The 144179-nt window shown below is 40.8% G+C and overlaps 1 protein-coding gene across 2 annotated transcripts; it reads right to left on the reverse strand.

Annotated features, from left to right (window-relative positions):
- Nucleotides 1-6361: 6361 nt before the first annotated feature.
- On the reverse strand, nucleotides 6362-119929 carry CDH20 (cadherin 20). Of its 2 annotated transcripts, none has more exons than XM_057399416.1 (12): nucleotides 119620-119929; nucleotides 40958-41324; nucleotides 35062-35356; nucleotides 33286-33405; nucleotides 29670-29837; nucleotides 27638-27867; nucleotides 23915-24168; nucleotides 20279-20415; nucleotides 17650-17771; nucleotides 15679-15796; nucleotides 9494-9745; nucleotides 6362-7988 (listed from the first exon to the last, which is right to left on the reverse strand). In XM_057399416.1, exons 2-12 carry the CDS (start codon nucleotides 41198-41200, stop codon nucleotides 7489-7491), a joined length of 2439 nt encoding a protein of 812 aa, XP_057255399.1. In that variant the 5' UTR covers nucleotides 41201-41324; nucleotides 119620-119929; the 3' UTR covers nucleotides 6362-7488. The 2 variants fall into 2 exon arrangements, with proteins under 2 accessions (XP_057255399.1, XP_057255400.1); XM_057399417.1 differs by having other exon boundaries at nucleotides 27638-27825; nucleotides 119620-119926.
- Between the last annotated feature and the right edge of the window lie 24250 nt (nucleotides 119930-144179).

Raw genomic sequence — 144179 nt, forward strand, 5'->3', positions numbered from 1 at the left:
TATACTCATCAAGGATGCTGTGCTGCTGCAGTAATTCGTATTTACTGTGTTCTTTGATGTTTTTGGAGAGGTCTGACAAAGAAGCAAAATATTGTGACTACAACTGATAAAGTGAGACAAAGGAGATGGATTAGGATCTGGTTTTCTACAGAATTTTGCTCAGTTCTATTCTAGGTATGCTTTAAGGAAGCCTGAATCACTACAATCTCCTAGTGCCTTCCAGTAATGCGTTAAAAGATATGCTGCCAACATCTGCTGCTCATGAGTCATCCTTCTTTTTCTCTTTTCTCAGAGCCAGAAGGCTATGTGCTTTTTGAAAAGAAATATGCAGCTTTATATCATATCTAGTATGTGCCTCGGGCCCTAAAATGCTTAGGAGTCTGTTTAAATAAATACTAAAACTCTTCACATTGTTATGCTACTTTAAAGTGGGTAATAGTTATCCCTGTGGTATGCTGGGTGGAAATCCACAGCGCAGACAGATAGGCTGTGAAAATTCATCACACTCACATGTACCATCAGCATTAGGGTCAAACCCAGACCCCAAGTCTCATAGTGCCTTGGTGTTTTTTGTTAGCTACGAGCTGGGAGAGCACATTTGGCAGTATGTGGCTTACACAGGGCTGTGGCTGTTCACCAAAGTGTTGGTGGGAGATATCTTGCTTTCTGTGAGCCCAGATATAAAAATATGACACCAGGAACACTGGGGAAGACTTTTCAGCCTTGTCTTTCACCAGACTTGCTGGGTGGCTGGTGCAGTGGGTTATGCAGTCTAACTTTAACTGTGGGATGGAGCCATTTTTTTACTGACTATTTTCTCTTGCACCAACCTGTGAATGAAGTCAGGGCTGACAAAGCTCTAGGCCAAGCCCCATCAGAAAATGCTGACAAAAAATGCTTGCTTAATTTGTTGTTGTTCTAAGCAAAGCTAACAGTTTACAACATCTTTGGATGTGCTGTTCATTTATCAAGCAGATCAATGAGATAGCTAAAATTTTCCAGGGAGCGTGAAGGAGGCTTAGTATCTTACAAATCGGTCAGTTTGGAGCTCTCACTGTGAGTGATGTTTCTAAAATGCTAACATTATCTCTAATTTCTTAAAATTACACATAATTTGTGTTGTGTTGTTCACTACTCTAACAGTTTATGAAAACACTTGACAATTAACTCTGGATGATAAGATTTAATAAGAGCTTTCACACATTTTTATCCTGCTCATCTGTTTTGAGTTGTAAATGCAACATTGACTTTTGATTTCTTTAGTGGTAGGACAGCTGGCTGAATAGTAATTGAGAGATTCAAATACTCAGGAACCATGAAATGAAGTTTCCTTGGAAATACATCTACGTCTGAAGGAAAAAGGGGGTTCTTGTGTTTCCTGATTTCTCCATCATAACTGATTTGAATGGTGACCAGGTTAAGGCAATATTGGGCACTTAGAGACCCACTGGGGACCAGCCATAGCTCTAATGCTCTGCAGTGATCACGGCAGTGAACCCTCTTCCCATTGTAAAAGCAGAACAAGAGATGCAGGGAGGTTTTCTGTACCTGTAAGAGTGGGAGCAAGAGGGAAGGCATGTTCCCTTGACCACAGGTTATCTTCACTACTAGTTTCAAGATCTCTCATTCCCTTCCTTTGCCTTTCCCACCTGGGAGTGGTGGCCTTGGACTGAAGGGCTGGTGTCATTGGAGGTCAGGAGCATTAAGCTGTGCTGGGAGGAGCAGGGCACTGCACACTGCTTCAGGCTGTATGCATATTCCAAACAGCATCTAAACGATATTTTCCAAATTTCTCTTTTTCTAGACATGGTGGAAAAAGCATGGGCAGGATCTTCAGAAGGCTGATATAGGAAAGCAGAACTGAAAATCTGTCCCTAAAGCCTCAGTTTGGCAGTGGGACTCCCCACCCCCTATCGCTTTCTGTGGATCATCACTCTGACTCCACCTCAGGTTCACTGCTGTCCCTGCTAATTTTCCTCTGTCTGTTTAAAGAGGATGCACTGATACAGATTATTACTGCATTACAGTCCAAATGAGAGACAAATCACTGACCTCTATGCATGCGAACGAATCCCTTAGGTGATACAGCTGTTTTGTAGCAGTGGCTGTCTTGGAGCACTCTGATGGCATATGCGTTTCCCTGAGACACAGGGCACTATTGAGTGAAAGGCAGCCCTTTCTCTTCCAAGTACTGTGAATATCAGCAGGCACAAGTTGGAATGTCTTCAAATACTCACTCTCAGTTTACAACAGCTGCATGTAAAAAGAACGTGTTGCGGGTTATTTCTTGAGCAGGATGCAATGGACTGCCTTGCATCTTGACAAACAGGAGGAGGGAAAGCAGCAACATATTTAGCTTTGCAACAGTATGGATTTCCTCATATGCCATCTTCACTTGTTATTGAAGCCACCTTCTCTCCTGGGGAGCAGCAGCCTCTCCTGGGTTGGTCTGATAGCTATGCTAGCATAAACCAAAGTGATCACATCTGGCAGCACCTTAGTAATAAGACCTTGTCAGCACAAAGGCAAAAGTAACTAAATATCCTCAACTTTGAACTTGTCCAAGTCAAAACTTTTCTGGAGTCTGTCAGGTATAATTTGTGTCTGTTTTACATGTCTTGTTTCTCTTACTTGCGGCCAGGACATGTGAGATGTGGTGCATATGCAGGGCAGACCTCTGGGAGACATCCATCCACCTGGTTTGATGGTTCCTGAGAGCTGTTGTCAGGCAGCAGGCAATGCAGCAGGTTCTAGTGGTTCGAGTTTGTGGTATAAGACAGTTACACCAAGCAAAAGCCAGGCACAGGCTAGTAAATCATATTTCAAGGTGACCAAATTATAACTTTTATAACTTCTGAGTCCTCCAAGGATCTGTGTCACTACTGGTTTTAATGAATGGTCTAAAAGGGGATTGTAGGCAGCAAACGCGATGGTGGAATAAAATGATTAAGAGCAATAAAAGCTGGAATAGAAATGACAAAATCAAGAGGGACCTAATAAAGCTGGAAAAATGGGCAATGCAGGATCAAATGAAACACAGCGTTGCAAGGAATTTTATAACAGAAGGAAAGATGTTAACTCTTTTTAGCATTCTTGAGTTCTGCATTTTGCTCTGAAGAGATCTGGGCTTTTGACAGACAGCTTAAAGAACACTGCTACTCAGAGCCTAGGTGTGGCAACAAGAGATGGCAGGTTGTGCAGTCTACCTAGACAAGACAGATAGGTGGTAGGAAGGGAAAAGGAAAACATCAGAGACTGTAGTGTTTGCCCATGGTCACTCATCAAATGGTCACTCATCAAACCAAATGTAGAACAGGGGGGCTTGAGAATGTCAGTGTCTAGGGCCAGACTGAACTGCCTGCACAGATCCCCAGAGACCAGGCCATTAACTGAGAGAAGCACCTCCAGAGAGTCATAGACATATATAGACATAGTCATACAGATGGTCAACACAGAGGGAAGGAATCACTCTTTGTCTAGCTCAGTTAGTTAGAGGGAGAGGTTAGATGAGTTGCTTAGGCCATATGCTCAATTTTTAAGTGGCTGGAATTAGTAAAATGACTTATACCCTGTTATTTTTACCTCTGAACCATTTCTTTTCAGCCCAAGCTGAAACTAGGGGGCTGTTCCTGGATGGTAAGTCCTTTTGTATTTCCCTGAGAACTGGCAGCTGTGGAAAAAAATATGTCATCAGAGGAACAAAATGAAATGGATAGTGATAAAAGCTTTATGGATTCAGGCTAACCTTGGGGACTGAGGACACTGGTGAGGCCATATAGAGTCTTGCCCTGGCCCTCTGACATTTCTGCCCTTACACAAGGGCAGTGGGTAGAGTGTGGGTACTACTCAGGACTGGGGCTGCCAGTTGGAGATGTCTGCTAGTGTGGCGAAGCATAGCCCCTCCACCATGGCTAGCTGAGTTCCCTTGCTCATGAGCAGATTTTATGCAGCGCTGCAAATGTTCATGCACACTGCCAGGGCCTTGAGAAGCTCCAGGGCAGGAAACTGAGGACCTCTGTGATCAGCATGTTTGTTTCACTGCCAGCCTGTGGCATCATATGTTTCCTTTGAGTTTAGAGTCTCCTCCCTTGTTCTAGTTTGGGCCATGCCTGCTGAGCCCTGATGTGTCTGTAAATAGATCCTATTTACATTTCATTGGTAAAAACAGAGAGTTCTTCAGTTTTGTTTGTGGGAGGGTGATAGATGCAAGTGTTGGTTGTTTGCATGGAGATCTCACAGACTGCAAAAGCAGTCACCTGTTCCATAAAATGGAAAAAAACCCAGCCAGGCTGCCAAGTGCCTACTAAACACCAGCTGTGAAGTGTCACAGCATCAAGCTGTACAGCTACTAACTGTGCTCACAAGCTGAGGCAAACCCAAGGATAATCAGGTAGCCTAATGGTGACAGACAGCTTAGGAAGGTGGGTTCACAGGCTTCCCTATGGTGTGAGTGCAAGCACCTAGCCATAGTGCTGTTGATCCTTCCCGCTGGGTGATACACAACCTAGGAAGTTGGTCTCAGCTGCTGCATAGCATGTCTTGCAGAAGCCACTGCTGGGGGCTTCTGTGGTGTAAAACCAGACCTTGGAGCAGCTTGCCTTGGGGAACCCTCAGTACGTGCAGCAGATACCTTCAAGTTGAAGACAATATGACTGGACAGCATTTCTGTCCCCCTTCCTCTCACTGTGCTACAATGGGACAAGTAAAGCATTGCGATATCAGAACATTAGGAACTGTACAGAGCCTTTTTGTAGACTGTGACTAAAAGGAGAACCACCAATGGTCTGAAAATACCAAACCGTAACCATACAGAGGAACAATTATCTATGTTCATTGCAGTCTGTATGCAGCCTGTATGACAGGGATAGTTGTTTTATACTTCCGAGGGAAGGCTTTCAGCACTGAATATATTGATGCAGTGGAAGATTCCTGGAAAAGTTACAGATCCTTAACAGTTGAGGGTTTTAAGAATAAACAGGCATCTGCTTAAAGTGTATAAAACTGATGCTTAATTCAGACAGGGAAGTGGTGGAATAAATGTCCTCTCCTGTTCCTTTCTATCCTATGTTCTGTGATTCCTGTTACATCAGGAGGTTAAGAAGCTCTCAGAAGCTTCTCAATAGCAGGTTTGCATGCTCTACACCATTTACTTGATCATGGTGGTTGCAGTCCTTTGTCTAGTGTTGTAAAACCAATGTGATATGTGAACATAAGTGCTCCAGGATAAGTAAAACAATCATTATGACATAATTTTCAGTGCTTTTACTGTGATGTTGTAAGGCAGGTTCAGGTGATAAGTAGAACCCATGGCATACTGTGTTTGTGAAGGCACAGCTTTCACATCTTTGTTTGTTGAGAAGTCACTAAATTTTTTTTTATCTTGCTGGCTGCTTGGCTCTCCAGGGGCACGTGACTTTGTACAACTCTGTGGAAACAAGGCTTCTGTCTTAAATTAGTACAGGTGTAGATGAGGCAAAGTTAGAGACAGCAGTGTTTCACACACATCTGCAACAGAAACTGAGCACAGTACTGACATGGTAAACGTGTGGTAACTGGACAGTTATGTCTGCACATCTGTTTCTGGGTATTTTGAGATAGACAGATTCCTTAGCTAGAAAGAAACCTTCAAATGCCTTTGCTGACTTTTCTGCTTTCAGAAGCCTTTAGCCACCTTCCATGAAACTTGTGTTAGTGTAATTTCCCTGCCCCTTCCCATTTGCACACGCAAACAAGATAAGATCTGGGCTCAAAACTTTAATTGCAGAGTAAGAATAGCCATAAATGGATATTGCATGTTACAGTCTGTCACGTCTCTGAAGGCACGAGATTTTGTCAGGGCTGTGTAACTGGTTTCCAAGCTTCAAAATGCCCCAGCCATAATGTTTCAAAAATCATCCACCAAGAATTTCTTTTTACTTCACCATGGCTGGAATGCACTTAGGCTGGTACTAGGAAGAAGCTCTTTACTGTGAGGGTGGTGAGGCACTGGCACAGGTTGCCCAGAGAAGCTGTGGCTGCCCCATCCCTGGCAGTGTTCAAGGCCAGGTTGGATGGGGTTTTGAGCAACCTGGTAGAGTGGAAGACCTCCCTGCCCATGGCAGGGGGTTTGGAACTAGATTGTCTTTGAGGTTTCTTCCAACCCAAACCATTGTATGATTCTACAATTCACTGCTAAGGACAGTGCCCAAGTGAACAACAACAAAAGGAGGAGGCAGTCTGCTTGAACCTGCAAACTGAAGGCCTGTCTCCTTGACACAATGCAGATGAACCATTTCTTTTTGATGCTCAAGGTTTGTAAAGCCACAGAAAAACACTAACTGCTGTGAGTAAAGTAGTCAATAAATTACCATCAGACTCTCCCTTCTGTTTAACTTTTATTAAAAGAGGTGCTAAGGTACTGTACTGTATGCAGTACATCATATTTATTACCAAAATTAACAAATATACAAAACTTATACATGTAATTTTCTTACATCCATTTATTGGTCTATAATACTGCATTTGTTCAAGTAGGTTATCTACAGTATGTAAACATCCCTTGGATTGACCTCACACAGATTAGGAAAGCCCATCTAACCCATGTAGTTACCAAATATAGTTTTTATTTTTTTAAATTTATTTGGCTTTCATTGGTAGAATCCAATCTTCACATTTGGCACATGGAAGAGACATCTACAGTGCAAAAGAGGCAGATTTTCTGGTTTTGTTCTGAGCAGTTTAGTGGAGTCATGGTTTTAAGGAGCCAAGAATAAATTTACACAATCTTGATAGGAGATGGATTAGTGTTAACGCCAATGACTTATAGATCAGCCATTAAACTAGAGCAGAAATTCAAAGCCTCTTCCCCAGCCCTCTCAGCCAGGTGGAAAAAAACCCTCAGCCTTGTTTCTGAAGGATTATAAAAGGACTCCGTTACCAGCAAAGAGAGGAGGTTTACTTTACAAAGAGCCCTCTGAGATTCCAGTTTCAATTTTCTGCTTTGAGGGATTTTTTCTTTTTTTTCTTCCTCTTGTTAGCAAGCAATTTATTTTTTTTTTTTTTTTCCTTTTTAATGGGGGAAAAATAACTGGGGGGGAACAGATTTTCTCTGCTGGCTATTTCATAGTGAATTGGAGATTACAGTTGGAGTTCGTAGATCTTTGAACCCAGAAGTACAGAGCTCAGTAAGCTGCCGTGTACGAGGGAGAGAGAAAGGGAGAAAGAGAATAAATGTCATTATAGTCCAGCTGTGGAGCTTTCCAATTTTGCTGTATGAAACAGGAAAAAACTTTCTTCCTTCTGCTTCCCACTGTTTCGCAAATGTGACTTAATTTAACTGAGTAAAGCTGATCCAGAGAGACCTTCATTTGCACCCTTCTTCCCATTCTCATCCAAGCACCGTATTGCTATTTTTTAGGAGGCCTCACTCATGTCCATGGAAGCATTTGATGAGAATGGACCTAACTGGACGCCATTTTGCATGGAAACCCCTCTGCCATTCCTTGTCTGTTACCACAGAGCCCCACTGCTGTCCGTGGCACCGTACATCTCGGCCAGCTTTTTGAAGCGCGGCCCCCAGTCTGTCAGGTAGTCGTAGCTCTGGTCTGAGTCTGTCGTCACCGACTGTAGGGAGCTGAGTGACTCCGCCACCGAGCCATTCCCTTCAAACATATACGTCTGGAGGGAGTCGAAGGGAGGCGCCCACAGGTCCATGTCAGCTTCGTACAGCTTAGCAAGCACATAGTTGTGGACGTTGTTGTCCATGACGCACGCCTGAGGTACGTATCGGGAGAGGCTCTCTATTTCAGGGAGCATGTCCTGCCGGTTTTTCACCACCAGCTGAGCCTCCCGCGGGTTCCACATGGCAGCAATATCAAAGGCCTCTGTGTCTTCCTCCCCGCCACCCTCGTCGTCATACCTGACGATGTTCTCGTGGATGTTCTCCTCCTCATCGATGATGTATGGCTGCTTCCGCTGACGCCGCATGGAGAGGATGAGGAGAACCAGCACTGCAGGAGGCAACAGAGAGACATGGAGCCATCAGTGAAGGGGCAGATTTTATGAGGGCTTTAGGCTCTCTGCTGCCCTGATTTCCCTTTCATGAGCCCAGTCAGTCCCTTGGATTTAAAGAGCTGTGGTGTTCGCAGGTGGGTGGTGTAGCAATCCCTCAACCCCAAGTCTAACAGTTGTGTGAGGTCCTGCTAATCTGTCCCTTTTCCCACCTTAATTCTTAACTCTCAGTGACAAGGCATGTATATCCAGTGGTGGTTGCGATACACTATAGCAATACTTGAGCTACTTTTAAGTTAGCCAGATCAGACAATCAATAACAGTTTATCTGTAGTGGCACACAGCTCCATAGAGGTACTTTCTTTTCCTGCTGTGTAACAGCTTTTTGCAGCCTGCTTGCAGCCCTCAGCCCAAGGTCTGACTCTGGCTCGGGGCTGCATGTCACATAGACGGATGGTGCCAAGGCACCATGGTGGTACTTTTGCCTACATAGAAAAATGCAGAGCTAGCCCTTTGGTCTCCTCCAAAGGGTTTTTTTTTGGTTTCGTTTTATCTGCAACCCTCTTGCAGTGCTGCTGTGCTGGTGCTCATCATCCTCTCCGTGCTTCTTAGCATGGGAACCAGTGGTCAGAAAAGCACCAGGGCCCTGTATTATTGAAAATGTGCCATCAATTGTTGACTGTATTTCCAGGGCTAGAACTCAGCAAAGGTTTTGAACGCTGAAATTTCCACCCGAGGTACCTAGGCTCCTTTGAACAGCCAGAATTGAGATACTTCTAAAGAATTTTTCCAGTATCTTACTCCACTGTTCCTCAAACTGTGTCCCCTGAAATTTCAGGGAATGTGTGTTTTGAACTAATATCTCATGACTCGAGAGAGTGAATGAGGGCAGCTCTGAAATTCTTTTGGTACCAACAGCTATCAGGGGACATAGAAAGTCTGGGCAAGAAAGGAATTAAATTTATTTGTAGAGACAGAACACATGCAAGATGCTCAGCTCTTTTATAGCAGCACAGGCACCATTTTAATGTAGTGCCTCAAGGAAAATATATGGAGGTGGGAATATCTACTGTCAAAAGACAAGAGATGGAATAGGGCTTACCATTCCTGTTTCCTGCGGGAGAACATGATCAGGAACTGCTGAGGATGAGAAAGTAATCTGTCCCCAGCCGCAGCTCTTAGGACTTCCTCCTGGCATACCTCTTCCAGGAAAGCAGGGTGATATTAGACACCCTGGCACTTTGGCATCTGGCAGAAATATTTGCAGGCCATAGTTTTTCCTCATTCCTACACCCCAGGGTCTGAAGCCATATGCAGCTGACTATACCGTCTGGCCATCTGGTCCTTGATTTGGCCCTTTCAGTATGTGTGTGTCTACATATAATATATATATATGCATAGACGTGTGTGTGCATGTGCGTGTGCATCCTTCACTTTTGGTTGATCAGCAACCCCCTGGCCAGAGCTGAAGAGTCTGACTTTTCCTAAGAAGCCAAGGATTTACCGAGCAGGACGAAGATGCAGGCAAGGATCGCAATGAGTGCCCCTCTGCTCAGGCTGACGGGGAGGACGTAGGCCTCTGCATTGCAGGACATCACCATGCCGTCGTCATCGCAGCTGCACACGTGCACAGTCAGCGTGCCTGTGCTGCTCAGCACGGGGCGGCCGTTGTCACTGATCAGGATGGGGAGGTAAAAGGTGTTCTGCTCATGTTGTCTGAAACCAGAGCGCCTCGTCAAAATCCATGCCGTGTTATCTGAGGGTAGAAAATAAATGGAGAGAAGAGCTTACATGCAGAGCACATGAATTCAGCAGAGAAGGAAGGTTAAAAAAATCACCCCTAGACCCACACATATATTTGTCTTCTCTCTTTTTTTCTTTGGTTTGTATCAATTTGTCACAAATCAGCATTTTGTTTCTGCCTCATTACAGTCTCTTCTCATGCCACAGCTCCAAACCTGCAAGGCATATACACCTTAGGAGCTGCTTTTAACCCTTCTGATATAAAGTGCCCAGAGCAAACTCACAGCCTCCAGATTTAGCTAAAAGAGCTTTCAGAAGGCAAGACAGAAACAAACAGTTGAAGGAAACTTGTTGTCCTTGTTTGTTCATACTTAACATCTTTTCTAGACTTCACTCTTAAGCACTGGCACTGTTTTGGAAATGCTGGTGTATAACCGTTGTGGACGTGTTAAGGTACTTTTCATGTTTTTTGATATATGGCATGGTCATCTGCTTGAGTCAACAAAAAGACAAAGGAAAAAACAGATTGCTATTCTAAAGCAGCAATAAGTTGAAAACTTGCAACTAAACTTTTTTCAGTGCAATACATGCAATTTCACTGGCACTTTTGCCATTGAAAGAAGCCAGAATGCTTTATGTCATCATTGTCAGAATTATTCTGCTTTGATATGACCATTCTGCTTCATTTAATGTAACTGCCTGTTTTTTTTATATAAATCAAAAGGAATCAAAGTGATGCTGCTATAAAAAATAGTAAAAGAGTGACCTAACAGTCAGTTGCTGTTGGTCATTTCAAGCAAAATTCCTACCTTTGGGGCTTCTTCTCCATATTCAGCCTCTTTTTAAAAATGTCAGAATTTCCCAGTGGCATTTGAATTCCTGCCTACCCTCTCCCTCAAATTCCTCAGACTGCACCATGTTTCCTAATGAGAAAGAAACTGAACTCAGGAATTTGTTCTTCTCATTTCTCACCACAGGAATGCCTAGGCAAAATCTTTGGAGATCAGTGATGATTTTTTAGTGCTGACTTTCAAGCTTCTTGGCCTCAGAGACTTTTGGAAAGCATAAGACTGGATGTCTCCAATGGGAACTGGGCCACCAGGGAGTCAAAAGGAACCTGCAGGAAAATTGGCCCTTCTTACAAACATGTCTGCAAATCTTGGTCCAGCAATGATAAATGGGGAACACAAGTAATTTTTCTCTTTGGCAGACCTACCTGACCTGACCCCATGCGGCGATGCTGTGGGTTTTTGGGAGCTGAGTTTCATGTGGTTTCTTTTACTACTTAGTTTTGTTTCCTGTTTCCTTGGTTCAAGAGAGGCCACAGTCGGGCCACCTGCATCTCCAGGTTGTTACCAATGTACATCTGCTAAGCCTGGAAATGCAGGATGCCAATTGGCTATTCCCAGGTGGGTTGGCACAAAGTGGCTGCAACCCAGAAATGGCAAGAAACCTGATCACAAGCACACTGTAGAAAACCCCCAAAATATCAAGAAGGGATTGTTCCACTTCCTTGTTATTTCCCTATCAGTTTACTGCTAAAATTATAATCTTGGGTTATTTTCTTCAGTGCAGAGACTCAGGTTGCATGCAGATAAATCAGCTGTATTACCTGCTGTAGTCTGAACATCAGAAATGATTTGATGGCTTTTGGGAATGAAATCAAGAGTGTTATGTACAGCTGGCTATGGAATATAAGCAAACTCAAGCTAGACTCACTAGACTTGCCTGCTAGACTTAAATTATGCTCAGAATTCCATATTTTGTGCTGCAAATCTTATGGCGTCATATGGTACTGGTGCCCATACCTTTGGGCTTTTCATGTGCCCTCTAGTATGTGCTCTCCAGCTATTAATACCATGTCTTTTCAACACTGGGCCTGTTTTAGCATAAGAAAAAGCATCCCAAAGTGCAGAAAATGGCCAAGTGTCTGCATTTATGCTGTGTGAATGGAAATGTCTATGTCACCTGTCACCTTAACAGTGTACTAATTTGGTCGCTTTTCTCTTTCCTGGGTGAAAGACTCACTCTCTTTAAACTGACTTACAGCAGGAGTAACAAATTCTATTCTATGACTAGGTGACAAAAGACCTTCATCTTATGTGAAATTGCTCTTTGTGAAGAAAAAAGACTTCATTATTCTGAGCTGATCGTACTTTGCCTGCAAAAGAAGTCAAAGGCAGTAAACCTGGATGAAGCTGTGCAAAATTAGCTAGTGAGAGATCTCAAGTGTTTTTAACCATAACTTTTTCTTTTCAGGCCCAAACCAGGTCTCTATAATTAAATAATAATAATAACTTTATACACACATGTATGTATTTTTGCTGTGATATGCTGAACATATCACCCACATCTTAAGTGTTCTTGGTGATAAAGTTCTCCAGGTGACTCTCAGCATTACGTTTCATCCCTTAGTTTTGTTTTGCAACAGTCAGGCATCCAAATCATCCCTAAAGAATCGCTCTACCTGTTACTTTGCAACTGCAATATGTTGGTGCCAAAGCTTGTTGTGTGACTCATCAAAAGCTAATGTGATCTGATGTACTACTGCAGTGTGAAGGACATGCCGGGATGTGGTGCAGCATGGCAGAAAAAGGAATACACAATTTTCTTCCAAATTTGATATCTGCTAAGCCTCAGCCATCAAGAGAAGAGGGCTTGTGAGGACATGAAAGCCCCATTATATAAGAAGAAAAAAAAAACAAGCATGATAAGAATGCACAACATTTTTTGCATCGCAGCTTCCAACACAGCTTCTTTGGCTCACAGAAGGCTGGATAGTAGCACTTAGCTATAGTGCTGAGCAGAGATACTGGTGATCACAGCATAGCTAGTCCTGTGCCTGTGTCATTAGGAGGAGGTGAAAACTGTACTTCCCGCAGGTGTACAGGCTGGTGTCTTTATGTGGTTGTGAGAGCAAGCCACGGAGCATCTCTTTCCTGCAGCTTTCTGCCCCACTGAAAGTGGTGTACCTCCCTGGAGAGGTTAGGGGATTTAACCACTGTGTAGGTCCAAACACTGAGATCAGAGCTAAACACCACTCTCCTTACAAGAAAGCCTTGTTTTCTGTGTGCATCTGTACAGGAACGGGGGATGGTTACTACAGAACTTCTGTTAGTTTCTAAAACCTAATTGTAATAATTATGAATATAGAGAAACATGCAAAGAAATATTTCACCCGGAGTGGGAGAAAGAGCACAAGGAAGCAGGCATTACAGACACCACTGGCTTGAGGAAGGGGTCACATTTTTACTCGGGGATTTTCAGCTCACTGCTTTTGCTCTCTGCCGAGGTGTGAGGTAGATCGCGGTTTTAGGGGAGGAACAAACAGCCCGTAATTTTCTAGGACAAGTTTAGGGTTAGGGTTAGGGTTGGGGAGGACTGCCAGAGTCTTCTAATGATGGTCCTGACTGTGGTATGACACTGAAATCTGCACCCATGAAAATGTCTGCTCTCTTCATCAGTTCACCCAAAGATGGAGGCCATCAGTTAAAGGTCAGCAGAAGATCAGCTCAGAGTTTAATCTGGAAATGCAGGAAGATTCTTTTGTTCATCCTATTCTTACACCAAGCCTCTTTTGACAACTTTTCCCTAGCATAATCTCAGTAGATTTAGAATCAGGCAAAGATGGCTTGACAATGTCCTACATGAGTAACCAAAGAGATGGGAGACTCCAGCTCAATTCCCTGCTTTATCACATATATCCTACAAGGCCTTGGGAGGTCATTTAGTCGCAGATCTTTGCAGATACTCACATATTTATCTCCCACTGATTTTACTGAGCTCAAAGGGAACTAGGCATGTAAGTAGCTTAATTTCTTTTGCCCTGGATCCCCGACTGTAAAAATGGAGAACAATAGGATTTCTCTGCCTACCAGAGATATGTGGAGAATAAAGAGACTGAAGAAGTTCTCAGAGACTAAAATGCCAAGGGCCAAAGAAATATAGAAATATGTAAAACAGTTCATCAGAAGGCAAAGTGTGATCTATCTGTTGCTCAGTATAAATCAAGGTTTTAATTGTGCCAGGAAGGCTTCATGTTTTGCAGTTTCTCCTACTGCTATATTGGACAACCAAGTAATCAGCACAACTGCAAATCTTAATAGCGCCTTCCCGCAGCCTGAGAAATATTGCTGTCTTGTGTTTACATGGGGACGCTGGGACTAGCAAGGAGGGTTCTGTTTCTTGTCTTGCCACCCTTTGACATACAATATAGCTGCCCCCTCTGTGACTATGTCATATGATTTATGTAGTCCTTAGTGGTCTCTAGCTGAAAATATAAATTATTGTTACTGAAATGACTACTGCACTCAAAATTGCTGAGGCACTAAATTAATCCTTAATGTCTGTATTTCGAATAGTCAGTTGTTTGATATTTTACATTTTTTATTTCAGGTCTGTAACCGATAGTACCCTAAGTTTCTTGTGCTGTATATCTCTGGAAAACTGGTATTTTACAGAGCGGGAGGCACAGCCATTCAGTCATTGCTGTCACTATAAATTATCAGAAGTACAGCCTTAGACAGAAAAAGTGCATCTGATGCTGATAATTTTGTTTCTTTTTTTAGAACAATGCCTTGAGGGTGAAATGAGCCTAGTTTGCCAAATGTTTTAGCAATAGTTGTGTTTTATTTGTTCACTTATTTTGGCAATATATATTCAAAAATAAAAAGAGGGAGACAATGGGAGAGAGATGGGAATAAAAATGCAAGAAATCCTGTGTGGGAAAAATGACTGCTACTGCTGAACCCAGGACAAGGCTTCAGGGACACTATAGAAAGAAAATGGGGTTTGGGATGAAAAAACATTAGCGCGCAGTATAGGAGGGTTCCCAACTTTGCAAGTAGCATGTTTTAATAGATGTTTGCATCCTCACTGCTTTTTCATATGCCTGCAGAGGCACAGACAGGGGTTATGGAAACACATGCGACAAGCAGGCAAGAGTAGGAGCAGGGGCAGGCAGAATGCTTGGAGGCCAGCACAGATGCTGCAGGTGGCCATGCTTTCTGCCCATTTATTCTGGAATCACTTGCTGATCTGCTGTACTTTACATACTAAACTTCTACTGAAATACAGCCCCTTCATATTGGCTTTCAAAGCTCTGCACCAGGTCACTCAAAGTCCTCCCTCTTTCCCCATGAAGGCTGTTGTGGATCTGACCTAAGCACCAGTATCTGCCCGTCAAGATCTTCTATCAGCAGCAGTCATGCAAAGGCTTGCCAAAGTGGGGCTTTCCTGCATGGTCTAAGCCTACCAAAGTTTCCCCAAAAGAAGTAAATTCCACTGGTTAGGACACTCACCTGCCAGCACTTTGCCATGAGTCTTCTCACTGCTGTTTCAGTTTATACTTAGTAGATCTTACACAGACTTTAAGCTGCATGCCATTATCCCCCTAAGGCTCTGCATATTCTTCCCCATCTCCTGCCCTTTCCTACAGAAATGAGGATGTACAAAAGAGGGAGAAAAAAAGTGCTTGGGGTAAAAGACTAGAACAGTACTAGAACCTTCCCTTTCTGTGCCTGGGAGAAACATGAAAAGTACAAAAAAAAAAAAAAAAGGAACAACATAATTCCCTTCAGATATGTCTCCTAGTTCCAGTTGCTGTCCTACATTTAAGCATCTCCCTTTCAATGAATGCAATTTCCACTCCGTTATCCAAGATGCCTGCAGCCTGGCCACAAGATCTGAATTTGCACAAAACACTGACACATTTCATCAAAGAAGAAAAAGGGGCCTATTTCTAGAGAATATTTATAAGAAGAAAATACCTTATAACCTTCAAATGTATTAAGTAATATGTTATTTTATTGCTGCATTTAAGGAGCAGGTGTCACTTGGTATTATTTGAAATGGCAGTCTTATCACACAGTGTAAGTCACAGCCTCTCAAGTCCAACTCAGGCATTAGAAATTAGAGTACATAACTGTCTGTGTCCACTCTGATTACCTTGATTGTCCCTTAGAGTAAAGTTGGGGTTGTTGGCTGCCTCCGGAGCCAAGCTATAGTAGAAGTGCTGACCATCCTGTGGGTCATCCCTGTCAATGGCGCTCACTGTCTGGATAAGCTATAGGGTATGATAACAAAGCAGAAACAGTTGAGAAGCAATATATATATAATATGAATAAACAGATATCATATACATTTATATATATAAGCAAATGGAGCATTTGAATGAAACTGTCTTGCAGATGTACAGTAGATAAATAAAAGAGACTCAAAACCTTGCAGGCTTCATATATTTTGCTATCATTATGCAAATCACCTTTAAAAAAAGGAAATAGCTGGTTTGCTTCAAATAACAGACACTTTTCTCTCATGCATCCCTATTTTCTGCTGCACAATTATTTTTCCAGTGTGTTCAGAATACTCATTGTGCATTAGAGAGCTTGTAAGAAGTCCATGATTATTTTCAACTTCATTTCGCAGGTAGAAAAGGACTTCAGGTTAATTATTTTATCACTCTTAATTTTAAATCAATTCAATTCTTTCCAAGTTGTCAGTGGAAAAGAGAATGAGTAAAGGTAACTATGCAAACACTCTGTGTGTGCAATATATAACGTCACAGAAAGAAATTAAGACAATGTTAAATCCACAAAGAGATTTGTCAGCTCACCTATAGAGGCTTAGTAAAGTAGGTCTAACAGCTTGAAGCACAGTGAGCTATAGCTCTGTCTGAATAAACATTCTGACATCTTTTTAGACAAGGAATAAATCTTCACTTGGATTTTTACATTCAAAAGTTATTTTTGAATTCGAAGGTAAATGACAGACCCACGAAGTCTTGTTCACCACCTTAAAAATTATTTCAGAACTTTTCAAAGAGTGGAAACAGAAGCTGTCTTTCTTTACATAAGGAAATAGTCTAAATTAGAGTGCATTTCTCAGAAAACTTATTATTTAGGGCACCCACTTTTCAAAACCAGGAAAAAAAGTATGCAATGATTTCTACTCCCTGTACTTTTAAGATCCTCTGTAAATTAGGGAGATGAAATTATCCTATATGTGATAGTTGCGAGACAGTTGTCCCAGCAGTGAGTAGCTATTTCATTCTGCTTCACAGCAAGCTGGAAGAAGCTTCAGTGAACACACAGCAATATTACTAGCATAATTTTTTCTTCACAAATCACGAGTGATGTGTCTATATGTTTAAATTATGCTAGTCAGGTTTGCACTAGGAGACACAAGTCTCACTGTGGACCCTGGGTGGCAAAGCACCCAAGTTGCCTCCCTACAAGCAATCGGCAGTAGAGCTCACACCAGCTCCAGCGAGAGAGAGATCATGTCCATCTGTGACAAAGGCAGACCTTGTTCAAGGGGTTTAATGGGCTTTTAGATGGGAGAGGAGCAAAAAGGCTTCCCTGCTTGGTTAGAGGTCCTGGCTTACAGTGTGTGGAGAGGGAAGTCCTATGTTGTCAATGACTCTTTGTCCCAGCAAAACGGGTTCAGCTTGGCTCCCCTTTGAAGCTGGTGTAGTTTGTTCTGCTCAAATCCCATAAGTCCAGGGTGCTTAAGGCTCTTATAAATAGAGTCTTTTAACAGTAAGCCTTGTCTGCCACAGGCGGGCCGGATTATCTCCACGGCATTTCTCATAACACTTCTCTCTTTGTTGCTGTTATCAGACATACTGGATGTTTGCCTGATGGCACCTGCCCAAAGGAAGGCTTAATTTCAGCCATGAAGCATATTGTGCAGTGATCCTGGAAACTACTGGGGGACAAAAAAGAGGTGCTATGTATGATGCTAATCCCAGTGTGATGTACTTGCCTTTGGAAAGCAGCATAGACAACTGTTCACCAGAGTTCAGGTGAAATGCGTGGTTAGCTGAACCCTCTTTTCAACGTTCACCCTTTCTGACATGCTGCCTTTGTGTAGGATGGCATTCCTTCCCCAGCCCCTGGCATTACCAGTGTTTCTCACCTGCCCTGCTTTGGCATTTTCACAAACAAAAGCTTCATAAAACCTTGCAAACTCCGGCGCGTTGTCATTCACATCCAGGACTTTCACTGTCACAGAGACGCTGCCCACCTGAGAGGGGTTGTCTGGAAGGAGGAGGCACAATGTAAAGAAAGACAGTGTACAGGAAGGGGAAGGGGCTGCTCCTCACCTTGCTTCAGAGGTAAAGCAGTTTTTTGGGTACTGACTCATGTTAAATGGCATTTTCACATAGGGAGCTGCGATTGCTTGCGGCTTGTGTGACTCGGAGTGAAGCTGCAAATGCATCTCTCTCTAGCCTGGCTTCCCATCTGATCACACCTCTTTCAAACAAATTCCATGAAAACTTCAACCTCGTTTGGTCCAGTGGGACTATTTCTATAACAAAAGTTTTAGACAATGCCAGTATATATATATTTTTTTACTGTCCCTTGATTGGGCAATAGTATTTGTGAAGCCTCTCTGCTGGTGGCACAAATTAGAAAGGGACTCTTTTAAGCATAGGTTTGTGATTCAGATCTCGTTGAAAGTGGTAATTCTGCATTTTAGAATTTACTCAGAATTTATGTTCCTTGAACTCATGAATGCTGTCAAAGATTTGTTACTTTGTACAGATGGGGTTAAAATGTAGTAACACATGAAATTGTACAGAAAAACTTTCACTGAAGCTTAAAATTGCAATGAAAGTTTTGCATTCTGCATGCCAACATTTGTGATGCTTCTGTCCCACTGGTTCATTAGCTTTCTTTGCCAGTAAATCCATACATCATTTCACATATCTTCACAATTTCCAAACTAAGTATCCACAGAATTCTTTTTTACTGTTTTTTTTTTCCCCCAAACATATTTTTTCCTTTATTTACTGATAAAACACTGAGCAGAACAGGAAAAAAAAAAAAGGAAATTCATTATTATGAGGTCAGAAAAGGTGCAAAAATCCAGAAAATTCTTAAAAAAGAGTATTCTCATCTCCTTTTTCACCATACCACTTTATGCATTTATCTCCAAATAGATCTCCCTTTATAACAAGAACTGATATGTTCATATAAACAATAGAGAATTTTCTTATTCCGTGGAATTTTCTTAAATGTTCAATGTACCGTATCTGTAACATGTGTCACATTGTATCATTGAGATAATAGTCTTAAACTATATTGTTTCTCCCTAATTTATAATTTAATCTTTCATCTTCCCACATATCTATACATATCTTGCTAACACACCTGTCATTGTGTCAGATGAATGTCTGTGTTTACACTCTTAGCAATATTGATCTAACTTTTTAAAGTAGGAGCTTTATTCAGGAGTGCACAACTATGACATTTTTGCACGTATTCACTAGACTAAAATACTGTGTTGTACACGTACAGATCAAAACTGACAGAGGATTGATGGAGGATGAGTCAAAGGAAGACATGCCTTCATATTGCTCTCACCCTTGAGTGCTGCTACAGGGGCAGCTTTTACAGACTTGTGTGTGTATTTGGATTTACATGGAATTGCAATGGCTGCTGGTGACTGAAAATAAAACTTGCGTCAAAATGGATGGGGGTGAGATCCTATCATGTCACCAGCTCCTCACTAGTAAAAAGGGGACAGAAAAACATCATGTTCTGGAACAGCCTGCAAACATGTGGCAGAGTCACCCTGACTCTTGTGGAACCTTCTTTTTGCTAACCTCAAGTTGGCTGATCCATTTTTGGGCAAGTGTCTTGAATCTTTTTTCTTCTCAAACTGCTCTATATCTCTGGTACAGCCTGAATGTGCAGGGAACTCTCTCAGACATGAGGAATGATACCGCTATTGGCAGCAAGCTTCTGAAAAGCTGCTGCCCCTCAGGTGATGCACTGAGATCCTGAGCAAAAGCTATATGGACCAGAGAGACTTCTGGTGAAGACTGCGTGAACCTTTTGTTTGCTTATATTCCCCAAACTCCTTTATGAATTTCACATCTGTTAGTATTTCAAACTCAGCTAAATTTTTCAGAGACACTACGAAGTAATCAGCATCTCCTTGCTCTCAAAGCCTAGGTAAATGCTTGGAACAGATGAATTCTGAGCTGAGTTTTAGTTTGCTGTAAAACCAAAATGCATAACAAATTTAGCATTCTGGCCCAAATTATTTATGCAGCAAGCAGACGGTGATGACCTTTACTTGCTGCTGAACCAGAGCAGATTTCAGCTGGTGACCTAGTAGTGCAGGATCACTTCTGCCTACCAGTCCCTGCACCACTCAATCCTCCCAGGTAGGACTGGCAGCTCTGGCATCTGTGCAGCGTATACAACATCTGCTTTAGCTACCTAGCCCTTCTGAAGAGACAGAGTTTTTGCAGAAACACATCAGAAAGAGTTTTAAATAAATCCCTGGAATACTAATGAATTGGAAAAGCAGCGCTCTGCATTGAATTGCCAGCCTCTACTCCTCCTACCATCCTGTGAAAGGGAGCACAAAAAAGAAATAAAATGCAGTATTTGCTTGTCGATGTCAGAAAAGTAATTCAATTAACACGGCTTCCTACTCAGTGCATAAGAACATGTGAACTGCTGAATCTGTCTCTCAGCCTACTTTGTCTATTATATCTTTTTAATCTATGTACAGTTTGCATTCTCCTTACTCAGCTCCATGGCCAGCACAGTGATGTTGTGCCAAGAAACGTCTTCCCGGTCAAGAGGTCTTGCAGTCATCAGTGCTCCTGATGTAATGTCGACATAAAAGAACCGCCCTGGATCGCTGCTCCTGTCAATTGAGTATCTGCAAGAGTACATATCAAAAGCATTATGCATCCCTTGTGAAAACTGTGTGTTATAGCCAACAAAATACCCCAGCAATGGGAATAATGTCATACCCAGCAGATCCACATTCTTCCACAACCTAGTTATATGCTTCATTGACTTGTATAGGTAAAGTCAGCTGCTCAAAAAACTAGTTCATGTGGCTAACAGCATTTAATGGTGAGTACTACTTGGATGGAGCTGGAAGACAGGAAGATTTAGAGGAAGAAGCCTCAAAGCAAGGCACAGCTCAGCACAGGAACATCTGCTTTACAGAGAAAATCTGTCAGTGGGGAATGTGATTTCTTTTTCTAAGCAAAATAATTATGCCCTTTCCTTGGGCATGACTGAGACAAAAATGAAAATTACTTTACTCAGCTCATTCTCTGAGCACCTTACGCTGACAAGGAGAAACTGTTCCCTTCCTTGTGCTTTTGTATTCTCTCCTCCTTCAGGCGATTAAACTCCACCTGCATCCTGAACCATCCATACTGACTGAGCCATGTCAACTCAAGGGGATGATGAATGGCTTTCTCACATCATTCAGCTGGAAAAGCAGCCCGCTCTGTGAGGTTCATTCATCATAATTGCTGAACCTGCCTGGCTAATATTATATCAGTTTAATGCTGGGAATAAACTTTTTGTATCCATGAGCAAGGAAATGTAGTGGTACCTGAAGGCCAGGAAACTTGGGCAGGGAGTCAGCTGATTGACAGCTGTCACTGCAGTCAGGGGACCATTTTTCAGGGTGTGTAAAATACTCAATACCCTTCGTATGCATCACCTTGCTCGTAACAGCATTTTGCACAAGTTGCCTTCCTAGCTAACTATACTCATGGTAAGAGGTCCTTTGGCAAAAGCCACCCACAAACCTATGTAAATGTCACAGCCTCAAACAGAGCCCAGACTTATCCTCATTTTGGCTGGTTCCTTCTTTGAAGTTGATGGGAAGTGAAAACATTAGCATAACAGACTCTGAACAGGGCTTGTTCTTCTGAATTTTCTCTTTTCAGCACAGGTGCGTTGACTGGAATAAGCTTGCCAGCCTGATCTTTACATAGGAACTTATTAAACTGGGATATAAAATATTATTGAGCTGTGTTGTTGGAAAATTCTTTTACAATTTTTTTCCAGAAAAATCAAAGAAGGTGGGATAGCAGGTTTGCTTCACTCTCCTTTCCAGTCCTTCCCATCCCTTCTTAAATAGATTTCTGAGGCCTCTGATTTATTTAGGAAATAAGTACAAGTGTTCCTATATTTAGCTATAATAATTATTCTTGTATGAGAGCTATAAAAAGAATTATTCTCTGACAGTTTAAGGCCAGCAAGTATCTGAAGTTGAATATGGCTTTCTGATTAAGTGTTGAGGTATTCATCACAGGTGTCAAGAGGCACAGGTGGAGCCTCTGTCTGGTTCTCCATGTAAGTTCTCCTGCTAATAACACCTGCTCCTTCACACTTGTTTCCATTGTATTCTTTAGGTAATCTTCCTGAATCACTTAACAACAATCATGATGTATTTTCAGCCATTATAATTTCACAGTGTGAGAGTCCAGAAACTGGATGCTGGAAAAATGAGGATTTGAGAGTTTCCCCGTGTTTAGTGAGCCCTCCCCACAATATGTCCTGGATTTTCCATACTGGAAAAAAATGGCAAAAGGAGGGTCAGATCACTGTTTTAATTTCAGATGGATTTCAGCTTGTGTAACAAAACATGGGATTTTGGTTTTCTTATATTGCCTTGCCCTGTGCAAAGAGAATGCAAAGCAAACCTAAACACTCACAGAATGATACTGCACAAAGCTGTCATGGACGGAGTGGACCCCATTACAGGCAAGGAGAACCAGTTCTTAACATTTGTATTTTAGATAGCATTACAAGTAGTATTTATTATTCTTCTTTTTTTTTTTTCCTATTTCCTCTACCCCAACCATTTACATTTGTATGTATTAGGTGTGGGGGAGGAAGGAGAGAAGGGAGGAAGGAGGAAAGAACGGAAAGTGGAAAGGGCAGAAGCTGGGAAGAAAGAGAGGAAGAAAGTCAGGAAGTGACAGAGTTACAAAGGAGTCCGTGAATATTTGCGACTGTTTTTTTATTGTAATGTATCTCTAGTGATGCATTCTGTGCTTTATAGAGTGCTGTTTCATCAAGGGTAGTCACTGGAAAACTCTGAAGAAAACTAAGAGAAACCTCATTAAAAATGACAATGAACACTTCTGCCTTCTGATCGTCTGCAGAATTACTCTTACACTGTTTTAAGCAGAGTAGCACAAAACTGCACTGCAGTGTTTGGACAATGCTAGACAGTAATCAGCAAAATAGGATGTAAGTGAAAACAAGTTTAGGGTAGTGAAATTGTGATGTAGACAGTATAATACTTAGTTTTATTGAAGAATTCGAGACAATATCATGAGAAGTATGATAACCTTATAACATAGAAAAGATAGGTATATTAAGATAGTGAGATGAAAAACTAATTAGAGCAGCAACACAGGAAATAACATCATTAAGAAGAACAGGTTCTGTGTTTGCTCCGATCTCCTATGTGAAGCCCAGAGCTGCTCATATAGATTTAACTTTCTTTAAAAACTCCAAATGTTTGATGTTTTGACTCCCTCCTGTATTTCCCATGCCTGTTCCTGAACACAGACAATTCAGAAGCTGGATTGACCCAAGGTTAGGCAAACTGCAGCTCAACACCCAGAGTGTTTCTTAGATGAGAGAAGCAGCCAACCTGCTGGGATTAACTTGCAGTCACTTGGAGCTTCTGCAGGTAGTGGAAATCAGTATGTGTGCTGGCCTTGGAGAAACGATCCTCTGATAAACTGGGCTGACTTGGCAGCTACTATGGAACAGAGTGGTGTGATCACACAAATCTGCTCCTTTGTCTCCTTGCTGAGTTGCAGCTACAAAGCTCCCATGGTTGTAAATACACCTTTACCTTTCTTAACTCCATATGGGAATATCTAGCTCTGTAGCTTTAAGCAGGCACTATACAATTTAGGGGCTCATGAATATTTATTAGTATGCATTCAATCTACTCTAAAAGTAGCTGTGTATTTGAGCTGTTGACAAAGGCAGGCTTTGAATCAGGAGGGGGAGAAAGGAGAAGTAAGTTGGTTACCTTCCCCTCGGTATGGCAGCAAATTCTTAGTGATGTTGTCAGGTTTTGTGCCAGCAAAGGTATGACAGTATGCGGTTTGTTTTCAATGTATCCTATCAGGACATGCTTGACCAGTTTTTTTGCAATGCTAGATGCAGACATTCTCTATACCACAGAAAAGGCAATGGTGAGCTCCCGCATTGCTTTGACAGTCATAGCAGAGCCCCTCAGTGTGTGAGATCTGGTTTGGATAAGCCTACTGACAGCTACTACTAGCTAAAAAAGAGTGAGTTCCAGCTGTGCTGTTTCATCATTGCCTCACCAGCCATACATACTAGGGAACACTCATGGGGGAACACACAAAGACAAGACAGACCTGATGGAGTTGTTGGTCACATCTGGGTCCTTGGCAATAATGGTCTGTATGGTGGTTCCAATCTCCACATCCTCAGGCACTTCCACGAAGTAGAAGCTGGGCTCAAACACAGGAGGTTCATCTACGTCCTCCACAGTGATGTGGACGGTGGTGGTGTCGCGAAAGGGACCCAGGTTCAAGAACCGCATTTCCAGGTGGGGGTTGGCACCCTCTACTTTCAAGGTGTAGCTTTTCTTGCTCTCAAAACTTAAAGGCTGAGTAGGAAAAATACATCCAGAGTCAGGCAAACTGAGCCTTATGATTTAGGACATATAATTTTAATTTTCAGAAGTAAAGTTACCCTCTAATATAAACTGATGTTTCTTTTTTAAAGTAGATCTTTACTTAACTTTTTAATCATACAGCTAACAAAGGTAATTATTTGCAGATGGAATAAAAGTATTGAGTGAAAACAGTATTAGAAGTAGTACAGTATACATAATCTTTTTTTTTTATTTGACAGTTGAACTGAACAAACCAGGAGAAATATTTAAAGACCAATTCTCGGGGTTGCCCAGTGGGGCATACTCTTTTTTGTTGCATTAATGGCTGTCAAAACATGTGACTTGCGCATCATGTGTGGGACTACCGTGCACAGCCTTATTTCATTTGGACTATAGTCAGATCACTGCTGTTGTTCCCGTCCAACACCTTTGCTTTTCTTGGTCAGCTCTTTGTTTTTGAAGACCCACCACCAGACTGGGACAAGGAGATGGGCAGGTAAATAATGAAGACAGAGAATGCCAAAGCAACTGGAAGTCAAAGCTGCAAAGATCATTCCTTTAGCAGTGAAGTCCTCCTTGGCCTTGGCCAGCTGCAACCCATCTCTTCTCTGCCCTGCTCAGTAACGCAGTTGACCAGTTCTGCAGCCACGAGTTGTATATTAGTTTAAGCAACATCAGCACAAGTTTCACATGCTCAGGCATGGCAGAAGTATATCCTATGGGCCTCAAAACGCACCCTAAATTCAAGGGAGGCTTCAGTACTTCTCTACTGCCACAACAGCTTCTTTCTTGAGAAGTAGAAACATTGCAGTGACATACAAAAGCTCATGCTTTTGCAGTAAAATTGCCAGTGCTGACGTCCTCCATAAGAATGCCTGATGAAAGACTGGAGCTCTTGAAATTATAAACCTAAACCTCAGAATTCAGGACATGGAGGTGAGAAATGAAAACTGGAATGGGAATTAGTTTTCTTGTGCTGGGGAGATGACAGTCCAGTATTACTGGAGATTCCGCGCAGTGATGTAGTACAAACTGTGCAACCTGTGGCAGCAGGTGCAAACAGATGAACTGAAACTTGCTCAGGCTGCCCTTAGTTCCACCTGGTAAATCAGTGACTACTGCAGGCATAGCACTTGTCAGCAAAGATTTATCTAGATCTGCAAACGTATTATCCATTACCGAAGAGCTGTTATGGTCTACCAGTTGCATATTTATGCATTGTAAAAATAGCAATAAAATAAATTCACATGATCAAGCAACACTTATAGTCCATCTGTCAAGGAATGCGCAATGCAAAGCTGCCTAAACATATATTAAGAAAGAGGCCGTTATATTTCATGGTTTCTCGGAAAACTGCACGAGAAACACTGCATGTACACTAAAAAGCTAAGTTGTAAAAAGAGCTGTTAAATCACAGAAACAGTTACTAGCTATAAAACCCAACTACATTATGAAAAGGCATAATCACCTGGAATGATCAAGTTAGACAAATGAGATAAATCAAACAAGTGTGCTAAGCAATCGTATTTTTGATGCTTCTGCATTCAGACTCCCTCAATTTGCCCTCTTCATCAGCCATGGCTTTCTCTCCAGAGATCCTTTCACGTGCCAGCGCCTCAACATCACTGCCGCCCTCAGTTTTGTCTTCCACAGGTATGTTCAAACCTCTTTCCAACAGTGGAACCATAGGGAGGGCGAGCGGGTTGCCTTCTACAAACTGAACATTGTAAAACACAGCTGAGAGGAAAGGCAACCAGTGGAAACTTCTCTTCATTCTCATCCTCCTTACCCCAGTGCTGGGACAGACGCTAAGAGATGTGCCATGCAGGAGGGATTTAGCAAGAGCTGCTGTGAGAAGTGATTGACCAGGGAGGAAACACTGGGCTTGGTCCTGGCTGAGTGACCCACCACCCTGCTCCTATGGGCAGTGTGGCAGCCCAGGAAGGGAGAAGGGGGAAAACCATCACTGGAGTGACTATCAGCCTCACAGGCAGGGAGCTTGGAAAGAGCTGTAACTCTTAGGAGGTAATCAACATTTTTGGGATTAGTGGGCTGTGGTAAGTGGCCACAAGACTACAAGCAGTGTAATTATCTGTAACCGTAAATTCTGACATTTTGATGCCCATGATAGAAGTGTTAGTCATTTTGCTTGGGAAATCTGTCTAGAAAAATGAAAGGGGAAGATTTGCTTTCTTTCAAAGAAGATTTCATTCTGGGTTTAGAAATTCTTTCTCTCTCTCCCCACTCCCCCCATTTTGATATGCAGTTGAATAATTTTTTTCTTAAGTGGATACAAAGTTCAACTTTCCCAATGTTTTGCTATTGATGATCATAACATTACAAAAAACTACAGGCATATATAGAATTTTACAAACATTTATGTATTGAGCAGTGTGTACCTGATGCCAGTACATGCTAGGTATGATTGATGCTGTAAAAGTTTATAACTTCTCCTGCTAACGTACATAAACATCAGTAGAACTGTATTCATAATAACAAAAGTCAAGATTATTGACACATTTACTCCAAAGAAACAATTTTCTTTCATCAATAAATTAGTGAAAAATTACTTTAGAGATTGCATTCAACCTCTGTTTAATTCCAGCAAAGTTATTTAACTTTAGGGACTAGTGCTCAGGAGAAATGTGACCATAAATACATGTTTAAATACTTTGCCGCAGGGCATAGAGGCTTGTAGGGTCAAATCTCTGCCATGTGCTGTTCCATTTTAGTGCACAATTTAATCCCAGGCTATTTAAATGAAGAATATACTTCCTTATTAGTACACTAGATACGCTTAGGCAGAAATATACAGTTATAATTTCATAACGTAGAAACAGAGTTGAACTTCTAGCATTTATGTAAGCTTGTAGAATAAATATCCTGTAGCAGGGAGTCTAAGGAAAAATACTCCATGCCTTTCTGCATAGCCTGCGGTACAGAGTACTAGCAGTTTCACAGCTGCCATTTTAGAGACAGCTTCTTCTAGCCTAATTAGCATTTATGGATCTTCAAGCAGCAATCAAAAAAAAACCTGCCTGGGTTTTATTGGTTTATAAATAATTCTAAGGCATGCTTTATTATTGTTTGTGGGACACAGGAGTGAAAAATGTGTATAGTTCAAATGCAAATATTGATCTAATTTCTTGTATTGTAGGATAATTAAGCTACAGAGAATATTTAAATAGATAAATAGTGAATCGCACCATTCCTTCAGTAGGAAAAGACATGTTTATGCTAATGCTCTCCCTACTTTTTAAAGGCTGCTCCTAGGAACGCTGTCTGCTTTCACATTTTAGCAATGAATGTTAAAAAAATTGTGTTTTATAGCAGGAAAGGGGCTACTGTCACGTAATGGGAACCAAATTACTACAGGCATAAGGGAATGCTGCGCACATAAAATGTAACCAGGAATTACATGTTAGCCATATAAATTACTATAAAAAGGAAACTTTACTACCTTTCTCACAGTTATGATGCCAACTTGGTAATTAGGATCAGTGTTAATATCAAAGACATCCAGTCCATCTCCATCCACAAGGCTGTATTTCATCTCCGCATTTATGCCTTCATCCAGGTCTTTAGCAACCACACGGCCCACAGTGGAGCTGACAGGAGCGGACTCCGGCACGCTCATCTGATAATGCTCTGGCACAAGCAGCAGAGAGGGAGAGGGGAGCAAAAAACAGGCTGTGAAAAGGAACCAAAGACTGCGATGTGAAGTGTAGATCAGGGCAAGCCACAACACTGCATAGCCTGCAGGGAGTCTCCAGTACCTTTCCCAAAGCTGCAACAGCAGTGTGATTTCCTTTAAAAAGCCCCAGCTCCACTGAGTTGCCTGGGAAAGTTTTATTTAGGAGTTTGCCATATCAACAGGTTTGTTCAAAGGGTTCTTTTCAAAGTAGCAATATTACTGAAAAGGGGAACTTCAACCAGAAAAATGGGGCAATTAACACTTGTGCTGTTGAAGCCCTGATATAAAGCAGGATATGAAACAGCTTTAATAGGACAGGCATCGTCTATTAGATCAGCTTGTACACAGGGTATAAACACATAGGTTTTGAGCATCACAAATCCTTTCTCAAGTCAGTACAAACTTCTTTTCAACCCTGAACAAGGCTTTGAGAGCTCAGAAGCTTGCCTGTTTCTTCCAAATTTACTAGTTACTCTATTAAAATATACTACCTCTCCCTACGAGCCCTGTCTTGAGCACATTTGGTGCATCACTAATTTGCTGAGCAGCAAGCCTGGGGAAAGCGAGAGCTTCTATTTTGAAAATATGCTTAAAAAATATAGATGTTGAGCCTAAAATACTATTCTGCCATTATACTTTATGTTCAGGCCTTCCTTGCTGCACTCTCTCTGTTGGCTCCACCAATTATTGACCTTTATAAAGCAGGATAACACCTAGGATGGGGTTTAATCTATTCTTAATTTTCTTAATCAAGAGTTTGATATCAAACAGTTACAATACATGCCACTTTCAAAACAGAATTGATGTGTTCAACAAGTTGCTCTGACAGAAAAGCAGAACTTGAGGTTTCTTGCTAATCTTAGTGTAATGCTTTGATTTAACAGTGCAGCATGCAGAAACAGATGGAGAATAGCAACAAAAAGAACTGCAGAAGGTTTTATTTCTCAGCTGGATGAGAAAAAACGGTAAAACCAAAATGGCTTGAGACTGATCTATGCCACCAAAAGAATCAGAATTTTTATTTTTTAATGAAAGTATATCCCTTGAAAGATTTAGTTCAATCAAACTTGAAAAGTTTCTTTCATTTTAACAATAATGTAGAGTTATGTAGATACATTTGATCTAAACAAATTAAAAAGAACAAAATATTGCAAATCTTGATTTGAGGATCACTTTTGTAAATACAAAGTAATATTTCTGATAAGAGTGGAGTTGCCTGCTTTTGCATTCCATTAACTGTGGCTGTTGCATGTCTTAGGGTTTGACTGCATATTGCTAAGGTTTAGATGAAGCTTTTCTGGAGAGCAGCCTGTATGACAACGCACTGTACACTGGCAGCACAGCTACCAGACGCTCCCCTGCAGTGACCTGGCTGGAGTAGTGAATGAATTATCTTTCAGCTTCTAGCACTGCCACATGTCCCTGATTTGACAGACATCCTTTTGGAGGTGAGATGAAGAGAGAGTCAGGGCAGCAATCAGCAGCCAAAGGCAATGGCCATAAGCATTCGAGGAACATTAAAGACATCCTTCTTCCTTTTTCTCTAAATTAATTTCCTCCTCTTTTTTAAAAAAAAAAAGTATATTTTTTTGTTGAGGTCAGAAACCTTTTCTGAAAGACAAAGTGGTGAATGACTCATTTTGACATTTTTTCTGAAGGAAAGTTCCTTCATCAATTGAAATTCTGCTTATCTCTAATAGTGGCTATCCAGAGCTTGAAAATGTCTGCAATGACAGCAAACAGCAGCCAGACAACTCACCCACCCCTTTTTGTCCACCCTACTGCAGTGGGTACTCACTCTGTGGAAATCTGGGTGGGTTGTCATTGACATCAGAGAGGGTGATGTTGACTGTGGTTGTTCCAGCTAATCCTCCCAGCTGTCCGCCCATATCCTTGGCCTGGATAATCACTTCATAATATTCTTTTGCTTCTCTGTCCATGTTCATTAGAGCTGTTCTAATTAAGCCTGAGATTGAGGGGGAAAAAGGTTTTGGGAACAAAAGAAATGGCAGTTAAAGAGTATACAAACAAGGTGGAGTGCTTTTGCTCCTGCATTCTACCCCCTATGTCAAGAATGAGACCAGGCTCTGCATTCACTCTCACCTTTACTGGCAGAGTAAAACTTACCCAAATTAAATCTAGGTTAACAGAAGGTGTGAATTTTAAAGAGGCCCAGTTAAAATGCATCAGCTCTGGGGCACGCTGTCTGTTCAAAATGCAAACTTTGCCTTCCAAGAGAGCTGGAAAAACTTTTCAGGAGCAGAGTGTGTTGTGCTGCTCGGGGATGACTGTCCACACAGAAGTGGAAGTTATGGGATTAGTTAACAGATAGATCAAGGTGAGTGTTCCATCGTCCCTACACATGCAATCCTGGAGGCAAACTGGCATAAGCCCACAGGCTTTGATCGGGACCTTGGGGAATCGCGCTGCGGGTTACGCGAGTACAATCTGCAGAGCTGCCGCTGGTTTGGGCCGGACGGCGGGTGGTGACCCCTCTTCCCCCACCTGCAGAGCTTCCGTGTCCTTCGGGGTAACACTACTGCAAGAGGACATGAGGTGGCAGCAGCACTTCTCTCTCGGAGGCTGCGGGGAGCAGGCCCGGGCAGCGGCGCGGTCGGTGCTGTGGGACGGCGGAGCGACTCCTGCCACAGCTGTTCCACGCTGCTGCTCGTCCCTGGGGCTCCAGCTACCGCACCCGCCCGGCCCCCTCCTGCCAACCATGCTGGGCTTGTCGGGGGTCTGCCTCGGGTTTGGATGCTGCTCTTTGGTTTTCCTGGAGCATCAGATCTGCTGGCGTTTGCACTCCTTTCCCTCTCACCCGGCTGTCCCCACTGAGCTCTGCTCATCCCCACGGCTGTCTGCCAGGAAGGAGGCGCACAGGTCTACACTGCAGAGGTGTCAAACCTCGAGTTCTCCCAGTGTGCCTCATACCATCTCAATAACTACTTGCCCACAGCACACTGGTGGCTTTCTCTTTCACAGCACAGCTACCCAACGCTACTGCTTGGCCACAGCGGAGTCCCTGAGCAGGACAGCAGCAGTGGCTGGTGATGCAGCCCAGGGCATGCACTGCCAGGGGACACTTCCCATGGCACTTACGGCCCTTGCTAGACATCTGTCATGACACATTTGGGGTGGCCTTCTATGTGGGGGCAAATACGTGTCAGCCCTGGGCACCATCTTAGCTGCATGGCTCAACAGGCAGTACTTGCATGTCAGGACACTATTAACTTGAGTGATCTGCATTTAGTGTTTATTTTTAGCAGGAAGATGACATATGGGTTTAATAAAAAAGCAGTAAAAAGATATTGCATTGGCAATTATCGCTGTATGCAAGAGGGAAGAAATAGTGACCAGTACTGAATACTTCCCATGGATATAAATAAGATACAAAAATGGTTATCATTTTGGAAAGTATTTTCTTCATATAAGAATACGTTTTAGGGTATTTCCACTCTTCTCTTGTCCTTAATACAGAACAGTCTAGATACATGAAAAAAGACATCAGCGCCTAAAAGCCAGGCTCCCCCATGCCTATGTTTGGGGCCCTCTGGTCCCTGCAGAAGGGCCACTCCAGGGCAGCAGGACTCAGCCAGGCCGGTGTTCGTGCTCCTCCAAATGGGACCCAGAGGAGCAACTGTGCTGAGCAGGAAGCCTCTGATGCTGCTGCATGTAACTGGTCAGCAAGGAAATGCTGGAGATGGTGGTGAACCTTAAAACTTTCCTTAGGGCTATGGAAATGATCAGATCCTCAGATCTTCCAAAGCAAAGGGTGCTGATACCATTGTTTTAATCAAACTGAATGAGGTTTTCTCTCTTAAAAAAAGTAGTAAAGAGCAGAGCTAAGGTGATGTCCTTTCTTTTTTGCAACAGCCAGATGGTTTCTTGGGAAGTTGGACACTCAGGGGTTTTTGCCTGCTCTGCCTGAGGGGATTTAAATCCTTGGGTTTTACCTTCTAGGGGATTATGATCATGGTCAGGCTGTAAAAGTACCCTGAAAAAAAGGAGGAAGAGGCTCTCAGCTTTCCTTTGAAGTTGCACCTTTACATATACATTTGTTGAGCACCTGTGAGGCCAGTGGCAGAACAGTCATGCTTCTGGAACCAAGAGATTGTGTCGGGAGGTGAAGGATAAGGACACCAAATTCTTCTAACAGAGCAGTATACTGAAATGTGTTGTCCACTATTGGGTGCTTTAATCACTATGCTTCAATATAAAGGAGCGGGTGATTGTTTATAATTCAGTTCCGTTTTAGAAGAATGTGAGAGCTGCAATTGCATTTTTTTGGGTTAACAAATCTTGTGGGTGGTTTGCTGTGGGGAAGCTAGTGAGAGTATTGCGTTCGTGGTGAGGAAATCGCTTCTGGCTCACAACTGCATGTTGTCTAAAAGGGTGCCCTGTTGTCCATCTGTAAAGGCTGAGGCAGCTCTGGACATATGCAGAGATGCAGGTCTAAGTGACTGGGAAATTGATAAATGGAGAAAAAGAACTTTTCTGGGTTAAATACCAATCAAGAACATAATTTTGTATTTAAAAGCCTATCTTCGTTCTAAATTGCACTCTACCAGTTTAATCTGTACCAGGTCTGACCCTGAATATTGCTTCTTTGCTTTCTTAGAAATCATTCAGCACCCAGCAAATCTATAATTATCTGTGGTTGATAACCTGAAGTCAAAATGGACATTGCTGTTTTATTTATATGTAAAGAGCTGAGAAAATAGCATGCCACATACAAACTCGTTTTTGGTTAGAGCACCTACTCCCTGAACTGCTAACTTTCAGAAGCAGATTATGCAGTGTTGTTCTGCTTTGTCCCCTAGGGCTCAGCAGTGACTATCGTCTCATGCGTTTCTGACCTTAGCACTACAGATGCCCTTTAGAAACTGTCAAAACCTGCCAGATTCCTCTTTTGGATATGAACCTTGGATATACACAGAAAATGAGAGAGAGAAAGCAAAACAGTGAGGGTATCCTATAGATAAATTTAAGGTTATTAACAAGAACACCCTTAGGTAAAAAAACTATGCCAGGTAACTTCATCCAAGTTGCACTTTCCAGTCCTGGTTGGTTCATAGGTTACTTTTTTTTCCCTCTAAGCCTTGTTACCATCTAGATGTGTTGAAGACATTGTTGCAATGATAGATGCCAACAAGAACATATACAGCATCCGACCCATCCAGCTTCTGAGCTGCAGAATACAGTCATTGGGATGAATATAGCACTGTAGAAAGCACATCATTCTGGAGCTCATTACCATGGCCTTGCTTTAGCCCTCACACAGTACTGCTCTATCTTGACTCTGAGCCACAGAAATACGTTTCTCTGACCGCAGTCACAATGCACTGCCTTTGCTTTCTGCTTGAAACATTTTCTTTTGTTTTCACACTGCCTCATTCCTTGATGAAATAACATACCTGTCCGAGAGTCCACAGAGAAATATGGTTGTCCTTGGAGAATACTGTACACTACTCTTGCACTGTTCCCATAGGTTGGGTCGTCAGCATCTGTTGCTGTCACCTGGATAACAGAGGTGCCTGACAAAAAAATCCATCAGGTAAGACTTTGTGGGATAAAGATCTGGCATGAAAAGTACAGTTCAAAATAAATTGAAGTGCCTAACAAAAGCTTTACCACAACAAACTTTTTCATTTGTTGCTCATAGTGTTTATTGTTATAGCCCATACTTTTATCTCATTAGCATTAAAGGAATTAACAGGCATAAATTCATCATGCATCTATAAGAAGATATAAAAAAGCTAGTAGTCTGAGGACTACAGTTACAGAATTGCCAATATAACAGTACTTTGTTATGGGTTGCAGAGGGCTGGTAGTTATTTATTCCTTGCTTCTTTTTCCCTTTTTCTTGATTTTAAATATTTTTTAAAGGCAGCTCAAGTAAGATCTATAGCTTTGTTGAAATTAATCATGAGCTGCTGTAGCAGGCCTATGAATGCTGTATGTTGAGATGGAAACCATTTGTACACAAATAGTGACTGTGAAGGGATGTGTATCTGAGATTATCTCTCTGTGGGATTGCAGTTTACATTGCATGACCTTGTGATTGTAATGTGCTTAAGTGCCCTTTGGAACCTGCACAGATGTATATAGACTTCTTTTCTTCAACTGGTTTTCAAGGTCTGCTTCCTCTAAAGCCATTAATGGCTTGCAGATGAATTAATTTATCATTAAAAAGGAGATGGTAAAGCATAACTTTGAAATATATGTGAGTTTTGACTCCTTAAAATGTCAGACAATGCCTTTATGAATATACCTAGCCTTCTTAATGTTCTGTGTTAGAAACAAATCCGATGTTACTCGATACACACTTGAAAATAAATCTGAATTCAGTCTAGACATTACCATTAAGAAACACCATTTCTGAATGGAACTTTTGTATTTGATGATTGTCTCTAGCTTTATGCCAACATAATATTGAAGAGTGAGAAGTTAAAGAAGGACATGAGATTTATATGGTACTATCTCTGTAATGACGTCACAGCTAAAAAGCAATGAGCCGCTCTGAAAGAAAGGAGTCCAGAAAAATAATGTTTTATGGGAATATTGGATCCATTACATGTAAATGGTTTCTCTTGACTCGGGTGGGTAGGAAGGCTGCTGTTTGTCTTCTGCACTACAGCAACGGGACTGCCTTTGACATGATCTCATTCTCTAACAGTGGAGAGCAAATGGTACCAGAATCTTGGGATTCACTGAACTGACTTCAGTGCAGACTTACAGGGATCAGAAGGCGCAAAGCTCCTAATAATTGTTGTGATGTCTCCTGGGCACTACTTCAGCTCTCAGTATGAACTAGAATAGGTTCCTAAAGCTGTGTTATTTTTCTGGGTGGTAATGGTTGCCTAATGGTTATTAGTGTTGCTACCGTCAGATGGAAGGAGAGAAGGGGCAGTACATTACTGCAAGTTGCCTGAGGATGGCATGTTCAAAATACACCTTTTTTCAGCTCTCCGGCTTCCCTTGGTGTGTTTTCTTTCAGAGGGGCCCAGTTGAATGTGGTGTAAACCTGCTATCCCTCTTCTGTGGCAGCCAGGCACCCCAGGGAAAGCTCTCCTGTTCTGCGGCTCTGGCACAAGGGACAAAGGCTTAGTCCAAGGAGTCAGGGAATTTATGTTTTGGTGATCATCTCCAGTTTGCTTATAGGGAAAGAAACTCCACAAAATCTGTCTTACCCACAGGTGACATTTCTGGAACAGAGGCTACGTATGGTCCATCCAGGAACTTGGGTTCATTGTCATTGATGTCTTGGATTTTGATGATGAACTCTGACTCAGGTTCCATCGGCCGGCCCGTTCGTCTGTCCAGAGCCTGTGCTCTGAGGGTGTACTGTGACCTTTCTTCCCGGTCCAGTCGTTGAATGGCATGAATATCCCCTGTTGTATCATCAATTGTAAATACAATGCCAGCTCCCTCTCCTGAGAGGATGTATTTGATTGAACCATCTCCCCTGTCCATGTCAGAATGGAGCTGCAGAAAGGAACAGGATTCAGTTACTATGAGCTGGGCAAGCAGCTGCTGAGGAACACCAAGCACATGAGCATCCTGAGCATTTTGGTCTCACTGTTGGAACTCACGATCTGGTTTTAATGAACTTGTTTTGCTGAAAGAGGCAAATACTCAGTAAAGTCTGTATCACAGAGTTGCAATTAAAAACCCTCTCCTGTCTTCCTATTTCTGGCCCCAGAGCTGTGCCAGAATAAAGGGCAGAAACAACCAAAAAGAAACAGGCTCTGTACCTTTTTGAGATCTCACTCAACACAGTAATTATCTTTTGCCTGGTTGCAATGGCCACTGAGAAGGCCTCACTGCCAGGCTTGGGATAAGGTGAGGTCAGCAAAGCTTCGGACTGTGCTTGCTCACATGGTTTAAGAGGAGTCAGGGGTAGCATAATGCTGGGATAGATAAGGCAAATCTGTTTGGGATCAAGGGGAAAGCAGGATGGGAGAGCTACTCAGTAACTGTCATGATTCAGAAATCTTTTATTTTTTTCTACCATGAAAATTTTAGCAGTAAAATTTAGGATTGATCCTTAAATATTCAGGAAAGAATGGACAGTATGTAAAGTAAATGAGAAATGATTGTGACCATGGCAGGCCATAGAGATTAGAGGCATCCGAGATTTTCTAGAGAATTAGTAAATGGATTTATTGAATGACTGCTGATTAGTCCTGAGCAGCCACACTTAGCTGTGAATGCAATAGAACAGGAGAGAAGTAAATGCAGTGCTAATTATCATCTAAAACAGAGAAAGAAGTCATCCTGGGGACTACCACCCGGTTCCCATGAAATACTGGGATACTACATCAAAAGACAAATAAATCGATCTATTTATTTCACTCACAGTAGGAAGATTCTTAACAGTATGCTCATACTTCCATGCTTTTATGGGATAGAACATAAAGACCTGTGCCCAGAGACGGGGCTGGTTAAGTTCCAAAAGACAGGAACACAATAGACTTGAGATGCAATAATCAAAATGGGATATTCAAGAATGGCTCAGGTGTGAATATTGTGTGATTATCATTTTGAATGAAGAATAGATAAATAATAGGAAAAAAGTGATCGAAGTGGGCTGGATTCAGTTAGGCACATTTTAAAATGCATATATGTTGCATATATAATGCATATACATATATGCATAGGTAAATATTTGTACTGGAAAGGAAAATATTGGAATAACAAATGGAATATATGAACACAGTTTGGGTAGGATTTGAAAGAAAGACTCCAAATATAAATGATAATTTGTGTGGAAAAGCAGAAGTCAAACTTAATGCATTTAATTACAAACTATTCTCTCAAAAAAGAACGAAGAAATCTCATCTCTGAGGTATTTAAAAACACACTGAAAACTCTACTGTAACTTACACATATGAAAAAGTTTAATAGGGGACAAATTAGCTTATCTGCCCTAAGCATTGCTAATGGTAACAGACTGGAAGACTGTGACAATTGCCATGTCAGGCCATTGATATTTCATTTCATTGCTTCATCACTGATCTCTTTAGTGACTACTGCAACTGAGAGATGGGAGTCTTTCAGAGAGGAAAAAGAAAAGGAAAAGGAAATAAAACTAAAAATAAAAAGGAAAATAAAAATAAAAAGAAGAAAAAAGGAAAATAAAAATAAACATCAAAAGAAAAAGAAAAACAAAAAGGAAAAGAAAAAGAAAAAAGAAAAAAAAGAAAAGAAAAAGGAAAAGGGCGTACCTTTTAAAATAGCAGGTGCTCAGGGAAGTTTAAAAGACTTAGAAGAAGATGCTGAATTAAACTCATAGGTTAAATTGCACCTTTGGTCCAAAGCCTGTTTGGAATGAATGCAGTTGTGTAGGGAGCAAACAAGGAATGAACATGGCACGCTAATAAGAATTTGGGAGTACAAGAGGATCTCTGTCTAATTGATTTGTTACAAACATTGGGTCTCAACCAAAACTAAGTAGCAAGAAATGCTACCGGCACTTTTGCAGCTTCTTGTGTAACCTGCTTTCCCTAGACACAGCAAAAAAGAGCATAAAAGCCATAATACTGCCAGACTGCAATAAATCTGAAAGAATTTGGTGTCTGAAGGGACTGAAGGTTACACCATTGCTCACACGAAACCCAGTATCAGGATCCTGCAGTTCAGACTGTACATAGAAGTCAGTACTTTGGAAAGGTGATCCAGGTTTAAGTTTGCTCTGTTTTACAGGTGGTGCAATAATTTGTGCTCCCCTGTGGCTGACACAGAAGAAATTCATTTGTACTTTGTCCTCCATATTAAGGAATGGAATATGGGAGGAATAAAGCAAGTAACTCCTGAGAAACTGTTAACTGTGTCAGCCTGGATTGCTTCTTTTGATGAGGGTGGTACAAAAGATTACGGAGGTTATATCTGCATTTAAACAACACATTTCCTGGCAAAAAGCAGATGGAGTGGTGCTGAGGAGGGCAGCTCAGGGGAGGACTTGCACAGTTCTACTAATCAGGCTGTGACTCCATCCTTGATATGCTTTCCTTTCTCTACCTCCAGGGAGGTAGTGAGGATGCATGAGTAAGTTTGTTTGATCTACAGTGCTAGTCCATAGAAAGGAAGCATTTTGTTACTCATTCATCTGCTATGGTTCAAATGCTTTGAAACAGGGTTAGGGAGTCTCCAACATGGCAAAGTGGTGAAGTCTGTCCCCAGTTCAATTACTGACACAGTTTAGGCTGCTGGATGAACATGGAAAATAGCTGCTGTAGCAAATATGGGGGCTTCAGTTTCTCTAGTTTGTTCTATTAGCCAGTAATGGCTACCTCTAGGGAAGTTGAAGCCTTGTATTTATCTGACAGGACCAGGAACCCTCAGAAGCTGAAATACTTTAAATTATGAGCACTACAGAAAAGCAAAAATTATAACGACTTCACCTCAGGAAGTTTCTTTTAATTTCTCTGTCCATAAGCTACTTTACACCTTGCTTTACAGTTACATAGGAAACTACATTTTTTCATAGTAGCCTTGAAAATCATATTAGGCAAGCCTGCACCTATGGTTCAAGTCAGGGTGCTTTCTGGGTTGTTCCAATCATACATAGCTAGCCAGAAACTGCTGTACAAGAGCATCCGGAAGAGCCCTTCTCTTACAGGAATCCTTCAGAATATAAAGTAGATACAACTGGATCTATGCTGCGCACTCTTTCTCCTTCTGACCTGGGCTTGGAGTGGGCAGATGGATAAAAGAAAGGCCTTGCTAGCAGGGTGTTTCACGGTGTTGTGGGTGGTGTCAATCAGAAGATGCTCTGCCTGTCCAGGCATGGGGCCCAGAGCTATTTGGGGGGCTGGTGCTAGCAGCAAGCAGTAGGCTGGAAGTTCTTCCACACCTCCTCTTGGCCCTGCACAAGCCCTTCCAGAGTTGTTTCTGAGTCAGCCTGAGGTGATTTGGACTGAAAAAATTCTGGCCTGCCAGGACAATTAATTCAGCCCACAGACTATTCCCTTTTCTAAGGATCCCTAAGACACAGGCAGCACAAATGCAGGCAGGGTGACAAATTGTAGTAGGCTTTATGGCCTTCTGAGAGCCTGTGCCTTTGGCTGTGTGAGACAAGGGTAAGCTTTTCCATCATGGAAACCCCCACTGCATTCATCCCACTGCTCAGCTGCCTGCTCTGCACCCAGTTCAGGGGTGGGAGAAGATGAAATGTTTGCCCCCCCAGAGGCCCATTCTGGCAATAGAGTTCCCTGTCTGGTCTACATGGAACAGTGCAGAGCTAGGCCTTCAGAGGGATCCATCCCAGACAGCTCAACAGTGTATGGGGTTAAATGGCTCTGTTAACTGTGCGAGCTAATTAGCCCTTTCACACTCTGTGCTGACAGAGCTGTGGCTTTGGCATTCCTGGAGATTCTCTGACAGCAGGTTGTGCCTTTGTATGGTGGGCACAGATCACAAAGAGTTGTATCTGCTTCCCTCCCCCGGTTCAGCAGAGCTGAGCAGCAGCGAGTTCAAGAGCACTGCCGACTGCGCCAAGTTTTTGTGCTCCTAATGACAAAATCAAGTATCAACCAACGATGAGTCAATTTCTTCCAGGACTTGTTTTAGCTAAAATTCAGCTCACAGTGCAAGTCTGGAGTCATTTCAGATGAAACTGAGCATGTGAAATAATATGTCTGGCCCTTGTTCCAAAGCTGGCAATTGCATGAAAACAAATATTAATTTCTTTAATCAATAGAGATATCAAGAGCTGAAATGCTAGATGCAGAGATGAATGAAGACTAATGAGGTCTCATTTGGCGGCAATCAGTAGGAATGCCGTTGCTGTGGGAGGAAGGAGAGAATATCATGCTGTCAGTCACACAGGGATAAATGAGGAGGAGGTCTTTTGAAGCCTGTGGATTCATTTTGATTTATACTGGAGTGACTGAAGGCACAAATTAGCTTCATGGGGCTGCAGAATGATAAATACAAGCTCAAAAAGGGCCTCTGGATATGTGGTTCTTGTTTTTTGTTTGTTTTCCCTGCAAATGGATAGATAGGAAAGAAAGAAGAAGCCTTGATCATATAAAAATAAGCAATGAAAGGAATTGTTTTCTGACATCCTTTCTTAGTTCTTAATTTTTTATATCTACCTATATATAGTCTGCACCCATCATAGTGGTATCTGATATTCTAGGCATCTAAAATCTTAACTGTCTTGTTCAAACACTTAAGTACACTAAATCTTCTCCTCCCCACTTTTTTTCAGATTTGTCACCTTGGTGCTGACCATAAACCTTTGAATAAGGGTCGATACTTTAAACAATTCAGAGTCTTTAAAAGCAGTCAGAAAACAGAAAAGAAGAGGATGGTTATAGTGAGGGAGATTGTGATGGCAGATATCACTGCTTTGATTTCCACCAGCTTTTTCCTCAAGGAGCTACAGAAATGTAAATGCAAAATACTGCCGAGAAGATGGGGTGAGCTTAGAGATCCATTTGACATGTATCTGTACTGATGTGTATGTTATTGGGGTATAAGAGGACCCTTCATGGTTGGATTTAATGAGCTGTCCATCTATCCTTCTAGATCTGGATCAACTTCTCTGTAGTCCACAGCATTAACTTGCAGTCAAGCTGTGCTTAGCAAGAAGATACTCTGACCCTACAGAATTTTAGAAAATAAAAATTGAAATGTCAATTTTCAAGGGAAACTGGCTATTTATTTAGTTTGATTGTGAATTTCAGCTTTCAGCTGACTTGATCACAGACAGAAACATGATCACAAATTTTTCCTTTCTTTCCTAATTCAGTGCCAATAAAACCTTGTTTTGCCTTGACATTGTTGGAGTCCCTGGAAAGATCACTGCAGATTTTCTAACACTGCCATAACTACAGATGGTGACTGATGTGGCAGATCTCTTTCTTTGAAACAGGCAAATAGATTGACAGGCTCCGAAACAGAAATTCTTCCCAAAAGAAGGTGACACTGGGGAAAAGCTCTTAGAAGCAGAAGTTAAATAAATAAATTTACTGCCAGGAGGACAGTAAAGGCACTTAGGGAAACTTCCTGTATTTCACCACAGTCTGCAGATACTCAGATGTATACATTCTGCCAGATACCTCCTGTTGCGGGTCTTACCTTCCCAACATAAAGAGGGTCGGTTCCTGTGTACTCCTCCAGAACAAAGAACTGGTTCCACACCCAGCTCCTCTTCATGCGCTGATGTAGCTTGTCTGACAGGTCGTCTTCTTGCCCTTCAGTGAGGGGCCTGGCACTTCCTGACAGCACAGTTGTAGTAAGGTCCATCAGTCCCCAAAAATACAAGGACATGCCAAGTCCAAGCAAGCTCTTTGCATTGCTCATTCTACCTGAAATCCACATCTGTATTACAAGGGCTGACTTAAAAGTCAAACCACAGTATCTTAGGTCCCTTGTGAAGAAAGTAGCTCCTGTGCGTAGTCCTTTAAAATGTCCAAGAGATCCTTGTTCTAGGAATGGTAGTCTCCTGTAAAGTTAAAGAAAAGTCATAGGAGAATGGGCTTTCCCTCCCCCACCAAGGTAAAAGATTTTCCTCAATAGGCATATATGCTGTAAAATATTTAATCTTCTATATAAAAATACAATAGCAGGATGCACACCTTCTGAAACTAGGAATTCTATTTCCATATAAGCTGCAGAACTGAAGCCTTAGATACAAGAATCACCAGGGTTTAGTCAATAAGTAAGAGTTCTCTACTTCACTAACTTAGCTGTAGTGTTGCTTTACAGTATTGATTGGCATGAGTTAAGTGCATACTCTTTAGAAGTATTTATGACCAGAAGTCCTTAGGGAATATTTAAAAACACTTCACTCTGAAAAATAATAGCTGGTGAACACACTTTGGCAACCATCTTTCTATTTGAAAATTATGTCATTGTAATTATATACACGTGCAAGCCCACACGTCTACATAAATACAGGTATTATTGCTATGTTGCAAACCTGAAATATAACTTTTAGCAGCTCCAAGTTGTTTCTAATTTTAATTATTCTTTCAACCTCCCTGTTGCTGGAATTCAGCTTTCACACTCTGCTGCCTCCTCCCTGAGGATCTGATTGCTGCTACAAATTCAACATTTCTAGAATTTGAATGGTCAGTTAATCATTTTATAACCCACAAACAGTTTCAGAGTGCTGATGGTCGCATGTTATTGGGTGATGTGTCCAAGCAAGTCAAGCTTACACATTTTTTCCTTCACAAGTCTGAAAGACTTGTTTAGGCAGAGGAATGCTGACCTCTATAAAAGGACACTTTCTCATCAGTCTAGGATCTTTTGTTGTCATGAAGTCAGTTTAGTTGGTGAGCTCACTTCAGGCTACTTTCCTTCACCATTTTGCTGAGTTTAATGATGTGGTGCTGCACCCAAGTTACTCTGTCAAAACACCCCAGTTACATTTACTCTGTGGGCCTAGTATTTTTGCTGTTCTTCTTAAGAAATCTTTCACTTTTCAGGACAAACTTATTAGGAAATGCATACAGGGCTTAGGCTTAAGCAAGCAGTTCACACTTTATTTTACTGGTGTTCTATACTTAAGTATTTAGGCTTAATTGTTTTATGCTGTGGTAATAAATGTAGCAGGTGATGTCTGACACATATTTCTAATTGAAATCCTTGAAAGATTTCAAAATCATAAAAAAAAACTTTGAAGAGTTGCATGATAATGTTTTGAAGACTGAGACAATGCAGTGTTTCAACAGAGAAGAGAGTGTTTAAAAATTCCCCATCATCCAAGCTTGTACAACTGGAAAACTGTGTACACTCACAAATTTACTGAATTTCAGAATTTAATCCAAAAGTTGCCTGAAATCTGAAAAAGGCAGATTAGGTCTGGAATAGATGTCCATAGGGGAAGTAAGGCAACTTAATGATCTACCTCAGACTAATTTCTACACAAAATAAGGCTTCCAAGTATAAAGCCCAGAAGGACTGTGACTACACAGTGCTGCTAGTCCACAGACTTGTGAAGTGTAGCAAACAACTAGTAGGCCCTTTACCTTTGAAAGTTTACAGCCTAAGGCTCAATAGATACAACAAAAAAAGGACAAACTTTAAGAATGGAACATGGTAAATCTCTTCTAAGCAGAGCAATGTACAGAACTGCTGCTTGTTTAGATATTGCCTATGTAATGTGCTAGGGCTTATTGTCTGCAAAGGCAAAGAATGGGGATTTATTTAAGCAGTACAAGCCCAGAAGGACCGCAGTAACCTGTGTGTCTGTTGCTTCACAAAGAAGCTGGCAGCTGTTTGGGAGACACAGGGACAAGGCTCAGTTTGCTGGATACCCACAGTTAAAAGAGTCCAAGAGCTGTGTGTGCAGTGCTTGCCTCTCTCTGTCCTGTGAGTCCTTAGCTCTCAATTGCTAATCTACACTTACATTGGGTAGTGGAGGCTGAAGTCCTCTTCACATAATGGGTATGTCCACCTTGTTCTTGGCATGTTGTGAACACCAAGTTTTTCTCAGCAAAGTCAGGGGGACATTTTTGACAACCCATGTTTTGTTGGTGAGTAAATGTAGGAAGGGGCCTTCCATCATCCCTCAGCATGAGTTGAGGGAACACAGAACTGCCTCTGCCATGCAACAGGAGGGGGAAGTGGAGGCAGGCTGCAATCCAGAAAAGAAGGTCCTGCCTGAAGTTTTTACTCTAAGAAGTTCCATCTGCTGTACAAGTCAGTTACATTTTTGTTCATGTGGCAAAAAGGTGATACAACACAATGGACCAATTCTAGTGTCAAAAAGAACTGTTTGTAAGTGAACTTCCAAACCACAAATTCAAAACTAATTGTGCCAGACGTCTCCTGTAATTAAGTTCAGCCAACAAGGATCCACAGCACTCAGGCAAAGTAGTATCAAGACATGGTTAACTAAACTGGTAGAGTTACCAGTAGACCAGTAATGATAGCAAAAGAAATATGATAATCAGGATGTTTTTTTCTGCATGTGTTTTCTATCAGTAGAAAGCAAAATATGTAGAAACAGTGAAATAAAGGGCAAGAGTAAGGAAATAAAGGCTTCAGGCTCCCTGTGATAACAGCTTTTGTCATTTGAATGTCACTCAGGATTGCAGTGCAGTTCCATGGTGAACATTTCTGAAAACAGTGTGCAACTCAGTAACCTGCAGGGGTAACATCCCTAGAAGCATTTCCTATTCCCAATGTAATCTCATTCTGGGGTATGGCAACCATCAGGAAACTTTCTCTTAAGTAATGTAAAATCTTGTAGAGGATATTTGTTAATACCAGAGTTCCTGCTGTATTGTGTCTTCCCAAAACTGTGAGCAAGCAGGCTCAAACTCATCACAGTTTACTCCTCGACTAAAGGTAAATTACCACTATGAATAATAACGTTTAATCAAGAATGGTTCCTCTGTCTCTGAGGCTAAAGGGGAATGGGATTTAATTTTTTCTGTCTCAGGTCCTCAGCTAGTATTAAAAGAACAAAAAACTTCTGGTCCCAGGTGCTGCTGATTTCTCTGAGACTCTTTTTTGACAATTTCCTCTCCCCCAGGTATGTACTACTGGCCTCTGGCTCTGCAAGAACTCCTGGTCAAGCAGAATATTTCTCAGCAGAGTAAAAGGCACACATGTACTTTTAGGGTTTGAATTGTGTGGTAGCACAAGTGATGGTTGAGCTACAGTTTAGGTAAGGGATGACTGAGTCTTTCAGAGTACTCATGCAGACAGCTTCTTCACTGTGTGAGTTTAATAGAGAAGTATGGGGTCACTTTGACTCTAGAGATAACAGTTCATTAGGATGATAGCCATATGCTTTGAATGGGCTAGCTTGGCAGTATCTCTGGTCTTAAGTGGGCCTTAGTGGTTTTTGTCACTGAATGAAGATGCAGGCTTTGAGGCAGAGCCTCTTCTTCTGCCTCAGGCTAGGTAGTGCCTTGCAGGCAGATCAGGGGGACCAGTCAAACAGGAAGACACTTGCTGGCATGACTGAGTGAGGTAAAAACCAAATCTTTAATGTTCTCTTAATGCAAGTTTTTTCTTAGAGCCCTTCAAAATGGGTCCTTAGGAACATCTGCAAAGATGGAATTAAGCCTCTGCTTGTCATATGAAATACATTATAGAAACATGTTTCATGGCACAGTACGGGGATGTGCAAAAGACTTCAGGGCAGTAAAGGAAAGGAAATCTTGTTTTCCTTGCTCACACAAAAGAACTATAGAGCCCAGGAAGACTGCATGACCAAAAGCTGTGGGATTTCTGAAGAAGGCTTTTTATTTTTCAAGAACAGTTTAAATGTTTCAGAACCCAGTTTGTTACCCACAGTTGAGTACTCCATTGTAATAGGCTTAGCTGCACCTGTGCTGTTTAGATCCCTGTCCCAAGGTGAACGCCTTCCTTGCCCCTGCTTTTGTGATGAATATTTCATTATCAGCTCACACATTAAGGTTATTTTTTTCTATTCTTGCAAATATTGCAGAGAGAATCCTTCTTCATGTCACTAAACAGTTACAAACAGGGCTTTTGACTTCATAAAAAACAGTGAAGATCGATGGATCTCTGTGCAATTGGTGGTCCATACACGGTACAAAGAAACTACCTGATTGTTCTACACAAAAGGGTCAAAATAATGCGTTTTCCACCAATGTAAATACAAATTTCTCTTTTTGCCCCATATTATGAATTAGAGTAGGTGGTTTCCAAGTGTGAGCTCCTCTTCATGCTCCAATTTCAAAGACTCCTCCTTAACAAATACTTGTATCGTAATTAAGCTATTCTTAGTTGAATATCTAGCTCTGGGAAAATATTAAAAGGAAAAAGAAATATCTGCCAGATATAGAACCAACTTCTAGCATTTTCGTACATGACCCATTTATCTTGTTAATTCTGAAAAGAACATCGCTTCTAAGGAAAGGATAAAAATATTAGTAGTTTGGATGACCATATGGGCATCTAGAGAGTTCCACTGGGATTGAAATGTATTATGCTCAATATATATCTGCATAAACACAGAGATTTTATGGTCAAAAAGCTCAGAATTGAAAAGGTTTATGTACATGCTTAGTGTATATGTTCATCATGTGGATCAAGCGATCTCCCAGAAAGCCAGTGGACTATTTGCATTCATAAAATTAATTACATTCTTATATCTTTTATGCCTGGTCCTTCCAATGTGTTTTGCTGCGTGGACCCAGCAGTCATGCAGAATGCTACAGACCTTAGTGGATCCTATGCAGGCACATTGCTTGAGTGGAGCCAATTCATTTGCAGGAGACATGTTACACTGAGAAAGTGGGGAAGAGAGAGACAATCATTTTTAAACACCTTCCTCCACTTTCTCTGTACATAAATACACAAATACATGTGATATTTCTAATATATATATGTGTGTTTCTTAGCAGTACATACACTGCAGCATGTTGATGAAAAATTATTTCTGCGTTTAATGACACTTTTAGAGAGTTTTCCCCCCACCATTTTGCCAAAAGAAACCAAATAACTCATTAATGACCACAGTAGGAAGAAACTAAATTTGACTGAAAAGAATTCTCCTAGTGAGCTATATACTTTGTTCCTTGAATTTCTCGTGTTATTTTAAACCCAACGTGGGTGTGTGAGTACTGAACAGTTTTTTACCCCCTGGTAAATAGATTATTATTTTATGTTTATACAGTTTATTTCTTAGGTTTCCTGTACTCTTAGTTGCTTACAGCCTTGTCATAAAATGTCTTTGCAATAACCCCACAGCAGTGCCAGTCAGTAAGAAAGTGTAGGCTATATTCTGTACGAGGCGAGCCACCAGCAATAGATGCCTAAAACCAGCCTCTAGGGATGGAGGCTCCACTGAGCCAGGATCTAAAATATCTTAAGCAATTTACGTAACACTTGTCTCATTTTAGAAATCCTAACACTTGCAGTACCTAAGTTAGGTACCTCTAAACAGGCTGTTTGATTATAGTCCTAAATGTTTTTGGACTGCTTCCACAGCATCATATGTTTTATCTCTGGCCCGGGCCACTCCTACTGCTATTATTACCTATTGTTATACTTACTGAGAGAGTTTAAATTGAAAGGAAAGATCTAGAGGCATTTGTTACTTTTCTTGAAAATAGACTGGCCCTGAACATGTATTTTTATTTTTATCATAAATACAATGAAACTTGACAACATACCATATGGTGCATAAACATTAACTCAGAATACAATCCATTGTCATAAAATTACATCTACAGACCAGTCAACAGTCTCTCCCGGGACACATCAGTGAACTCATTTTGCTTAAGATCTGAAGCCCTTCAAAGCTACAGAGTGCCTGCAGAGTGAAAAATCCCACAAAACGACAGAGGGAGTCCCATCGTATAAATCCCAGCCCTATGGTTATAGATGCCTAAAAAGATCAAAAATAATGAAACACAATCACAAAGTAAACATTTCCAAATAAAATAATGCTGATAACTTACATCAGAGGAGGATCTGATCCCCAGCTTTTTCTCAGTGTGAGGTACCGTAAATACTACTGTAAAAATAGGACAGAAATACAAAAGGGTTTCAAAAGCTCCATGCTGGTTTAACTAACCCTGCTGAAGTCAGCCTCAGTAGGAGCTAAGTGAGGCATTGCAGATAAACTGGAAAATAGAAATAAATGCTAGATAAAGCTCAGGGATGCATCTTGCTGCCCCAGGCAGTGGAATATTTAAGCCCTGAACAGGACTTAGTCACAACTGTTACAATCCTCTTTGAGAAAAATGTACTAATGCCTTCCCTCTATTTTTCATTTACTTCATTTCTGCCCATTTGCTTCATTCCCTCCCCTCTTCCAGATCCTGAGCAGATGCCTTTCCTGATCTGCCATTCCCCTGCAATGGGATAAAACCTATTCCTTTTGCACACCTGGACTGCATTTTGAACCTGAGATGTCCCTGTCTGTGCTGAGTGGTGGCTATGGTAGCAAATCATGTTCCTTGACTACAAAACATTGCATTTTGGGTGTGCTAGTCCCCAGAATATGACATATTTCCACATAGAAGTGAAAACTGGACTCTTTCTTATCCCATGGCTGCTGCTAGATAATAAAGCTCTCTGATACTCCCTAAATGTCAAAGATGGAAAACATGTTATCTGCTACCTGGAGACAGATATGAGAAGCAGCTGTCTGCCTGGGGCAGATAGAGGTAATATTTCTTTTCATGCATGAAGATCAAAAGTAATGACAGGCAAGTACCTAAATGCTGTTACTGGTGAAAACTCACCAGCTTAATTATGACTGTGTTTCTGGTTAACTTGGCTTTTCATACAGTGTTTTGACATATTAGAAATAGACTCAGAAAAACCACCTTTCAAAGTCATCTGTTGAAGACAAAGAAGTGGATGGGTAACTCCTTTTTCCAACCAGAAAACAATATTCGTCCCTCACTCATGCACCCACCAGCACACAGTGGGGTTTATTTTGTTTTTTTTTTGATAAAATTGTGGCTATATTCATAGAGAAAGGATTGTCTTTAACCTATAAAATAGCCATAGGAGATTCTAAGAGGTGGAAATCTTTCATATAATTTGTATTTCTCGAATCTGACCTTGCTTCAGCTGTACAGCAGTGGCATCTGTACCTTGTCCTGACCTCAGTGAATGCCTTGTCTGAACATAAAGACATGCCACTAACCAACAGGATGAACATTTTCAATCCAACTTCAAGCTGCTGTCCATGAAATCAAACTAGCAAAAGAAACGTACAGCTTCTTTCTCGATCTAAACTGTCAAAGTCTACCCTGTTCCTATCACCTAGCTTCAAAGTGTTTCTAGAAATACAGAATATGCGTGTCTAGCCTTCACAGGACACTTTCAAGCTGAAAGGATAAAGTAAAAAGGAAAAAAGATGTGTTGACCTCATTTGTTCCAGAACTGTTCTAATACAGCAAGAATTGGTTAGTAAAGCCTAAAAAACATCCCCAGATGCTTTGCATGCCAGCTTCTAGATTTTTGCCTTCAAACTCAATTGTTTCAGTCTCCACAGCGAGTGTATATGAAGAGTGATCTAATTGCCATCTATAAATGCAGCATGCACTAACAATGCCCCTCACAAAGAGGATTCGATTATCTATTTTCCATCTTCTTCATAATCCACTGATGGGACATGTTCCCAGCTTTACCAGTCTCTTCCCATTTGAGAAGGTTTAGTGTGCTAGATGGCTGTTCCTCTGCCTGAATTTCTTAATGTCTAAGAAGAGCTAGCATTTACTAGAATATAAAAGATTTTTTAAGCTTCATCTTGTTGGCAAATTCTTGGCTTGGCAGTTTGTTAAAGGTGAATCTTTCAGAGGGGACTCAAAAACCACGTGCTCTACCTGTCTTGGCATTCAATTTGTAATGCTGATGTAATAGCAGCTTTTGTACGAGCTGAGGTATTCTTGGCCAAAATTCCCATCCTTCCATTATCTGCTGTGTGCCATCTGGTTGTTGTCCTCCTTCACAAGGGAGAATCTTCTGCAGCTGGTTTGAGTCTGATTTTCCAAGGAAATGAGTTTATGCACTAATATAAGTGCATTGATATTCCATTAGTATTATGAAAGACAGAGATCCCAAGGATTACTGTATTTTTGTCTGTTCCTTGGGTATTAACAGGTGCTATAGGGAATAGACACCAGACTGATGTCATTTCGCCGTCAAGCAACATGGTCTCCCAAACCAGATTTCTGCTATACTGAAATATTTTTGCCTTTGGAAATTGCCAATTCTTCCAAACAGTTGAACTCTTTCTCAGTATGCTTTGGAGGTGATAGTTCACAAATGAAGGATTTTCTAACAAAACAAACTTGACATCAAAATAACTATGATTAATAGCAGCAAAGAGGATTTACTAAGAAGCTGGAAAGACAGTATTTCCCAAATGGAAATGGAGTGGGCTTCTAGTCTGACATAAATAAAATTTTAGCTAGAGAAGGTGTAAGAAAAAAAAAAAAGTGATGTTTTTCTGAGATATTGAGCTATGGGTTGCTGGGAAAACGTATGAAACTTAAAAGACAAGTGCATGAAAACTGAAATGATTTGCCTGAAAGATGTTTGTTCAAGGAAACTTTGCTTCCAGGTGAAGCTGAAAAATCCAGCCTTGATTATAACTTTGTTTCTTTCTCTTTGTAGGAGTAATGTTATTAATCAAATATTTTGTATTTGATGTTTCAGAGAGGGGGAAGAGAAGTAGAAAATAAAGAACAGTGGGAATAAGCACCAGTGCTCAATGTTAAAATCAATAGTGTGATATTGCTTGATACACAATCTTTAGTTAATCATAAAAAATAAGGCTGTAGTGTTGTGAGAAGAATTCCTTGCTGACCCTTGTGGTTGGTTTATGCACTGTAGCATGAGTTTTGATTTCTTCCTTTTGACTGAAAAATCATTTTGCCTCTTTAAAAAGATGTAGCAGTATAAATTTCACCTTCCATTTCTCACAGATTTTCAGCCTTTTACTACATCTTCCCTTTTTAAATGTGGTGGAAGGATCCATTTTTACTTCATCAACTTAGCTTGATCTTAGCCACTTAGTGTCCAGTGAAAACTGATGCGGTATTTGGATATTATGTTCTGTCTTCTCTCAAGCTGTATAACCTACCTTTTCAAGATCTCTTGCCAAATTAATCAGTCTGCACAGAATTTACCCTCAGTTACTTCAGAAACCAACTAAAGAAATAGCCAAAACATTAGTGATTGCCTTCATATGACTGTAGAAGATGAGTGGGATCCTAGAGGACAGGCAGAGGAAAACCACACCTATATTTAAAGGGGGAGGGGGCAGTGAGGAAGAGGAACCAGTGCAATCATTCCAACTTCAATGCATGGGAATTTACTGGAACAACCAATCAACTTTTCAGCATCCAGGGGATAATGAATTGCTAAGGAATAACCAACATGGATTTGTGAAGAACAAGCTGACAACAAATCACTCTGATTTTCCTTTCTTTGATAAGATGACTGGCCCAGCGGATGAGAGGTGAGAAAACTGCAATACATCTTGACCTTTTAAAATGTTTCACACAACTCCACAACTCATTGTCAAAGACAACATAGGGCAATGTGGCCCAGGTGAAATGAGTAAGACAGTCTAAAAGACAGCTCAAAGAACCAGTGCAGTGGTTCAGAGTTAGACTGGGAATCATCATCAGTGCAGGATTTTGCTTTTGACCAGCACTGTTCAATGTTTATTCTAACAGTTTGGATGATACAGTACAGTTACAAAATGTGAGGATGACATCAGGCTGGGAGATATAAGCACTTGGGAAGTGGGGTAAGATGTATGCACATTGGAAAGATGGGTTAGAGTTCAAAATTATCTTGATAAATTAGCAAAATGGTAGGAAATCAATACAAAAAAAATTCAATAGGGACAAGTGCAAAGCACAAGCCTTGGAATGGCAAAATCAAACACCTAGGCATAGAGAGATGAATAATGGCCTAGGAGTCAGCATTGTAGGAAAGGAGCTGACCACAAACTGAATAGGAGCCAACGCATTGATGCATAGGTTGTTGCAAAGGAGGAAAATGCCACTCTGCTGTTTCAACAGGCTGTTGGGCAAGTTGCTCATGTCTTGTATTTGAAGGACTTTTACTGGCATCCTTATCAGGGAAAGGCAGTGCATCACAGCTTAAACAAGATATCAGACAGACTCCCAGACCGCTGCCAGAAAGATGGAGAGAAATGTAAGCATAGGTGTGGAAAAACAGAACTTGTGAAAAGGTTGAAAAAATCGTAATTTTTTTAGATTTTGAGAAAGGCTACAGAGTAGTCTGTTGGAAGTCATTTAAGTGACCTCTGATCTTGTGACAGAAGGAAAAGACAGAAGGTAATTAGAAAACTTCTACATTTCTATGTCCCTGAAATGCATATAAAATCACATCTTGTAAAACAAAAGATTTGAGTGCTCATTATGTCTAGTCTTCCTTTAGGATTTCTTTGGGGTTTTTTTCACCTTCTCCCCTCCTCCTCTGTTAGGCTGAACCTACATGTTCTGTGAATTGCCTCTGTTGTGTGAGTACTCAAATAAGCCAGTTTTACTCACTGGTAAAGAGAAACCTTATCAGGCACGGATGATATTTTTAAGCTTATGTGAACATACCAAATGAACCTTACAATGAGCAGTGCTTCTCATGATAATTAGGAAAAAGCATGATGAAAAAAGCTCATGCTTTTCTTGATCATCATAAGAAATTAGTTTTTCCAGGAAGAGATGATCAGAAGGTGCTCGGCTGTGATTGCCGTACCATGGGGCTAACTGGGAATAAAGCATTCACTCCAGCTGCACTTTGATTGCCCTTGTGGGTCCACACTTCCATAGCAGCAATAATTTCACGACAGTTAAATCATATCCAGAGCCTTATATGTGTAAATGACGTTCTTTTAGATTATTCCTGCAGGGAGGAGATTGTACCCCTGGTCCCAGAATAACGACTTTTGTGATGCAAACTAGTCTGTAATCCCCCTAACCACACTGAACTGTCACCTTACTTCATAAAATGACCATCAAATGATTCTATTGATTGCAAAGGGGTTTCTGTTTCTCCATGTGCTAATTGATAATTTATTAAAGTCTGAGTTAGCATACAGAAGTGCTAACTAGGCAAAACTCCCTACAGCTTTGTAAAAGACCATTATTCCCCATTACCTTTAAAATCCCCATATGAGAAGATAAGGACTACCTACACACTTTTCTCATTGATTCCTGCCTCAGAGTATAGTTTCACAGTCTACGTATTCAAGCAAAAATAATTAACTGACCCTTCTTATTGGGTAAAACGTATTTTCAATAAAAGAAAATTTGAACCCCTGTGATTCTGTCATAGTTTGCTGTATAACATCATAGGGCACAGTAAGGTATTCCTCTTTGCATTAGACAGTTGACATATAAGAGACTAGCTATTTCTGCCTTTTAAAAATTGACTGAAGTTTACTGTAAGAATCGAAGTGTTCTTTTTCCTGTCCTACTTACTTTTCTGTTTACCTAAATCCATTTAAATCTGGCATTGATACTCTTGCTTTTGGCCGATGTGGTCTTCCAGCAATGCTCTACATCATTGCATTTGATCTTGGATTTGCCATATTTCAATGTGAAACAAAGTGTTTTGATGTGTATAAGAGCAAATTTCCCTCAAAAAGCTTCTTGCCTAATCTCTAGATTTGTACAGGTTTTGCATAGGGCAAATCTTATTTGCTTCGCTCATTTCCACCTTCCAGCTGACTTCAGTAAGAATATTCAGGTGAACAGAACCATGAAGATACAACCTGCAGTGCTGCAGAGACACACAAAAAACATAAAAGAATTACAACATCTACCTATATACTTTGTAGCTACAAATGTAGCTTTGGCATTCAGATAGCAGAATTAAATGCCTGTATTGCATCATTTGTGCCTATTAGCCTATTAATTGTTCCATTAGCAACAATGAATAACTGCAGGCACAAGATATGTCTGAAGAAACTAAAATATTATTCATATACTATTTATATTGCTATGACATTCCTTGGCATGGAAGTGCAATATAAATTCATAGTAGTATCTGTCAAAAATCTATCACCTCTTCTTCAGCCAGTAGAATATCTTTCCTTCAAGAAATACTTTCCCTGCCAATCACATGATAATAAGCAAAATACAGCTTAAATGACTTTTTTTTACTTTTTAATGTCAGAATGATCTCCACTTGCATAATATAAGGAGACTGGGTTTCTTAACATTTCACTCACATAAAGTAAAAGAGTATAATATAATGTAATTCAATATACTATAAAGTGACATAATATAATGCAATATAATATGACACATATGGAAAGCATGGTGTCCACTTTCTCTAGAAGATATGACATGCTCATGAATATGCACCATTTGCTCATACTAGGAAGTGCAAACTCAACAGCTCATGCAGCTCACATCCATAAGTGCTTGGACAGCTCTAAAGAGGAGGGGTATGAGATGCACAGAAGACGTGATCAGATTTGATTAAGTGAGTTGCTGCTAATTTCTAGTTCAATATCAAAAGCAGAATAACAAATCAGGTTTAGGAAGCTGCAGCAAACAGTTGCATTTTTTTTAGGATTTAAATAAGGAAGTGGAATCTTGCAAAACTCATAGGTAGTTGCAGGCTGCCAGAGTAACACCAAGGTGTGGAGATCTGTGGTGTCCTGGTTCTGCTCAAAAGACAGGCAGCCTCAAGTACCACCAGCCAAAGCTGGAACAGGGTCTTCTTCTTCTCCTGTGGTTTATCCCCTACACTCACTGTGGCCGCCTGCATCTCCTACCTGCCCCAGCTGACAGAGACAGTACCTGGGAGCCCAGCTTTGAGAAGCATCTGCAAATGGCTCTGGGCAATCAGTGAGTGCTGAGGTTATACCCTTCTCCAAGCATTTTGAAACAGAGATGTGGATGCCCTGGGCAGAAGCAGGAACCTTGAAGAGTTTGTACACATCAAACCTGGGCAGAAGCAAGTTTTTCTCTCCAAAAGCTGCCCCAAATGCTGTGAGTCCCTACCTGCTCTGGCCTAAAGAGGTTTCACAGAGCCCCTGCAGGAGTGCCACCACACTACATGGGGGATATAGCTGGCTGGGAAAGTGGAGGGATGGCCCCTGATGGAGCAGCAAAATAATCAGTGTTCCTCATCCTGATCAGAGGCTGGGGGAGGGTAGGTGGGAATTTCCCATGTGCAGAAGCTGGACTGCTTTTCTTGCGGAGGGTTTTAACAGGCATTCACCTATCTATCTCTGAAGCTTTCATTAAAAAATGCAGTTTTTTTCTTTAATGATAATCCCCACACACCATTAATTTCAGAGGGTGGACTCTGAAGCTGTAGCTTTGCTATGAAGAAAAACTGAGTAAAATAGAGAAATGTGAACAGTGAATTGGAAAAAAACATGTCAAGGACAATAAAACTTTTTATTTCTGGTTTAATATTCATCCTGTATTTCAAGAATAGCTATAGTAGCTGTCCAACATTATTAATTAGCATGAGCTTCATTCAATGAAACTCGTCCTTCTCTTCAAAGAAATACATATATTGTTACATATCCCCCATTTTGTTTTCCCACAAGACACATTTCAAAACATGTGCTGTCTCTGATGCAATACTGTATCACTCTGATTATTGTACCTAATAAGATATGTCTTCAGATAGAGCACTGCACAGGTATTTATTTAGAAGGACACCTTTGATGTTGTGTGGACTAAAGAAATATTTAAATTCTACTGAAATAAAACTGAAATTCTGTGTCACTATAATCATTCTTGATCCACTGTGGAAGTCTGGGCTCTACAGAAGTGCCATTCTAATCTACTTCCAAATATAAGCTTCCAACTTAGAGACAGTCAAGACATATGAATTAACTCTGAATAGAAATTTTCTAAAAGCACAAATAGAAATGTATGTGCCTAATACCTGTTTTACGAATCGACCGTTCAATTAGAAGAGATTTAAATTTATTTAAGAATGAGAAGTCCATGTCACTGTCAGTCTCAGGTAATGCATGGGTTTAAACTTACAGCCTCCTTGAAAAGACTTTGAGGAGCAAATAATGAAATTATTCCTGAGTCTTTTATATGGGTACCAGTGATTGCAACAGAGAGCTACCTAATATTTCTAAAGAAGTGTTTCAGACAGCTTGTCCACATCTTACAGAACACTGTGTATTCATTTGCTCCTTACTAACACAGAAATACACGCTTTCTGAATCTTTCCTGGTTTTGAGCAATTCACTGTATTCAGTGAGAAGTAATAAAGAAAATATACTTTATGTCACCAAGAAAAATAAATAGTAGTGTTAAAACATATCCTTCACTATGTTTGCACTTCTCTGTTCTTCTTTGCTACATTTGCTACAGCAGCTCTATTTACATACTGCCTTCCTCTTGTGCGCTTCTGGGCAGTATCTGCCACAGGTGCTTCATCAGCTCTGTCCTCTTTTTAACACAACCCGCTCTAAAGAGAAAGTGTCATTTATATCATAGTATGCATCAACTCTTAGAAAAGACATCATCCCAAACCAATCAGAACATACTTTGTCTGGTGATCTATCCTCTTTCTCAACTGATGCACCAGTATACGAATGGGACCAATAATCCACAAGGTGAGGTATACAGATGCCATTCACTAGAGAGGATGCTGGGAGAGCATAAGCTACATGTGTGGGTGGTGGGAACAATAGCAAACATTTCATGTTGAGGTGGCTGGTATGAATAATGCATGTGTTGGGGAAACAGTTGTCCCATTCTGGTGTGGAGAGGATAGAAAGAGTGGGTGTGGGAGGTGGTTTCCTGATCAAGTCAGCATTTCTAATTAAAATCACCGTCTGCACAGACCCAGAAGACACTTGTATGATGAGCAAACAAGATGCAAATATCCAAGGGGGAACTGGTTATCGTTATATGGACCCACAACAAAAGCAGCTCAGATGAAAAATAATGATTTCTGTAGTAAGGCAGGCAGACAGACATTCACAAATGAAACCAAAGGACCAAGAGGAATGTTAGCAGACTATGTGTTCTTTTGATCTGGTATTGTTTAGATATGCCATATAAATGAATACTTCATCTCAGCTAAACCACCCTTTCAAATTATTGTTAATTAAATAATAATCCCTGAGAAATGTGTCATTACCAACAGCTAGGAACTGGTTTATTATGTTTGCCCCAGGCTATTAATGCTCAAACACAATGGCCACTAATTGCAATAAGAATTAATTTCCCTGGAATTGCACATGCATTTTCTAACTATCTGGGAGCCTAGTTTTTGTTTTTGAACTTTGTTTTGTAAACTTGTCTAACTAGAACACTGGTCAGCCAGAAGAGCTATTCTCTAATCATCCCACACATAAATTGCCATTAACAAAAAGCAAGCTGATTTTTTTAGCTTTGTACATTATTAAATTTCTGTTGCAGACAACAACAACAGCAGAGGTTCTAATCCCTATAAACAATGCATTATGTCCAAATCCAGCAAAGCTAGCAAAAGCATTGTCAATCAATGCAGTGAGCTTTGGATAAGTCCTGACAGTTTCTTTAAAAACAAGGTGGGAAGGGGAGGGCTGTCTGTTGTTTGCAAAGTTTATGGCTCATCTTCTGTAACATGTTATTAATGTAATGAGAAATCACTTCTGGGATGTCAATGACCAAACTTTGACATTCATTCCTGTCAGCTGTTTTCGGTGTAGACAATTTAGGTGGCCATAAGAATTATTATAAAGTATTGTTAAAGAGATAAATTGAGAAAATTAATCCAGAGGCAGGGGAAAAAAAAACTCTACCTAGAATTTAAGTGATTTTCTCCACAAACGCTTTTTACCTTGGATCAGAAGCAGAGTATAACGAAAAAGTCTTAAAGAATAGCTGCCATTGTCATTGCATTTTAAAAGCATCCACATGACAATTTAAAAAGAACTGCCATTTCAGCTATTTCTTAAATAATCTCTTTCTTCCTCCATAATCATGTAATATATTTCTTTCACCTTTTGACTAGCACTTTGGTGTTTTTAATAAACTTACACACTCATTTTGCAGGAAATTATATTTTAAAATGCTTCTCATAGGTGTTTTATCCTAGCAGTTTCATTTGGGTTGAATTAATGTTGAACCCTGATTTGCAGAAATAGAGGAAGAGAGGGACAGAAAGAGGGAAAAAAAAAGAAGCTTAGCTTGTACCTCTTCTCCAAAACACACATCTTCAATTTGCATTTCCAAATCTTACAGTAACCTTTATCTGTAATGACAGAATTATTCTGATACTTTTAAAACATATATAGCAGCAGTGTAGTTATCTGCTGGACTAGATAGTCAAAAGAGTTTCCATTCCCACTCTTCACCAGTACAGTTTATTTTCAAGCCTCCAAGGCCAGTTCACAGTTGATAGTTTTTCTTCTTTTTTTTTCTTTTTCTTCTTCTTTTTTTTTTTTTTTTTTTAGGTCCTCGTCTCTCTTTTTTCCCCATTAAGATGCGAATGGGCTGGTACCTCAGCCAATATGTCTATACATGCCTGAATAGACTTGCAGAAAAGCAGGGTCTCCTTTTGTCTGCGCCCATATGGCTGTGTGTCATTCCGCACCGATAGGCAAGGGCTCTTTTCTCTGTGGGAGATTTCCAATAATTGCCAGAACAAATTAAACTGGGGCTTATCTGTTCCTCTTTCTTTTCAGCTTGAAAATGGAGGAACAAGACCAATTTTAACTGGTGACAATGCAGCGTAGAAATAGATTGGATGCAGCATGTGTGAAGTCATGTTGTAGACAGCAGTGGCAGGCTACCGCTTTGCAAAGTGAGGTGATGTTGTGCTGCTTGGCCAATCCTTCTAATCTGACAAAGAATAAAAAATGAGTTGAGAGGTTAAGAGCAGTCCATCTAGTCACCATTGCCACCATCCCCATAGGTGGAAATGGATAAAGGAGTATTTCAGATCATATTTGTAGATGTGGCTCTTAGGGACATGGTTTCGTGATGGACTTGGCAGTGTTAGATAAATAGTTGGACTCACTCTTACAGGTCTTTTCCAACCTAAATGATTCTATGATTCTATACTGGAGTGGACTGGGCAGCCCAGAAAAACAGAGTGGACTACAGTGTGTAAAAAGGACAGATGAGGCATATTTTAAAAACTAGAAATGAAGTGTACAATGAATTTCAGCTATTCCCCTCCCCCATGCACATCTCCTTCTCTCCTTGTCCCACACCGTGTCCATCTTGTGTCTTACTCTATGGGTGAGTATCACGACGTACAGTCTTAACCCTTGACAGACCAATGGGGTCTGGAGTTCTGCCCTGCCTCCGTGGTGACTATCTGGCAGTCTGGGGCTGAAAGGAGTGTATTAAGAGATAATATAGTAATATGACACATTTTTTTTTTATAGAAAAGAGCTGTCATCTTCCTTTGCAGATGAGATAAAGTGAGTTCAAAGTGCTTTCTCCAGGCAAAGACAGACTCAAAACTGTGCAAAGGAAATGAACTCTTTGACAGTGTCTGACAGACAGAAATGTGAACCATCAGATTTGAAAGGGACCCTTCATTCTTAGGGCTGCTGAATGCCAATGGGAAATATTAGGATCTTCTCTTGACCAGCATGATTACTGTTACCAAACGAGAATATGTCAAACACCTTTCAACATACTGCTGTAAGTCAAGCTCTAAAAAGGCATCATTCACTGTAAACTATGCTCTCCACTACCACTCTACCTCAGACACTTTCTTCCAGCCCCCTTTCTCACAGTCAGTGAGAAACTAATAGTGAAAAGAAGTCCAGCAGTACTTAGTGCTGTCCTTCTCTTTTTCTCTCCAGCTCTCATGCTCCCGCTTCATGTCAGAAAAACCAAGGAAATTGTGATACAGTCATTAATGAAGAACAGAGGGTGTAACTTCAGGTTATTGCAACTGGGTGCAACATCTACCGGTAAGTCACTCTCACGTCTTATCTTGACCCACCAGAGAGAAGAAGTCACCCTTATGAGGAAGTTGTAGAAAACAATGAGGTCACCCCCAGTCTTCTCTAAGTTGAAAAACCTAGCATCCTGAGCCACTCCTCATAAGTCCATTCACCATCTTTGTTGCCTTCCTTTGGACACGTTCTAATATTTTTAGATCCTTAAATTGTGGAACCTGACACTGCACACTACACTGCAGGTGAGGCCATGCCAACGTTGAGTTGTAGGATACTTGGTGTAGAATCTGGGACAGAATGTTTGCCTACCACAATAAAGTACAAGGATCTTACTTTTGTCTTTTATAAAAAATGAGTTAATTTTAACATCACATACAAAAACCAAAAACATAGTAAAATTGGTGAAAGCAGTGGGGAAAAAAAAAGATTAATTGAAAAAAATAAAATGCAAGTTCACATTTTAAATTTGTTATGTCAATCCTGAGAGCTCCCCTTTGACCTTAATAACTTCTATAACTTCTGAATCATAAATAAGCAATTGCTACTTAAACAGCCCATAACTAAATTAATTACCTAAAAAGAATGTATAGTTCTAGATAATTTTAAAATGTCTCTAGAGAAAGCTATGCAAAATTCATAATGGGTTCATTTTCCATTAGGTACTCAAGAAAAAAATTAGCAAAGTGCAAGTTTTGCAATGTGATCTTCAGTTCTAAAAACTGTGAACAGTCAGCAAAACTGGAATGGCAAATCCATTCTGAATTGACTTTTTTATAGTCATAAGCCTGTGAATTCAACTTTTTCAGAAGCATGCACTTCAGATACTCTACCATATTTTAGTTTTATACATTCTCATTACTAGTTATTCTTTTTGATCAGAGCAGATGTCCTGGGTTCAGCAGTAGCAGTCATTTTTCTCCTTCTTGGTAGCTGGTGTGGTGCAGTGTTTTGACTTTCGGCCTGGGAACAGAGCTGATAACAATGATGTTTTGGTTTGGCCAAGGACTTTGTGAGCCTCATGTTCTGTCAGGAAGGAGGGGAAGCTGGGAGGAAGCAGAGACAGGACACCTGACCCAAACTGACCAAAGAGGTATTCCATACCACAGCACGTCTTGCCCAGGATGTAACTGGGAGTTACCCGGAAGGGCTGGGACTGCAGGGCTGGAGGAGGTATTGGTCAGTGCTTGGTCAGGTGGTGGGGGGGCGAGTTATCGGTCAGCTGGTGATGAGGTGTTGTATTCTCTTCCCTGTTATTTCCTTTATCATTGTTACTACTGGTGGTAGCAGTAGTGATTTGTGTTATACCTTAGTTACTAAACTGTTCTTATCTCAACCTGTGGGAGTCGCATTCTTTTCAGTTCTCCTCTCTGTCCCTCCAGGCGTAGGGGGAGGGAAAGGGGGGGGGGAGTGAGTGAACAAGTTGCCTGACTGGGTTTAAACCACGACAGCAGATATGGGCTATTCACCCATTTGTCCAAAGGACAAATGATCATCTTCAAAAAAGGTATTTCTAGAGCCCAGACGGGACTCAGCTTCTCTGTTTCCAACTTAAAACCACAGCAAAGTCAATAAAGCCCACTTTCCTGCAAAGAAAATATGATCCATTTCAGTCATTATTTATTGTCTAGAAACCTTCCTTTCTTAGGAGCAGTCAGTAAAGGGGATTCCATGTCTGTAAACAAACTAGACTGTCATTGGCTTTAACTAGTGCCATGCTGGAGAAATCTGAATATGGAATAAAATGGTTCTTTCTTTTTATAAATAAAGAAATGCAAAAATAGGAAATAATTTTTTGAAGAAATATAAAGATAGAATAGCAATTGCACATCAGATGAAGTTACAGACGACGTCTGAAGTGTTTGCCAATACAAGGGGAAGAAGAGGCATCACTTATGGGAGGAATTAACATGCATCTGCCTGCCCACTGGTGACCTCTCTTCAGAGATGCAGGAAGAGAGGACTGACTTTGTTCATTGTGGCACTGAATCTGCCTGGCCTGCTATTCTGAACAGGAACAAAACCAACCACTTCAAAAGGTGCAGGATGCCTTGCCAACCAGCCATGTGGCTGGACAGAGAACAAAACTTTCCCAAACCAGTCACGGTAGAATTGATGTCTGTTGGTCCTTTATGATCTCACTGTGGCTGTTGTTAAAGGCTTAAAAAGCTTTGCTGCATTCATGAGTGCTACAATGTCCAAAAGCAGGTTTGTGCTGGTGGGGTAGTGGCTGCCCTGCTGCTCCCCATCCTAGGAGATGGACAATCCTATTGGAGGACTCCATGGACAAAGGCTTTCTTCCATCCTGGCAGTCCTGGGAGGAGGTGCAGGGTGCCTCAGCAATAAGGCAGCATTGCCAGCCACACTAGAGGTGCCAGTGCCTCACTCACCCCTTCTCCCCTTCTGCTTGTTACTATTGATCCAGGTAATTTCTTGCACTGTGTCTCCCTTCAAAAACTGGAGGCAACGGTGAATGCACAGGAAAAAGGACCTCCATTTGGACTGGAGCAAGAGATCCTGACTGGATGGAGAGCCCCAACCTTCAGTGCAAGAGCAAGAGGTGCCGAAGGGTGGGAGCTCTCTTGCTCCTGTGACTGTGTTGCTTATCTCAGTTTGCTGCTCCATGCAGCTACTTAATTTATCAGCACTTTGGTCTACAAACGATTTCAAAATTTCCTTCCCCTCTGCAGCTCTAAATTAATAATTTCTGAACATCAGGCCAAAGATGCTTGGCTTTCCATTCATAGGACAACTTAATCCCTTCTCCTGTATGTTGAGGATTGCCTATTTTGCTGTTTGATGTACTGAGTCAGAAATGATAATGAGCTATCTTGACAAGCTTTGTGGCTGCTAACCTCATGCTTAGAGCGCTGAGCTCTCCAAAGGCCACTGTGGCTGCTCAGGTTTTCTCTTCATACAATCATAAGAATTTTTTTCCTGATTCAGCAAACTTTTAACTATCAAATACAAATAGACCCTCCCTTCCTCGATGCATCCTGCAGTAGCTTTTAAGCACTCATGTCACTCTGCATTATGATTTCTGGGGCTTTTAAAAGCTAGGGAAGGGCTGGAAAATGTCAAGAGTGGGACATCCCTGAGAACTGCACACTTGCCACAGATACTTCTGCAGATGGCATGCTCTTTCTTCTGAACTGGATGTTAAAATGAATTCTGGCTTATATGAGGCTATTAAAAGATTCAGCAGGCCTTTCAATCAGGGCAGTGAAGTCTGCTGTGTCCTTTCCAAATTCCAGTTCAGTTAATAACATGTGTAAGGCACTGTGCAAAGTTCCACCACTAGATGCTTGATTCCTGCTAATACTTTCGGCCTATCAAAATTTTCTTTGTTTCACCTGTGTGCAGCAGTCATCTGTGGTTCCTACCTTGGACTATTTGAAAGCTTACATCCTTTTTCAATGCTGCTCTTTCCTCAGATGTGATCTGGGGAAAAATGAAATGATTCTTGCACATTTAAAACCCATAAAGATGAAAGGTGTTATAAGTGTATGTTAATTATTCAACACTAGTAGTATCACACATACTAATGTTTTCCTCAAACTATAGTGTACCCCACTGAGCTGTAAAGATATTAGTAGTTTTTCACATAAATTTGGCACAGAACTCAAATGAATTTCACTAAAAAGGTGGGATCAATATCACATTTTATGAATATAAAATCCCTTCCTCATCTAGGGATGAGTTTAAAGAAGGAAGCAACAAAGAGATTGAAACTATGCATTGTTGATAGCTTATAGTGCACCATGAAGTCTTTGCATCAGATAGAGCACAATTCAAAACCAGCCACTAAAGCACATCACCATATGCGCAGCAAGGATGCTGAGATCACTGCTGAGCACAGAACTGTTTTACCCTGGATTCACAATTATCCTATAGGTTGTCCAGCCTGATTAACTACTGACGTCAAAAAAAATAGTGACTGGAAATTCCTGCAGCTAAATATATTTTTTTCCCTATAAAGCTGCTTTGGTTCTAAATATAAAGATCTCCGCACAACTGTGTGAAACAATCAACTACCAGCAGTAACGCTTAATGGCTCTGTTCAATGTAAACTGTGCACTTAGGAGTGATCATGGTATAATTATAGAAAAATGCAGTAACAAATAAAGCTTTAAAGAAAAAAGTACTCAAAATCAGACAGTAAGTTGGAAATGATGTTGTGAATCTCAGGTAAATGCAATACAAACTGCAGTAATTTTAAATAGAGATAGCAATAAAAAAGCATTGGTTTTAGGTTGTTTTGAATGTGTTGGTGAGCATTCTGCTGTTGTGTCATTTTTTTGAAATTCTACCAACAGACACTACTAAAAGGAAATAAGATTAAGTTGTAAAAAGGAATATTCTGCAGTGGTAATCACAACAGACTAAATGCCCATTCCCAGTTTCAAATGGGAGGCAGTTAGGAGCTTTCCACTCAGTGAAAGGGATTTATTAATGCTGGAATTTTTTTCTTTACATGCTTGAAAAAATCCAAGGTTGGAGAGAAATGATGGGCTGCAGGCTGTCAGCAGTCAGCTGAGAAAGGGTGTTGGATGCGACCCTGTTGCTAGTTGGAAATGTGTTTGTGTATATGCATGTGTATGTTTGTGCACCTAGATGTACATGGGTATATATTTTTAGGGTATTTTATAAGTCATATATATATATAGGATATATTTTTTACCCTAACATCTTTGTATCAAAGAAGAAAGGGCAGTTTCCCAAACGCATGTGGCAGAAAAGGCAGAGCAGGAAGCTGCAGTCGGCCAGCAGGGAAACCTTACGTACCATGTATAAATCCAACATTTACCTTGCTGGCCTTTTCATTAACAGTGACTGGAAAACACAGTGATCACTGCAAGCAGGAGATGAGTGTGGTTAAGTTCAAAACCATTTTATGTTTTAGATGTGGCACTGCATTAACATGAAGAAAATCATAGGAGTTCATGCTCAATTATTTAGATTTGTCTCATCTGCCCAGACTGAAGAACTATGTAGGGTTGCGAAGCTGTTATCTCATGTCTTTTATGTCAACAGATGACAGGACTTTTGTTACACAGGAAAATTGTAGATACATACATCTTCGGGGGTTTGATGATTACACAGTCTGCCTGCACTCTCCAGCAGTACATGAAATATGCAGCCCATGTCAGCTTCTCAAAAGGCACATCCCTGGCACTTCTTGTGAGTGCCAGTCTCATCAGAAGATAAGATGCTACACATCATTAAATCAGTACTAATCAGCCACCTATTACTGGTGCAGGAGAAAGGCCCATTCCACAAGAGTTCCCAGTACAGAATAATCAATCACTAATAAGGAACACTGCTCTAATTTCTACAATCTGAAACATATTACCAAAACCCCCATCTCCAATGCTACTGAAACTTGAGCACAACCACTAGGATAACATATCAAAAGCTGCTTGGACTTAGATATTTGGATTAATAATTGTGCACTTATTTAAGGGCCCTCAGCAGTGGCAGCTCCCAAATGAAGTATCCAAAAACACATTAACTGATCACTGTGACATGCTTGGGGTGGTACACCAGCAGACAACTTCATTGTGAAGAGGTTAGTGTGCATCTTAGAATATTTTACTCTCTAGTTAATGTGATTAAAAACATAATTTTCCCATAGTAAAACATGCATTTGCGGAAGTAATTTTCAGTTGAAACAAACACTTTCCTCCAGACCTCCCATTATAAATGAAATCTTCAAATTTTCAAGCATTACCTTTTTCTTTCTTTTTTTTTTTCCTTTTTTTTGTTGGTGTCGTAGTTTAAACCCAGTCAGGTAACTCGTTCACTCACTTCCCCCCCTTTCTTGCCCTCCCCCTACTCTTGGAGGGACGGAGAGGAGAATCAAAAGAATGCAACTCCCACGGGTTGAGATAAGAACAGTTTAGTAACTAAGGTATAACACAAATCACTACTGCTACCACCAATGATAATAATGATAAAGGAAATAACAAGGGAAGAGAATACAACACCTCAGCACCAGCCGACCGATAACTCGCCCCCCTCAGCCCGACCAAGCACCGACCGATACCTCCTCCAACCCTGCAGTCTCCCAGCCCTTCCGGCTAACTCCCAGTTACATCCTGGGCATGACGTGCTGTGGTATGGAATACCTCTTTGATCAGTTTGGGTCAGGTGTCCTGTCTCTGCTTCCTCCCGGCTTCCCCTCCTCCCTGGCAGAGCATGAGGCTCACAAAGTCCTTGGCCAAACCAAAACATCACTATCAGTTCTGCTCCCAGGCCGAAAGTCAAAACACTGCACTGCACCAGCTACCAAGAAGGGGAAAAAATGACTGCTACTGCTGAACCCATGACAGTTTGTTATTGGAGAAGTGGGCAGGATAAACAGAGCTGAATAAGAAAAAGTTAAAGAATAGCAGGTTTCTCAGGCAGTCTTGCAATCACTAGAGACACCTTATTCTGGTCTGTGCAAGCACAAAGTTGCTGTTCTGAAGAGCTAGCCATATGGAAAATTTCTCTCTGACCAAGGAAAGAAGGAAGCTCTGGGGCTACTTCAGCCCTACCTACCATCTACCTTGATTTCTCACTCCAAGCAAGACAAGGTTTTTATGCAGCTTTTTTGTACCTTCCTCTGGACTCTCAAACCTTCCTCACTCCAGCCTCTTCAGTGCAGACATAAGCATTCCTTTCTTTTGTCTTTTGTGAGTCTCAAAGTTCACTTGTTTTGCAACGGGGGCACTGATGTCTGACTGTAAGGATGACATTCAATGTTTGCTGGGATCTGTTGTGCCCATATACAACTTTTCTAGGCTCTGCAGATGCTCAGGATGCCCAGCACTTAGGCAGCCAGCAGGAGAGCAGCCTCCGAATAACAGCATTGCTGTAGCCTGCTGTTTTTGCAGCCTCAAAATACAGCTGCATATTATATTGTTGGGAGTAATACCACATGCACCACCAACCTTGAGAATAAAGGATTTTTAGCTGGATTTCCCAAAGAAATGCGTTTACAGTAGTTTCCTTCTGCTTGTCAGTCCTCATCTAATAAAATTGGAATCCATTTATCCGATTTCAACCCTATTTGACAGAGAAGATGTTATACTGTATAAGGAAAAGGATTATGTTGGATATACCCAAAGGACTTATTTTCCACAGAAACTTTGTATAGGCATACATTTGGGTTGAGAGCAAGCTCTTCAAGAATATCTTCTTCTTTAATGTGCCACATATATGCTGCTTGCATGGTTGTGTAATGGATGTAATCTTTTTAATGTGTATTTACAGGCAGTTTAAAATATGCACTGGGATCTTAATTTGGAACTAGAATGATAGTATGCAATTAAAATCTGAAATGAAATATAGCAAGAACATTGTAGGTTGTAATTGCAATTATTACCAGTAAAAAGACCATGTGCCTGAGATATGGTCTGTCTATCATTTTGTGAGTGAAAGTTCTTCAGGGAAAGAGCTGCTATTTGTTATGAGGTTGTACACTGGCAGTCACAGCAATCAGCTTAATCCTCTCTACTAACATAATAAAGATGAGTTCAGTTGAGTCCAGTTGACTTAAGCTAAGTTAAGGGAAGATAAAACCAGGCAGCATCAAAGGTGACCATGAGTGATGCTAGAGTACTTCCCCTAACTTTAGAAGGTGGTGCCAAGACTGCATCTTCAGCAATCCCTGTGTGGTAAAAGTTAGTGACCTTTTAATGGTGACAGTTATATGAAGTGGTTTGAATAATTACCCATGAAAAGATCCTTTTATATATCTTTACAGACATCCTGCAATGAGATGCTCTTTTGTGGCATTTTCATTTCCATTCTAAACCATATTAATGATTCACTGAGTTGGAGAATCAGATGGAAAAAAATAATCAAAAACCCAACAAACCAATTTGCTGCTTCTAGTGCTATTGCCTGGAGGCTTTGCCTCAGAAACAGCTGAACACCCTCTGCAGCCATGGTGGGTGAGGGCTTCTCCAATGGGGTCAGGAATTTGGGGTGCTCCACCTCTCAGAGGACCATCTCACTCCACTGCAAACATTCCCACACATATGATGGGCAACGATCATCTGAAACAGCTGCAAACAGCAGTAAACAAGCTGCAAACAAACCTACTTAGGGAAACGCTCATTTAAGTTTGCAAATAATTGCTTTTATTTAATTCAGCATGTAGCATATTGCAACAGAAAAACAAAATAGGTGAGAAGGAAGGAAGATTAAATGTTGAGAAAAGGAAACTGTGTAACAAGCAAAAGGAGACACCTTAAAGCGCTAAAGCAGTTTGAAACAGCAAGGTGTTTCTGCTTTTTCTTACAGCTGTTTTCTCTTTTTCTCACATGCGTTCAAGGAACTATCTACACAGTAAGAAATATCCTGCCCATTTAGAAGAGGAATATGAACTTAAATATATCTGCATGCATTTTCAGGAAATCACTGAGGTGATGGACCCACTTGTATTAATTCCATCAAACTCTGCTGCATTATTATCATCCTGCAGGAAAGTTATGCCTACACTGATCTAAAACTCCTTCATTCAAAAGACAGATCCCAAATCAGTATTTCTTTTCTGTTATGCATTTTTCAGCATAATAGAATAAAAAATATGTTTGGAGAATAAAAGTAGGCTCCACAATGCCCACACAGACCTGTACAGGATATGAAATGAAATTTAGAAGCACTTTACGCCATGTTCTTTTAGCCTCTTGATGAAGCTTAAAAAAGCAGTGATGACATCTGGTAACACATAACAATATTCATCTTTTCAGGGAAAAGTAACCTCAGATCATTATGAAGCTGAAACTTAGTTTTGTGAGAGGTGCTGTCCTCACAAGACTGAAAGAGTCTCAACCAACCTTAACTTTTCCTCCGCAATTTGTTCATGGCTACATATTAACAGACAATGCTCCAAGCTCTGTCATGGGTGGAGAAGGTTCCACTTCTTTGAGGTTCTTTACCTCAGGTGGTGCAGGGAGTCAAAAAATTAAATCTCTGTAGCAATCAGATGATCATAGCTTTTCCAGGAATTGAAATACTCTGCTAAAAAACACCCCAAGTGACAGCAATACTTCAACATCAACATTGTTAATATTATAAGCATCTCATTCTTGTGAGAAATAAAGAGGTGGGGTAGAAGAAGGGGAGGCATATTTTTCCCATGGGTCTAAGCAGATGTTACAAAGAACATGAGAAGCACAGAGCCTAGGACCTCATCAGGAAATGAACATCATGAGGTTCTTTCCTGACATTTTTTGCCCACAGTCCATATTTTCACAAATTCACTCTATCTGATACCTTCTGTTTTTAATTAAGATGTTGGCAGGTAAAGTTGAATTTATGCCAGAGGATTTATTCTAATCTCTTGCTTTTATGATATGCTTATCTGGAGGAGCAGAAAAATGATTCACCAGTTCTTGTGAAGGGGACTCGCGTACTCTCATAAATGTGTTGGAAGCCCCTGTGAATCTGGGCAGAAAAGGAACATCACTCAGACACATCACCTCTAAATTAATCAGAGTTTGCTGTCTGCCATGCACTCTGACATCCTGACTTGTAGTGAGTGGGAGTGAAGTCAACAAGCAGTCCCACTGAGGTCTGTGCTATGATAGCTGGAGCTGAGGGAGATCACTTTCGAAGGTCTGAGGCGAGAGGGCAGAACTGGTCTATAAGTCACAGGTCATATTCATCAGAAAGTCAGAAGTGGAAAAAAAGCATCAGTCTAGACTGCTTCTAACACAGCTACTCAGCCAGGACCAAATTTGCCATTGACGCATATTAAGAAAGTACTTTATGAATAGCTCAAAGAATAAGGTAGCCCTCAGCATGAATACATGTATTGCAAACCCACCACAAGCAGGGAAAAGTGCTGCTTAAACAATACCCAGTGAATATGCTATTCAGCAGATCTGTATGGTGGTTGTTTTAAAAAAAAATCAACAAAACCTCCCCCTCTATTCCCACTATTCAGATAGTCCTGTTTACCAGAAATATTACAATATGTCCCTGCCATTTTAGGCAACCAGCAGCCCAACTCATGCCAACAGTGCATCTGAGGCACAGCATGTCCTATAATGAAGGGCTCCCAGCATCCATGTAGTCTCTTTCAATGCTTCTCTGTACCTGCTACTGATACAAAGTTCTCAGAGGTAACGCCCCTCTCCCTCACCCACCTCTCCCTCCTTTATGCACTGCTCCCCACTTCCCCTTTGACCAGACCACAGTCTTTCAGGATTTTTCATACACATTTTCACTGCTGCAGTTTTTTTTTTTTTTTTTTTTTTTTTTTCCTCCTCTCCTTTGCTCCAGCTCTATAGGCCATTTGTTAGAGCCTGGTTTATCTTTGCAAACTAAATGGAAGGTGCTGTTAGTGCATTCAGCTGGAGATGGGCACAAAGAGCCAGCCACAGCCTAACAGCACATTGTGCACAAAGCTGGTCCATGGTCTTGCCACCCCAAACAGTCTCAGGACTGAAATACTTGCCTTTATCAGAAGCTGTGAATGTTTATCTTTAATTAAGTCCAACAAAGACACATTGGGGCTCAGCAGGCTTGTGTTTTAGATGCTAAGGTAAGAAGGTAAGACATCACTCCATTCTGTGCATTAAAATGAGAATTCAGCATGAACTGCATCATTAAGTACTCACAGGAGAAAAAAATGCAACTGAATTAAACCTGACAGCATAATGCAAAGAATCAACAGCTTTATTTGCTATTTAATGACGATGATACTTTTTTCATTTCATTATACGTGAGTCATAACCGGCTTTGTGTTGGCTTAATTGTACTCCTTAGCAAGTAAACTGAGGCATGCAATTTATAGCAGCACCACCTGTTAGAGAAAGCTTATTTAAGACTAACATAAATTGGTCCTGAACAATGAAATGAATTTGCTTCCAATCCAGCACACTAGATTATTAAGACATTACATTATGTTTGTACGTTGCTGTTTGTTGTTGTTTTTTTTCATTTATTTTTTATTTTTTTTTTTTAATATTTTAAATTAATAATATAATAAAGATTTCTTTTGACTGACAGGACAGAAAACCGGAACAACCTTGTAGCAATGCAGCTTCTGATCTGAGCTCCACAATGACCTGTTTCAGTTTTCACGTTTGGGATTGCACAGTAAATCCTGGGTCCTTCTGTCTCTGTAAAGTGACTCCAGCTTTTGGCAATGGTTGAACACACAGTATTTATTGCCTTTCTTTTTCATGGCCTCTACCAAAAGTATCATATAAAAGAAGCAGAAAGAGAAATAGAAGTGGGTGAGAAAGGAACTCAGAGGAGCCAGCTGAGGAAGGAATGACTGTCACAAGACTGAAGTCATTGTAGGTGTTTTTTTTTAAAGCAAAGTAGTGATGGAGGACACTCTACTCATTCATTTTTTCTGAATTGTACAGAGTGATTCAGCCTTAAAGAGGTTTGGCTGTGGTATAGCTGGGAAGGGACACAGCTGCAAATGGGTTTCAGTAGGCTGCGCATGCAAGGAGGCATTGGCAAAATGAGAAACAGGTCTGAGGTAGCCAGTGACCAGTTCCTTTGTCTTTATTTCTCCTATTCACCTGGATTGTTTCATCCATTTATTTTCCTTACCCTCACTGCCTGCCTCTGTGTTAGTCTGGGTCTTTTCAGCAGCCTCCCTTTTTCCCCAACGTCTTGGTGTGCAAGTTCAGCAGTGTAGAGCCCTACAGGTACCTGGGGTGCTCTTGACTCTTCCAGGACCCATCTGAAAGCCCAGAGAGGAGTGAAGGTGCAGGCACAGCCACATCCATCCTGGGCTGAGCTGAGTCCTGAAGTGCAGACAAAATGGGCATGTGCCAGGGACCATTCTGGCACACATCCTGCTGTAAGGACAAGGATGCCAAGTGCTATTTCTGGTCCTCAGCTTTGGCCTGAAGTGGCAGCTTACTTCTATTGAAATAGATCTGGTTTGCTTTTGCCCAAATGCTCTCTGTTCCCTCTTCAGCATCCTGCCTGTGTCACTGCTGGACATTCAATAGTTCATGTACTAGGAAAGTGGGAGGATACATAATAACTATTGTCATTCCCAAGTTGCCTTTCCTTTACAGGTCTGCCCTTAATTCTGGTTTCAACTATCAGGGATTGCACATTTCAATATTATTCTGAATTGCCAAAGTGAGGAGCTTTGAAAAGCCACATCACAGCTGAGGTCTAATTTTGTTTTCCTCTAATCAAGAGATGTTAGCTGCAGAGAGGTGTTGAGGTAGGCCTGACAATAGGGTGTTTGCATGGAAAAGGCAGATTTTCATGGCTTTGTGTAGAGCCTGCAGATTTCCTTGGGGACCTAGTGAATTAAACATTAAGCCTACGTATACTATGGTAGATATAACTCCACGATTAAATTCAGTAAAAAAAAAAGTAAAAAGACATTAACATGTGAAGACCTCAAAGATCTCTATGTCCTGTAGCATAATTGGGAATGTTAAAACTCAGTGTTATCCTAGGAAGTTCTGCTACAGCAAAAATCGTATCTTGGGTGTTTATATTTGTTACTTCATGCTGGTTTTCTGCATAAAATACATTCAGCTTGAGACTAAAGTGCATATTTGTTTCCCTACTGCAGACCTTGCAAATCATGTGTAGATCTCGACCAGCAATATCCTTTACGCAGCTACCAAGCATGAACGGCTAATGTGCCAAACTGTGTCACTGTTGAACCTCATGCAGTTCTTTTGGCCTCACTGCAATTAGGCAGGCTGTGACTAATTAGCTGTCTGTAAACACTTCTGAAGATGATGCATATGATGGAATAGAAACCTCAGCTTTCGTCTGCCCACCTTCATCAAGTCTGCAGGGCTAACTAAAGGAAAAAGCACTAGAGAAACTCAAGAGTTTTGTTGGACCCCTGAGCAAGATGCCTTTTTTATGTGGTAATTTTTCAGAGTGAAGTTACATACAAATGGAAAAAAAGTTCTCCTTCTCCCCTGCTATTGGCTACTGAATGCCTTATTAGATGCTTCACTTCCAGTGGAAGAGGGATCCCTGACAGAGGACCATCAGCCTCTTCGAATGATAATTTGGGATCTTTACTCCAAATGTTCGTGAGCCCTTTTCTCATACAAAAGGTCAGGAAAGATTTTAAAGGAGCTATGGATTAAAATGTATTGCCCAGTTCTCCCCATGATAGCTTCTGGGAGTAACCAAGGAAAGTGATTTGTGAGCAGTTATCATCCATTCCTACGTATTCAGACAATCGTACACAGCCTGAAGATAAGAACAAAACATGGTCATGAAGGCATTTGAGAAATATACCACCTTCTTTTCAAGGTGCTTATTTTGCTAACATTTGCTACTGATACAAAGGCAAGAAATACGGGTAAAAAGGCATCATCCATATTCCTAATGAGGCTCTGAAGATAAATACACACAAAGGTTGTCAGCACCTTGGACAGCAGGAAACCAGAGAGGTAGACACCACTACTATTTATCCGGAGTTGATATTTCAGAGCTGGCACACGCTCATCTTTTTTCTGCCTGAAGGGAAAACGAGAGCGACTCTAACAGCCAGGACCTCTGAAGGCCTGTCTAACCCAGTGAATCACAGGTATTTAATTTAAGTGGAGGACTAGCACACAACTAATAATAAACCTAAGTAATATGCCAGAACTGGTTTTGCAGGGACTTATGTTCTGCAAGTTGTCATGCTTTAAATACATAGGAAAGAAAAAGTTAGTTTTGCTTTTTTTTTTCCCTTCTGAACTTTAAGTAAACAAATAAGGAATTGCAGAATTAGAAAGAACCTTTATGTTCAAAACAAAAGACTTGACTCACTTTGAATAAATAACAACATTTTCCTGTACTTAAAGATCCATTAAGTAAAATCAAGTTCCAAGGTCCTGATTGTGATCAGATAGCTGTGGTATGTTAACAGCCTTTGTCTGTATGTGAGTGGGAGTACAGAGAGGGAAAACGCTTTAATAGAAAATAAATCAAACAGCACTGCTTTGTTTGCAAGAATATTTAGAGTCTGAAGACGAGTGAGGTAAATAGTTGCTTTTATTAATAGCAGCAGATCAATGTCACTAGATTAGCAGAAACTGAGAATAAAGCAAAAAAAAAAGAAGAACATCTCTGTCTAGTCACACCCCCTCTCCCCACTGCTGAGCACAATCCCAGGCTATGAATGGCAGCAGAAACATACCCTGTCAAGTATGGGCTCAAATTTTAAGACATGATAAAATTTTTCCCCCAGTTTAAAACCTAAACAGAAATGTAGCCATCTGCCCACACTGAGAATAGGCATGTTTTCTGTATGGATATAAGAACAGATGAACAAGTGGATGATTCAGAAAGGGGCACAGCTACTCTTTGGCTGTCCATTTTTCTTCTGGGAAGACTAAACTAGTCCAGCCTGAGAGAGGCTGGCTTTCTACCTTTTCTTGGCCAGGGAATAGCTGCACAGCTCCAGCTGCTTCACCCATACCCATGGTGAGAGGCAGGAGGTAGAAGGCAGGAGCTCCTGTTCTTCCTTCTGGGCTGGAGCCAGAAAATGATCTCAGAAGCAAAGGCATGGAAGCAAGACATGCAGCTGGAAGTTTTTGGGGGGTCCTGAGAGCTAGTTACCAGGCTGAAAGCTCTGAACCCACAGAGGTGTCTTTGGGCTTGTCTCTTCATTGAGGTTGGAGAACGTTAAACCTCACAGGCTGTATGAATCCCTGTCCTGTCAGCATGTCAGTATAGAAACTTCCACATAAATAGGAAAATGAGAGATAATTATACAGGCAGTTCAATGTGAATACAGCAGTGCCTATACTAGAATTTTGCCTTCATATCCACCTAAAAAGTCTCACAGTCTTCATAGCTTACACAGTTGTGTCATTTGGAAAGAAAAGGTGAAATCTGGCATCAATTCTTTACAGATATCTGAAAACTATCTATAGGACTAGCAAAAATAATCAAATTTGTAAATTACTAAAGAATGAATAGGGTAACTTCTGAAAATTGTAGTTCAAGACATTAAAATAATAACTACCAAATTATTCTCTTGACAGTCCTTTTGTTATGTCTTTAACATTTGGTTTTTAATCTTAAGCACCTATCATGAGATTAACACATCTGAGAATTTCCATTTATTGTTCTACATAAAACTGTAATATCAGTGACAAAACCTTTGCTCATATTTGGGTCAAAACACTCAATGATTTGATACATTTCTGTATTTTACCTTTCCTAGAAGATCAATAATCATCAGCTCCTGAAGGAAGTTAACCAATCAGATCACATATTTCTATAAGACTATTGTTGACTTCTGTGAAAACTGCAAAAGGGTTTCTGTTTTGCAAATCCACACACAAAGAAATTTTTCAGTACTGCTAACTGTTGTAATAAGATTCTCAGTCATAAAGAATTCAGACTTCGGCATAGGATGTTATGAGTAGATGATTTGCTACTGTAATAAATAATGAAAGCTAAATTATACTTAGCAAACGACTGAACAAGTTCTCTTTAAGTGACCCATTATCCTCTTCAAATTGTCCTGTTCACATGGTATATTACAAAATTCATGGGTATCCCATTTCTTATTTTACAATGGACATGATTTGAGAGGGGGAAAGTAAGGTATATACTTTCTTTGGGTTAATCAGCTGTACATGTCCAGGAGGAAATAATTTGCAACTTGCAGTTCTAGGGTTGTAATCAATCACACCCTGAGCAAGACTCAAAAATGTCCTGCAGGTACAAGAAAAGGAAATGACATAGTGGGATGTATGAACAGGGGAAAAGCAAGACATCTGAAACAGCCCTTCTTACACTTGGCACTAAGAACGATTCACGTGGGGTTGCATTCTGATATGGGCACTGTGCTTCAACCAGTGTGTAGCTCAACTGGAGAAAGGTCAAAAGCAAACACTGAGGCAGATTAAAGGTCTGGAAAACATGACTTCAGAGGAAATTCTGCAGTTAATTAGCCTGAAGAAGAAAGAACTAAGAAGGCAGCATCGTAACAGTCATCAAACACATAAAAGTATGCTGCGAAGAAGAAAGGCACAATCCGCTGTCTGCCCACAGTGGGCAGCCTACACAGGAGGCCTTTCTGACAGCGAGGAGGGATCGAATCACGCATGAGAGACTTTGCAAGAACAAGGCTTATCAAGCATTGCAGCAGGTTGCAGGGGGAGGCTCTCATACCTCCATTCCTTTTAACCAGGCTGAACTGAAGGTATAATTGGTCCTGTTCGGGCAGGGGTGGCTTCTTGTCCCTGCAGCCCTGATTTAATTCCATTTTATAGAGATACTGCCGCTAAGCCAGTGCACAGTACTGACACCCCTCTCAGGCTACTACCTATGCCAGTGGCTGTAAGGGAGGTTTCAGAGGACGTGCAGAAGCACTCCTAACATACAACAGTGGAGCAAACTGGATGTCAAAAGCATGTTAGATTTGGCTTCCTCTTGGAAAAATACGTCTTAATGATATTGTATTTTTAAAATGACCCAGGGTAACAATAGACATTTTCAATGTACATATACATTTCTAACCTTTTAGCATTTTTCACTAGACTGCTGGCCTCAGTGATAGCTAGTGGCAACAAATTTCACATTGAACTGTGCTTTTGGGTAAAAACATATCCCATCTTAGCAGTTACTTATATGTCATAAAGAAAAGGTAATTAGGAGTTCCCAAGTTGCCTCCTCTGTTTTACTCATTACTCAGTATACCTTTATGATGGTCTTATTTGTTTAACTGCCAGACTAAGCAGCTTCACGATTTTCACTATTTCTTCATATCGAAGTCTTTTTGTATCTGTAGTAATTTTCATCACTAGTCCCTGAATCATCTCTGTTGGACACCATATGAAAATCTCTTTTTTTTCTGACTAAACAAAGGAACAAATGCATGGTTTTGTTGGATTGTTTTTTGTGGTGGATTGTTTTTGTAGTTTTTTTTTGTGGTGGTTGTTTTTTTTTAGGGGTGGAATTTTATATTCATGTTTGCTTTTAGAACTTTTTTTCATGGCTGATTTTGCACAGCTTTCAAAATATATGGCTACAGTGGAGGAATTACAGACAGTTCTGAGAGCTTGTTCTAAACTTAGGAAAGAGTGCATGCAAGGCATATTGATTTCTTTTCTGTATTGATCCTTCTTCATTACTTAACTCTCAAGGCCATAAAATCTGATGGTTAGAGAAAATCCTGATAACTTATTGTTAGCTTATTAGAATTTCTATTACAGGTGGTATGTGTTCCTCCATTTTAAAAGAATAGAAAAAATCCTGAGTTCAGTATTAGTCTTTTCTCTCATAGAATTAAAAATTCATGGAAATAAACATAAAGAAATAAGGAAAAGCACCCAAAGTAAAGTATGCTCTGTTCTGCTTGTCCACTATGTATGGATAAAAGCCTTGTATTTCTTGTTCTTGCTCTGTCTTTTTAAGAATTGTGAAGATTTTTCAACCAGCAAATAATAGTGATAATTCACACATTTGCTTCAATGTTACACTTCTGCTCCAAATCAAATTGCTAACATAAGTATAGCCTGGACTCCTAACACAGACAGACAGAGGCGAGAAAGACATGACTGCATCCTGAACTCAAAGCCACCGCCATACCCTTGCTAGAAGAGCTGACTAGCAATGTAAGGAGTACAAAACTGCCCCCATCAGCAGAAGTAATAGCGGCAGGAGGGTTTGACAACATCAAGGAGGTGAGAAAGGTTCCCACAGGGCAGAACATCCCAAAGCCATCTTCAGGAGCAAAGTGAATCTCAAGCTTTCTTAGCGTCTGAGATGTATCAAACCCTGCCTTATGAGGTAACAAATCATGGCATTTAAAAAATTATTTCAATGACAAAGTTACCACTGTGAAAGGTGATCATACTCTGAGCATACTCAGGAAAAGTACGGGCAAAAAAACTCCTGGGCATACTCACATTGTCTGCCTTCAAGTCCTTTTGTCACAGAATTACAACATAAAGGATGACATTTTATTGGAACTTCTTACTGATTTGCATTATGGCTAGAAGTAGACGCAGAATTCTAATATCTTCTACGGGTTGCCTGGCATTTGAGGGCTTATGTCAGATCTTTTGGGTTATATGAATAGTTCCTTTGATGTAATGATATTCCTTATTCTTACAAGAGCTATTTAAAAGACAAAGAAAAATCTCATTTCAAAATGTGTAGTTAATGAAATAGGAGCCCGTATCACCTAATGCATTGTGCATTTCATAAATATATATTGCAAGTTAGGACAGACAACTTTTAACATTTCCTGTGCTCATCTCAGTGTAATTCTTTGAGATCTGGGTCACAGTAACTTTTTTCTAGAAATATGGTCATAGTATTGAGCTGATCTGCCTTTTGGCTATTACATCAATGCAGATAGCCCATAAAGAGAGTACCTGGACTCAGAGCTCCCAAACTTTGGGTACTGAAGGTATACAAGTATATGTTTTATTTACTTGATAATTCATGTATCAAACTGCAGTGTAGAGCTGATTAACGTATCACTGGATGCTCCTTCTAAAACCTACAGGCCTATTATGACTGCGGGCATGTTGGATTGCAACTTGTGTGTATTTAGATCTGGCAGGGCTCTTTTTCTTCACTTTATAGTATTTACACAATAACTGAGCAGTTGTGAGTAAGAAACTGCTTTTTCTGAAGTAACAAGAATTGAGTTCAGCCTGTTGCTCAAAACTGACCATACAAGTCAGCAAAGGTCATGGAGAACAATGAGGCGTCCAGCTGACTAAGACTGGGAACTCTGCTGAAGTCTGAGCAACAGGCACCTGAAAATAAGAACAGAAATCAGTTGTATAAAAACACTGTGCTGGGTAATAAGCTACTCAACCTACCATTTCCTTTGGGAGGGCTATATTTGAAAGCTGATTGGAAGGAAGTATAATTAGTAACATACAAGTAAGCAGACAGCAGTGTGTGTGATGGGGATATCTCCTCTGATCACAGGGTGCACCTTAACATTGTAGGATCTTACTTTTCTTGATCCTGGAAAATTCTGGGATCGAACCAAGGAAAAATGAGAAAGATCTAGAGGACATCAACAGCCCTTTTGATTCAGGATTGCTTCTGGCAAATATTTATTGCGTATTGAATGAATTTAATGAATTTCTATTCTTTTTATTGCTCTTTTCCATGTCCACCCCTATTTGGTTGGGATTCTTGTTGTGTTTTGGTTATGTGTTTGTTTTATAGCTTTTTTTTCTCCCATGCTCCTTTTATTTATTTATTTTTTTTTTTGGGTGTGATTTGGATGTTCTTACATACATTTGTATATGCTTTTTGACATGCCTATCTCTTTTTGTGTGAATCTGATGTGCTTGGTTAAGATGGCCGCTTTGGTTGCTGCACTGAGCATACCATCAAAGAGGGAGCTACTAGCAAGTCAGCCCAGCACCAGTCCAAAGATGCAGGCTCTTGAAAGGGCCAAGAAGAATGTGTGAGTTGCATGCCAGTCTCTAGCAGTGCTGTTGCAAATAAGAGCCAGTCTCAGAGACCAAAACAATTTTTTTCTTTCCTTGGTGCTCTTTGCTCCTTCTTTGGTGCACATTTTGGAACCTAAGATATGACAAAACAGTTGCAACCCAGCTCAGATGGCATTTTGGTTTTTCTTTAGTAGCAACAATTACTATAATCTCTAATATCAGCCAAATGGTTACCAAATGGTCTTTTTACAGCTAAAGTCTAAGGAAATGTGCTATATTACTAAAAAGAAGATACTTTGCTGTTTATATATCAGACATATTAATCTTTATCTTTTCTTATTCTGCATCTTTAATAAAGGATGATAGATTTTTAAGTAAGTTAGTTGTTTGCCACTCTATTAAGCAGTCTGAGATTTCTGTCAAAACCATAAATGTATTTAATTTTCTAATTTTCTTCAGTGACAAGGTCATGCTGACGCCTGTAGACCAGTAAACACAATGAAACCAACACGTAATTCAGCTTTTTTTTCCTTTCATGCCAGGCTGTGTCCCAGGAAGCACAGAGGGTACTTTACATAAATGAGACAGTGACTTGTTAGCACATTTTCCTTTTCCTAACTTCTCACAGTGCTCACATCCAAATAACCTTCCTGATCTCCCTTCAGACTGCATCTTAATTACATTTTCTCACTGGTGAAAGCTTCTTTCAGTCTCAAGGATGGTGACTGAGTATCACCATTCTCCTCTCCAGCAAAGCAGACTTCAGGCATGATACTAAGGCTACTTCTCCTCATGAGGTCCCAGCCACAGGTTCTAATGGCTGCTTGGTCTCCCAGGGGACAGAGGTCCTGTCTTTACAATTCTAGCTTGCTCATTCATTCCTGGACAATGCTCTTCTCCTCCTTCTTCTGGCTGCATTTGGGAGGCCTCCCCTTGATATTGTAGAGATGGCTTCCTATTGGCCTCCAACAGGAGGGAATGAAGCTCAAAACCAAGGTCATGCCTGTGCCCTGGATGAGCTGAGATGCTCTTGCACGTGGGGCCCAGGATAGTTGGGGTGCATGATGGTGCAGTGCAGGGACTCTGGGCACAGTCCAGCTTCATCAGTGGCTGTTCTGCCACATACATTGGGAAGGGAGCTGAGCGGGAATGGCAGCTACTAATCCAAAAGCCTTTATATTGCTTCTGAAAACAAGCAGGTAGGGCTGCATAGCCCCATGTGCTACCATTGGAGTTTTGGGTGTGCCCTAAAAAAGTTAGCTTTGATGGGAACTGCTAGGCTATCTTTACCTTAGTAAATTAAATAATGATGCCTGGGCAGGGGATGGTGATCTTCAGCCTTTAAAGACTGTAAGAACAGTCTCCAGTTTTATGGCCTGTTTCATGCCTACTGGTCTCAGCACCAGAGAGCAGTCCTGGGTATGTTTAATTAACTAGGATCAGTGCAGCCTCAGGTTGCTTTTCTCATCTGCCTAGGTGCTGACTGGCTGCATTTCTCACTCTCCTACCTGATGAATCTGCTACTGCTGAGCACCCGAATATTTTCATTGGCTTACTGCTGCTGTCTTTCTAGGAAAAAAGCGCTCACCAGTATCTGAACTGGCCATACATTACAAAGTGACAGAAAAAATTATGCAAATATAACACAGTAACTTACTCATTTAGTAAGAGCATGTGTGTGTGTGCGTCTGTGTGTCTATGTGTAATGTCTTCTGAAACGCATAAACTCTTGATAAACCCATGCAATCACCTTATGCTACCTATGGTTTTGTTCTTTAAAAACAACTTTAAATAGTGTTTCTGAAGTTACAAACTTAAGTTTATGTAAATCTAAAAAGCTATGCAAATGTGAAACCTACTTCTTGTTTTTACAAATGATATTGGCTGGTATATATAACTTATCAGTACTTAATGTGAAACCATTGTGGCGATAATACCTCTGTGTGTACTAAATGGTTCTGAAATGAAAGCAGCAAATATGTGTGCTCTAGCCAACGTTCAGATGTTCACAAGTCAGAAATTTTAATTTGAAGAGAACAAAAAATAGTTCATCTACATAATTAGCAACATTTCATTTCGAAGAACAAAACCATTTTTAAATCATAGGAGTCTTGAAAAATAGCCAAAACTCTAACTAATTTCTACCCTCACACATTATAACCAACCTGAGAAGTAATTTGCATGAGCTTTTTTTTGCTTTGGATTGCAATTGTATGAACAGTATCTTCAAAATTAGCAGTCTCTGAATGACAGGAAATAATTGCTGCAAGGAGAGGTCTTACTAAAATGCACCAACAACGTTGCAAGCAGTCACCTAACAAAAACTTAACCTTTTTTCTTTCAATACTCATTAAAAATACCAGATCAATAACAGCAGAAGCAGAGTACCTTTGGTCATTTATACAAACCAGACAACATAAAAATGTCTTTCCTCGTTTACCATACAAACACATCACTTGTGCATCAAGTTGTAAAGGTGTTTGCTTTTCTCTCATTCAATGCCTTTTCTCTCTCATCAGATTACAAAAAAGTCATGCCAGCTGAAAAACTGGAGATTATTTTCTTGCACTATGATTTAAAAAAATCACCTACAAAACACTAAGTTTCCTGGAGACAGTTTTTCTCAGCCAGACCAAAAGGGAATTACTTCAAGCCACATTTATTTTTTTGTTTCTCACCTCTGAAATGGACAAAAAAGAAATCAATAAAAACACCACCCCACTTCACTCTCTTCACTTTTGCTGAAGAGAGATTTCAGTGCCACTTGAGGTTTTTTTTTGGAAAAAAAAAATCAATAAAAATTAAAACTCAAATAATACACTTTGGAACATTCTACATGCAGTAGAAGAAGAAGGTAAACAGATTCCAAATCTCTTCTTTGAAACAGGCAAAGAAGGGATTCAGATTAGACTTCCAAAGCCAGTGGTTCATAAGAAATTTGGTTACGTATCTCCTTTAATCTCTCATGTTTATTTTGTGCCACTTTGCATAAATAATTAAACATTTACGAGTACAAAAGAGAAATGAGAGGGATCTGTGAGGATACTCACCTGAGAGTTTAGAAATCTGCTTTCAATTTCCATTCTAAGTAATATTTTTCTGTTTTACACAGTGAAGCAACTCTGCTAGGATAAAGAGCAAAGATGCTGCTTCCCAAAATACCCAGTACCCTTTTTCAGGGTTCAGAGTAAGCAGGTTCTCACATGGAGGGGAGGATTGACTGAGAATGCTGGGATTCTCTCAGTGGCTGTCAGTGGTGGTTGCAGAACCCCTTCACTTTTAGCTAACATATCACCACTTCTCATTTCTGGCTATCCAAGCTGTTCCACAAATATAACCTAGATTCACAGTTATGTTTGGAAATGGCATATTTTGGAAGGGCATTATTTTATATGTTTAAACATATGCACATGCAGATAGGTAGTTTTTCATTGTAATTTTCAACAAATATTTTTAAGACAGACAAACATATGTTTCTGAGGTTAGCTGGTCTATATACCATATTCAGCACTGCATAACCATTTGCCATTTTATAAGCCATATAGTAGACTTGGCAAGTTATGAACAGCCATATGCACAGAGACTCACTTTCAAACTGCTGACACACTGTGAACTGAAAAACACCAGTAAAAACCCTATCATTTCTCAATACAGGTCTCTAAAACACACACATAGTTTAAAATAAATTGACTGAACATTTAAACCTGCTTAATTTTGGAATCAATTCCACATTTGAAATAATCTACAAGTTGAAGCAGCTGAAGCATAAAATGTGTTTGAAACAGAACAAGTTTAAATATTGAATCAATTTTGACATAAATGTGTTTGCATATTAAGGCATTAAAAATGAATCCAGTTTAAATATTAAGCTGAGCAGAGAAAGAGCTGTGCTAGGGAAAAAAGATTAAGGATGACCACTAAAATTACAACGCACTCAAATATTATAAAATCCTGGCGTTTGTTATTTAATCTTACTGAAACAGCTATGGCTAAAGGAAAAAGAAAAATCCTGTAAGCATCAGTATGTAAAACAGTTAGTAAGGCATTTGAGAGCACAGAATGATAATGGGTGAAGAGTTTCCTACTCAGATTTGTCTGTGTTTATCTGATTTCAAGGGCCATCCTAAAAATCCTCTTCCGCTCACAGCTCTATTTTTATTTTTTATTTCTTTTCCCTTTAGCTCTCCTCAGGAGTGAAGAAAGGGCCCACAAACGTCAGCCTTCCACCCTGTAATGCCATTGCACTCACAAGCCATAATCTTTCGAAATGAGTTAGCTGTAATTGACTGTGACTCAAAACAAGCTTTTCTTCACATAATCAAGCATGCCACATAACCCTCTCCACAGTCTGCTGCAGTCTGAGAGGGAATTGCCTGCTCCTTCCATCCCTTTTTCCAAGTAGAGAATAAACTGCAGGTCATAGCACGGTCTTGGTCTTCCCTTGCCTATACCCATACATGCAGGATGCAGGCTAGGACATATAAGGAGAGGAAGGAAAGGGAAGCAGCAGTAGGGTACAAAGTTCTGCATGTAAAAAGAAGATAAAGATAAGGCATTGGGACATATATGCTCAGGCAGAGAAAAAAAAAAGGGGAATCACATGCTGCCATAAGCAATTTCCTTAGGTTAGGAAGTCATACCAAATTAGGGCCCTCTGCCTTGGACCTATCCAGCTGCAAGAGGCTGGTAAGCCTGGCACGAGGGAAAGCATGTTAGGTTTAGCGCTGCTTCTCCCAGAAGCAGGTTCAGTATCTCAGCCTACTTTTTTCACCTGAATTCAGATGACTGAGTATTGCCAGATTTCATGCTATTTAGTCAATTACTCACTTGGGCTGCTCATCCTCTGTTGGGAAAGCTACACCCTCCTTGCTCCGTGTGTTGCTCTGAAAGCCTGTGTAGCTGGAGATACCCCTTCCCCTTGCGAATCATTCAGCTGCGCGTGATTGTAAGCCTCTGATGTTTCCCAATGACAATTTACTTGCACCTGAAGCCTAAGCCTTCCCTCAAGCCTTCCAACAAGCTGGCTCTGTGTCAAGGTCTGTGTCAGTTTACATTTTGCTTCTGGTATTAATTCTGCAGCCAGAGGGAGATGATTATTGTTTAACCATTTCGCCTGTGAAATTGTCCTCCACGTCACTACCTGGCAGTGTTTCTGCCGCAGAGAAGAACAGGGCTTAAATAGCGTGGGTGCTCCAGGTCAGGAGTATGCTAAACAGGAAACAACACAGTCTCTGGGTAAACCCTGTAATCACTAGCCAATAGCACTAAACCATCACCGGTTTGGTACTCACAACCAAAATTGCAGAATGATCAGTCTCTTAAGACCTGGTTGTCATTTCTGTTAGGCTCTGCAGCCCTGACGTTTACTAATCTCGGAAGCAAAGCCCATACACCACTTCAATGTTTCTCCTTGCCACTCCCAGAACAAAAGGTGGCACTTTTGTAAGAACGAATGAAACCTGTGTCTGAAGACTTGCGTATCTGGAATGCTCTGGTCCATATTCACCAAAATAACTGCAAATACTAACAGTTCGTGGGTTAAATTGTGCCCTAAGGAGAACATCAAACACTTAGATCTCTGGAATGGAGCCTGCTTGCTGTTGAAGTTTCAAAGAGGACAGCAGTTTTAGCTCTTTGTACTCTGTGAGGAAATCTTGAAGAAACTGTTTTTTGCCACAATTTTATTTCAATAACAGAAAAGTTTATGCATGACAAGAACTATTGTCTGACTATATGAATTTGAAGACCATTAAGCTGTGGTTATCAAAAGACAATGTTAAAGAAGTGCTGCCTGTGGTTGTGCAATGCACATTAACAATGTAATCTGAAGAGAAAAGCAAATACTGATGCTTAACGGTAGGAGGTACAGAATCAGCCTCCTGTCCCACAGCTGTGGAATTCCTCACTGTAAGAGCAAGGCATGTGAATGCTGTCACACACACCTGTATTTTTTTATATTTGCCTGCATCATTAAAAAAAATCAAACCAAATCTGAATACACAATATCTCTCACTCCTCCCTTCTTTTCATATGTAGGTTCTCCTCTTGCTTGTGGGGATGGCAGACAGTTCTATTATGTAGCATATTGCATGTCCCTGAACATGCTGACTGGTGTCATTCAGTTTTAATGGTTTCAGGGTAACTTAGAGAGACAAATATTAAGGAGTATGAACAGGAGCGCAATAATTTTATTTTGTTAGTCTTTTTTGTTTAAATGACTAGTGATCCATAAAAATGGATGATCCATGAAGTTGTTTCAAAGTCTTATGAATGCATTTGCATCACTTGACATGATAGCAGCTCACTGAAATGCTTCATGGCCCTGCTGCGCAGAAGCACAGGGAGTCTGGTGGGCAGTGAGGCAGCTACATCTATTTTGCACAGCAGATAGCAGATGTGGATGCTTTGCACATGCTGAAGAAAACTCCTCCAGTGTATTCTATGGTTTTCTTCTGAGATGGAGGCCCTTCTGAACCACATGTCAGTGGACTGTACCTCTCCATATGCTTCTGTGAGAGAAGTCCCTCACAGAGCTCATCTTGGTGATGTAATGCAAAATCAGTTCTTCTTTCAAGTCAGGGGCAGTTTATCATTAACTTTATTTGGGGTAAAATCTTAACACAGAATATTTCTCAGCCCCAGCTGTTATGGCTGGCTGAGCTGGACACCTCCCTGGCAGCTCTAGAGCACAGGACAGCCTCCCATTGCATGGATTTTATTTAATTTCCTTTATTCATTTACTGTCAACATTTCCTTCATCCTTTATCATACATGAAGCATTTTCTGTATAAAAGGACTGAAGGAACTTGATCTTGCTTCTTCCTATCTCAGCCTGAATAGGTTAAATTGCCATGGTTACATCTCCTGTGTTGCTAGACCTTGAAATACATCTCTATTTCACTTCAGCTTTCCAAGCAGAAAGCTGAGCTCTAGACAAATTTAGGAAGACTTTTCATCAGGATATTAGCTCCCCTCCCAGAAGTCCCCTTTTGGGTTTTGTTCATGCCTCCAGCTTCCTTCTGTGCCTGCTTAAACCAACAGTTGCAGCAAACCTCAAAATCAACAGCCTTGTCAGGATGAATAATCTAAAATTAATGTGCACTTGTCGACACGCATTACTGTTCCTGACAGAGATGCGTTGCCTACGCTGGCTACAAACCGACAGTCGTTCAGAAGAAGTTTACTCACTGCAGTCCAAAGGCTGATGGAGAGCTGGGATAAGGCTGTAAGTCGGATTTTAGATGATAAGTACAATAGCTCCTGACACATAAGACTCAGAATGAATTCACCAAAGACCAGGCTGCTTGCTTTTTTTTTCCTGCTGTTTGCTTTATTCTCACTGGTGATGGTTATCGCATTTATACAGCACCCCCCTGAGAAATCATCTAGATAGGTTTTGAACATCTTGTTCTCACCACCCTCAATTTCAAGTTGTGGAGCAGAAGCGTGAATAATCCAGTGCACCACTGATACATTACAAATGCACACTTTAACTCTTCACTTTGTGTCTGGCACTCTCACTCCCACCTTGGATTTTTTCCTATCCTTAGCTCTTGCAAGCCTTTCTCATCAACCAAGTGTGCTCTTCTGCAGTATTGTGAGCAAACTACAGACAAAGATGGGGGCTTAGGAGCCCAAGAAATGCACTTCATGAGAGCAGTGTAGGGTTACAGCTGTTAGCACGGTGCTTGCTGAAGTAATGAAATCAACCTGGAATGAAAGTAACAGAATAAAATACTGCTCTGTGTTCTTTTCTTTTTTTTTCTTTTTTTTTTACACAGCTCAGTAATCAGCATTCAGCATATTGCTGCGTTTTTAATGTTAACTGTTATGGAATTCATGAGTTCTTCTTCATGAATACCAAAGGACTCGGTCTTTTGCAATTTAATAGGTAACAGAGTCACTTTAAATAAACTGTCTCTAAGCTTTCGTATGTCAACAGTTATATGAAAATTGAGAGAGCCTTTTTTTTTTCATTTTGCTTAAACTCTATCACTCCTTAGCCTCTCTGCTCAGCCACAGCTTGGGTCAGACTCCTCCATCACCAAATCTTTGTTCCAGATTACCTGGCAATAGCAGGGTGGCACCTTGCACAAGCATGCCCTCATGGGGGGACTCAGAGTGCTTCTGGAAACTCAGAGGCAAGTGGTATATCCTGGCAGGGGGATGTATTCATAGAATCATAGAATAGTTTGGGTTGGAAAGGACCTTAAGATCATCTAGTTCCAACCCCCCTGCCATGGGCAGGGACACCTCACACTAAAGCATGCCACCCAAGGCTCTGTCCAACCTGGTCTTGAACACTGCCAGGGGTGGAGCATTCACAACTTCCCTGGGCAACCCATTCCAGTGCCTCACCACCCTTACAGTAAAGAATTTCTTCCTTATATCCAATGTAAACTTCCCCTGTTTAATTTTGAATCTGTTACCCCTCATTCTATCACTACAGTCCCTAATGAAGAGTCCCTCCCCAGCGTTCATTATAGGCCCCCTTCAGATACTGGGAGGCTGCTATGAGGTCTCCACACAGGAGAGAACAGATTCAGGGAGAGAACAGATGCACTGCCCATACCGAAGGTAGCTGCAGCCTGGCTGCTTCATTCCCTTCAAGAAAAGGACAGTCCTGAGTGCCCAGGCCACCCCATCAGCACCCTGCCTCCCACAAATTTGGGCTAATCCCACACCCCTTAAGACACTGGTGACTCTGGGGGGCCTGAGAGCTGCAGCCCTCATCTCCACACCTTACACTGGCTCTCATCCAGCTCTGCTGCAAGGCCACCATGGGAAGGAAAACAGCCTTTTTCTGCTGTGTTGATATGCACCAGGCAGGCAACAGAGCTGCTGACATTTTAGTGCCTAAATTCCCTTTGCTTGGGGCACCAAGGCTTTAGCCCTGGGAAGTACTAACCAACTACCCTGATGTGGCCAGATGAATCCTCAGCTGGGAAAAGCCTGCCCCCAGTTAAGTCTGCTTTCCTTCCCTGATGCCACCCCTGAAACAACGTGGCAGGCTGCTGGCCCGCTTCTGTTGCTCATCTTGCCACTGGCAAGCTGGAAGCACATCTCTCCAGGCAGCGGATCGGGGGTGGCTCCTTGGGGAAGTGCAGCCTGTGTGTGGGAAGAGACGTGGCTGAAGGACAAGGGAAAGGGTGAGCAGAGAGGGAGGCTGCAGAGACTGGGAAAAAGGGTGAAAATGCTACAGGTCAGCAGCGGCATGTGAACTGCTTTGCAGGCAGGGGAGGTAAGCATCCCCTGATGCTCTCCCTAAGAGATGATTCTAGGTAATTTCTGGGGAATTGCAGATTATTTTTCTTTATTGTTTTCCCCTACACTCTTACCACTTTCGTAAGAGAAAATTACCTAGAATTTACTAAGCTGCACAAAGAGCTGGTTGGCAGCTTTCATCACATTTCCTTGGCAGAAAAGCATGCAGGTTTGTAACTCTGGGATGACATTGTCATAATACGTCATGGGGCTCAAACTAGCATCCCAGAAGATTAAACATAAAAGAGTTGCCAACAGTGTTTTCTCACCGGTGACTTTAGAAATACATGTCCCTGGCTGATGCTGAAGAGCAAATACTTTAGAGCCCTTGGCTAGTGCTTTGTGGCCCATCTCCTCCCTTTACTGACTGCAAACAAAGCTGAGGTCTGATTGTGAGGCATATCTTTGTTTCTTGCTCTTGCTTTTGGAGTATTGTCTAGGCAGGAAGGAGCGTGCTGAAAGATACCTGAATTTGAGCTAGGAGAGTTTTAGGGGCTGGAGGAAGAAGAGATCATGTGTGGGGAAGTGGGAGCAAGAAATTAAACCACAGGAATTAACTCCCAGTGGAGTTTCATGGTTAGGCATGCTCAATTCTGTTGTGAATATTCCTACAAAAGTGCTAGGAAGTTGAAAGGTACCCGCATTTTAATAGTAAATACAGCCAATTCATGCACTTGGCAGAACATCATCTTTAAGGTTTCAGCAGACGGATGACACACAGGGAATGAGAGTCAGGGAATTCTGTTTATGTAAAAAGGGAATAAGGTCAATTTAAACCCAGGTGGAGTTTGAGTGCTGGCTTTAGGGTGCATCTGAGCCTGCAAGTCATTGTCTCCAACATCTAGTTAATACTCACTGCTCTGGAGACAGGCTCTGGGCAGCTGTAGGCTCAGATGTTGTCCTGTGCTCTCTATCTGTTCACTGTCCTGCAGGTCCTGGGGCACTCTTAAAGGGATGAACAAAACAAAAGTGGTCCCTGACAATCATTTCCACAGAGAGCATCAGGCTCTTAATAACACCATGTAGTGCTGGTTTTGTGCACCCTTCCATAGGAGCTACCTGAGCTGGGCTGCCTCTTTTTTTTTTTCTCTTTTTTGTACCTTTCACAAGGCTGTCTGAAGACAGGCTGGTGGGAGGCACCGTCAGCATACTGACTCCCTGCTGCTTATTAGAGTACAGGTTATATCTCATGAGGTTATGCTATGGCACGTGTCTGTGAAGACAACATGAGGTGAGATCATGCCACAGAAATTAACAATGCAGAAAGACATTTTCTTGATTCACAGCAAGGCATCAACTTATACATCTGAGTAGTGGATTAAGGGTTTCCAGCAGTGAGGTGGGGAGGAGTAAGAGAACAAGCTGCCAACTGGTAAATATCTACGCTAATTTTGCAAATGCAGGTATTTCATGTCCCTCCTAATCTAATTGTGAATGCAAACTGGATTACGGCATCTGACATGACAAGAATAAAACAGCACCAACAGACTTTTGAAATTAGTAGAATGAGTTTGCTGGAAGAATTACATTGCCGATACGAGTCACTCTCGTAATAAAGGGCACTCCTAAAAAGGGAAAAAAAGAAAGCAGGAAAGACAGAAAAAAAGAGCAGAAGTAGGCAGCCTTTTCCCCTAAATGAGAGGTACAGTTAAGAAGTTAACTCTTCTTGCACCATTTTCCCTTCTGATACTCACCACAGCATTAGAGCAACCACCTATGATCACCTGATAGGAGAATATAGGGAAGGATCTGGCAAATACCAAGGGCAGTGGAGCACATTCACAGGGACTGGAAAAGGTGGGCCAGCAGGGATGCCTGGAGGTTCAGGGGAAAAGTCTGCGAAAGCGCAGAGCGTAAGGGAGAGGAGCTATGATCAGGGGAACCTCCTCAGACAGGTAGTAAAATGGGTCTTGCCTGCATTTCCAGTGCCCTCAGCTTTGGGCAGCTTTTTAAGTTACTACAAAGATAGTGTAATGAGAAAGCACTCAAAACTGGATTCATTTCTGCTATCATGTACTATACAGAAGTGCAGAACAGTAGAGTCTTGCTCTGAAATCTGCTTCTTTTCTGTGTCATTTTCAGGTTATTATTAACAGAGCCCTTACAACTAGCAAAGTTGCACTGTTTCTGCATGCTCCTATCTTCTGTACGCAGACTTGACTGATGCGGTCTCTAAACTACCTAAATCTTGTGTCTGGAAGAAGAGAAGTTGCACCTCACCCTAAGCTGCAGGCTGTTTCCTGGCTTCTGCAAGTGTAAAAGATGACAAAAGGACAAAAACATACCAAGAGAAGGGTTGGGAAAAGAAAAGTTGTAAATCAGAAGCTTTAAAAACAAGTAGGTCAAAGAAAGCTGAAATAATGAAAAAATAATAACTCCTTTTACAGGTGTCTTTTTGTGGAGAAACTGGGCAGAAAGCCAATATGAGAAACTGCAACAGCAAGGAGGAACAGATCCCACAGAGACAAAATGGGAGGACTGTCTCTGCAGGAGTGATGAGAAGAAACACAAACCATTAACACTATCAAAAAGACCAAAATAAAATGAAGAATTAAAGGAGCAGAAGTTATTTTTCATAGGCACTCTAGTTAATGGGTCTCATAATTCCTTTTCCCCTCTCTCCCACCCCAAACAAGGAAACTTTGTCTTTACTGATAAATGAGCATGGCTGGGATGGAGAAGCTGCTTTCAGGGAGATTTGTGCAGTACCAAGATTTCCTAGAGAAAAGCCAGTCTCCCTCCCTGTGGCAGGAGGACTGCCTACAAGCCCTTCCACAAGGAAGCTGGGACCAGCTGTTATAGGATGGCAAAAGAAAATGGTAGGATACTGAGCACAGCCTGGGGAGGTGAAGAATAGGGAGCAGCAGTGGTGGAGGACTTGGGGATAGGGAGGAGATAGTGGCAAACACCGTGAAATCACCACCCCCAACCTACACTGCACCCTTGAGTGTATGGAAAACCTACCTTCAGGAGTGAAGTATTAAAGAAAATGTTAAAAGAACAAACTAGTGAGACCTGAAGCAAAGAAAAAATAAAAAGACACAGTCAAGCAAGAGGAGATGGGAAAGATTAAGCCTCAAGCCAGAAAAAATGGACGAGCTTAAAGCTACTGAAATAAAAAAAAAAAACAATAAGGCAGGAAACAGTAAAGCACAAAATGTAATAGAAGAGAGCCAAGTGACCATGGAGGCAGGCTAATCTCTGTTCGGTTTAGGTGATCTTCTGCAATAAAGTTTACCATGAGGGCCAGAAGGACACTTCAGCTTTAAGAACTCTTCCTGGAATTAAAAAGCAAAGGTGTTTTGAGAGGGAAGGCAAAGTGTTCATACTGGTTGTCTCACTGTACTGGGAGGTTTTGGCTATCTCCTCTGTTATATCCCTAAGGATTTATAAGGATTGTCTTTGCCTCTCCACACCAGACCACATCAGCACTGAGGCAGAGGAAGTATTTTCATGATTAAGTACTACGAGGGCTAATTTGCCTTGGCTGCAAACTTTACTTATTTCTAGTTCTCTCTTTGCTGGCAATTGCTGAAGTAACTTCATTTTTAGCTTGGCTGCAGCAGGCCTCCAGTTACAAACTTCTCATCCTAATATGTCACTGGCATTAATAATGTCTTTGCCTACTGCTGTGATGGGGAAAGATTATACTTTGAGGCATTTTTTTTTCTCAGAAATAAAGCCTTAACCCATTTCCTTTCAGTCACACAATTGATTCTTAAATCTCCCTCCTCTGATGCCTTCTATCAAACTGATATGTTGCTTTGGGGAAATGTAAAGGGAAGCCAGAGCTGACCTTTTAGCCCCCCATTTTTCCAGCAAGAGAGGTCTGACTTAACTAACGAGAGGACTGAAAGAACTAAAGCTAAAGGAAGTAAACCAACAACAACCACAAATGTAAAGCAACCTGGATTTAGCTCAATTTAATGAGAACAAAATTTGCCCTAAGCTTTCAAGGTATTGCAAAGGCTCAAACCACAACTCTTCCCTAGGTTTTTCCAGACATTAATGGAGCTAAAATTTTGCCCTACTTAGAAATTTTAGAGGTAAAAGACAGGAGGCTGCTTGAGCTGTAATAGAACTTCAGTCAAATGCTGGTTTTGTTCGTATTCAAATAATACCCAAAGGAAGTGTCTTATTTAAATCCAAGGAGTCCAGAAGAGCAACAACAAAATGACTTTGCCAACATATGAAGAAAATACTTCCAAATCCATGTCTGCTTCCCCCGAATTGGTCTGAAGAATTACTGAACATTCTCCAGAGCAGATCTTCCCAAATGGTACCACTGTGGCATTTTGCAAAGCGGTATTGCCTGATGATGCCAGATGGAAGCATTACGAGGGGAGGATGTAGCTCAGGTTGGGATTGCCTAATAGTGTTGGCTGTAATTCAAATGCAAAAATCGTCCAGCTAACTCACTTGTCCTAATTAAAGGTCAAGGCCCTACATCGCACTGCCCCCACTGATACGCATGTCTCACAGTCACCAGGGGAGGACAGTCAGATCACATAACAGTCCTTGAAGAAGCACTGGTGCAGAAGAAGCACCTCTGATAAAACTTAAAGGAGACTGAGGAACACACAACCGATTAGACAAAGGAAGTTAATAGAACTGATTTAAAACATTCTTAATTGTATTATTCCTGGCTAATTCTTTTTTCCAGTAGGAAAGAGAAAAACCAAAAAGTCGACCAGCCAGAACTAATGAAGAAATATTTCATGGTAACTGTTTGCATTAATAATAATATGGAGTGTTATGATTAATCAGAAGCATACAAATACAGTGAGTTAATTGCAGGTTGCTGATTACACATTCTGAGACTCTGACTAATGCACTAAGTGGACACAGAGCTAAATTTAAATATGCAGTAGCATTACTGATTACCCTGAAGTTTTCAGCAGCTTATCACAGATCCAAATCTGACCCAAGGTCTTCTTTTTTTACTTGATTTGCCCTGTTTGGGCAGGTAATTAGACGCCATTCTTTGACTGTAGTGCCTAAATGGCAAAGCTTTGTTCACTAGCTCATTGTGAGCCTCTACACACTGAAACAAGGGCCATTGACTCCAAGAAGTTAATGACTTGGTCCTGCATTTTCTGGAGAGGGAATTTAGCTGCTCGTTTGAAGGGCAAGGCAAGTTCCTAAAAAGAAGGGACGTGACGCTCACTAAAAGGGAAAGGCTAAGGTGAGAAGTCTGAAAAATTTTCTGTTGGTTTGGGATTATGGGTACTACGTGGGTTGCTTATGGGTACTATTGGATCATTTCTAGGACACAGAAGCAACTGCTATTTAAATAAGCATTAAATCCAAGTCAGAGACTTTGGGTTTCATCTCTTGGCCAAGCAACTAATTACTGCAAGGTTTAGAAAGAGTTTATTTTTCTCTTCCTCCTGCACCTCCTCCACAGTATTTCATAATTGAATTAACCCATTGGAGAGGTTTTGCTTTCCTGCTTACTATTTTGATGGGTCTTGGAAGAGGCATAATAGACTACAGGGTTGTTCAATTTTAGGCAGTGCACTAATTTCATTACAAAAGCTCTTCCAGCAGCACCAATGTATAGTGCAGTCCTAATCAGCACAGATTTTACTTGCAGGTGAGCATTAGTTATATTGTTATCCAAGAGCTATTAATAATTTTTTAAATAATATTTTATTACCCTCTTAACTGCATAACATGGTAATTAAACGTCCTAAATAACTGCAATGAAATGAACAGTTCAACACACGTTCATTTCTAGGCAGATGTCTTTGTACTTGAGATGATCGTCTGCTTCAGAGTGGATTACAGCAGGCACTTAGTGACTTTCTGAAAGTTAAGCAGGTACTTAACTGCTGTCCTGCAGTGGGATGGACTTCAGCACTATTAAATTCACCAAGGCAGAAACGTGCATCTTTTCTTAAGTGTGTCCTTAAATGAATAGAGACAGTGCCAGAGGATGGTGTGCTGCTGAAAAACAGGGTCAGGCTTATGTCTCAGTGTTACTGCATAGGAAACAGTTATATTACATTCATTTTTAAACTGGCTAATCCTGAATTCACTCCACTGTACAACAAAAAAGAGAACATTCATGCAGTTTAGGCAGGGTTTTTGCTGTCTTGCTTATGTCTCTTTGCTGTCTCGTCCTTCTGGGAATATAATCCCTTTCAGTGACTGCACCATTTCAAACATGGTCTCATACAGAACTTTGAGAATTTTGCCATCCCTTTCACTGTGACAGAGCCACCATATCAATGTTGAAGGACAGCCCAGGCTCAGGAACTTGGCAATTCTAGATAAATATGTGTTACATGAAGAGAATGACTCTCCAGTGCCTGTGGAACAGGGTCTGGGCAGGCACGCTGCCCATGGGAGGTATAGCCTCCCTGCAGATGCAGTCCAGTACATCAGATTTACAGCCCACGTCCCACTTATCTGCAAGCAAACAGCAGTCAGTTCCTGGATGTGTAGCAGCCCAGGGTGCTGAGCATCTTGTTGCCACAAAATTATAGCAAATACCAGTCCCTCAAAAGGTTTTCATGTCTGAGATATGGGATTGGATCATCTTTACAGGACTGCATAATACAGGATCATCTCCAGTATCAAGCACAATGCCAGCACCAACTGATGGATCTCTAGGGCCATTTCATAACCAGGGCCTTCAGAGCTCACACACTCATGGTCTGCTCCTTCAGACAGGGCTCTCTATCAATGCCTGCCTATCCAGGCTGCTCATAATTAGTTTGAATTGAATTGAGACTTGTTGGCTTATTCCAGTTTCAGTTATTTCAGCAGTTTTCAGCTTAATTCAGAGCTGACAACACCAGAAATGATTAAGACCCTGCAAAAATTACAACAAAGAGAAGAAAGACCCAAATGAGTGTCCCACAGAGAAAACCTATAGCGAATTTTACCCAGTTAATTGGAGTTTTAGGCTTGGCCTCTGATGGGCTGCCTGCGAATATGGCTGGCCAGCTAGTGTATAGTTGGCTTGGACCTTGTCATGGAGTGGATTCCTGAGGCCTTGAAAGACTCTGGAGTGCTGTGCAGACACTCATGGGGCATGGGGAAGCAAACTTGAGATATCTTGGTGGCTTAGACTAAAGGAGCCATAATGGAGGCAATAAGGCTACTCCAGAGGAGGGACAGGCATCTATGGGTGTAGAAAACAACTCTGTAGGAGTCCAGGCTTTTTTAATTGCACTGCTCCTGGAGCAACTTGTTAAATTTCATTATACCAACAGTTTCTCTGCTTACTTCTCACTTAGAAGTTAAATGAAACAAATCCCCAATGAGCTCTCACATCTCACCATGGGATAGACCTCAGCATCAAGGAGTCGTGAATTTATTTTACCTTTTCAGTCCTTAGTCATTTCATTCAGTGTTCTTGTAAGCCTGATCTCTACTGCATAAATGTTCCATGGTAATTTGTCACCATTATCTATTGCTTTACTAATGCTACTTAGGCAGGTTATTATAATCTCAGAAAAAATATTTTAGTATTTCCTTCACAGCTTTGTTCCAAGTAGTCTAACCAGAACAAGATTAATAAAACATCTGTCTTTCAGTATAGTTCAAAGTGTCCTAGCAAGATCTGCATGCCCATTAATCCTGCAGTAACAAGCAGAGTGCATAAAGTCTGATTTTAGCTGTCAGGACAGGTAGCCACACCTTCTATTTTTCTTGAAAATCTGCCTGTAATGTAGGGGGTTCAGTTCAGACCCTAAATCAAATATTTTGGTCTTACTTAACAATGTATTTCACTAGCCAAATGTACCAACACTCGAGATATATATGGATCAAGAGTCATCTTTTGCTTTAAAGATCCTACATTGTTCTACTTTCCTATATAACTTCCCATTTTTTATTTCTGTACTGCTCCTATTTCTCTGCTAGCCTGTGTGACTGCACATGCTCTGGTCCCCCAAAGCCATCTTCATGGTCTGTACAAGAAATACCTTCCAAAGATATCCTCTGGTTTACAGTCAGAAAACTCCTGAGGGCTCCCCTCCAATTGCTCATTGGCATCTAATAATGCTTAGGTTAATGGGCAAATAGCTGTAATCTATTTATTCTCAGGTGCCTGTCTTCAAGAGAAAAGCCATTATGTTATCAAGAACTACATTACCAATATTACAATACTATTACCATGAACAATTGCTGCCTTAACTCTTCTTTATTTAGTATATCTTGCCTCAACATGGCATCTATTCAGGTTCTCAAGTCACAGAAACTTCAACCTTGCTTTTTTCTTTTGTTCCTCCAGCACCCACAACATTCTAAATGTTATCTGCATTTAGTTACAACAGCAATATAGCACAGCAATGGAAAACAAAGTGAAGATACAAGAATAAGATTGTGTTCTCTGCAGCAATTCAAAAGTTATTTTAAATTGATCCATAGGGCTTATTAAGAACAGTTCCTATGTCTTTATAAAAAAAATAGTATAACACAATATTATTTAAATAGTACTCTAAATAAAATTTACTGTCAGTAGTGTAAAAACAATGTGAAGAAAAAAAATACTGCATTTTGTCTACTCTATATGTGAGATACAGAGCTTTTGGGAAAAAGAATGCACCACATGTACCCTGTGACATAAGAACCTGAGAAGAAGATCTGTGGCTTTCCACAGGGACCTAGATATGGTGCTTTAGAGTTTGAAGCTCTCGGCTACAGGAGTTGAGTTTCTGTAGAGTATGTCACACACACATTTCTGTAGAGTATGTCATCCCAGTATTCAGCACTCCTTGGGAGAGCTTGTAACAAATAATAGTAGTATAAGATGTGGGATAGCTTGTTTTCCTCCATGGGCTACTGATATTGTCTGTCATTTCCTATATGCATTAGTGAGCCTAATATTTCAAGGGAATTCTGTGCTAAAATTCTCATTGAACTCAGTGGAGTTGAATTCAGACCTGGTGCTTAAGATAGGTTTGATAATTTTCACTTCCACCCTTATAAACAAATATGTCATGTCTAAAGACTGGCATCAGCAGTGACTGAAGCCTGCTGTGCGAAGAGACATCTCAGCACTTTCACATATTTCCCCATAACCTTTTCAAGGCATTCCAGGTCCAAAGGAGAGGCAAAGGATGCTGAGAAGAAGAAACACAATTGCTGCAGGCTCCCACGGTTATCCTTCTGCAGCAAACATTGTCCATTGCTCTGAACTGCAATAGGTTACCTGTGCTGGTACAAAGAACAAGTTAGGGTATGTAATTCTCTCATTTAGCCAGATGAGAAAGGACTTTCTTTTCCTTGAGGTATACCAGACACTTTCCTGAAATCATTGGTTTTACTAGCATCTACTGTAATGCACTCCATAAATTGGGAAGAAATACTCCTGAAGGCTTGAAGCAAGACTGAACACAGTTTTAGATGCCTTTTTCATAAGAGAAATCAACAATCCATGCTAAATTATTATTAGAAGTTCAAGGTGGAATTTCTATCCTGGAAAAAAAAAAAAAAAAAAAAAGGATTTCAAATACCCTGGACTCAAGTCTGCAATTACTCTTGGAAGGGAAAGATGACCACATCACTTAAAAAAGCCCTAGGTTTACTTTTTTGCTGGTCTGCCTTCCTAACCCAAACATACCTGTATCAGCACCCCCCGGGGGATTTCAGTGTTATTTCAGGAACTGGTCAGAAGAGTGCAGTGTAGAGTAAGAGAGAGTAGTGCTGGTGTCCTGTAACAAGTCTTGTGAGCAGAATTAATATTCTTCATTAGATAGGTTTATGTAGCTGAATTAAAGTTATGGGTCCAAAAGTTTGCCCAACTTTATCATCTGTCCCAACAACAGTTAACTACCTCTTCTTCTTCCTTTTGCTAGTCAGTGGTGCAGTAAGCACCTTCCATAAGAGGCTGGATCAGGCATCCTCTGTAATGAACGGTGTGAAGACTGCCTACAGTGCTTGATAAGATTATACCACATAAAGTTAGCTCCATCTCAGGAGCTCAGTGGAAGCTTTACTGCAGAATACATTGAATGGACGCCAGTAAAACCAAGTTCCATTTATTTTGTCACAAGAAGTAAATAGGGTAAGAAAATCTGCTATATTAGGTACTTACAGCTCTAATTCTAAACTAATGTACTCATGTAATACTTTTGCAACCAAGAAGTGTAAGAGAATCTAATGTACTAATACATAACACTTTTTAGCCTGTATACTGCAGCCAGGCAGCTTTTTACAATTAGTATGATGGTTTTTTTAAGTAATACATGTACAGTCATTAAGAAGTGCAGTATAACAGGATGTCCATGCCTTTCCTCCTCAATCTTCTGCATGAAGAAAAAAAAAGGATCACCTAATGTGACTAGAAGATGCATGCGTAGCTAAGAACAAATACTGACTGTGTGCTCAAAAAAAAAAGCATGTAAGCATTAAGGCAGGCATCAGTAATCTCACACTAGGTACTACAGAATAACTCTCTGCCAGAAAGAACGGTAATGAGCAAGCAAAAGAACAAAAAATAAATTTATTATTTCTTCACACTAACTAACAGAAATACTCATAGGAACAGTATGGGGATGTTTCAGTCACTCACAAAACAGCCTGAGTGAATGATAATCAAATTAATTATCTACATTAACTGAACAGTTGAGAGCCAAGGTTGAAATTTAATAAACCACATGGCATGAGGATGCTTAAAGATAAATCACAGCTTTTGATTCTGTGAGCATCATTTATTTTGAAACATTGCATTGTTTCTGCAAAATTTATTTATTAAAGCTATGCAAAAGGTTCAAGTTTTTTTCAAAGGTGAGTACTTTTTGATTGTACTGTTGGTATTTAAGATGTTCTTACTCAGTTGCTCACATTTCTTCACCCTCTCTAGTAATTTCTGGTCAGCTGTGTTTGGCATGGACATGTTGTGGGGAAAAACACAGGTCCAGCTGTTTGCCCTTGGCCCTGCCTTTGCCTACCTTCCCTCTTCAGCTCATGCCCCAAATACATTTGCACCATTTATTCCCTTAACAGATACACCTATGTCCCAGACACATGCCTCTCTGTAAACTGCTAGTCCTCATATTTGTTTGCGTTCCCTATGTTGTGTTGTCCAGGGCACAGTCAGAATGATTTCAGCTGCCCATGGGGCTGAAGGAGATGTTGCCACAGGGTTGTGTTTTACACAGAGACACCCCAACTCCTGCCCCAAATATAGGAGACAGAATGCCAAAACCTTGTATTAAGCCAGGTCCTACGAGCCCATTAATGATAGCCCAGGCAACAAGGAGAAGTGAGGCTGAGCAGACTGCAGCACAGCTTCCCCTCCACTTCCAGCTGGTGAGACCCTGGGTGCCACAACCATGCCAGGGCAAGGGGTGCCAGAAAGTCACACAGTGCAAGAAATCAGCTTCCCAGCCACTATTTCAACAGGGTTTTGTGGGAGAGCACAGCGCTGCCTAACAGTATGGCCTCAACTTTGAGGGACTGCATGCCCAGACGTTGGGTACATTGAAGAATACGAATGAGCTATGCTACCTGCAGTTTCCCAGCACAGAAGGGTAGCCTGGGGGCATCATGACAGCCTCACTCCCTGCCTGGGACCTGCCCAGAGTCCCTGGTGTGGCCAGGAACACCTGGTGGTCCTGGCATGGGAACTGTGCTCCTGTCCCATGCAGGGATGTGGCACACGTGCACACTTAACTGACGTGGGAGCTCAGGACCCACAAGGTTAATTATAATGCCACCTGTAGGAGGTACTTTCCCACAAATATTAACCTTCTGGTTTTTCCATATGCTCCCATATGGTCAAATTTTATTTCATAAGCAGAGCTGTACTAGCGCTAGGAAATAACAGGTAAGCTTTACTTTTCTGCCTGTAATGTCAAAATCAGAAGTCACCTGACTTTGATATTTTTTTTTTTTAATTTAATTTTAATTTAAATAAATTTCACCTTTTCCTCCTATACTGTAACTTCTTAAGATTAATTTGCATTCAAAAGATAAAGGCAATTTGATAGACTTTGTCACAAAACATTTTCATCTCTGCCTGGCAGGAGTTCATTGAGAAGACTCAGATTGTCTTATCTCTGTGTCCTTTCTCCAGCCTTCTCCCTGTGCAGCTTCATTGCAGCTTAAATATGCCCACTTCTACAAATACAGAAAACATCACAGAAATCAGACACAGTATCTTTGATAATCTTAGGATGCGCAGAAGAACCAGCTGTATTGTGATATAATTAATCACTCAAATAATAGGCAAAATGAGCACACATATTCTTAATCAATTGCTACTAATTCTTATAAAGAATAAAAAAAAAACCAAACATATGATAAAAATTCTTGAAGCTTCTAGGATTTCTTTACACAGTGTCTAAAAACAGACTTTGTTAGCAGATTGACTGAAATCTTGTTGGTCTTAGAGATGTGCAAATGGTTGTGAGATGAATGCCCAAACAAATCACTTCTGGAGGAGCTCTGAACAATAAGGGCCTCTGTTTTCCAGTGAATTGTGCATATGCACACAAACACTCATCCATAATGTGAATTTAAAATAATCCTGATGGGAGTGAGGGAAGGGAAGGGAAAGGGACACATGGAAAAAACTAAGCAGGCTTTGAACCTTTGTGTTGGAAAACAAAGCCTTCTAGTTTGAATCTGAGATAGCAGTTCCCATTTGACATGGTTTCAACAGACATACACGCCTTCTGACTTATGCTTATCCCTAAAGGATACTCAGATGAAGCAAAGCTTGCTTACAAGTCACCCAAGCACAACACGATTTTAAGTGGAAACAAATGAATAGAATAGATGTAATTAAAAATCCAAAATGAATTAGGCAAAATTGCTACAGCTTCACTTTACAAAGTCACTGAAGGGCAAGAATGGAACATCCGAAATAACTATTTGGCATAGGGTCACTATGAAGATGAATTAGGGTTAATTTTCTGCTGGAGTGTAGGTCAAGCACTGTGCTGTGGCAGAATGCTCATTTTACTGGGAATGTTTTGGCCTACTTACAACTTTAGAAAATAAATATTACAATGTTAAATTAAATATGCTCTGTGACAAGGACTTGCAACATTGAGAGAGTGTGATTTATATGCAGTTGGCTCATATATACTATCTAATATGATATGCACACTGTAATGAAAGCTCAAGGGTCTGATCCGCAGTGCAGAAATGCTTTACAATCCTCTTTCAGGTTGCATGTTGTTTTTCCTTCCCCTTCTTCTTAAATTTTTTTTTTTTTAATGACTACATGAGTTAATTAGTGGTTATGTACTCTGTCTCTTTGTCTGGCCTAGCTTATCCCTCCTGCAATAAATCTCTTTTCTTTCCCTCTCCCAAGGATCATTACAACATTAGCCAGCACTGTCAACAAAACTAATTGAAAGCCACCTGTTTTAAGGATCACCCTAGTGAAAAATAACAAAGTTAAGAGAAAAAAATCAATCAACTTTCTAAAAGTCTGTAATTTCCTGTTAAGTCACACAAATGCAGAGGTAGGAAAAAAAATGTAAGATCTTCTTTGTTTTCACTGCTGGTCTTATTGTCCACTTCTCCTTAGAACTATATAATTAGAAATGATTATTGTTGTAAACTAAATCTCTCATCACTCCTTAAAGTGGAACAAAGAGTATAACATTTCTTCTTTTCAACTGCAGCCATGCAAAAAGGGAAAGTACTTGCAATTAGCCCTCCTATTATAAATCAATCTGTTCTTTTTTGCAAAACATTTGGGTTCTCTTAATCAGATCAGCCCAGGTTCAGCAGGACTTTTAAAGATGCCAAAGTTCACTTAAGCACTTACACAAATGATCTAAATCTCTGCTTTTGATGAAACTCAAGCACATTCAGAAACATGGAGAAAGGCTGAACAAGCACGACTAAATAGGTACAGATTTCCTGAGGAGGGCCTTGGTACCCAAATATGCAAAGCCCTTCAGCCCATCTGAACCTCAGGCAGGTGCTTAAGTACTATTGAAGTTGATAGGAAATAAGCATGTCCTTCAAGGTAAGTACTTTGCTACCACTGCACAGCAGCACGCAACTCACTCAAATGAGCATGAATAAAGAAAACACGCTTGAGATAGATTGACAGCTAAACTGTTTCTCATAAGTAGTTTCCTAGCTTGTCCTTAATCGTGGAGGAATAGGCCTGGAAAAGGATAAAAGCAGATGATTTATTTCTGTTAGGCCAACTGAAGTAAAATACTGAGAAAAGAAAAAAAAGGGAAAACACAAGGCAGGAAGTACTGATGACTATTTGTGTTACAGCAGGGTCCCAATAAAGCCTGAGATCCCATTGTGCTAGATGCTATGCAAACACGTCAGTGAGGGTGTTCAGTAAAGGAGAGCTGCCTGTAAACACGACATGTGGAAGTCCCTTTGAAGTCAGCCACGACCCAAGCATGCGAGCGTCAGGCCATACATTTCAAGCCAAATGATTAATAGCTGTCAAGCAGAAGACAGAGTCTCTCAATACTGTGGCCACCAAAGATATAATGAGCTGAGGAAAAAAATAAGGTCACAGATAATATATTGGTTGTTTTTAATAGCCCACTGTTTACTTCCTGGGAGTGTAAACATATCATTAGTTTTCCTACTTCGAAAGAATAAAACCTCTATTTAGATGAAATACATTTAAAACAATGCAGGTGACATGCAATACAGGATAAATACTGCCTTCATTCAAATGTATGCAACTCTCATTGATTATAGTAATGAGATATGCAGAGAAAGATCAGAAGAATATAATTTGATCCTTTCTGGAAGCTACTCCAAAATTCATGCTGGATGTAGTGTATGTGCATGCGAAGAACAGGAAGAAGAGTGTGGAGCTGTAGTATTGTGGAGCCTTCCCAAAAGGGCAAGTTACTGCTTTTTCAGAAGCGGTCTAATGCCTACAGAAGGTAAAAGGACCTAGAAACAAGGTGAACCCACCAGTTTGCGAAACCACAGTGTCAGTGATGCAATCATTGCTACAACATGCAGAAAAGGCTTAAAAATAAAGGCTACTGAAGAACTAAAGGAAGGAAAAAATACCAGTCAAGAATAATTATCACTGTGTATAAAACTTTCAACTCCTTTATTATCATAAATTGCAAAGTTTTATTGATGCATATTTTATCACAGCACTCTTGCCATATGTGATCTGAAGATTCAGAGCCTGTCCCCAGGGACAATGGTACTGATATAGATAATCAAGAATTCCTTTTATGCGCCTCTCAACACAGCTACAGCTCAGATTGAAATTAACATCTTTTACAATGAAACACCAGTTTTCTGCCACAACTAGACATGGCAGCTGGAGAGAGAGGCCTGCTTATCCAGTTATTCCTTCAAGTGTTGGTTTCATTACAGCCCGCGAAGTTGTAAAATAAGTACAAGGCAATGTGGATGGCTGCTGAATACCAGAAAAACGAATCTGCATGCAACCTGCCACATGAAGAACCGAGGGAGAAATGCTTCCAAATAAATGCAGGGATGAAAAGCAAAGATCAGAGGCAGCCTCTAAAAAAAGCAATGAAGAGGAATCCAAAAGCTTTGAACTTCTGCAGTGTACACTGTCTGGGTTAGAATGGGTGATGCTCGCACACACACATGTGCACACAGGAGTGGAACCCATGCCCCAGAAAAAAAAACGTCGTAGGGCTCTGCCCGACTTAAATCCTCTAAAGCAGGGATTTTGCCTAGTGGAAACACTAAGGCTGTTTAGTGTTGGCACTTGCTCCTGGTCATCTTTTTAGGTTTACTGCTTCTACCCATACATCAGTCCTGATTCTCATGCTGCTGAGAAGAGGGCTATAGAAGTTTTGCTGTGCTCCCTACAGTGTCTTATGTCATTGTGGCATCCGAGTGCCTTCCTGTAGAGCATTAAATGACCAGCATCTGCCATGGGAGGTTCGTTCATCCTACTCCCAAGAGAGAGCTGGGTATGCAGTGTAGTATTTTGTTTTGGCAGGACTTCATTTTTGTTGGTTTAAATCTGCATTCTGCCATATATTAGGAAATAAAAAACAAGCACCTTACTTATGAAGGAGAAGGTGGTGGGGTTTGTGATGGTCATTAGTTTCTGAGAGAGCTAGTGCCAAGGTCTCAGACTGGCTTCCCAGAAGGTGCAGCTTCCTACTGGCTGCTAGAAAGATGCAAACTTCACAGACTGTTCCAGGGAGCTGGAGATGATAATGCACCGGAATCACATCTCTTTCATGTGTGAAAGTCGTTCAAGTCCAGCTTTGGGCAAATGCCTACCTACCATAACATTTTGAAAGAGCCTGTTTTTTCAGTATATTACATGCTGGGACAATACATAGTAAAACCTACTCTATTGATCTTTGGCTTTTTTTCTTTCCTTTTCTGATTAATGTCATGTCGTCTAGAGGTTATCCCCAGTCACTAGGGAAGCATAGAAAAGAGGATATAAATGTAAATTTTGAAACATGTAAGTGGGAAAATGCACTGTTAGAGATGAAAGGACGTTCAAGAAACATTTAGAGTATATTGCATGCCTTCAGTATAGATCAGGAAAGAAGAACACAATGGAGAACAGATGCCACTTTTCTAGCCTTATATCTCTGCCTTTTTACAGGTTGATCAAAACACTACTTCAACAGATCAGTAATTTGGATGAGCTCAGGCTAAAAACTCATGTAATAGCAAGCCCACTTTAGGGTCATTATCAAGAGAGAGAAACAGGAGACTATGAAAAAAAGATGGGTATAGGGCAGAACTGCAGTGTAAGGATCTAATTTATATCCTCAGCAGAAAAAATAGCACTAACACATTAGCTGGATGAGTCTTCAGTGGATAAAAGGGACAGGGCAGGACTTCTCATGCTGCATTAAAAGACTGTCACTTTCGCTTTCCTTTCACTGAAGCTAAGGGATTTTTGGAATTTCCTGCTCCTCAACACACTGGAAGGGAAGATTCCCAAACCTTCAAAACATATTGCATTCATGAAGGAGATTCTTTTGGGAGTTACTCATTCTTTCTTCCATTATATTTTTAATTGAAACATTTCTCAGAGTTTGCTTTTATAGGATGCTGATGCTGGAAGGATTTAATATTGAAAATACTTTTCTGCATGAAGGAAACTTTGGAGCATAGGTTTGGATAACTGGGATTTTTCCAGTCTTGTGCACACACAGTTTGATGGCTGCAACCTCACTCCAACTATAAAGTCTAGATTAGCTAAGGGTCATTTGAAGAGAAATGTAGCAGTACCTATTAATTTTCCCTTTACAAGAGATTTAAGATAGAATATTTACTATGATCATACAATTTTTATATCAGATTGAAAACAAAATTTTCATCTTACAGGAAGTTATAGTATTTGGCATTCCTACTGAGACAGGCTAAAAAGCCAAAATAATGCAATTTATCTATCCATAAATTTCTTAAAAATCAGTTTAAAAAGGCAAATATGTTAACTTCTGTGTTATGAAATGGTTCATCTTGAAGTTTCAGAAATAAAACATTTATTGTTGGGGACAGGAGGAATGTGGTGACATTGTTCCTTCACTCCACCTAAATGGCCACAACTGGAAGCTAATAATCTTGACCCACTTGTCTCTGTCTACCCCATGGATCCTTCCTTCCAGTCATGATTAGAACCCCACCAGGTGTGACAGTCTCATGGTGCTGCGATTCTCAAGATGCTTCACACCACTGTAAAATCTCATCCCAAATCCAAAATATATGTCAACCAGTTTTTCCACTGTGGAGCATTTTGCTAAAAGGTCTACTTTCTTTATGAATATTTTCAAATTTAATGAACAACAGGAAAATACTTAATTGGGCACTTTCGTGATCAAACCTAGTTGTTTTATTACAGCTTGCCTTTTGAATCCTTTGAGTGGGACTATCAAGGCAGAATATCAGCTAAGAAGACTTGTATCAAGCTAGAGTCTCAGAGTGATGTGTAGATAAAGAGGGCTTTGAAAAGCATTTCAGATTAATCTTTCTTCACAACCACAAGTTTTAAAAGTGCTATTTATAAGCAAAACCTTTCATCATTCTTTCCACAGTAATGTTGGTTTAAAAAAATGTTTTACACCTGGGAATCAAGAAGCACACTGGAAATAAACACTTTTCTATAAAATTTGTAATAAGGTACAGATCAGGAATCCGTATAAGGCCTAACATGATGGATAGAATGACCAAGCCAAAGGGAGGGGGGAGGTCATCCCTGTAAAACAACAGCAATAAATTAATTAAAAAAACCCAACAAAACAACAGAGACCATCGAACAATCAAAAACTAGTTGCTTACTATGAACAAAACTCAGACCCTCTTTGAGTGAAATCTCATTCTAATTTCACCAGCGTAACCTCACGGGAACCAGTGAGCTTGCATTAGTGTATTAAAGAGCAGAATAACATAAAGACATGCCATGTTGTAAAGTTTTTTTACATCTTTCTTTGAAATACTGACATGGGTCATTTTCCTAGACACCAGTCTGTCCAGAGATAGTAAATCCTGGATTTTTAAGATAGATAGGGTGTAATTAAAGCTAGAATATGGCCTATGGGGAAATATTTCTCCCCACTTAAATCACATTGTTTTCATTGCTGTACTGGTGTAAATGGTATTTTTATGTATGTGTCCAGAACAGAACTGAACTACAGTATTTCTTTTCTACTGCTGAAATATTAGCATTAAAAAAGCAATATTTTACAAAAGTCATATAAACATAGTGTCTATAACACAATCAATTTTGTTGAAATTATTTTACACCAGCCTTCATCCTTGAAATGATTCTTCCTTTCCATTCTGGAATGTTTTAAAATGTTATTTGAAGTAAGATTTAACATTATATTAACTGGCAAAAATCAAAGTATTCCTTTTTTCCCCAAGCCCAGAAGAATTAATTTTGTTGCCACTAAAGAAGAACAGACAGCCAACTTTTGAACTGACCTAATATTTCTGAAAACACTGTATGCAATTAACTTCTTGTAAAAGCCATCTTTCAAGCAGTCTTTTTCTGCCTCTGAACTCTATAAGCTGCTCATCAGATCCAGCAAAATTAGGTTATTAATAGGGAACCATTTATCAAGCTCGATATGTTTGTTAGAGGCACACTTGTCTAGTTAACCAACACTGCCAGAGTATCTTTGAAAGCAGAAAGATACTGGTAAGGGCCTCCTGAAGTGTTTATTTCTAGTCCAGGTTTTCCACATCAGTTTCTTCAATGGTGGCCTGGAAGCAGTGCTGCCCTAAGAAGTGGTGCTCAGAGGGCAGAGGGTCTCCAGAAAGGGAGCCCACCTAGGCTACAGTGTGGCGTGACAGCGCCATTGCAAGAAGTCAAGATATCAAAAGGGACACGTTACAGCAGGGTTGACACTGGCACCCCTTGGCACTTTGTGCACATGGCGTTACTGGTGGGTGTCAAAACCAAAGAGCACTGCTGCCCTCTCCACTCTCTCAGCCCATGGCTCAGAAACTCTGGCTTAGGTTTAAAAGAGGAAAATGTCTGGTGAATTGTGATGGCAAATTGGTAGTAGGGGATTAGGAAGCAGGGGGCTGACTCCAGTGTTTGTCTTCTCCCCCACCTTGTTCCTTGATGGCCCATGCTCTTCTCTGGGTTTGTTCATCAACACTTTGGCTTTCTGCATATATTCTCCTTCAAGGAAAAAAAATAAAAATAAAAAAAATCAAGATTTCTCAAATCAGGGCTTTTTCTTGTGATTTTCTGAGACACAGATCAAAATTTTACCTATTCATTTCTAAATGTGAATGCTCTGACAGTTTTTTCATCTGCGAATTTTCTAAAAGCTTTGGTTTCCTCCTAAAATCTCTGGTTTTGGAATCTAAGCTTTGCCAAAACAGAACTGTGATATCTCCCAGGTCTGGTATTTGGATTGGAAGCACTTTGATGCAACGCTGTGTCGTATGTGTGTTTATATCACTGGAGTTTGCATCATACCTAGCACCCACAGGCACCTCTAAAACTCAAATCATAACTACTAACATAAGTTTTACCTTAGCCTGGTGCTTGGGTCCCAGAAACCTAAACCCCATGTATTTCCTCAATCACCTAGATCCACTGTGTAGTCAAAAGCAACAAAATCCCTGTTGTATCCAGAGGTCTGGAGCCAAACTTATACACTGCACTTATCTAGACATATAACCCCATCAGACTGGGAACCTTTGGCATCGCCAATATGGTGTTTAACAGTGACAGAAGTTGTGCTAAGGCGGTGCCCTTCTCCCACCCCATCCCTTCCTATTTTTTCTCCCAGCATCACTTGGCTGTGCCTGCAGCTCTCATTGATTTGCACTGTACAAGTACATTGTACAAGTTTCAGATAAAGCAGAACCATTCTTTCCTACCCTTTTCCTTAAATGTTTAACATGTCACATCTGTGGTTTTCCTAGTTTTTCTGAGACAGGAATATTGAGGTTCTCATTGATGTTGACAATACTCCAACTGTGGCAGAGCAGAAGACAAGAGGATAAAATACTTGGAATGTTGCTTCTTTCTCCTTCCCCTCTTTTTTTACTTCCTGTAAACATTACTGGAGAAGATTGTACTGCAAAATCATAAATAAAGTATACTTGTCAGAAGCTATGGTCTCAAAATATTCTAACGGTTTGTTTGTTCTCTCCATAAATTGTTTATTGATCAATATGGCCAGAACTTTCAAACATATCCTTCTTTGCAGTTCATTGATATCTCCATTCTAAATATTTTTATCTAGTACTGAGCTTTCAAAAATCCCCACATTCTACCATTTATTTTTTTTTTTACGGCTGATTTTTCTAATGCTGAACTCATTCAGATTATGCAGCATTACATTACCCTGTGTTTCTTATTCTTATGGAGTTTACTAGTATTAAAGGAGAACTGTATGATTGTTACTAAAGTTACTATTGGCAGTAGGGTTACGCAGCAGGGGAATGCTTTTTGAGTGATCTCTATGCAGTAAAACAAATCAGGAAAGAAAAATCTCTGTATAAAACATTTCTCTAATTTGTATTCTGCTTCACTACAACGTGCAAATGTTCTTCAAGTAACAGACTGATGTTGTGGAATAGTACCCTGATGAGTAAATTATCATAGAAAGAAGTTCATCAAAGCAATGATTTCAGATGTGTGCTTGAATAGCCTGTGAACACAGAAGTGAAGATATCTATTTAGCCAGAGATATCACCAATCATTAACACAGAAACCAGACTTCGAACTCTCCTGGAGCTTTGCAATGCAGAGGGTCTTCCAATAAAACAATTATCCAATTATCCTGCATAAGGTGATATTTAAAATCAGAAGTTAAGTGGTTCAGTGCCCTCTTGATAGTTTGTAAAGAGGCTAAAGAATCACCAATGGACTTAAAAACCCTTTCAAATGCACGTAATGGTTGATAGATTGGATATTTACAGCTAGTAAGTAAAATATGTTATAACATCGGGCAATTGCTTCTTCAGTAAATAATGTGATAAGTTCCTGGAGAAAAGAAGGCAGCTTTTCTCAGAATGAAACCAGTTTTGATCCCCCAGCACTTTGAAACCAATTTGACAAGTAACTGTAGCTATATGGGGAATTTGGATTCTCAGTTGTCATTAAAAATAATAGGAAGTTAAGTGTCCAGATTCTACAGTAGCTTCAAAAATCTTAGCCATGAACCTCTGGGACAATCACTTTTTGCCTTCTGCAAAGGTATTAACACTGAAGCACTCGTATTTTAGAAAAGAAAGAGAACAAATTGCAAAAACCCTATTTCGAATGGTTATCTATAAGCATTTTCCTAATGTTGACACATGAAGAAGAAAACAAGTAGAAAACTCTGTAAGCTATTTTTTATGCTAGAATTATTGATGTTTCAACAAAATAAGGACCTCATAGTCAAAGGGTTGATTGGCAACGGAATTAAAGTGGCAACAGATTTTAATCAAAATGCATGCTTTGAGGCTAGGAATTTGTAGTAAAGAATAAATACCTACCTGCCACACATTGTTATATGTGTTTATTCTGCGTAAACACCTATACAACCCAGTAAGTGATTACAGAAGTAATGCAATGGACTGCCATCTCCCAAAGGTGTGAAATGAATGGGATGGAGACAGCAAATAATTAGTATGGAACAGTTAATAACTCTACTGAGTGTTGCTACTGTTAACCATGGTTCATTCACTGCCTCACTGATAGTCACCCTTTAGCATAGCAGTCATCGTAATACAAATGAATCTGAATGGGAGCTCCTTCCGCTGCCCCAGAACAGCATGACAGTAAGAGAGAGGGCACTTGAAGAGCTATATGGGGCAAACATTCAATAAAACAACAGATAGAGGCTGACAACTCACTGTTGAGCTGCTGTTTTTTTTCTTTTTCCTATATTTTTTAACATTATCTCCTCTATGCATTTGTATCTATCACTCAGTTCTTCAGTCCTCAGCTTACTATTGAGATTTACCATGCATACAAGTCAGCACAACTAGCCTACCAAAACCAGTGGATCCTCAACCACAGCATATTTAGCACAGCACCCTTAACAATGCCCCTGAACTTGTTCTAATGAGTATGAACCTTTCTGAAGTCTATACAACATAAGAAAGCTTTAGCCATGATTCAGTACAGCATTTTTATGTAATGGTTCCATTATGTATATAACCTTAATATCTATAAAACGTTGCTGACACCTTTCTCTTGGCATACTGATGAGCTGTAACCTGAAACTCCCCCACAAATATAGGAATCTGACTTCTTCACAAAACCCCTCCAATACTCCTGTACTCACCCTGGAGTCTTGTGGGATCCAGATGCTGTTATTCCAATCTCTATTTGTTACCACAAACTGCTCCGCTTTCTGCCATTCTCATTCGCAAGCCTGTGGAAGAATTATTTGTCTTCTTTTTGTATTAGTCCCTCTCTAAGCCAGAGCCAAATTCTATACCTGCCACTGATCAGATCTGTCCTTTTTTTGTCTCTGTTATTTTATGAAGGCATTTGTCATTTCTTTCTCTCTGCTTCACGATACAAATCCTCTGTTTTCTTGCCCTCCTGCAGCTTCTTCCTCTGTTCAGTCTCCACAAGGTTTTGTTGCTATTATCATCATTTTCTCTCAGCATGCTCTCTGTCCTCTTGAAGGCTGGTTTGACAGATCCTCTCTTGTCATCTGCTTGAAGGCTGATTTCAGCTCTTCCTTACAGCACCGTCACTATGCACCTCCTCCATTACAAGTGCTTAGTGTAGAGCTTGTTCTACCAAGGCAATATGTGCTTTTTATGGCCCTTCCTCCCGAGAAGGGTCACAGGGATGTTAGGTGTGCAGGGCTGTGGGACACAGACACTACTCTGATAATGTCAGTAGTTGACTGCTGCCTTTCCAATAGGCCTGCTAGTTCTTCTCCTTGTCATTATCAAGGATGTGCAGTAGTCATTTGACAGGACCTCCCCTGGATGTCCAACGGAATGCCCAGAAAAAAAGAATGTGTAAGCTTGCTATCAGAATAAATTTACTAACCTGTGCTCAGTCCCCCTTGCCTTGGAGATGCTCATGAGGAGCAAACACTCCTAATTGTTTGCATGGTGCCTGCCCATCTCCATATCACCTTCTGAAGGAGACACAAGACTACAGCAAATCCATATGGGAAGCACAAACCAAACAGGCAAGTGCCGTGGTTCCTTTCATGAGATACAGTAGCTGGCTGATGCATGGAACCCTCCTCTGACACTGAAAGAAACTGAGTGTCCAACTAAAATGGACCACTGATGCATCTTTTCCCAAATTCCTCTTTCAAGGGAGGCATTCATCTGCCATTCACACATCCTTCATAAGGCATGATGATTTCTTTCTTATTTCTTCACTCTGTTTCTTAAAAACGTATTTTTGCTCTGATGCCTTAAGATATTATACCTGCAGGTCAAGCAATACATAATACACACTTGGATGGCTAATGCTGTCCAGATTATGCATGAATTGGAGGATGCTTGGGGCAAAACTCTAATTTTTTTTTTTTTTTTTTTTTCCCCAGGGAATTGCTTCTTTTCATTTAGGAACCTTCCCTTTCTAGAAATGAGTCACCTAATTCTCAGTGAGAGTCAGCAGAGCTTCACCTGTTAAAGCTCTCCTAGTCAAACATATCTTAAAATTAAAAAGTAGACTAATTTCAGCAGTAGGCTAAGCACACAGAAGGTACTCTATATATAATAATCTAGTGAGGTACTTATACTATTCTTAAGGGATTTGCCAACTAGGGAACTGCTACTGGTATTTTAATTTATGTTACAGCATGATTGCAATTCTAAATTAAACTCATATAAGCAAGGCAATTTATAGTTAAACCTTTCACTCAACCCTGAACTTGCTTTGCCGTAAGCAAGTTATATATTGCAAGGGCTCTTAACTGTCTTACAATAACTGGGCATGTAGAAAGGTTAAGTACTGTATTGTGTTTGCATGGCAAGGTTTTGGGAGCAGGGGGGCTACAGCGGTGGCTTCTGTGAAAAGCGACTGGAAGCTTCGCCGTATTTGTTAGAGCCAATGCCAACCTGCTCAAAGACGGACGCACTACCGGCTGAGGACAAGTCCATCAGCAATGGTGGTAGCACCACGGGGTTAACATACTTAAGAAGAAGGGGGGTGGAAACCTGGAGAACTGCAGCCAGAGAGAGGAGTGAGGGTATGTGAGAGAAACTGCTCTGCAGACACCAAGGTCAATGAAGGAAGGGAGGAGGTGCTCCAGGCACCAGAGGAGAGATTCCTCTGCAGCTCATGGTGTAGACCATGGTGCGGCCGGCTCTTCCCTGAAGCCCATGAAGGTCCACAGTGGAGCAGATACCCACTTGCAGCCAATGCAGGACCCACGCTGGAGCAGGAGGATGCCCAAAGGATGCTGTGACCCTGTGGGAAACGTGTGCTAAAAGCAGGTTCTTGGCATGACCTGTGGCCCTATGGCAAGAGGAGCCCACGCTGGAGCGTTTGCTGGCAGGACTTGTGACCCTGAGGGGGACTCACGCTGGAGGGGCCTGTTCCTGGACTGCACCTCTGGAAGGGACCCACACTGCAGCAGTCTGTTCCTGAAGGACTGCTTCCATGGAAAGGACCCACACTGGAGCAGTTCATGATGAACTGCAGTCAATGTGTCGTGTTGAACAAGTTTGTGGAGGACTGTGTCCCATGGGAAGGATCCCATGCTGGAGCAGGGAAAGAGTGTGAGGAGTTCTCCCCCTGAGGTGGAAGGAGCAGCAGAGACAAAGTGTGATGAACTGAACACAACCCCCATTCCCCATCCCCCTGCACCTCTTGGGAGGAGGAGACAGAGAAAATTGGGAGAGAAGTTAAACCCGAGGAGAAGGGAAGGGTGGAGGTAAGGCGTTTTAACATTTGATCTTATTTCTCATTATCCTACACTGATCTGATTGATAATAAATTCACTTCCTCCAAGTTGAGTCTGTTTTGCCTATGACAATATCTGGCGAGTGATCTCTCCTTGCCCTCATCTGGACTCATGAGCCTTTTGCTGCATTTTCTCTCCCTTACCCAGCTGAGGAGGGGAGAGACAGAGTGGCTTTAGTGAGTACCTGGCATCCAGCCAGGGTCAACCCACCATAATTACATAGACTCATTTTTTACCTTTGATTTTCTTCTGTAGCAGGCTAAAAAGAATCATGTAGAAGAATTCAGCCCTGAATTCAACTGGAAACCTGCTAGCACCTCTTGGGCTACCTTGTCACGTGCTGCACAGTTCCTCAAGGCAAACCTTACTCATGCTGGTGAGTGCTTGCTTTGTTGGCTACCTACACAGAAGTATGAAGGGCATCAGTCCTTCTGAACACAGTGAAATAATTTACAGAAACGCCCTACTGAAAAACCACATCAAGTGTTCTCCCCAAAGGCCCCACAGCAGCCCTAACCAGCTCTGTTCCTTCCCTCTTTGGTGAGGACATGGGAATGGGCCCTCAAGAGCACCTCAATTCTGTAACTGTTAGAAAAAAACAGGATATGATGCAAATGGCAAAAAGGAGAAAATCAAATGAGAAATTCCTAAGGCAGTCCTGTAAGCTGTAAACCTTGCTGTTTCACTCATTCCAGCTTAAGCTTGGATTGTTTATGGTTTGGGGTATCAACCCTTGCATGCTCAGGCTTTTGAAAAGCTATTTCAAAAACAACAGAGACAAACATTTTAAACATACAGAATGCATTTGACAGCGTACCTTCACCCTGAGTATCTGAAATTCCCTTCATATTTTTCTTAGCATATGAACTAATGCTTTTCAAAGGAAAACAAGAAGTTTAAAAATCGGAATCTCCTGTGACTACATGAAATGCTCCTTTCATCCATTCATTTTTTAAATGAGGATGAAAGTCAACTTCTTCACAACAGTTACAGTTTCCCAAGTCTGAAAACACTTTCAAAGGTGGTGGTCTATCTTTTGGAGTACCATCATGACATACTTGGTAGTGTTGTAGCTGGTGAATTTGAAGTGTTTAACTTTCAGATTAAAATGTATATAGCTATGTTAAAATTTCCTGTGAAAAAAGTAGATTTTATACATGCGTTACAGTCAGTTTTCACAGTTCTACCTTCTTTTTTTTTTTTTTTTCTCTTCTCTTACCCAAGGCATTCTGATTACAGAGCTACAAAGTAATCTATTGGAAACTGGGTTTTAAAGTGGCCTATTAGACACAAAAAGCATATGGAATTAGGAAACATTTAGTTCTCTTCCCCTTCTTCTTATATTGCCAAATACATTTAAATCAAACTTGCTTTAAAAACAAATATTCCCAGGGTAAGGATTTTCGTATCAACTTCTAGTTAACTTGCTTCTGCTGAATTAGAAACTGCTGGCAATTTTTTCCCACTGAAATGTAAATGATGACATATTGCTAACTAGCAGCATTACACCACTAAAATACTAAGATGCATCTTGCTTGCCTCAAACTTCCCTTTCCTTAAGTGCAATGCCTTAGAGGCTGCAGTGTTTAAACGGTACAAAGTACTCTACTAGCACCAGCCTGAATCTTTATTTAGGAGAACAAGCTTCACATTCTTCTCTGCTAACACAGTATATGGGCATGTTCAGCTCCTCCATAAAACACACTCATGCACTATTACTGTCTAAACCAAGGTACAGTACTGACATGACAGATTCATGTTCCCAGCTGTGACATAAGGGCCCTTTGACAATACCACAGTGAAATCCCTATTAGAAAAACATGTGCCGGGCAGTTCATCCGATGCAGTTAAATGCTATAAAAGATTTTCCAGGTGTTAATGAGTTACATGAGTAGAATGAAAATGAGATGGATTTGTGCGCTTGGAAATTCTCAAGAAGCAGGGCTCAGGCTCTCAGAGAGATGGACAAACAGCGCTTTATAAACATCACTGGCCATACTTTGCACCTGACCACGCGAGGTGATGAGCGACCCTGACTATTCACTGGGAAACTGTTCACTGAGGATCGTTTGCATGGGAAAAGACAGACTTTCATGTCTTCCTGCATTTTACTGCATCCTTTTTACTTTGCTCTATTTGTGAAAAAACACCAGCTATTTTCCCCTTTTTAAGCTTTATTTATTATTTTTACTAAAGTGAAGGAAAACTTTATGCCTGTTATTTAATTTTTTGTTCCTAGTTTTATGAGGGATTTAGCTTGATCCAGTACAGATAAGAAACTGTCATTTAGCCCTCATTAGAGTATCACTACTTAGAGTGTATGCTTTTGATGGACAAAAATACAGTCTTTCACAGACTTTGAAAGAGCTGTGGTTGAAATTTTTCAAGGCAATGTTGGATCTTCAGATTTATTCCCTTAAACTACATATAAAATCACATGTATGGGCTGCCCAGAAAATTCCAACCACTGATATTTTAGAGTAGGTGCACACATTACCTCGCACATTAGGTATCTACAACATAATTGTTCATTCATATCATCTGTTGACCAGATAAAAGATTGTTTAATTTCTTTATCATGTGTGAATTTTATGGTTATCGTCCTTGAGAAGCTAAGTTTTGTTTTATCTACATATGACAGGTACAGCGTGGAGAGGCCGTAATGCAGATTTGTCCATGCTGTTGTGACCACGACCACAGTTCTAATCCCAGCATAGAACTATATTTAGGAAAAAAAGATAATTCTGCCGCCATACTAATTCCAGACTGATTTTCCTTAAAAGAAAAGGTCCAAGTAATATGAGAATGAATTAAGAGTCTTCTCTCAGAAATTAATCTAGAACCATCTATTTTATTTCCCACAATGACAAGGTAGTATTATTTTATCTTTTATTTCCAATCTAATATCCCAAGTCTTCTTCCTACTCTTCCCCCATTCCAGAGTTACTTAAATTAACTTTGAGAACTAAATTTTCTTAAATGAGTAAGAAGACTAGGTGGAGAAAATGAGCAAAACAGTCTAAGAGCACGTTGACACAGAGTCTTGAAATTAATATCTGAAAGGTTAAAATTCCTCTGGCTTAGCAGGTGTTCTGTGAAAATGCTGCATTCATACAATATAGTATCTGACCATTTAACCATATGTCAAACAATCTCTGCTATGACAACCAGATGTAGACATTGCCGTGGAATGAAATTATCATTTTATTAATTACCCTTTAATTAGTTGATACAGAAGAGAACATGCAGTAATTTAGTCATAATTGGCCTGACTGAGAATACTTACAGGGACGGGAATCTGTTTGTGAGACTACTTGTTATGAATAACAATTAAGTCTGTGACAGCACAATTTTATTATGAAAATGTACTGTGCATTTCAAACGACTTTTAGGTGTAAGATAGTACTCAGGATTTAACTACAAATTGACATCAAATGTTTTCCTTGAATAAAAGTGTAGAAACTTCTATGTATTTTGCAAAACATGTTAGAACAATGCAAGACCTCTTCCCAGAGTTACTGTGAAGACCTCTTCCCAGAGTTACTGTGATGGCCAAAGCGTGTTTCCAATGCATTTTAGTATAGAAATGAAAAGCCACTTAGTTAATTTGGTATTTGAAAATGGAGGAAAAAACACTTCAGATTTCTCTCAAAATCTTGCTACTGGTCTTCAAATTAATCTAGAGCTTAACATGGTGTTTGTAGTATTTGTAGACTATGCAGATTTTTAGAAACATTCTCTTTGTCAGAACATCACAAACAGGAACTTGAGCAGTGTTCTTACATGATCACTTGATCACTTTTGGGTTTCTGTAAAAAGTCTAGAACATTCTCAGGTTTCTTGGTCTAGATAGGTGCAAATAAAGTTAACAACATCCCTCTCGAGACTGTACTGGTAAGGAAAATGCCTTGAAGACGTCCTTTCAGTACAGCTTGCAATTAAATCAGGAATACTGTTTGTACTCAGAATACTGAGTATCACTGTGGTAAGACAGAGCACATTCAACAGCCTAATAAAAATGCTTGTAAAATGTATCATAACACTGGCCCTTACATAGCCAGTTGTTAAGAGGGTTTTTTTGCCGTCCCTTTGGACAAACCTCTGGATTCACCATTCCATCCCAGCTCTTCTACACCCCATGATCTGAGCAAAGACTGCAGTGTTTTATATTAGTTCTACACTGTTAGATAGACAGTATACCTCATGTTTTCTTTACTTGTCTTTCCACAAAAATCTCACAAACTGGAGGTCAAAACCTTCAACAAATGCAGCTTCAATGAAATACAACAAATTGCTTTGCTTTACAGAGTTGAATGAAAGCTCTTTTCCTTTTTTTCCCCTCTGTAATGGGCAGCTCCTAGCTTTCTGCATGTGCAGTGACAGAAAATTATGCATAACTGAATTATTTTCTAAATCTTGCCCAATTCCAGCACATGTATTTGTTTATTTATTTATGATGGATGGGAAGGCTACATGGATGTCTCCAAGCCAGATGAATCTTTCATATAACTACTCTAAAGTCACGGAAGTAATATGAAGGATGAGTCTCTCTTTTGTAATTAGACTTTGAGTAATGCTTTTATTTTGCTCAAATGACTATTGAGACTTTGTAACATTTCTTTGTTTTAAACATAAAATCCTTCCACCCTGTCTAGTAAATTAATCCACTATTATGCTTCTTCATCACAAATGCATATATATGGAAAAACATGTTCTATAGAAAAGAAAAGCATCTTTTGCCTATGGTGCCATCTTCCAGTTAATATCAGTAAGTCATATTCTATTGCTTGTAAGCACATCTTGCTTGACAACTTATAACCACCTCCAGTACAAATATACACAGGTTGTATTTTCCTGCTGTGTCACAGGGAATAGCTAGCACAGTGTAACAAGAGATCATTTCATTAGGTTACCATGAAAGAGTCACTGCTGCAAGGAACTTGAGCTGAACAGGGACACAATCACAGTGTTAAAAACTCAAACCAGTTTACCATTAAAACCTTGTGTGACTGTTTGAAAAATGTCTTAGAGCTGCGCAAAAGCTGGCACCATTAGCTTTCATCCCTGCTGAGCTGGCAATAAAGTGTACACATAAGTAAAATGCATTAATTGGTATTAGTCAATCTAGTTAAGATGTTCATTTTCCAGGCATCTTCAGAGTTCATTTCCATAAAATAGGATTTCTTTAAGTCTCAAAATTTGATTTTGTCCGGCCTGAAATGATGCTGACACAGTGGCAGCAAAAGCACAATTACGCCCCAGCTTTACAAAGGTGTTCTCTGTCTAGATAGACTGGGACCCACGTGGTCCCACTCATACACGCACGAAAAGAGACATCCTGCAGAAGAGGGAAAAGTGATACGTTTTCCTGTCATTTTCCTGTCACTATTTTTCCTCCCTTTTCCCGTATTTTTCCTACTGTGCACCACTGATTACTGCACTTTAAGATCAGAATGAACAATTAACTGCCTAATTATTCCAGTCACACCAAGCCACAATGAAATCTTTATTCAGTGTTTACAGCAATCTTTGGCAGAGACTGTCTTGCTGTTTTTAAACCAAGAAGAACTGCTCCCTTTGGCTCCCTTCAGCATCAGCTGCCTGGGTTTCAGAGCTGGATGCCAATAATCAGCCTCCTTTTTCTCTTCCAAAGTGGCTATTTTTTTTTTTTTTAAGGGTGAAAAGACCTATTCTCATCAACTCCCCATGTATTCTGCCTGATTTATGTCCCAGCCTCTGGGTCTCTTCCTTCCGTATCTTTTGCCATTTGTGCCCCAACATCGGATCCCCTCCACGCAGCACCCGCCGAGCCCCGGAGTTCCCGGACGCCCCCCCCCGCCCCCCGGAGATGGGTACGGGGTGCTATTTCTCGGAAACCCCGGCTAAGCAAGGGACGACAGGCGAGGGAGCGGGAGCGGGGAATAGTTTCCAGCTCCTGCTGTGCAGCACCCCACCTCCATCCCATTTTTCTATCGGTTTTCCGCTTTCTGCAGAAAGCCCCCGCCGCGGCTCCCTGCGCTCTCCGCCCCGGGAAAGTTGGACTGCGCCGCTCCGGGCCACAGGCAACTCTTTCTGCCTCCCCTCCGTGTCCCTGACCTGCTCCCGGGACGCGACGGCGAGCTGCGCTGCCGGGACGCCCCTCGCCCTGCCCTGCCCGGCGCGGTTGTGCACCTGGGGAAAGTGGGGCGGGGGGAAGATTGTCTCAGGCAAACTCTAGAGCGGTCCAGAGTGGGCTTGCGTCGCTGGGCAGCTGCCGGGGGGGGGGGGGGGGGGGGGGGGGGGGGCAGAAGAAGAAGAAGGAGAAAAGAAAAGGAACACATAATAATAGAATAATAATTTAAAAAAGGTAAAAGGAGAAGCAGAAATTGAGGGCGCGGAAAAGGGAAAGGGAAGAAAGAAAAAATAAATAAAGACAAGATAAAATTTAAAAGCGGGGAGGCGGGGGGGGGGAGGGAAGGAAGGACGGGAAAAGGTAAAAAGAAGCAGAAGTCTCCGAAAGAGAGGACGGGTTACCTTGCAGGGCGGAGGAGCTCCCGGCTGCCTTGCTGGAGATGGGACTTCCCTTCTCCGGCGGGTGCGCCGCTCACATCACCGCGCCCCGCTCGGTCCGCAGGGGCCGCGCTGGGCGCCTTCGCAGCGCTGCCTCTCGCTCCTGGTTCTGGATGTGGGGGGAGCCGGGGGGCAGCGGGAGAGAGGGAGGGGGGCTGCGCGGAGGGCGGAGAAGGAGGAGAAAAAGAAAGAGGAGAAGGAGGAGGAGGCGGGAGCCCCGCGGCCGCCCTGCTCCTAGGAGCTGCCCCCGCTGGAAGTGGCGGCCGCTGCCCCTGGCTCCGCTGCCCGCTAATATCGCGGCGAGTCTAACGCTACCGCGGGGACCTGCGGGAGGCGATTGGTGCCTAGGAGCTGCGCCCTCCTCCGCTCCCCACCTCCCCCCCCCCCCCCCCCCCCCTTTCCCAGGGACCCCCCCAGCTGCCGCCCGCGGGCCCCACGCAGCTCCGGGCGGTGGGAAAAGCAGCCCCCCGTGTCTCCCCTCTGCGGGGCTCCTTATATCTTGGGAGGATTTCAGAACGCCCCGCACGGGCCGTGAGAAAACTGGCTCCTGAGGTAGACCTAAGGTAGTGCTGGGGAGGCGAACCCTCTCTTTATTTAGCAAAACGGGTACAGAGGTGAAAGCTGAATGTCTTTAGAAGGCTCGGTTTTAGTTGATAAACATCCTGAGACTAATGTCAGAGCTACTTTTATGAGGGTAAACAGTACAGTTTCCTGGAGGGTTTGTGTAAGACTTTGGAAAAACAACCAAATAATAAAGGGGTTTTACATCCACTTTTAAAGATCATTTTAGTGTTCATAAAAGCTGCCAGACTTGCTGAAATACTCCCTACCCACACAACGACAGCAGCAGAGGCAGAAGCAGGACAAGGCATCCTCTCTGCCTACTAATTTGCCTGAATCCTGACCTGAAGTAACTAGGAGGGAAGATATTTCTCACACCATCCCTGTGCCAACTTCCATTTTTCTGCCCAGTGTGGGAAGGCAGCAAACTTGCACCAACTTTCATGACATGTCTGTGTAACAGCTATAGGGAAACTTGTCCACTTGGGTATGAGAATGTTATTACCTCTGTAACAGCTCCCTGTAGTAATCACTTCTTTTCGCTGTCAGTGTAGAGCCCATTCCCCATCTCAGTTAAACTGGCAAACCTGAAACAACTTCACTGAGCGTGGAACAGAGCTGTGCTCCACCAGTCTGCGTCCAAGTCAGTGAATGGCAGTAGGAGACTTTAAATCTCATTATCAATTCCTTGGGATTCTGCCAGTCCCTCAACAATTAGATCTTGAGATGAAGATTCAGATTATACAGTCAAGTTTTGTTTTTTTTTTTCTCTCTCCAGATTTACTCTAATGATTATTTACAGAAATAAGGTCACACTGGCTAGTTTTGTGGCCCCACATTTTTCATAGTGATCATAACATAGTCATTTCAGCATTACAATAGAAAAAGGGCAGTCAAACCTCTGGAGAGAAGTTGTTGGAAGCTTGTATGCTGGCAAAGTGCCCAAAACAAATGATGAATTACAGCTATGATAAATGAATACTTTGATGTGTTGGGAAGCAATAGGTTGTTCTCCCAGTTTCTCTGTTGCATGTTCATCTTTGGGCTCCTCAGGCTTATTGAACATTCTTAATGCAAGCCCGAGGAGGCAGAAATGGCTCTTGTCAGACATCGCTGGTCAGTGACAGAGACTTGGTGCATTTTTGATAATGGTAAGCAAAACCGCTCCTCAGTACCACTTCCCCAGTATTTGAACAGAATAGTTGCAGTAACACCCCAGAAAGTTATCAGTACACAGTTACTGCTGGCAGCCTGACTAAAAGAACAACTACCTTTTGCTAGAATTGAGCTGGTTACTGAATCAATGTGTCATTTTTTTCTAGACTAGGATTTTATTCATTATACTTGCTTCTTGCAGTGCGTGCACACATCTCTATTTCTCTGCTTCAACGCAGCATACTCAGAATATACCTGATTATAATTTAAAAGGCTAAACAGATGCCACTTGAAAAGTTTGCATCTCAATTCAAGTGTTGCCTTTGAGCTTGTTGGTGTTTTTTTTTTAACCCAAGCTGGACTGCAGTAAGAAGAAAAAAAAATAAAAATTAAATGGAATAGAACAGCTTTAATAGAATGGCAACAGCTGTGGATGCTCTTTGATTACTGCGTGAACCACAGCACTATGAAAATAAAATTTATATATTGTCTAGTGTTTAAGATTGTAATTTAGAATTAATACATAGTGCATAGTGCAGCATTCATGACACAGAAAACACAGGAGAATTCTATAATATAGAGTGAGCCCTGGACCCCCCACATTTAATACATGAACTCCTCAAGTTTCACATACAGCTGAATGGGTTATCCAAACATTTACTAATGCAAATGTGGCTGCATACGCTAATTTCTGCCCTGTGTTGCCTTCCTTCACAGGGACAGATTTCAGTAATGTGCCTATGACTTACTTTTTTCAGACCTGTTATGTGATACACAGTAAAATAGGAGGAATTTACATTTCACTGCCTCATATTCCCACCCCTCTTCTCCTCCCCAGTACAGGGCTGAATCACAGAATGGTTTGGGTTGGAAGGGACCTTTAATATCATCTAGTTCCAACCCCCCGCTACAGGCAGGGACACTTTCCACTAGACCAGGCTGCTCAAAGCCCTGTCCAGCCTGGCCTTGCACTCTTCTGTGCCCCTGACACCAGAGTTGAGAGCATATTGCAAAGAATATGCCCATCAACTCATCTGTCTCAACATTACATGGTTTCAAACACAAGGTTTTTTCAGGAAATACGAGAGAAGGTTTCAAGCATTCATTTGCAGAATGCACATATTATGTACAGAACAGGTTGGTGAAGTTATAACTCACCTCCTTCCTCAAAAGCAAACAATAAAATTACAATTTTAAATTCAAGAAACTGTCCTCTCGAACCTTACACAAACCATAAAAATCAGTTCTTGAATATAGAGCATTTCCCTAAGCAGTTGCTATTAAATGTCCTTATATGAAAGAACTAAATCCTTTCTCTCCAATACTTGATGTTCTCCCTGCCACCATACTATACATAATGCTAAAACCATGCAAAACAGAGTAAAAAATACTAAAGAATGCAGTACAGTGAGTAGTTTTAAAATTTAGAGGGTTTCTGCAAGATGAAAGAAACATTTTGCTATCGCTCTTTGAACAAGAGAATTTTGTATGCTGCAAGCTATTTACATTGTTCTCCTACAAGGAAGACTGGGAAGAAGCAGCATTATATATGGATATTGCTTATGTGTTCATACCATTTTCTGTCCTACAGGACTGAAATAAAGAATGAGTTGCAGGTTACCTAAATGACAAAGGTGAAAGAACAAGAGAGGAGAAGGCTGAAAAACAACTATTTTCCACTTTTTGTGTTGTCATTTTATGTCATACAGCAGCTTTTATGTTTCTGTCTTATACAGCTGCCTCACTTTATCCAGCTCTGTTCATGACTCTTCAGACAATAAAAGAAGGGTTTTTTTTACAGATCTGTGCTGTGCTGTGGTATCACTTTACAGGTGACTAACATGAAACACTCATTCTTTATAACTGCTGGAATTGAATATTTGCTCCAGGAAATGTTGGAGGAATAGATGCGATGTAGATTTTGTAGCACCTTCATGGCTTTTAAAATATTGGGTGCTCATTTAACCATTGATTTGCTTTTGCAGTTAATCATGATGCAAACTGTATTGGTTTTTATTGTGCAATAAATCACGGCTTTTCAAAATACAACAATTTTCAAGAGCACTACAGAGTCTACTTGAGAAAAGGAAAAGGTAAATATTAACTAAAAAGAATTCCGTATCCCCAAAAATAAGGTGACGCTGTCTCCCAAAATCAATATGTTTCCAAAGCCATAAAGCAAAACTGCACATTGCTGAAGAAGTGACATATAAAGACAATACATATATAACAAGAATGATGAAAGGAATAAGTATGGTCAAAAAATCACATCTACCTTTGTAAAATGCTATTAAAGTAGTAATAGGAATAGCTTTCAAGTTGTCGTGTCCACAGGCAAGAATACCAGCTCTACTTTTATCCAAGAAAGCCCAAAATGTCACATGCCACAATGGTGAGAATCCCAGACTCTGCAGAATCTGTTTAAAAAGAGTGCATGCACATGAAATCTAGTGGAGAACTTGAAATGACAGCAGCACGGCAGAAAAAACCACACATCTATATGTATGCACCTGTTCTGTGACATGTATACGGATATACCTTGGAATGTGTCATTCAACAAGCCCCAAGACACCATCTTCTCAGGCACATGCATTTCCTTTTGCCTCTACTCACCCTTTCTTCCAAGTAAGTGGTGATGAGACCCTGGGCCTTGCTCAGGATTAGGGCCCGGGTTTTTATCCTATTCAAGAGATTGCCTGAGCTTACCACTGTCAGGCAAACTTTGTAAAGGTCTCCTCCCTCAGAACTGTGCATCTTTGCTCTGCTTTTTCTGGTTTGCCTTACTCAGTCACTTAGTACAGTGACTTACCTTCTATACTGCTTACGTAGGGCAGGGGAAGGCTTTCTTCTTGGTCACCTTTTAGAAGAAGGTTAAAGCAAACCTGATTCAAACATATATTCAACCTACTGGTCATTTGGCATCGCAGTCTTGTTTTTGACTATCTCCTGCACTTTAAAGAAAAGCCTTTGTCTCTTGAACCTCTTCTTAAACTTCATGCTCAGTTTAGCATTTTAGTCTTATTTATTCCATTGTTTCTTCAAGGGGATGTAGGATTCAGCATCTTCTTTCTCAATGGCTGTCCTTAGGGAAGACACCAAATTGAACATGGATTTCTATTTCTGTCAAAAAGATCATCACCACGGTCTACTCCATCAGTGTCTTTAGGAAAGTAATTTGTGGTCTGGAGTCACTGAGGAAAATACTGCCTTTTCTACTTCTGACAGGTGCATTAGCTTTTCCTTCACGCTAAGGCTCTAAAACTCCACAGCAGTGCCAGGGAATCCCGAGGGTAGGAGTCAACTTTAAAGCTTTGGATTTCATTAGTTTAGTTTGAAACCTGGTTTGGTTTCAAGACAGGCAAAAAAGTCCAGAGTGCTACCCACATCTAAAAATTTACCCCAGGCAGAGGGCACCGTGAGGCTTGCATAGCTGAAAGTGTCAGAGGGAGCTGCCAAGGAATTGTCATGGCACGCTGGCCTTGTCAGGGTCTCTTCCTGGCACCACTGTTTCAGTGTGCTTACTTTTATCACACAGTATGCGAAACTTTCAAAAGCAAAATATACAGCTATATTATTACAATTTTACTTACTTTTTTCTCCAACATGTCTTACGGAATACTGATAAGCAGACCTTCTGCTCTTCCAGCCATTTAGTAAAACAATTCTGAATATCTTTAATTGCACCAGTTTGACAAAAGGAGTGAATTGTTTGCTGTGGTATCTCTACCACAGGGTATGATATGTGTACTATGGACAAACCACAAGTAGTTTGCTGGTTGCTATACAGGCAATTGTTAAATTGCTAGCTACATGCTTGTCTGGGGTGAGGGAACTGTAGTGATAAAGGATTGCCTTTTCTGCATGCATAACAACAGGCGCTAATGGAAAGGAATAAGATAAAGAAGGAAAACCCTCCAGATCTTCCTATATGAATATTAAAAAGAGCTGGCTTCTATTGTCAGAACTTAAATCGGTGACGTCTGTGCTGGAGCTGCTTTTCCTGATGGTACTGAATGTCACAATACAAAATGCAGCATAACTCTGCCCAGCACTGTTTGTGCTCCCTTTATGGGAACTGGGCAGTGATTTCTCTTTGAATAGAATCATAGAATGGTAGAATGGTTTGGATACATAATTTACAGCTTGCTACAGTGATTCTGCAAAGTCAATACTTATCCTTAGCACAAAGCAGAGAATGAAGGGCATTATGGAGAAAGAGAGACAGATACTACAGTGACAAAGAAAGATGAATTCTGTTGCGCAAACACATTACAGGTTCCTTTCATAGGAATAAAATGACTTTTTTCCTTCAAACACAAAGTATTTTTCAAAATACATGTAATATGGTTGTATTTAAAAAGACCTTGTCTGCAGCTTACATGTCACTACTGACATAAACTCTCTGGCAGTGAATTATCATATGATTATCTACTGTGCAAAGAAGATCTATTTATTGATTCAAGTCACATATATTTGCAAGGCAAGGGTTGTAGATAGAGGAAATATTTTTTATTAGACCAACTGATCAGAATAGGAAGACGGATCATGCACACAAGCCCTTCCCACAGCAAAAAGTAGTCTGTTTTTTTCCCTAGGTACTCAAGCTGGCTTCATAAAAGATGTTATTTCTCCTCGCAAACTTATCTTCTATTACAGCCTTAGATCACCGCGACTGTTACAACGCTGCTATGTATGTAATTATATAATACCTACCTGGGAACCTGGTTACTCCTCTGCATTATTAATAGTGTCTGACATGTTTTCACTCCTGTATTGGGAATACATTTAGACAAGATCTTCTCCTGACCACCTGAAGTAATCAAATTGCATCCTACAAGCACTGAGGAAGTTTATGGAAAGCAATTTTCAGCCACAGGGTGGCTGTACTAGAATTAGTCTGCTAGAAAACAGTTGCACCCCTTAGACTTGCAGTAGGTATACCCTGGCACTCCTGAGTCATACTTCCACTGGTAATAAAAAGAGTTAGCAGGTGATCCTCGGCTTTATATTTGCCTCTTCATTGCTGTTGCAGGGAATGGCTTGGAGTTTGTGTTTTCTGAATGAACTCTAAGAATAAGTTGGGAATAAATAAAAGGTAAGCCAGACAGGATACTCAGCCTCTTATCCTGACTCAGGTAACATTTAAGATTTTCAGTGAGTGCTGGGTTTGAACTTCGTAAATCCACCTAATTTTTTGCGAAAAAGCATCTTTTTCCTCCTGAAGTCTGTATAATAACCTCTAAGTAATTTTGTTGCAGCTTAGAGAGATCCCAGTTTTTCATGTGTGTTGCTTCTAGACTTTGGTTCTGCTGATGGCCAGAGGCAAAGAGCTCAGGGATCTCCTGAACAGTCACCTGCAAGTCCTGCCCAAACAAGGGCCAATGGTGTCACAGTGTAGACACAACTTGGTGAAGAGTGCAAACAGCCCTTGATGCCCATGGAGCCTCAGTGGTGGCTCTGAGGGCAAAGCTCTGCACCAGAGCTAATCACATTTCTCTGAGTAGGGAACAGGGATCTCATGGGAAATTGCTGGGGGACAAAAATAGGTGTGTTGGACTTCTCTGCAGAAATCCCCCTGGGTGTCTGAAGAATGCTCACTGGCCTGCTGCAAGCAGTGTAGCGCGAACAATGCCAAACTGTCAACTTCATCAATAAGGAGAAGTTTTAGTCTCATCTCACCTCTTCACAGTCCCCACTGACAGGCAAAAATTGAACATGTCCTTAACTCTAGAAGAGAAGAATCTGTTTTGTAGTGTGCTACAGGCATGATCTAGACAAATTGCACCTATATTTTATTTGAACCCAGCACAATACAACATAACAAGGCATTTCAATTACCTCAACAAGATACCAATACAACTTTATCTTTTCAATTTTTCATCCTTTTTTTCCATCTTGGCATTTGTTCTATATATCACTGTAAATCTCATCAGTCCCAGACCAGTTTAGGCTAATAAATTTCAGTTACCATCTCAAGCCTAATGAAAAGGGGAAGCTTGCAGTGAAGAAAGCCAAAGGCCGCAGTTATTGCCTTGGGCCTCCAGCTCATCCCTCTGAACAGGGAAGTGGACAGGCTCATTCCTTTCTGCCTCTCAGAGATGGTTAGGGCTCAGGAAGAAGCAGAGCTGTTGAGCACATTGCAGTAAGGAGGGCTGCAGAGTAAGGCTACCCCTGGGAACAGACCCATGTGCCCCCCTAGGGCAGAATTTAGGCAATGGTTTGCAACATACCATGCCAGAACACAGTCTTAGCTGTCAGATGCCAAAGACAGACCAAAGCTGCACATGCAGGTCTAGAGCAACGTGTTTAACCACAATAACTTTTATGGTCTTCTGGCATGCTATTCCTGTCTTCAAAAAGGGGAACAAGTTAAGCAGGAAAGCAGTTATTTGCATATTAGCTGGAAAATACACTGAGATCCCAGCAGACAGAGTGAGAAAAAACTATTTTTATACCATAATGATGTTTTTTCTAAAAGACAGAGATAAAGCGTAAGGATTTTATGGATACATTGAAGAGGTAAATAAGCTAAAATAATACTGCATGTCAACATACTTAAATGTTGATTAATTCTGACTGAAATTTGCCATCTGTGACTGAGTATTTTACTAAAGAAACCCCACAAATTATAGATTATTGTAGCTAAGAATCTTCATGACACTGTTTCTTAAGCTCTGGTACTGAAATAGCTCCACTGTAAATTAATATTTACAATAAATGTATGCTCATAAATGTTCCAAAGCATTTTCTAGTGACAGTCTGTTCAACTATTTAGTGATTCAAAAAAAAAACTCTCCAAGAAAAGCTCCACATCAGTGCAGTACATAAAATAGAGAAATGTATGGAAAATGACAAAGGCAGTGTGTTACTGCTGAGGTGCCTCTAACTTGATTGCTCAGCTGGTTGAAGTAGCTTTTCATAAATGAAATATGTCCTCAGTTTTCCTCATATAGATAGAATAAGAGCAAAGTCAACAAAACCTCTCTTCTTTATTTTCCTTTGGCAACATTACTTTCCTTGGAACATAGCAAAAATCTGTGTTCAGGGCACGTTAGCTAATTCTGAGGCACATGTTCACAAGCAGACACATAAGAGGCTAATTTACATGCTTAAAGGCAACTGAAACTTTGTTTTGCATATGTAAATGTACCTGCCCAGCATAAGAAGTGGTTTTCCAGTATGCCCATGTGTGAGCTGAGTTTACAAGCTTAAAAAAAAACATAAATCTGATCCACTGCTACTGTCACTGTAGCTGTCATCACAGCACAATTCAGGTAGAAAACCTCAAGACACCTATCAGGTCAAATCCTGTGGACCTTACTCAAGCAAAAAATCTTGTTGGTATCAACAAACATCTTCCCCAAAGAATCTGTACACAATTGAGCCTTTTTTATGCATTCATATTTTAGTATCATTGAGTATCTGCGACAAAGTAGGTTTTCTTTTTTTAGCTCGGGGATCAAGGCATTAGGGGAATGAAAAATGAAAAATACCCTCCTTTAAGTCCAGATGGGGACTACTTCTATAGTGTCAGGATACTTCGAAAGAGTCTGGGTTTTCTAGGTGAGTATAGAAAACCGTTTGAAGAGCAAGTTCCTTTAAAGACAAGTCACAATGGTCAGATACAGGAGTATTAACAACTTGGAATGTGTTTTTTCCTAAGAAGCAGTAACTTTAATACGAGAATCATGCATTTACCATCCAAAGGGTTCAAAATAGTAACTGTTAGCAAACAAACCTGCATCGTGGTTGTTTTGTCATTTTTTTTTCTTTCAGGACCCTGACCAGACCAGGGCTCATTCTGCCAAAGGCAGTATGTCCTTAGGTTGTAATTTCAGCTATGGTCTGTTTGCTGGAAATGTCACACCCTTTCATTTTCCAGGTCTGGCCACCTCCCTACCATGGACTCCAAGTTTAGAGTTCTAAGGTAAACAAACCATGATAAACTTTCAATAGCACAGAGCGCTTCTCCCTCTATAGCATGTTTATATCCAAGAGTGCTCAAGTAAAGACCCCAGTCACTTTCTGCAGAGGAAGGCTACCTGCTAGAGAGAAATCCAAAAGGAGCAAAGATAATATATTCAGGAAGCACCTTCTGGTTGTCATAGTCAGTCTAGCTGAAAAAAGTAAGAATCTAGAGAGCTCAACCTACTTTCAAATTCAGCAGACATTTTTAGTAACAATAAAGAAGAGACAGGTCTGGATATTTTCAAATGGTTTCAGAAATGATGAAGTAGTCCCCAGTCCAAAACAGCAGTGCACACTTGAAGCTAAGATGTGTTTGTTTGAAAATGAAAGACCATTATAAAAATTAAAAGATTAAAAAATGTCCAATGAGTTATAAATGAAATAAGACATTTATTTTTATAATACCTCTAGAAGAGATATCACTCTTTGCTAAAATCTACCAGCTATTAATTTATGATAATGTAAATGGTTTAATTAATATTCAATGATACAGCACTTTCCAAGGAACCAATCTCCGAATACAGTACTTTAGAAAAGGGATATGGTGTCCTGAGAAATACATTTATAAGAGATGGGACAAATGCGTGGTTTACGTAAATCATTTTAACTCCAACAAAGTCAAAAGAAAGATGTTGATTTCCTCACATTTACTACCTGTAAACAATATTACAAATAACATCTGTTATCTTAGTGCTTATCTTATACAGCTGTGTGTGCATAAGACTTGGTATTTCCTTTTGTTGTGACACAAAACAACTTTGTGGAATCACGGAATTACATTACTTGAGATGAATACTTGCAAACTACAGTTTCTGCAATGCTAGCCTCTAATGCTGTGTACTCTGATGGCAAATGTCACCAGTCTACTAGTTGCTGAGTTATGTAGCAGCACTCATACTAGGTAAAATGAAGATACTATAAGAAAACTCAGTATTCAATAATGTTACTTAACAAGGTAACTTACTGAACTAACTCCCAAACTACAGCTGCTAAACTGCCTGTAGACATAGTAAGAGCAATCCAAAATGATGGAAAAGATTCATCGTCATTTTGGAGATCTCCAATTCTACAGTATTGTAAACACTGAACATATCACAGAAACTAAGTGAAAGGTTTGAGTTCACAGCTTTTCCTGCTTTATTTAGTATTTTTCCTTCTCTCAGATGATTTTTCATTTTTCATTTTCCCCCACAATAAGGAAGTAAAACAAAAGACATTTTCACTTCTAAGGCTTTCTAAAATGTGGAGTTTCAAACAGATATAATTTTCTAAGTGCCTTGGAGGCTGTGTCAGTCACAGGGCTATTCTTGGTAATAGCCACTGGCACTCCAAGAGCAAAGCAGAATGAATTGTGGAGCAAGGGGAAGACCAAATACCTCCAAGTCAAATTCTAACTAGGTGGAATTATCTGTAGCAAAGAATTACTAAATCAAACTATCATAGTGTTTGGCACGGAACTGTCCAGCAAGGGCAGAGATACAAATTAATCTAGGTGCTAGGATTTTATTTTCTTAAGATATACTTTAAATATCAAGAGTTTCTGACTTTTTACATTGCTCTTTTTAATTTGTTAGCTTCTAGAAAAGTAAGCATATTGTTTTCAGCTATAATAAATTCACTGCTCCTACAGTTTTAGTTCAACTCTTATCTATACTGGCTCTGCTGCTATTCAACAGAACACTGAAGTTCAACATGAGGCTGTTTTCTGAATTAGTTGCCTATCTGCAAATTTAAAATTTTCTTTCAATTTCCCCACTGGTTCCATCATATGGTATATGTACTCCAGACTATTTAAGCTAACTCAGCCTGTTTGTCTCCTGCAATTAAGGGCCCATTTCCTTCAGTGACAATTTATGTTAATGATAATCAGATGCTTTTTTAATTAACAATGACCTACAAGCATCCTAATACATTTCTCTCTCTCCCTGATGATAGTTTTTTACAAGACTCCATCACTCCATTTCATTTGAAACTTGGGGGCTCTCATATTTATTCAGACAGCACAGGTCCTGCAGCCCCTTCATTTTTGCTTTTTCAGCTTTCATGTTCATATGTCCCTGTCAGTGTGTGCAGCTCTAAAACCAGTAGCATGTGAGCGGCTGAGATGGACCCATGTTGCTCCAGCAATGCAGAATCAATCTTCAAACGTGCAACAGCTCTGCAATTGCCCGGTTTGGCTAGACTTCCTACATGTACCGAGAGTGGCTCCATATTACATGTACAGATGTAGGGTTGTCTTGGACGCAATGCCAAAATAGCAAGGTTATATGCTACCAGTAATAGCTGTAAACACAACCAGTAAAAATAGACAGTAGAGATAGTAGACACATGTATACAAAAGACTGCCATATAAGATACAATTCTTTTATTATACATCATGAGCATTTCTAAGAAATAGTACCATTTACAAATTAAGTTCAATGCAGAAAGATACAGTCCCTAATCTGCCTTATAACCAACTAAGCTGACTGATAGCTCAGAATTGTTATAGTTTCTTTGGCAGAGCATTTTCCCTGCACTTTTTATCAGGGCTATTGACACCCAAGAGGCAGTGCAGATGGCTACTTGGGACAGAATACTGCAGAGGGCAGCAAAAATGTTCCAGTATCTCAGCTATCCCATGACACACTGGTATTTTAATACAAATCTACTTTCCCCTTAGACTTCTATTAATAGTGTGGGAGTATGACTTGCGATGGCTGAGGCACTATGCATGTTGTGCTTCCTGCCTTCCCTGCAACAAATGCAACAGAATTCCTACAGAGAGCAGGATGCACGTTGGCTTAATGAAACCAGGGTTTGGACATTGGTGGGAGAAGTGTCTAGAAGGGTATTGGCATCTTTTTATGCCTTCTGATCATAGCCTGGTCACATAGAAATATTGCTGTGAAGTCTCTTGAAAATAGTTTTTCCAGTGGATGCTATTTCCATCCATGGCTGTGTGGATAAAAGAGTTTACCTTCAGTAACGTGGGAAGGAATATAATCTCATTCATGTCTTAAGGCTCTTTTTAACATGAGAAAGGTAGATGGAACTGGATGATATGGTATACTGATAACTCCAAATTTGGGAGAGTCAAACCTCAGATCCATGTAACCTCCTGACTCTAGCCTGCACATACAATTTGTTTAGTTTTTTGCCTGTTGCTTAGATAACTGGGGCTCTTTCAATACAGACCTGTAAATTAAACTACAAAAATGAAAGTCCCAGTTGATGTCATACATTCCTTACCATGTCACTATAATAGAAAAACTTCACTTAACAAATCAATTTTTATAATCAGGGTCTGGAGGCAGCAGAAAGATGACTTTTGTGGCTGCTGGAACCGAAGCATTTATTTAGGTGCAGAAAATTTTGTTAACCCAGTTGGGAGTTGGTAAACACCCTATCCAGATCACAGGAACCAGAGACACATTCAGGAGAAAAGAGCAGCATTTCCTTGAAATCTCAAGCTGAAATAAAGTGTGTGTGGGGTGGGGGGGTGGGAGTTTTGTTTTTGTAATCACTGTCACTAACTGACCATCCAAGCTCATCTTATGATTCAGATAGCACCCCAAGGTTTTGTCCCATTTTGGCAAATTCAGCAACATCTTTCATAAACTGGTGATGTACATTATGTTTTTAATTTTAATTTGCCTTGGTGATCATGGACAAACTTGCATAATTTGTGAATTTGCAAAGAAGAGTCTTCTTTCTACCTTTTTTATTTTTTATTTTTTTTAAAGGAAAGGTACACAAACACAGACTTTGTATCAGCCTGACAATAATTTTATATGAAGCATATCAGAAACTCAGATTACGGACAATTGGCTGTAATTGAAACAGAATTACTGCAGATAATTCCTGGTACTAAGACTCAGGAGGAGGTAGTAAGAATCAGAGAAGGGGCAATCAAAGAACCGTAAGGGCTGAAGATTAAGGACTTGAGACTGTCAAATGGATGCACTAGCTGATATGTTATAATTTATTCTGAGTGTTGGGGCTGTTACATGACATGTGAGGACCACAGATTTTTTATTTTTCTCAAATCCACCCAAGAAATACTTTGCATTTTGTCAAGTCAGAATATATTATTCAGTTTTCACTTGTTTTCTGCCAGATCAGTTACCTAATACCTGTATAAAATAGCGCTATTTCTGAGAAAGTGAGCTGGGTGCTAGACAACTGCCAGGAACTTCAGTGTTTCTTTTGTGGGACTGCATTTGCCTGCCAGCCTGCAGGATAGGCATTGCTGATGGGGAATGGAAAGGAGGAAGGTTATGGACAGGCAGTCTTTGGAAGCAGAGAAAGGAAATTTGGCAAATGGTACTCTAGATTTTTTGCCTGATTTCCAACTGAGACATGACAGCACACTGGCTAGTAATGGACATGCTTACTCTTCAGCATATTGGCAGTCTCTATGTGGTCACATTTAGCCTTAATAGAGGTAAGCAGAGAGGAAGACATGGGGATGGAGGCTTCCAGAAGCTTTGCTTTGTATATCACAGTATCACAGTATGCTAGAGATTGGAAGGGACCTCGAAAGATCATCTAGTCCAATCCTCCTGCCGGAGCAGGAACACCTAGATAATGTTACACAGGAATGTGTCCAGGCGGGTTTTGAATGTCTCCAGGGAAGGAGACTCCACAACCTCCCTGGGCAGCCTGTTCCAGTGTTCCGTCACCCTCACTGAGAAGAAAAGTTTCTTCTCAAGTTTAAGTGGAACCTCTTGTGTTCCAGTTTGTACCCATTACCCCTTGTCCTATCATTGTTTGCCACTGAGTAGAGCTTGGCTCCATCCTCGTGACACTCATGTCACAATGTCACACAATGTCCTTGGATTGGGCCACACTGAGAGGTCTACATGGGCCTGGAATATTTAGGCACTTAAATGTATTCTCTAGACTTTCCTCAAGCTTATCTTTCATCCTACACTATTCAAACTTTCACTTCAACTCCATTAACAGCCAAACACCTGTTTTGGTTGACACATGAGTGTTTCAGTTCTGTTTCATCATAAGGTGCCAGACTGAATGCACTAGATAAAAATGTCTTTCATGCATTTACACTTCTACAGTTACAAACAGATTTGGTACAGACATCAAACCCATGTTTCAGTTCAAATGAATGAGAAACAATCTATAGGAATAGGGACACTTATTCACTTATTGTGTTCTTTCATGCTTCAAATTACTTGGGATTTAGCATAACCTAAGTATGGGTTTGATTGGTTTCCTGAACAACACCATTTCACTGAGCTGAGATGTCAATTCATGGTCGTCAGGAGTCTATGACATTGGCAGTTGTTGTTTTTGTTACAGTAATAAAGTTTATTAAGGATACTAAAACCCACAAATGAAATCCAGCTCAGCAGGTAAAGATTACACTTGAATGGGAAGACATATGAAGAAAATTCAAACAATAGACTTGACACAGCAAAGTGAATGTAAAGTTTCAAGTTTCTGCCCTCCTTTTTTTCTTGCTTGCTTCCTCCCTGCTTTGCTTCCTTTAAAATAGACGATTACAGTTGGAAGCGATCTACAAAATCATCTAGTCCAACTGCCTGACCAGTTCAGGGCTGACCAGATTAAAGCATGTCATTTAGGGTATGTCCAAATACCTCTTTAATACTGGCAGGCTTGGGACATTGATCACCTCTCTAGGAAGCCAGTTCCAGTGTTTGACTACCCTCTCAGTACATAAATGGCTCATAATATCCAGTCTAAACCTGCCCTGGAGCAGCTTTGAACCATTCCCACACATCCTGTCACTAGATACTAAGGACAAGAGCCTCCCTCTCCACTTCCCCTCCTTTCTTCCTACATTGTCTGTCTGTCTGCCTGCCTTCTTTTTTCCCTAGCTTTCCTTACTTCCTAGCTGGTATTCTACTTTCCTACCTGCCTCACTAAGCACCCAGCCAGGCCAAGTGGCTTGTACCATGTATTATTTTGCTTTTCATAAACATTGAGCTGAAACATCTAGCTTTTTTCATACCTATAACATGGATTTTCTTCTTCACCTGACCTGCTACACACACACACTAATAAGAGGATTCTTTGCCTTCGAAACTGGAAAAATTTATTTCCTTTCCTCATGACAAACAAAACTAAATCACAGCAGTATATACACCAGCCTTTTTTCTTGTTTATTTGCAGAAACCTTTTCAAATTAGAGCTTCTAGAAAGTGTCACTGCCCCTTTCCTTTGAAAGAGTAAGCAGCATACTGTAGCTTTCTTTTGTAGAGACCAATTTGCAGGTAGATGCTGATTATAGGATCTGATCCTCAACAGGTATTGTAAAATATCCTTTTCCCTTTTGGACAGCTAAGACCAATGTAGTTTTCAAAAGCTTGTCAAAATAACCTTATTTGGTATTGGGGTTGTTTTTGTGGATGTGGTTTTGGTTTTCTTTCTTTTGTTTGTTTAATTTTTCCTTCTTAAGACGCACCACTTGATGCTTCCCAAATGCCTTTAGCAGGGAATATTTCCCGATTCACAAATAACAAATGGGCTTAAAAGACTGAGGAAACTGTAAGGAGAAGGGGACATGCAAAAGGCAGAAAAATTGAGTATTAGAGTATTATTATACTTTCCTTAATGATCAGTGAATCTCACTCCCAGATTAACTTTACATGTATTCCTTTGCCTTTTTCTTTTTTCATGTGCTGATGTGAACACGCAGAAAACAAGGGTAAATAATTGCATACCAATTCCTATATAGTGAACATTATTCATGGCTTGGCAGCACCCTCCTCCCTTTGGAAATATTATCTAGTTTTCCTTTGAGGCTCCTGCAATTCACACATCTCTGATGGTTTCTGTTTTGTTGCAAGAATAGGCAGGAGAAACATTATAAGCGTTCATTAAGGTCTGCTTTCATCTTCTACATTTTGCGGTGTCTCACTGGGAGGACAATTTCAACCATCCTTGAGTGAGGAGTTCTTCTTGGTTATCTTATACTGAACAATGCTCTCAGCTGTTCAATCTTTCCATGGGAAAAAGCCACCCTGCCAGTAATATTGAAGAATAAAAGTATTTCTTTTGCTCTCTGTTTAGCTTGACTCCCCAGCCAATTCTGCTTTTGTTTGTAGCTATGATAGCTGCCACAACATCGTCAGTGGAAATTCAGAATTAAGTTAGTGCAAAGAAGACACTTCCTCTACTGAGTTCTCTAAGGTCTAAATATGAATAAGCAAAAAATTTCTACATTCCTGAACTTTCTGCTTGTTGCAGCTTCTGGGTAAAGAAGCTGAAGAACTGGCTTTCTGCATTTTCTTTAACGTGCCTAACAAGACATAGGAGAGAGATTACTGTCCTCCACATCAAATTTATACCTGGCGTTCTGAGGATCACAGGTAGCAAACAAATCTTCATCTGGAGACCAGTAACAAGTGGTGTCCCTCAGGGATCGGTGTTGGGACCGGTCTTGTTTAACATCTTCGTCGCTGACATGGACAGTGGGATTGAGCGCGCCCTCAGCAAGTTTGCCGATGACACCAAGCTGTGTGGTTCGGTTGATACCCTGGAGGGAAGGAATGCCATCCAGAGGGACCTTGACATGCTTGTGAGGTGGGCCGATGCCAACCTCATGAAGTTTAACCATGCCAAGTGCAAGGTCCTACACCTGGGTCAGAGCAATCCCAGGCACAGCTACAGGTTGGGAAGAGAAGAGATTCAGAGCAGCCCTGAGGAGAAGGACTTGGGGGTGTTGGCTGATGAGAAAATGAACATGAGCGACAGTGTGCGCTTGCAGCCCAGAAAGCCAACGGTATCCTGGGCTGCATCAAAAGGAGCATGACCAGGAGGTCAAAGGAGGTGATCCTGCCCCTCTACTCTGCTTTTGTGAGACCTCATCTGGAGTATTGTGTGCAGTTCTGGTGTCCTCAACATAAAAAGGACACGGAACTGTTGGAAGAAGTCCAGAGAAGGGCCACGAGGATGATCAGGGGACTGGAGCACCTCCCGTATGAAGACAGGCTGAGGAAGTTGGGGCTGTTTAGCCTGGAGAAGAGAAGGCTGTGTGGAGACCTTCCAGTATCTGAAGGGGGCCTATAGGGATGCTGGAGAGGGACTCTTCATTAGAGACTGTAGTGACAGGACAAGGGGTAATGGGTTCAAACTTAAACAGGGGAAGTTTAGATTGGATATAAGGAAGAAATTCTTTCCTGTTAGGGTGGTGAGGCACAGGAATGGGTTGCCCAAGGAGGTTGTGGATGCTCCATCCCTGGCAGTGTTCAAGGCCAGGTTGGACGAAGCCTTGGGTAAGATGTTTTAGTGTGAGGTGTCCCTGCCCAGGGGACGGGGGTTGGAACTAGATGATCTTAAGGTCCTTTCCAACCCTAACTATTCTATGATTCTATAAGTGTAGCTTCCAATTTTGAAGGTCTTGTGAGTCTGACAGTTGACCATAGATGAATGTATCTGACTTAAGGAGCAGTGCCCATCTCCACGGTTTTACTGTGGGGTTTTTCCCCGCTCTTCTGATCATCTTGTCATGAACTCTGTCACTTCCAGAGTATAAGCTTTCTATTGGCGCTCCATAGCCTTCCTGTCTATGATAGTTTTAATTTATTTAATCCAAACTTCACATACTCAAAAGCCTACCAACTGAAAGGAAAGCTTCTCTATACTTTCACCAGTTACTCTGATCAGGCTAGCGAAAAACAAAGAGGACAGGATCTTCCATTCTTTGCACAGAGCTTAATGAGCACCAAGGTCTATGAAAGACTGAGTCACTTCACAGGTAGAATGTTCCCAAGGACCTGCGGAAAATCACTGTGTTTCTTCTCTTGGGAACTGCCCCATGAGTCTGGGTTCTGAGAGCACTGAAAAGGTGGGGGAACTAAGATGAGGACACCAGCAGATATTACAGTTGATTAAAATCAAAGCTGTTGAGATTTAGCTGCCTGTTTCTAAGGAATGAAACCTCTGTCTACTGCTGCATCAAGCAGGAGGTAGTGGGTATGTCTGCTCTCATGAAGGCCATGAGCTCCATGACAGATGTCTTGTTGCATGTTTCTGAGGGCAGGGTAAGGCCTCCTGGGAAGTCCTTCATGCTAATATTTTTTTTTTTTTTAAACTCCTTTAAAGATTAAATAAAAATATGAAACAGGAGACCCTAAATCAGTGTTCACTGTTTCAAGATGCAAGTTTTCATAATAATATTAGTATTCACAAACATTGCTGCAGCTATGTTGATACTGTCCACATCCAGATTGTTTTGAAATAAAGTACTAGAAAATTAAATGCCAGAATTTACATAACTCTGGTGCATTTTTCATATTACATTATTACGCCCTTCAATTGCCAAATACATGGCATTTTTCTGAGACAGTTTAATGCGAGTTGGAATAGTTTTGCGTTAATATCCTCTTATGCTAGGTCTGCATTAACAAATAGTGGTGTACAATAGGAGGGGATCTCTAGAGTTAAACTGCTGATATAGAGGATATGACATGAACACTGGCTTTAATTTAGACTAGACTTACTCTGGTCCTGTGAACAGAATACCTGTCACTGTTTGCAGCATATCAGTGTGCACCCAGAGTGTACCTTTTGGGTTATTTTCATCCAGAAGTTAACATGCTTTCAATACAAATATGACACAGAGCAGAGTAAGGTGACAACTGAGAAATTTGCTTAAAAACCTCATTCCTCATCTGAACTAAAACTCACATGTAGAAGCACCTTAGAGACCAATTGGTTTTCTACATAAGGAATCAAATGAAATCTTGAAGTCAGAAAATTCATACTATGAGGCCTTAGCTGATTAATTTTCATGGTGAAAACAACTGACAGGGTCCCATGTGAATTTTAGTACAGGTCTCAAGTGGTTGTGTCTACACTTAGCTCTGGCACCTGGATGTGCACCTTCTGGAAGAAAAAGGGATGTGATCAGACAGTGCGGATGGTGGGGAGGTGAGGCCCACTTGATGTGAGACAGAGCACACCTGCACTTTGCAGCTTATCTCTGAAAGGGCAGACCTGTTCAAGGCCAAGGACTTTCATGAGGAAGAGAGAAACCGGGATTTAACACTGATCATGTCAGCTCCAGAGGCTGTAAGTAAGGACAGGCTGTTACCCTCTGCCTAAATGAGATATACTAATGTACACTTCTGAATAGGTGAGAGCTGCCTGAAATACTCCAGTTTGTGAAACATTTGTAATTTGGCTGATAGACTGCAGGAAATAAAAGTTTAAAAAAAATGTGTCACAAAAAGAAGAGAAAATGAAAATGCTCTTAGTCATTCCCTGGAGCACAAACAGCTGTTCAAATAATACTCTAGGTAAAGATGAGATTTAAAGTTCAATGCATGAGGCAGACATTGTAAAAATCAGGCAGAAATTCCCAATTCAAACTATTTTTGTTGCTAGAGCTCTTCTGTTGACTGATGTAAAACCTCATCAGCAAGGGATAACTGAGGTTTCTGGAGTCTCTGACATAAATAAGCTTTAATAAGTGTAATAAAATGTTTCACTATTATAACAACATTGGAACTGACATACTTGGTCAGATAATTTCTAAGATGGAGACCACCTGAACAAGAGATAATACTAAGGATCAAGGCAAGCTACCCAAGTCTACAATATCAGTAAAGTATTTTCAGGTTTATTCTCCTTGCAGTCAGATTTGGGTTTATGTCTTTTATTTATTTATTTTAATCCCATTGCTTACTTTTTGGTTGAGGTTTTTCACTCAGCAATGTTCTCACTAAACTGGCCGCTATGACACATCACTTTTCTAGGATTCATCTATCTAGAGCCCATCAGAGGCTGTGTGTTGCACATATTACATCCTTTCCACCTGTTTCCACCAGGCCACACATTATTACCCAAATGTTTACCTCTGGCTTGGATTACTTTATTCAAATTTGTATTGAGATCTCTACAAAGAAACTTCCCTTCTGGATTCTCACATCCAGTTATCCCAAAGGACTCTGTTGTTGCATGAATGTAAAGGGCAACATGAGTGTCTGATTCAGAGACAGTGGGGCTCTTTATGACGACTTCAACAGCCTTTGGATCATAAACCAAGCAGTAACTTCCTGCAACATCTAAATTGTGTTAAGCATACCATGCAAGAGCATGCCATACAAGCGCATCAAGCTGCACCCCAGGTCCTTTCTAGAGAGGTAGACTTCTCCAACCCATGTAGTATAAGGACATAACCAAATAAGCACAAAATAAAGAGTCCAAATACACATTTCCTCACCCACCAATGATAGAGAACTATAACAAACAGTTACTGGCTACAACACATAAGCCACTACTGGACACTACCATATTCCAGTGGGGCTGAATGTAAGCCTTGACAAGGATAAAAGAGAGAGGAAACCTGCACACTATCTCACACAGCACCAGAACTGAAGCATTCTCCCCTCCAGCAGTGCCAGTGACATTAACACCTTATTATTCTGTACAAAGCCACTGCCAAGCAGAAGACAAGCTAGAACTGATTGTCTTAACATCCATATTTGAGACCTTGCACAGCCAGAAGGCTACCCATTGCAGATGCTCCTGACATTCCCAGTGAAAGAAGACACAACTAAGTGCAACACACTGCTGTTGGCTGTGCTGGAGCTAACCCCACATCAGCTCTTATATGTCAGTACAGTTACTTCAGGTGTATATCAACTTGGCTGAGAGCAATATCTGACTAGTACTTTATGTCAAAAAGAATGCAGCTGTAGTAATTGCAGTTACCTGGATATACTGAAAAGGAGTGGTTTTTAACAGACCTCCAGCTGCCATGCTGGCAGTTCAAACCCTTGGGTTTTAATCTAAATAGCAAAACTTTGCCTTCCTGCCTGATTCTTACAATGTTATGCTGATTCTCTACTCACTGAAAATATCATATTCTCAGTCTTCTGTTTAATCTCTTCCTTATTAACAGCTCACTTCACAGACATGGCAGTGTTAATCTTGACCTTTTAATCACTGAACCTCAGGGTTGCTACCTTATTTGTAAAAATCAGTTGGGGCATAATGCTAAATAAACAAAAACAAAAAAAGAAACGAAGAGGCAAAACTGTTTGTTTATGATACCTTTGAGAACCCAGAACAGCTTTCTTGGCTTTTTCTGCAGCATACAGTAATTTAAGGGCAAGTTTGAAGAAAATACATGAGAGACAGTGTCTAAAATGATATGTCTTGTTACATAGCACCTGCTTTACTGAAGTCCTGTTCCCTGGCCTTTGCCATTTGCAAATGTCTTTGTATCTTCCCAGTAGAGGTAACTGATCTCCCTTTGGCTCCTGATTTGTGTTTAGTACCTTTAAGATTTGATGGTCAGGTATCATTGTACACTTCTTTCATTCCAGTCCCCAAACAGCAGTCTGGGATCTCTTTACTTATATGTTTATAGGTTGATCTTCCTTCCTCCTCTCTATCTCTGCACTCATCAGGACCCCCAGCATCTGAGTGCTGATTAGCATGCTTGCTCCCTACTCTGCAGAAGTGGAGGCTAGCATCTGCTAGCAGGGTGCAATCCTTGTTAGATATCCCAGGGTTTAAGACTTCTGACAGAACTAACTCCTAGGCTTGTGGCCAGAACCAAACAGGCCTGCATAACTTCATCGAATCCTCAGTACTTTGCACAAGTTCTGTCTCAGGAGCTGAGCAAATTCCCCAACTTTTTTTCCCTTACAATGAAAGAGCTTACTATTAAAATTCCCAGCTATAATACTTCTAACACCCAGCTCTACACCATTGCAGCCAGACTAACACCTACACCAGGGACTCAGTGTGTTGCACTGTTTTTCAACCTCACAGACTTGCCCTCTAACCTCAATGTCACTTGCCTAGGGAGGCAGTAAACCTTATGGTAGGACTGACATCTGTCCTGAAAGTCCCACTTGTCTCAGCCTGCCAGGCATACTGCCTGGCTGAGGACACCTCAGAGAGAGCTGGCTGACCTCAGGCAGCCCAGCCTCTCTCCTCTCTGAGACTCTGAGAAGGTGACAGTCCTGTCTGGGTTGAATACATCAGGCAACTGCAGATAACCATTGCCTCTGTTGATACCATGGCAATTCACAGCCAGCATTTACTGACATGGGTAAGTGCAGTTTCTTTTTGCAAAGTAGTAGGGGCCCTGGGGCCCGCAACTCACATCAGTCATGGGGGGATGTTTTGCCTTAACTGTCACTTTGCATATATGTAATTCCCAAAAGACTCTGGCATCTGTTCCTAACAGCACAAGCATTCTTGTTTTCAGCAGAATAAAATGTTATGCCTATGAACAAGCCACTGTCAAAATCAGTTACCTTATCATTGTCTTCCTTCTCAATGCACCTGTGGATTCTGTTTGCTGGTAAAGTCAAAAACCATCTCACTTTCTTCTTGTTTTCCACAATTCCAGGCAACCTCACGACTCTCATTTTTGCTTCTTCTTCCACTCAGTGCAACGTATATTTCAATTGCATTTTAGTTCTGGAACCATGGGGCTGTCAGAGCTCATTTAGTGCTGAAACTGCTTCAGGATGATTGGCTCCAGCCTTTGCTGTTTAGGTTGCTCATTATAGCAGCAAGAGTTTATGAGCTCCTGGCTCAGGCTTACTGGATTCATCCCGCTTAGCTGAAACACCTTCAGGAGGTGCTTAGACTCTTCACACTTTTTCTTATAGCTAATGGAGAAGGAGAGGAGGATAGGAGCTGTTCTCTGGAATTGCCTCTCCTTCATTCTTCCCCCTTCATTAGCTGCAGGAGGTGATAATGAACGTAATGAGATAGGGTTCCTCCTACAGGTGTTTCAGAGAAGAGAAGTGGAGCCTGTGACCAATCCAGATTTTGGAGTGGTTTTTTGTTTGTTTGTTTTTGTTTTTCTTAGAAGGTGTATTCTAAAAAGTAGCAAAACGTGACAGTTTGGTTCTTAAATGTAGCAAAATGTAGCAATTCTAAACTGTAGCAAACATAACTGGAAACAAGTTAACCTTGACTGACACCCTTAAACACCTTGCTGCATAAACCTGTTATAAAAAACTTCATTAGGCAATTGAATTACTTTGGGCTGGGGGATAGGAAGCGTTATTTTAGTTTTTCAGGAGCAGTCAGATCTTTCCAAATGAAAAAGTTATAAATCACAGTGAGCAGAAGGTACACAGGGTCTGTTAGCAAGCATACTGCTACCTTCAGCTAGGCTAGGCAGCGTATCAGACATAGATCTTTTTGGGGGGAGGGGAGAGAGGGGAAGTTTTCCTTGGATGGAGATGAATTCAAAGATCTATGTGTTCCCTGTATCAGAGAGGACTAGGATTTAAAGATATTCTGCAGCTGATGCTTCTCTGGCTCATAAACCCTGAATGTTGCAGTATGATCAAATTCTCATAGGTAGTTTGAGACAATCAGCAGCTTTTTCTTCTGTGATTAAATACTACAACCAACAAGTTACTCACTGGGGCCCTGGAAGCCATTTGCTGCTGTGAGATTGTGGTGGGTTGACCTGGGCTGAGTGCCAGACACCACCTAGCTGCTCTCTCACTCCTCCTCCCCAGTAGGACAGGAGGACAAAATAGGATGGAAAAGCTCATGGGTCCAGGTAAATACAGGAAATTTCCTTGCCAATTGACCAGGAAAAATTTAATGTTGATAATTAAAGTTGTCTTGAAAAATAAACACAAAACCTAAAGCATTCTTCCCCCTTTCCCAGGCTGAACTTCACTCCTGACTCCTCTATCTCTTTCACCTGAGCAGCACAGGGGAACGGGGCTGCTGTCAGTCCCTGACAGCTCCTTTCTGCTGCTCTTTCCTCCTCACGCTTTTTCCTGCTCGATCCTGGGACCTTCTCAAGGGACGCAGTCCTTCAGGATAAACACGTTCTAGTGAGGGCTCTCCATGGGCTGCAGCTTCCTCCAGGCCATGTCCCC

This window comes from Pezoporus wallicus, unplaced genomic scaffold (assembly GCF_028554395.1).
Source record: "Pezoporus wallicus isolate ANWC-B61680 ecotype Strahan unplaced genomic scaffold, APGP_CSIRO_Pwel_v1 contig_818, whole genome shotgun sequence".
Taxonomy (NCBI): Eukaryota; Metazoa; Chordata; class Aves; order Psittaciformes; family Psittacidae; genus Pezoporus; species Pezoporus wallicus.

Coding starts and splice junctions, on each gene's coding strand:
- CDH20 (XM_057399416.1), bottom strand. CDS start 41,200: ATGTGGATTTCAGGTAGAATGAGCAATGCAAAGAGCTTGCTTGGACTT. Junction 27,868..29,669: donor CCCACCCAGATTTCCACAGA/GTGAGTACCCAC, acceptor TCCTTTTCACAG/CCTGTTTTTTGCTCCCCTCT. Junction 20,416..23,914: donor GTGACCAACAACTCCATCAG/GTCTGTCTTGTC, acceptor GTACTCTTGCAG/ATACTCAATTGACAGGAGCA.